This window comes from Pimephales promelas, chromosome 7 (genome assembly GCF_988280905.1).
Source record: "Pimephales promelas chromosome 7, fPimPro1.hap1.1, whole genome shotgun sequence".
Taxonomy (NCBI): Eukaryota; Metazoa; Chordata; class Actinopteri; order Cypriniformes; family Leuciscidae; genus Pimephales; species Pimephales promelas.
In genome coordinates, this window is record NC_142775.1 from 36317056 (window position 1) to 36461234 (window position 144179).

The 144179-nt window shown below is 38.6% G+C and overlaps 3 long non-coding RNA genes across 3 annotated transcripts; 2 read left to right on the top strand and 1 right to left on the bottom strand.

Annotated features, from left to right (window-relative positions):
* Positions 1-41571: 41571 nt before the first annotated feature.
* On the bottom strand, positions 41572-118048 carry LOC148978393 (uncharacterized). Its single transcript, XR_016169343.1, has 5 exons — positions 117752-118048; positions 113270-113397; positions 92026-92200; positions 41978-42145; positions 41572-41824 (listed from the first exon to the last, which is right to left on the bottom strand). It is a non-coding gene; the product is annotated as an uncharacterized LOC148978393 (long non-coding RNA).
* Positions 54332-65473, top strand: LOC148978394 (uncharacterized). The gene is made up of 3 exons (XR_016169345.1): positions 54332-54564; positions 57877-58718; positions 65445-65473. It is a non-coding gene; the product is annotated as an uncharacterized LOC148978394 (long non-coding RNA).
* Positions 65520-76966, top strand: LOC148978395 (uncharacterized). The gene is made up of 3 exons (XR_016169344.1): positions 65520-65816; positions 65935-66189; positions 76884-76966. It is a non-coding gene; the product is annotated as an uncharacterized LOC148978395 (long non-coding RNA).
* Positions 118049-144179: the final 26131 nt, after the last annotated feature.

A 144179-nucleotide genomic window follows, 5' to 3' on the forward strand; every position in this document is an offset into this window, starting at 1 on the left:
AGACCCTTCCAGAGCTGAGATATCGAAACTCAAAATTTCGACCCGAAAAAAAAACGACAGTGTTACCCCTTACGTTTTTTTCATTTTTGGGCAAAAAATTAATTTTCTCCAATCTTCTCAAAACTCTGGATTATGATAGAGGGCTGTGAGACTTTGACCTGAGTGTAAAAATGGAGGCTCTAGACCCTTCCAGAGCTGAGATATCGAAACTCAAAATTTCGACCTGAAAAAAAAACGACAGTGTTACCCCTTACGTTTTTTTCATTTTTGGGCGAAAAATTAAGTTTCTCCAATCTTCTCAAAACTCTGGATTATGATAGAGGGCTGTGAGACTTTGACCTGAGTGCAAAAATGGAGGCTCTAGACCCTTCCAGAGCTGAGATATCGAAACTCAAAATTTCGACCCGAAAAAAAAACGACAGTGTTACCCCTTACGTTTTTTTCATTTTTGGGCGAAAAATTAAGTTTCTCCAATCTTCTCAAAACTCTGGATTATGATAGAGGGCTGTGAGACTTTGACCTGAGTGCAAAAATGGAGGCTCTAGACCCTTCCAGAGCTGAGATATCGAAACTCAAAATTTTGACCCGAAAAAAAAAACGACAGTGTTACCCCTTACGTTTTTTTCATTTTTGGGCAAAAAATTAAGTTTCTCCAATCTTCTCAAAACTCTGGATTATGATAGAGGGCTGTGAAACTTTGACCTGAGTGCAAAAATGGAGGCTCTAGACCCTTCCAGAGCTGAGATATCGAAACTCAAAATTTCGACCCGAAAAAAAAACGACAGTGTTACCCCTTACGTTTTTTTCATTTTTGGGCAAAAAATTAAGTTTCTCCAATCTTCTCAAAACTCTGGATTATGATAGAGGGCTGTGAGACTTTGACCTGAGTGCAAAAATGGAGGCTCTAGACCCTTCCAGAGCTGAGATATCGAAACTCAAAATTTCGACCCCAAAAAAAAAAACGACAGTGTTACCCCTTACGTTTTTTTCATTTTTGGGCGAAAAATTAAGTTTCTCCAATCTTCTCAAAACTCTGGATTATGATAGAGGGCTGTGAGACTTTGACCTGAGTGCAAAAATGGAGGCTCTAGACCCTTCCAGAGCTGAGATATCGAAACTCAAAATTTCGACCCGAAAAAAAAAACGACAGTGTTACCCCTTACGTTTTTTTCATTTTTGGGCGAAAAATTAAGTTTCTCCAATCTTCTCAAAACTCTGGATTATGATAGAGGGCTGTGAAACTTTGACCTGAGTGCAAAAATGGAGGCTCTAGACCCTTCCAGAGCTGAGATATCGAAACTCAAAATTTCGACCTGAAAAAAAAACGACAGTGTTACCCCTTACGTTTTTTTCATTTTTGGGCGAAAAATTAAGTTTCTCCAATCTTCTCAAAACTCTGGATTATGATAGAGGGCTGTGAGACTTTGACCTGAGTGCAAAAATGGAGGCTCTAGACCCTTCCAGAGCTGAGATATCGAAACTCAAAATTTCGACCCGAAAAAAAAACGACAGTGTTACCCCTTACGTTTTTTTCATTTTTGGGCGAAAAATTAAGTTTCTCCAATCTTCTCAAAACTCTGGATTATGATAGAGGGCTGTGAAACTTTGACCTGAGTGCAAAAATGGAGGCTCTAGACCCTTCCAGAGCTGAGATATCGAAACTCAAAATTTTGACCCGAAAAAAAAACGACAGTGTTACCCCTTACGTTTTTTTTTTCATTTTTGGGCAAAAAATTAAGTTTCTCCAATCTTCTCAAAACTCTGGATTATGATAGAGGGCTGTGAAACTTTGACCTGAGTGCAAAAATGGAGGCTCTAGACCCTTCCAGAGCTGAGATATCGAAACTCAAAATTTTGACCCGAAAAAAAACGACAGTGTTACCCCTTACGTTTTTTTTTTCATTTTTGGGCGAAAAATTAAGTTTCTCCAATCTTCTCAAAACTCTGGATTCTGATAGAGGGCCATGAGACTTTGACCTGAGTGCAAAAATGGAGGCTCTAGACCCTTCCAGAGCTGAGATATCGAGACTCAAAGTTTCGACCCGAAAAAAAAACCACAGTGTTACCCCTTACGTTTTTTTCATTTTTGGGCGAAAAATTAAGTTTCTCCAATCTTCTCAAAACTCTGGATTATGATAGAGGGCTGTGAGACTTTGACCTGAGTGCAAAAATGGAGGCTCTAGACCCTTCCAGAGCTGAGATATCGAATTTTAAAATTTCGACCCGAAAAAAAAGACGACAGTGTTACCCCTTACGTTTTTTTCATTTTTGGGCCAAAAATTAAGTTTCTCCAATCTTCTCAAAACTCTGGATTATGATAGAGGGCTGTGAAACTTTGACCTGAGTGCAAAAATGGAGGCTCTAGACCCTTCCAGAGCTGAGATATCGAAACTCAAAATTTCGACCCGAAAAAAAAAAGACAGTGTTACCCCTTACGTTTTTTTCATTTTTGGGCGAAAAATTAAGTTTCTCCAATCTTCTCAAAACTCTGGATTATGATAGAGGGCTGTGAGACTTTGACCTGAGTGCAAAAATGGAGGCTCTAGACCCTTCCAGAGCTGAGATATCGAATTTTAAAATTTCGACCCGAAAAAAAACGACAGTGTTACCCCTTACGTTTTTTTCGTTTTCGGGCGAAAAATTAAGTTTCTCCAATCTTCTCAAAACTCTGGATTCTGATAGAGGGCCACGAGACTTTGACCTGAGTGCAAAAATGGAGGCTCTAGACCCTTCCAGAGCTGAGATATCGAAACTCAAAATTTTGACCCGAAAAAAAAACGGCAGTGTTACCCCTTACGTTTTTTTCATTTTTGGGCAAAAAATTAAGTTTCTCCAATCTTCTCAAAACTCTGGATTATGATAGAGGGCTGTGAAACTTTGACCTGAGTGCAAAAATGGAGGCTCTAGACCCTTCCAGAGCTGAGATATCGAAACTCAAAATTTTGACCCGAAAAAAAAACGACAGTGTTACCCCTTACGTTTTTTTTTTCATTTTTGGGCGAAAAATTAAGTTTCTCCAATCTTCTCAAAACTCTGGATTATGATAGAGGGCTGTGAGACTTTGACCTGAGTGCAAAAATGGAGGCTCTAGACCCTTCCAGAGCTGAGATATCGAATTTTAAAATTTCGACCCGAAAAAAAAACGACAGTGTTACCCCTTACGTTTTTTTCGTTTTCGGGCGAAAAAGTAAGTTTCTCCAATCTTCTCAAAACTCTGGATTCTGATAGAGGGCCACGAGACTTTGACCTGAGTGCAAAAATGGAGGCTCTAGACCCTTCCAGAGCTGAGATATCGAAACTCAAAATTTTGACCCGAAAAAAAAAACGACAGTGTTACCCCTTACGTTTTTTTCATTTTTGGGCCAAAAATTAAGTTTCTCCAATCTTCTCAAAACTCTGGATTATGATAGAGGGCTGTGAAACTTTGACCTGAGTGCAAAAATGGAGGCTCTAGACCCTTCCAGAGCTGAGATATCGAAACTCAAAATTTCGACCCCAAAAAAAAAACGACAGTGTTACCCCTTACGTTTTTTTCATTTTTGGGCGAAAAATTAAGTTTCTCCAATCTTCTCAAAACTCTGGATTATGATAGAGGGCTGTGAGACTTTGACCTGAGTGCAAAAATGGAGGCTCTAGACCCTTCCAGAGCTGAGATATCGAATTTTAAAATTTCGACCTGAAAAAAAAACGACAGTGTTACCCCTTACGTTTTTTTCATTTTTGGGCCAAAAATTAAGTTTCTCCAATCTTCTCAAAACTCTGGATTATGATAGAGGGCTGTGAAACTTTGACCTGAGTGCAAAAATGGAGGCTCTAGACCCTTCCAGAGCTGAGATATCGAAACTCAAAATTTCGACCCGAAAAAATAACGACAGTGTTACCCCTTACGTTTTTTTCATTTTTGGGCGAAAAATTAAGTTTCTCCAATCTTCTCAAAACTCTGGATTATGATAGAGGGCTGTGAGACTTTGACCTGAGTGCAAAAATGGAGGCTCTAGACCCTTCCAGAGCTGAGATATCGAAACTCAAAATTTCGACCCGAAAAAAAAACGACAGTGTTACCCCTTACGTTTTTTTCATTTTTGGGCAAAAAATTAAGTTTCTCCAATCTTCTCAAAACTCTGGATTATGATAGAGGGCTGTGAAACTTTGACCTGAGTGCAAAAATGGAGGCTCTAGACCCTTCCAGAGCTGAGATATCGAAACTCAAAATTTCGACCCGAAAAAAAAACGACAGTGTTACCCCTTACGTTTTTTTCATTTTTGGGCAAAAAATTAAGTTTCTCCAATCTTCTCAAAACTCTGGATTATGATAGAGGGCTGTGAGACTTTGACCTGAGTGCAAAAATGGAGGCTCTAGACCCTTCCAGAGCTGAGATATCGAAACTCAAAATTTCGACCCCAAAAAAAAAAACGACAGTGTTACCCCTTACGTTTTTTTCATTTTTGGGCGAAAAATTAAGTTTCTCCAATCTTCTCAAAACTCTGGATTATGATAGAGGGCTGTGAGACTTTGACCTGAGTGCAAAAATGGAGGCTCTAGACCCTTCCAGAGCTGAGATATCGAAACTCAAAATTTCGACCCGAAAAAAAAAACGACAGTGTTACCCCTTACGTTTTTTTCATTTTTGGGCGAAAAATTAAGTTTCTCCAATCTTCTCAAAACTCTGGATTATGATAGAGGGCTGTGAAACTTTGACCTGAGTGCAAAAATGGAGGCTCTAGACCCTTCCAGAGCTGAGATATCGAAACTCAAAATTTCGACCTGAAAAAAAAACGACAGTGTTACCCCTTACGTTTTTTTCATTTTTGGGCGAAAAATTAAGTTTCTCCAATCTTCTCAAAACTCTGGATTATGATAGAGGGCTGTGAGACTTTGACCTGAGTGCAAAAATGGAGGCTCTAGACCCTTCCAGAGCTGAGATATCGAAACTCAAAATTTCGACCCGAAAAAAAAACGACAGTGTTACCCCTTACGTTTTTTTCATTTTTGGGCGAAAAATTAAGTTTCTCCAATCTTCTCAAAACTCTGGATTATGATAGAGGGCTGTGAAACTTTGACCTGAGTGCAAAAATGGAGGCTCTAGACCCTTCCAGAGCTGAGATATCGAAACTCAAAAATTTTGACCCGAAAAAAAAACGACAGTGTTACCCCTTACGTTTTTTTTTTCATTTTTGGGCAAAAAATTAAGTTTCTCCAATCTTCTCAAAACTCTGGATTATGATAGAGGGCTGTGAAACTTTGACCTGAGTGCAAAAATGGAGGCTCTAGACCCTTCCAGAGCTGAGATATCGAAACTCAAAATTTTGACCCGAAAAAAAACGACAGTGTTACCCCTTACGTTTTTTTTTTCATTTTTGGGCGAAAAATTAAGTTTCTCCAATCTTCTCAAAACTCTGGATTCTGATAGAGGGCCATGAGACTTTGACCTGAGTGCAAAAATGGAGGCTCTAGACCCTTCCAGAGCTGAGATATCGAGACTCAAAGTTTCGACCCGAAAAAAAAACCACAGTGTTACCCCTTACGTTTTTTTCATTTTTGGGCGAAAAATTAAGTTTCTCCAATCTTCTCAAAACTCTGGATTATGATAGAGGGCTGTGAGACTTTGACCTGAGTGCAAAAATGGAGGCTCTAGACCCTTCCAGAGCTGAGATATCGAATTTTAAAATTTCGACCCGAAAAAAAAGACGACAGTGTTACCCCTTACGTTTTTTTCATTTTTGGGCCAAAAATTAAGTTTCTCCAATCTTCTCAAAACTCTGGATTATGATAGAGGGCTGTGAAACTTTGACCTGAGTGCAAAAATGGAGGCTCTAGACCCTTCCAGAGCTGAGATATCGAAACTCAAAATTTCGACCCGAAAAAAAAACGACAGTGTTACCCCTTACGTTTTTTTCATTTTTGGGCGAAAAATTAAGTTTCTCCAATCTTCTCAAAACTCTGGATTATGATAGAGGGCTGTGAGACTTTGACCTAAGTGCAAAAATGGAGGCTCTAGACCCTTCCAGAGCTGAGATATCGAATTTTAAAATTTCGACCCGAAAAAAAACGACAGTGTTACCCCTTACGTTTTTTTCGTTTTCGGGCGAAAAATTAAGTTTCTCCAATCTTCTCAAAACTCTGGATTCTGATAGAGGGCCACGAGACTTTGACCTGAGTGCAAAAATGGAGGCTCTAGACCCTTCCAGAGCTGAGATATCGAAACTCAAAATTTTGACCCGAAAAAAAAACGGCAGTGTTACCCCTTACGTTTTTTTCATTTTTGGGCAAAAAATTAAGTTTCTCCAATCTTCTCAAAACTCTGGATTATGATAGAGGGCTGTGAAACTTTGACCTGAGTGCAAAAATGGAGGCTCTAGACCCTTCCAGAGCTGAGATATCGAAACTCAAAATTTTGACCCGAAAAAAAAACGACAGTGTTACCCCTTACGTTTTTTTTTTCATTTTTGGGCGAAAAATTAAGTTTCTCCAATCTTCTCAAAACTCTGGATTATGATAGAGGGCTGTGAGACTTTGACCTGAGTGCAAAAATGGAGGCTCTAGACCCTTCCAGAGCTGAGATATCGAATTTTAAAATTTCGACCTGAAAAAAAAACGACGGTGTTACCCCTTACGTTTTTTTCGTTTTCGGGCGAAAAATTAAGTTTCTCCAATCTTCTCAAAACTCTGGATTCTGATAGAGGGCCACGAGACTTTGACCTGAGTGCAAAAATGGAGGCTCTAGACCCTTCCAGAGCTGAGATATCGAAACTCAAAATTTTGACCCGAAAAAAAAACGACAGTGTTACCCCTTACGTTTTTTTCATTTTTGGGCCAAAAATTAAGTTTCTCCAATCTTCTCAAAACTCTGGATTATGATAGAGGGCTGTGAAACTTTGACCTGAGTGCAAAAATGGAGGCTCTAGACCCTTCCAGAGCTGAGATATCGAAACTCAAAATTTCGACCCGAAAAAAAAAAACGACAGTGTTACCCCTTACGTTTTTTTCATTTTTGGGCGAAAAATTAAGTTTCTCCAATCTTCTCAAAACTCTGGATTATGATAGAGGGCTGTGAGACTTTGACCTGAGTGCAAAAATGGAGGCTCTAGACCCTTCCAGAGCTGAGATATCGAATTTTAAAATTTCGACCTGAAAAAAAAACGACAGTGTTACCCCTTACGTTTTTTTCATTTTTGGGCCAAAAATTAAGTTTCTCCAATCTTCTCAAAACTCTGGATTATGATAGAGGGCTGTGAAACTTTGACCTGAGTGCAAAAATGGAGGCTCTAGACCCTTCCAGAGCTGAGATATCGAAACTCAAAATTTCGACCCGAAAAAATAACGACAGTGTTACCCCTTACGTTTTTTTCATTTTTGGGCGAAAAATTAAGTTTCTCCAATCTTCTCAAAACTCTGGATTATGATAGAGGGCTGTGAGACTTTGACCTGAGTGCAAAAATGGAGGCTCTAGACCCTTCCAGAGCTGAGATATCGAAACTCAAAATTTCGACCCGAAAAAAAAACGACAGTGTTACCCCTTACGTTTTTTTCATTTTTGGGCAAAAAATTAAGTTTCTCCAATCTTCTCAAAACTCTGGATTATGATAGAGGGCTGTGAAACTTTGACCTGAGTGCAAAAATGGAGGCTCTAGACCCTTCCAGAGCTGAGATATCGAAACTCAAAATTTCGACCCGAAAAAAAAACGACAGTGTTACCCCTTACGTTTTTTTCATTTTTGGGCAAAAAATTAAGTTTCTCCAATCTTCTCAAAACTCTGGATTATGATAGAGGGCTGTGAGACTTTGACCTGAGTGCAAAAATGGAGGCTCTAGACCCTTCCAGACCTGAGATATCGAAACTCAAAATTTCGACCCGAAAAAAAAACGACAGTGTTACCCCTTACGTTTTTTTCATTTTTGGGCGAAAAATTAAGTTTCTCCAATCTTCTCAAAACTCTGGATTATGATAGAGGGCTGTGAGACTTTGACCTGAGTGCAAAAATGGAGGCTCTAGACCCTTCCAGAGCTGAGATATCGAAACTCAAAATTTCGACCCGAAAAAAAAACGACAGTGTTACCCCTTACGTTTTTTTCATTTTTGGGCAAAAAATTAATTTTCTCCAATCTTCTCAAAACTCTGGATTATGATAGAGGGCTGTGAGACTTTGACCTGAGTGTAAAAATGGAGGCTCTAGACCCTTCCAGAGCTGAGATATCGAAACTCAAAATTTCGACCTGAAAAAAAAACGACAGTGTTACCCCTTACGTTTTTTTCATTTTTGGGCGAAAAATTAAGTTTCTCCAATCTTCTCAAAACTCTGGATTATGATAGAGGGCTGTGAGACTTTGACCTGAGTGCAAAAATGGAGGCTCTAGACCCTTCCAGAGCTGAGATATCGAAACTCAAAATTTCGACCCGAAAAAAAAACGACAGTGTTACCCCTTACGTTTTTTTCATTTTTGGGCGAAAAATTAAGTTTCTCCAATCTTCTCAAAACTCTGGATTATGATAGAGGGCTGTGAGACTTTGACCTGAGTGCAAAAATGGAGGCTCTAGACCCTTCCAGAGCTGAGATATCGAAACTCAAAATTTTGACCCGAAAAAAAAAACGACAGTGTTACCCCTTACGTTTTTTTCATTTTTGGGCAAAAAATTAAGTTTCTCCAATCTTCTCAAAACTCTGGATTATGATAGAGGGCTGTGAAACTTTGACCTGAGTGCAAAAATGGAGGCTCTAGACCCTTCCAGAGCTGAGATATCGAAACTCAAAATTTCGACCCGAAAAAAAAACGACAGTGTTACCCCTTACGTTTTTTTCATTTTTGGGCAAAAAATTAAGTTTCTCCAATCTTCTCAAAACTCTGGATTATGATAGAGGGCTGTGAGACTTTGACCTGAGTGCAAAAATGGAGGCTCTAGACCCTTCCAGAGCTGAGATATCGAAACTCAAAATTTCGACCCCAAAAAAAAAAACGACAGTGTTACCCCTTACGTTTTTTTCATTTTTGGGCAAAAAATGAAGTTTCTCCAATCTTCTCAAAACTCTGGATTATGATAGAGGGCTGTGAAACTTTGACCTGAGTGCAAAAATGGAGGCTCTAGACCCTTCCAGAGCTGAGATATCGAAACTCAAAATTTCGACCCGAAAAAAAAACGACAGTGTTACCCCTTACGTTTTTTTCATTTTTGGGCAAAAAATTAAGTTTCTCCAATCTTCTCAAAACTCTGGATTATGATAGAGGGCTGTGAGACTTTGACCTGAGTGCAAAAATGGAGGCTCTAGACCCTTCCAGAGCTGAGATATCGAAACTCAAAATTTCGACCCCAAAAAAAAAACGACAGTGTTACCCCTTACGTTTTTTTCATTTTTGGGCGAAAAATTAAGTTTCTCCAATCTTCTCAAAACTCTGGATTATGATAGAGGGCTGTGAGACTTTGACCTGAGTGCAAAAATGGAGGCTCTAGACCCTTCCAGAGCTGAGATATCGAAACTCAAAATTTCGACCCGAAAAAAAAAACGACAGTGTTACCCCTTACGTTTTTTTCATTTTTGGGCGAAAAATTAAGTTTCTCCAATCTTCTCAAAACTCTGGATTATGATAGAGGGCTGTGAAACTTTGACCTGAGTGCAAAAATGGAGGCTCTAGACCCTTCCAGAGCTGAGATATCGAAACTCAAAATTTCGACCTGAAAAAAAAAAACGACAGTGTTACCCCTTACGTTTTTTTCATTTTTGGGCGAAAAATTTAGTTTCTCCAATCTTCTCAAAACTCTGGATTATGATAGAGGGCTGTGAGACTTTGACCTGAGTGCAAAAATGGAGGCTCTAGACCCTTCCAGAGCTGAGATATCGAAACTCAAAATTTCGACCCGAAAAAAAACCGACAGTGTTACCCCTTACGTTTTTTTCATTTTTGGGCGAAAAATTAAGTTTCTCCAATCTTCTCAAAACTCTGGATTATGATAGAGGGCTGTGAAACTTTGACCTGAGTGCAAAAATGGAGGCTCTAGACCCTTCCAGAGCTGAGATATCGAAACTCAAAATTTCGACCCGAAAAAAAAACGACAGTGTTACCCCTTACGTTTTTTTCATTTTTGGGCGAAAAATTAAGTTTCTCCAATCTTCTCAAAACTCTGGATTATGATAGAGGGCTGTGAGACTTTGACCTGAGTGCAAAAATGGAGGCTCTAGACCCTTCCAGAGCTGAGATATCGAAACTCAAAATTTCGACCCGAAAAAAAAACGACAGTGTTACCCCTTACGTTTTTTTCATTTTTGGGCGAAAAATTAAGTTTCTCCAATCTTCTCAAAACTCTGGATTATGATAGAGGGCTGTGAGACTTTGACCTGAGTGCAAAAATGGAGGCTCTAGACCCTTCCAGAGCTGAGATATCGAAACTCAAAATTTCGACCCGAAAAAAAAACGACAGTGTTACCCCTTACGTTTTTTTCATTTTTGGGCAAAAAATTAATTTTCTCCAATCTTCTCAAAACTCTGGATTATGATAGAGGGCTGTGAGACTTTGACCTGAGTGTAAAAATGGAGGCTCTAGACCCTTCCAGAGCTGAGATATCGAAACTCAAAATTTCGACCCGAAAAAAAAACGACAGTGTTACCCCTTACGTTTTTTTCATTTTTGGGCGAAAAATTAAGTTTCTCCAATCTTCTCAAAACTCTGGATTATGATAGAGGGCTGTGAGACTTTGACCTGAGTGCAAAAATGGAGGCTCTAGACCCTTCCAGAGCTGAGATATCGAAACTCAAAATTTTGACCCGAAAAAAAAACGACAGTGTTACCCCTTACGTTTTTTTCATTTTTGGGCAAAAAATTAAGTTTCTCCAATCTTCTCAAAACTCTGGATTATGATAGAGGGCTGTGAAACTTTGACCTGAGTGCAAAAATGGAGGCTCTAGACCCTTCCAGAGCTGAGATATCGAAACTCAAAATTTCGACCCGAAAAAAAAAACGACAGTGTTACCCCTTACGTTTTTTTCATTTTTGGGCAAAAAATTAAGTTTCTCCAATCTTCTCAAAACTCTGGATTATGATAGAGGGCTGTGAGACTTTGACCTGAGTGCAAAAATGGAGGCTCTAGACCCTTCCAGAGCTGAGATATCGAAACTCAAAATTTCGACCCCCCAAAAAAAACGACAGTGTTACCCCTTACGTTTTTTTCATTTTTGGGCGAAAAATTAAGTTTCTCCAATCTTCTCAAAACTCTGGATTATGATAGAGGGCTGTGAGACTTTGACCTGAGTGCAAAAATGGAGGCTCTAGACCCTTCCAGAGCTGAGATATCGAAACTCAAAATTTCGACCCGAAAAAAAAACGACAGTGTTACCCCTTACGTTTTTTTCATTTTTGGGCAAAAAATTAATTTTCTCCAATCTTCTCAAAACTCTGGATTATGATAGAGGGCTGTGAGACTTTGACCTGAGTGTAAAAATGGAGGCTCTAGACCCTTCCAGAGCTGAGATATCGAAACTCAAAATTTCGACCTAAAAAAAAAAACGACAGTGTTACCCCTTACGTTTTTTTCATTTTTGGGCGAAAAATTAAGTTTCTCCAATCTTCTCAAAACTCTGGATTATGATAGAGGGCTGTGAAACTTTGACCTGAGTGCAAAAATGGAGGCTCTAGACCCTTCCAGAGCTGAGATATCGAAACTCAAAATTTTGACCCGAAAAAAAAACGACAGTGTTACCCCTTACGTTTTTTTTTTCATTTTTGGGCGAAAAATTAAGTTTCTCCAATCTTCTCAAAACTCTGGATTCTGATAGAGGGCCATGAGACTTTGACCTGAGTGCAAAAATGGAGGCTCTAGACCCTTCCAGAGCTGAGATATCGAATTTTAAAATTTCGACCCGAAAAAAAAGACGACAGTGTTACCCCTTACGTTTTTTTCATTTTTGGGCCAAAAATTAAGTTTCTCCAATCTTCTCAAAACTCTGGATTATGATAGAGGGCTGTGAAACTTTGACCTGAGTGCAAAAATGGAGGCTCTAGACCCTTCCAGAGCTGAGATATCGAAACTCAAAATTTCGACCCGAAAAAAAAAGACAGTGTTACCCCTTACGTTTTTTTCATTTTTGGGCGAAAAATTAAGTTTCTCCAATCTTCTCAAAACTCTGGATTATGATAGAGGGCTGTGAAACTTTGACCTGAGTGCAAAAATGGAGGCTCTAGACCCTTCCAGAGCTGAGATATCGAAACTCAAAATTTCGACCCGAAAAAAAAACGACAGTGTTACCCCTTACGTTTTTTTCATTTTTGGGCGAAAAATTAAGTTTCTCCAATCTTCTCAAAACTCTGGATTATGATAGAGGGCTGTGAGACTTTGACCTGAGTGCAAAAATGGAGGCTCTAGACCCTTCCAGAGCTGAGATATCGAAACTCAAAATTTCGACCCGAAAAAAAAACGACAGTGTTACCCCTTACGTTTTTTTCATTTTTGGGCGAAAAATTAAGTTTCTCCAATCTTCTCAAAACTCTGGATTATGATAGAGGGCTGTGAGACTTTGACCTGAGTGCAAAAATGGAGGCTCTAGACCCTTCCAGAGCTGAGATATCGAAACTCAAAATTTCGACCCGAAAAAAAAACGACAGTGTTACCCCTTACGTTTTTTTCATTTTTGGGCAAAAAATTAAGTTTCTCCAATCTTCTCAAAACTCTGGATTATGATAGAGGGCTGTGAAACTTTGACCTGAGTGCAAAAATGGAGGCTCTAGACCCTTCCAGAGCTGAGATATCGAAACTCAAAATTTCGACCCGAAAAAAAAACGACAGTGTTACCCCTTACGTTTTTTTCATTTTTGGGCAAAAAATTAAGTTTCTCCAATCTTCTCAAAACTCTGGATTATGATAGAGGGCTGTGAGACTTTGACCTGAGTGCAAAAATGGAGGCTCTAGACCCTTCCAGACCTGAGATATCGAAACTCAAAATTTCGACCCGGAAAAAAAAAACGACAGTGTTACCCCTTACGTTTTTTTCATTTTTGGGCGAAAAATTAAGTTTCTCCAATCTTCTCAAAACTCTGGATTATGATAGAGGGCTGTGAGACTTTGACCTGAGTGCAAAAATGGAGGCTCTAGACCCTTCCAGAGCTGAGATATCGAAACTCAAAATTTCGACCCGAAAAAAAAACGACAGTGTTACCCCTTACGTTTTTTTCATTTTTGGGCAAAAAATTAATTTTCTCCAATCTTCTCAAAACTCTGGATTATGATAGAGGGCTGTGAGACTTTGACCTGAGTGTAAAAATGGAGGCTCTAGACCCTTCCAGAGCTGAGATATCGAAACTCAAAATTTCGACCCGAAAAAAAAACGACAGTGTTACCCCTTACGTTTTTTTCATTTTTGGGCGAAAAATTAAGTTTCTCCAATCTTCTCAAAACTCTGGATTATGATAGAGGGCTGTGAGACTTTGACCTGAGTGCAAAAATGGAGGCTCTAGACCCTTCCAGAGCTGAGATATCGAAACTCAAAATTTTGACCCGAAAAAAAAACGACAGTGTTACCCCTTACGTTTTTTTCATTTTTGGGCAAAAAATTAAGTTTCTCCAATCTTCTCAAAACTCTGGATTATGATAGAGGGCTGTGAAACTTTGACCTGAGTGCAAAAATGGAGGCTCTAGACCCTTCCAGAGCTGAGATATCGAAACTCAAAATTTCGACCCGAAAAAAAAAACGACAGTGTTACCCCTTACGTTTTTTTCATTTTTGGGCAAAAAATTAAGTTTCTCCAATCTTCTCAAAACTCTGGATTATGATAGAGGGCTGTGAGACTTTGACCTGAGTGCAAAAATGGAGGCTCTAGACCCTTCCAGAGCTGAGATATCGAAACTCAAAATTTCGACCCCCCAAAAAAAACGACAGTGTTACCCCTTACGTTTTTTTCATTTTTGGGCGAAAAATTAAGTTTCTCCAATCTTCTCAAAACTCTGGATTATGATAGAGGGCTGTGAGACTTTGACCTGAGTGCAAAAATGGAGGCTCTAGACCCTTCCAGAGCTGAGATATCGAAACTCAAAATTTCGACCCGAAAAAAAAACGACAGTGTTACCCCTTACGTTTTTTTCATTTTTGGGCAAAAAATTAATTTTCTCCAATCTTCTCAAAACTCTGGATTATGATAGAGGGCTGTGAGACTTTGACCTGAGTGTAAAAATGGAGGCTCTAGACCCTTCCAGAGCTGAGATATCGAAACTCAAAATTTCGACCTAAAAAAAAAAACGACAGTGTTACCCCTTACGTTTTTTTCATTTTTGGGCGAAAAATTAAGTTTCTCCAATCTTCTCAAAACTCTGGATTATGATAGAGGGCTGTGAAACTTTGACCTGAGTGCAAAAATGGAGGCTCTAGACCCTTCCAGAGCTGAGATATCGAAACTCAAAATTTTGACCCGAAAAAAAAACGACAGTGTTACCCCTTACGTTTTTTTTTTCATTTTTGGGCGAAAAATTAAGTTTCTCCAATCTTCTCAAAACTCTGGATTCTGATAGAGGGCCATGAGACTTTGACCTGAGTGCAAAAATGGAGGCTCTAGACCCTTCCAGAGCTGAGATATCGAATTTTAAAATTTCGACCCGAAAAAAAAGACGACAGTGTTACCCCTTACGTTTTTTTCATTTTTGGGCCAAAAATTAAGTTTCTCCAATCTTCTCAAAACTCTGGATTATGATAGAGGGCTGTGAAACTTTGACCTGAGTGCAAAAATGGAGGCTCTAGACCCTTCCAGAGCTGAGATATCGAAACTCAAAATTTCGACCCGAAAAAAAAAGACAGTGTTACCCCTTACGTTTTTTTCATTTTTGGGCGAAAAATTAAGTTTCTCCAATCTTCTCAAAACTCTGGATTATGATAGAGGGCTGTGAGACTTTGACCTGAGTGCAAAAATGGAGGCTCTAGACCCTTCCAGAGCTGAGATATCGAATTTTAAAATTTCGACCCGAAAAAAAACGACAGTGTTACCCCTTACGTTTTTTTCGTTTTCGGGCGAAAAATTAAGTTTCTCCAATCTTCTCAAAACTCTGGATTCTGATAGAGGGCCACGAGACTTTGACCTGAGTGCAAAAATGGAGGCTCTAGACCCTTCCAGAGCTGAGATATCGAAACTCAAAATTTTGACCCGAAAAAAAAACGACAGTGTTACCCCTTACGTTTTTTTCATTTTTGGGCAAAAAATTAAGTTTCTCCAATCTTCTCAAAACTCTGGATTATGATAGAGGGCTGTGAAACTTTGACCTGAGTGCAAAAATGGAGGCTCTAGACCCTTCCAGAGCTGAGATATCGAAACTCAAAATTTCGACCCGAAAAAAAAAACGACAGTGTTACCCCTTACGTTTTTTTCATTTTTGGGCGAAAAATTAAGTTTCTCCAATCTTCTCAAAACTCTGGATTATGATAGAGGGCTGTGAAACTTTGACCTGAGTGCAAAAATGGAGGCTCTAGACCCTTCCAGAGCTGAGATATCGAAACTCAAAATTTCGACCTGAAAAAAAAAAACGACAGTGTTACCCCTTACGTTTTTTTCATTTTTGGGCGAAAAATTTAGTTTCTCCAATCTTCTCAAAACTCTGGATTATGATAGAGGGCTGTGAGACTTTGACCTGAGTGCAAAAATGGAGGCTCTAGACCCTTCCAGAGCTGAGATATCGAAACTCAAAATTTCGACCCGAAAAAAAACCGACAGTGTTACCCCTTACGTTTTTTTCATTTTTGGGCGAAAAATTAAGTTTCTCCAATCTTCTCAAAACTCTGGATTATGATAGAGGGCTGTGAAACTTTGACCTGAGTGCAAAAATGGAGGCTCTAGACCCTTCCAGAGCTGAGATATCGAAACTCAAAATTTCGACCCGAAAAAAAAACGACAGTGTTACCCCTTACGTTTTTTTCATTTTTGGGCGAAAAATTAAGTTTCTCCAATCTTCTCAAAACTCTGGATTATGATAGAGGGCTGTGAGACTTTGACCTGAGTGCAAAAATGGAGGCTCTAGACCCTTCCAGAGCTGAGATATCGAAACTCAAAATTTCGACCCGAAAAAAAAACGACAGTGTTACCCCTTACGTTTTTTTCATTTTTGGGCGAAAAATTAAGTTTCTCCAATCTTCTCAAAACTCTGGATTATGATAGAGGGCTGTGAGACTTTGACCTGAGTGCAAAAATGGAGGCTCTAGACCCTTCCAGAGCTGAGATATCGAAACTCAAAATTTCGACCCGAAAAAAAAACGACAGTGTTACCCCTTACGTTTTTTTCATTTTTGGGCAAAAAATTAAGTTTCTCCAATCTTCTCAAAACTCTGGATTATGATAGAGGGCTGTGAAACTTTGACCTGAGTGCAAAAATGGAGGCTCTAGACCCTTCCAGAGCTGAGATATCGAAACTCAAAATTTCGACCCGAAAAAAAAACGACAGTGTTACCCCTTACGTTTTTTTCATTTTTGGGCAAAAAATTAAGTTTCTCCAATCTTCTCAAAACTCTGGATTATGATAGAGGGCTGTGAGACTTTGACCTGAGTGCAAAAATGGAGGCTCTAGACCCTTCCAGACCTGAGATATCGAAACTCAAAATTTCGACCCGAAAAAAAAAACGACAGTGTTACCCCTTACGTTTTTTTCATTTTTGGGCGAAAAATTAAGTTTCTCCAATCTTCTCAAAACTCTGGATTATGATAGAGGGCTGTGAGACTTTGACCTGAGTGCAAAAATGGAGGCTCTAGACCCTTCCAGAGCTGAGATATCGAAACTCAAAATTTCGACCCGAAAAAAAAACGACAGTGTTACCCCTTACGTTTTTTTCATTTTTGGGCAAAAAATTAATTTTCTCCAATCTTCTCAAAACTCTGGATTATGATAGAGGGCTGTGAGACTTTGACCTGAGTGTAAAAATGGAGGCTCTAGACCCTTCCAGAGCTGAGATATCGAAACTCAAAATTTCGACCCGAAAAAAAAACGACAGTGTTACCCCTTACGTTTTTTTCATTTTTGGGCGAAAAATTAAGTTTCTCCAATCTTCTCAAAACTCTGGATTATGATAGAGGGCTGTGAGACTTTGACCTGAGTGCAAAAATGGAGGCTCTAGACCCTTCCAGAGCTGAGATATCGAAACTCAAAATTTTGACCCGAAAAAAAAACGACAGTGTTACCCCTTACGTTTTTTTCATTTTTGGGCAAAAAATTAAGTTTCTCCAATCTTCTCAAAACTCTGGATTATGATAGAGGGCTGTGAAACTTTGACCTGAGTGCAAAAATGGAGGCTCTAGACCCTTCCAGAGCTGAGATATCGAAACTCAAAATTTCGACCCGAAAAAAAAAACGACAGTGTTACCCCTTACGTTTTTTTCATTTTTGGGCAAAAAATTAAGTTTCTCCAATCTTCTCAAAACTCTGGATTATGATAGAGGGCTGTGAGACTTTGACCTGAGTGCAAAAATGGAGGCTCTAGACCCTTCCAGAGCTGAGATATCGAAACTCAAAATTTCGACCCCCCAAAAAAAACGACAGTGTTACCCCTTACGTTTTTTTCATTTTTGGGCGAAAAATTAAGTTTCTCCAATCTTCTCAAAACTCTGGATTATGATAGAGGGCTGTGAGACTTTGACCTGAGTGCAAAAATGGAGGCTCTAGACCCTTCCAGAGCTGAGATATCGAAACTCAAAATTTCGACCCGAAAAAAAAACGACAGTGTTACCCCTTACGTTTTTTTCATTTTTGGGCAAAAAATTAATTTTCTCCAATCTTCTCAAAACTCTGGATTATGATAGAGGGCTGTGAGACTTTGACCTGAGTGTAAAAATGGAGGCTCTAGACCCTTCCAGAGCTGAGATATCGAAACTCAAAATTTCGACCTAAAAAAAAAAACGACAGTGTTACCCCTTACGTTTTTTTCATTTTTGGGCGAAAAATTAAGTTTCTCCAATCTTCTCAAAACTCTGGATTATGATAGAGGGCTGTGAAACTTTGACCTGAGTGCAAAAATGGAGGCTCTAGACCCTTCCAGAGCTGAGATATCGAAACTCAAAATTTTGACCCGAAAAAAAAACGACAGTGTTACCCCTTACGTTTTTTTTTTCATTTTTGGGCGAAAAATTAAGTTTCTCCAATCTTCTCAAAACTCTGGATTCTGATAGAGGGCCATGAGACTTTGACCTGAGTGCAAAAATGGAGGCTCTAGACCCTTCCAGAGCTGAGATATCGAATTTTAAAATTTCGACCCGAAAAAAAAGACGACAGTGTTACCCCTTACGTTTTTTTCATTTTTGGGCCAAAAATTAAGTTTCTCCAATCTTCTCAAAACTCTGGATTATGATAGAGGGCTGTGAAACTTTGACCTGAGTGCAAAAATGGAGGCTCTAGACCCTTCCAGAGCTGAGATATCGAAACTCAAAATTTCGACCCGAAAAAAAAAGACAGTGTTACCCCTTACGTTTTTTTCATTTTTGGGCGAAAAATTAAGTTTCTCCAATCTTCTCAAAACTCTGGATTATGATAGAGGGCTGTGAGACTTTGACCTGAGTGCAAAAATGGAGGCTCTAGACCCTTCCAGAGCTGAGATATCGAATTTTAAAATTTCGACCCGAAAAAAAACGACAGTGTTACCCCTTACGTTTTTTTCGTTTTCGGGCGAAAAATTAAGTTTCTCCAATCTTCTCAAAACTCTGGATTCTGATAGAGGGCCACGAGACTTTGACCTGAGTGCAAAAATGGAGGCTCTAGACCCTTCCAGAGCTGAGATATCGAAACTCAAAATTTTGACCCGAAAAAAAAACGACAGTGTTACCCCTTACGTTTTTTTCATTTTTGGGCAAAAAATTAAGTTTCTCCAATCTTCTCAAAACTCTGGATTATGATAGAGGGCTGTGAAACTTTGACCTGAGTGCAAAAATGGAGGCTCTAGACCCTTCCAGAGCTGAGATATCGAAACTCAAAATTTCGACCCGAAAAAAAAAAACGACAGTGTTACCCCTTACGTTTTTTTTCATTTTTGGGCGAAAAATTAAGTTTCTCCAATCTTCTCAAAACTCTGGATTATGATAGAGGGCTGTGAGACTTTGACCTGAGTGCAAAAATGGAGGCTCTAGACCCTTCCAGAGCTGAGATATCGAATTTTAAAATTTCGACCCGAAAAAAAAACGACAGTGTTACCCCTTACGTTTTTTTTTCATTTTTGGGCCAAAAATTAAGTTTCTCCAATCTTCTCAAAACTCTGGATTATGATAGAGGGCTGTGAAACTTTGACCTGAGTGCAAAAATGGAGGCTCTAGACCCTTCCAGAGCTGAGATATCGAAACTCAAAATTTCGACCCGAAAAAAAAACGACAGTGTTACCCCTTACGTTTTTTTCATTTTTGGGCGAAAAATTAAGTTTCTCCAATCTTCTCAAAACTCTGGATTATGATAGAGGGCTGTGAGACTTTGACCTGAGTGCAAAAATGGAGGCTCTAGACCCTTCCAGAGCTGAGATATCGAAACTCAAAATTTTGACCCGAAAAAAAAACGACAGTGTTACCCCTTACGTTTTTTTCATTTTTGGGCAAAAAATTAAGTTTCTCCAATCTTCTCAAAACTCTGGATTATGATAGAGGGCTGTGAAACTTTGACCTGAGTGCAAAAATGGAGGCTCTAGACCCTTCCAGAGCTGAGATATCGAAACTCAAAATTTCGACCCGAAAAAAAAAACGACAGTGTTACCCCTTACGTTTTTTTCATTTTTGGGCAAAAAATTAAGTTTCTCCAATCTTCTCAAAACTCTGGATTATGATAGAGGGCTGTGAGACTTTGACCTGAGTGCAAAAATGGAGGCTCTAGACCCTTCCAGAGCTGAGATATCGAAACTCAAAATTTCGACCCCCAAAAAAAAAACGACAGTGTTACCCCTTACGTTTTTTTCATTTTTGGGCGAAAAATTAAGTTTCTCCAATCTTCTCAAAACTCTGGATTATGATAGAGGGCTGTGAGACTTTGACCTGAGTGCAAAAATGGAGGCTCTAGACCCTTCCAGAGCTGAGATATCGAAACTCAAAATTTCGACCCGAAAAAAAAACGACAGTGTTACCCCTTACGTTTTTTTCATTTTTGGGCAAAAAATTAATTTTCTCCAATCTTCTCAAAACTCTGGATTATGATAGAGGGCTGTGAGACTTTGACCTGAGTGTAAAAATGGAGGCTCTAGACCCTTCCAGAGCTGAGATATCGAAACTCAAAATTTCGACCTGAAAAAAAAACGACAGTGTTACCCCTTACGTTTTTTTCATTTTTGGGCGAAAAATTAAGTTTCTCCAATCTTCTCAAAACTCTGGATTATGATAGAGGGCTGTGAGACTTTGACCTGAGTGCAAAAATGGAGGCTCTAGACCCTTCCAGAGCTGAGATATCGAAACTCAAAATTTCGACCCGAAAAAAAAACGACAGTGTTACCCCTTACGTTTTTTTCATTTTTGGGCGAAAAATTAAGTTTCTCCAATCTTCTCAAAACTCTGGATTATGATAGAGGGCTGTGAAACTTTGACCTGAGTGCAAAAATGGAGGCTCTAGACCCTTCCAGAGCTGAGATATCGAAACTCAAAATTTTGACCCGAAAAAAAAACGACAGTGTTACCCCTTACGTTTTTTTTTTTTCATTTTTGGGCAAAAAATTAAGTTTCTCCAATCTTCTCAAAACTCTGGATTATGATAGAGGGCTGTGAAACTTTGACCTGAGTGCAAAAATGGAGGCTCTAGACCCTTCCAGAGCTGAGATATCGAAACTCAAAATTTTGACCCGAAAAAAAAACGACAGTGTTACCCCTTACGTTTTTTTTTTCATTTTTGGGCGAAAAATTAAGTTTCTCCAATCTTCTCAGAACTCTGGATTCTGATAGAGGGCCATGAGACTTTGACCTGAGTGCAAAAATGGAGGCTCTAGACCCTTCCAGAGCTGAGATATCGAGACTCAAAGTTTCGACCCGAAAAAAAAACGACAGTGTTACCCCTTACGTTTTTTTCATTTTTGGGCGAAAAATTAAGTTTCTCCAATCTTCTCAAAACTCTGGATTATGATAGAGGGCTGTGAGACTTTGACCTGAGTGCAAAAATGGAGGCTCTAGACCCTTCCAGAGCTGAGATATCGAATTTTAAAATTTCGACCCGAAAAAAAAGACGACAGTGTTACCCCTTACGTTTTTTTCATTTTTGGGCCAAAAATTAAGTTTCTCCAATCTTCTCAAAACTCTGGATTATGATAGAGGGCTGTGAAACTTTGACCTGAGTGCAAAAATGGAGGCTCTAGACCCTTCCAGAGCTGAGATATCGAAACTCAAAATTTCGACCCGAAAAAAAAAGACAGTGTTACCCCTTACGTTTTTTTCATTTTTGGGCGAAAAATTAAGTTTCTCCAATCTTCTCAAAACTCTGGATTATGATAGAGGGCTGTGAGACTTTGACCTGAGTGCAAAAATGGAGGCTCTAGACCCTTCCAGAGCTGAGATATCGAATTTTAAAATTTCGACCCGAAAAAAAACGACAGTGTTACCCCTTACGTTTTTTTCGTTTTCGGGCGAAAAATTAAGTTTCTCCAATCTTCTCAAAACTCTGGATTCTGATAGAGGGCCACGAGACTTTGACCTGAGTGCAAAAATGGAGGCTCTAGACCCTTCCAGAGCTGAGATATCGAAACTCAAAATTTTGACCCGAAAAAAAAAACGACAGTGTTACCCCTTACGTTTTTTTCATTTTTGGGCAAAAAATTAAGTTTCTCCAATCTTCTCAAAACTCTGGATTATGATAGAGGGCTGTGAAACTTTGACCTGAGTGCAAAAATGGAGGCTCTAGACCCTTCCAGAGCTGAGATATCGAAACTCAAAATTTTGACCCGAAAAAAAAACGACAGTGTTACCCCTTACGTTTTTTTTTTCATTTTTGGGCGAAAAATTAAGTTTCTCCAATCTTCTCAAAACTCTGGATTATGATAGAGGGCTGTGAGACTTTGACCTGAGTGCAAAAATGGAGGCTCTAGACCCTTCCAGAGCTGAGATATCGAATTTTAAAATTTCGACCCGAAAAAAAAACGACAGTGTTACCCCTTACGTTTTTTTCGTTTTCGGGCAAAAATTAAGTTTCTCCAATCTTCTCAAAACTCTGGATTCTGATAGAGGGCCACGAGACTTTGACCTGAGTGCAAAAATGGAGGCTCTAGACCCTTCCAGAGCTGAGATATCGAAACTCAAAATTTTGACCCGAAAAAAAAACGACAGTGTTACCCCTTACGTTTTTTTCATTTTTGGGCCAAAAATTAAGTTTCTCCAATCTTCTCAAAACTCTGGATTATGAAAGAGGGCTGTGAAACTTTGACCTGAGTGCAAAAATGGAGGCTCTAGACCCTTCCAGAGCTGAGATATCGAAACTCAAAATTTCGACCCGAAAAAAAAAAACGACAGTGTTACCCCTTACGTTTTTTTCATTTTTGGGCGAAAAATTAAGTTTCTCCAATCTTCTCAAAACTCTGGATTATGATAGAGGGCTGTGAGACTTTGACCTGAGTGCAAAAATGGAGGCTCTAGACCCTTCCAGAGCTGAGATATCGAATTTTAAAATTTCGACCCGAAAAAAAAACGACAGTGTTACCCCTTACGTTTTTTTCATTTTTGGGCCAAAAATTAAGTTTCTCCAATCTTCTCAAAACTCTGGATTATGATAGAGGGCTGTGAAACTTTGACCTGAGTGCAAAAATGGAGGCTCTAGACCCTTCCAGAGCTGAGATATCGAAACTCAAAATTTCGACCCGAAAAAAAAACGACAGTGTTACCCCTTACGTTTTTTTCATTTTTGGGCGAAAAATTAAGTTTCTCCAATCTTCTCAAAACTCTGGATTATGATAGAGGGCTGTGAGACTTTGACCTGAGTGCAAAAATGGAGGCTCTAGACCCTTCCAGAGCTGAGATATCGAAACTCAAAATTTCGACCCGAAAAAAAAACGACAGTGTTACCCCTTACGTTTTTTTCATTTTTGGGCAAAAAATTAAGTTTCTCCAATCTTCTCAAAACTCTGGATTATGATAGAGGGCTGTGAAACTTTGACCTGAGTGCAAAAATGGAGGCTCTAGACCCTTCCAGAGCTGAGATATCGAAACTCAAAATTTCGACCCGAAAAAAAAACGACAGTGTTACCCCTTACGTTTTTTTCATTTTTGGGCAAAAAATTAAGTTTCTCCAATCTTCTCAAAACTCTGGATTATGATAGAGGGCTGTGAGACTTTGACCTGAGTGCAAAAATGGAGGCTCTAGACCCTTCCAGACCTGAGATATCGAAACTCAAAATTTCGACCCGAAAAAAAAACGACAGTGTTACCCCTTACGTTTTTTTCATTTTTGGGCGAAAAATTAAGTTTCTCCAATCTTCTCAAAACTCTGGATTATGATAGAGGGCTGTGAGACTTTGACCTGAGTGCAAAAATGGAGGCTCTAGACCCTTCCAGAGCTGAGATATCGAAACTCAAAATTTTGACCCGAAAAAAAAACGACAGTGTTACCCCTTACGTTTTTTTCATTTTTGGGCAAAAAATTAATTTTCTCCAATCTTCTCAAAACTCTGGATTATGATAGAGGGCTGTGAGACTTTGACCTGAGTGTAAAAATGGAGGCTCTAGACCCTTCCAGAGCTGAGATATCGAAACTCAAAATTTCGAACTGAAAAAAAAACGACAGTGTTACCCCTTACGTTTTTTTCATTTTTGGGCGAAAAATTAAGTTTCTCCAATCTTCTCAAAACTCTGGATTATGATAGAGGGCTGTGAGACTTTGACCTGAGTGCAAAAATGGAGGCTCTAGACCCTTCCAGAGCTGAGATATCGAAACTCAAAATTTCGACCCGAAAAAAAAACGACAGTGTTACCCCTTACGTTTTTTTCATTTTTGGGCAAAAAATTAAGTTTCTCCAATCTTCTCAAAACTCTGGATTATGATAGAGGGCTGTGAAACTTTGACCTGAGTGCAAAAATGGAGGCTCTAGACCCTTCCAGAGCTGAGATATCGAAACTCAAAATTTCGACCCGAAAAAAAAACGACAGTGTTACCCCTTACGTTTTTTTCATTTTTGGGCAAAAAATTAAGTTTCTCCAATCTTCTCAAAACTCTGGATTATGATAGAGGGCTGTGAGACTTTGACCTGAGTGCAAAAATGGAGGCTCTAGACCCTTCCAGAGCTGAGATATCGAAACTCAAAATTTCGACCCCAAAAAAAAAACGACAGTGTTACCCCTTACGTTTTTTTCATTTTTGGGCGAAAAATTAAGTTTCTCCAATCTTCTCAAAACTCTGGATTATGATAGAGGGCTGTGAGACTTTGACCTGAGTGCAAAAATGGAGGCTCTAGACCCTTCCAGAGCTGAGATATCGAAATTCAAAATTTCGACCCGAAAAAAAAACGACAGTGTTACCCCTTACGTTTTTTTCATTTTTGGGCAAAAAATTAATTTTCTCCAATCTTCTCAAAACTCTGGATTATGATAGAGGGCTGTGAGACTTTGACCTGAGTGTAAAAATGGAGGCTCTAGACCCTTCCAGAGCTGAGATATCGAAACTCAAAATTTCGACCTGAAAAAAAAACGACAGTGTTACCCCTTACGTTTTTTTCATTTTTGGGCGAAAAATTAAGTTTCTCCAATCTTCTCAAAACTCTGGATTATGATAGAGGGCTGTGAGACTTTGACCTGAGTGCAAAAATGGAGGCTCTAGACCCTTCCAGAGCTGAGATATCGAAACTCAAAATTTTGACCCGAAAAAAAAACGACAGTGTTACCCCTTACGTTTTTTTCATTTTTGGGCAAAAAATTAAGTTTCTCCAATCTTCTCAAAACTCTGGATTATGATAGAGGGCTGTGAAACTTTGACCTGAGTGCAAAAATGGAGGCTCTAGACCCTTCCAGAGCTGAGATATCGAAACTCAAAATTTCGACCCGAAAAAAAAAACGACAGTGTTACCCCTTACGTTTTTTTCATTTTTGGGCAAAAAATTAAGTTTCTCCAATCTTCTCAAAACTCTGGATTATGATAGAGGGCTGTGAGACTTTGACCTGAGTGCAAAAATGGAGGCTCTAGACCCTTCCAGAGCTGAGATATCGAAACTCAAAATTTCGACCCCAAAAAAAAAACGACAGTGTTACCCCTTACGTTTTTTTCATTTTTGGGCGAAAAATTAAGTTTCTCCAATCTTCTCAAAACTCTGGATTATGATAGAGGGCTGTGAGACTTTGACCTGAGTGCAAAAATGGAGGCTCTAGACCCTTCCAGAGCTGAGATATCGAAACTCAAAATTTCGACCCGAAAAAAAAAACGACAGTGTTACCCCTTACGTTTTTTTCATTTTTGGGCAAAAAATTAATTTTCTCCAATCTTCTCAAAACTCTGGATTATGATAGAGGGCTGTGAGACTTTGACCTGAGTGTAAAAATGGAGGCTCTAGACCCTTCCAGAGCTGAGATATCGAAACTCAAAATTTCGACCTGAAAAAAAAACGACAGTGTTACCCCTTACGTTTTTTTCATTTTTGGGCGAAAAATTAAGTTTCTCCAATCTTCTCAAAACTCTGGATTATGATAGAGGGCTGTGAGACTTTGACCTGAGTGCAAAAATGGAGGCTCTAGACCCTTCCAGAGCTGAGATATCGAAACTCAAAATTTCGACCCGAAAAAAAAACGACAGTGTTACCCCTTACGTTTTTTTCATTTTTGGGCGAAAAATTAAGTTTCTCCAATCTTCTCAAAACTCTGGATTATGATAGAGGGCTGTGAAACTTTGACCTGAGTGCAAAAATGGAGGCTCTAGACCCTTCCACAGCTGAGATATCGAAACTCAAAATTTTGACCCGAAAAAAAAACGACAGTGTTACCCCTTACGTTTTTTTTTTCATTTTTGGGCAAAAAATTAAGTTTCTCCAATCTTCTCAAAACTCTGGATTATGATAGAGGGCTGTGAAACTTTGACCTGAGTGCAAAAATGGAGGCTCTAGACCCTTCCAGAGCTGATATATCGAAACTCAAAATTTCGACCCGAAAAAAAAACGACAGTGTTACCCCTTACGTTTTTTTCATTTTTGGGCGAAAAATTAAGTTTCTCCAATCTTCTCAAAACTCTGGATTATGATAGAGGGCTGTGAGACTTTGACCTGAGTGCAAAAATTGAGGCTCTAGACCCTTCCAGAGCTGAGATATCGAATTTTAAAATTTCGACCCGAAAAAAAAGACGACAGTGTTACCCCTTACGTTTTTTTCATTTTTGGGCCAAAAATTAAGTTTCTCCAATCTTCTCAAAACTCTGGATTATGATAGAGGGCTGTGAAACTTTGACCTGAGTGCAAAAATGGAGGCTCTAGACCCTTCCAGAGCTGAGATATCGAAACTCAAAATTTCGACCCGAAAAAAAAAAGACAGTGTTACCCCTTACGTTTTTTTTCATTTTTGGGCGAAAAATTAAGTTTCTCCAATCTTCTCAAAACTCTGGATTATGATAGAGGGCTGTGAGACTTTGACCTGAGTGCAAAAATGGAGGCTCTAGACCCTTCCAGAGCTGAGATATCGAATTTTAAAATTTCGACCCGAAAAAAAAACGACAGTGTTACCCCTTACGTTTTTTTCGTTTTCGGGCGAAAAATTAAGTTTCTCCAATCTTCTCAAAACTCTGGATTCTGATAGAGGGCCACGAGACTTTGACCTGAGTGCAAAAATGGAGGCTCTAGACCCTTCCAGAGCTGAGATATCGAAACTCAAAATTTTGACCCGAAAAAAAAACGACAGTGTTACCCCTTACGTTTTTTTCATTTTTGGGCAAAAAATTAAGTTTCTCCAATCTTCTCAAAACTCTGGATTATGATAGAGGGCTGTGAAACTTTGACCTGAGTGCAAAAATGGAGGCTCTAGACCCTTCCAGAGCTGAGATATCGAAACTCAAAATTTTGACCCGAAAAAAAAACGACAGTGTTACCCTTTACGTTTTTTTTTTTTCATTTTTTGGGCGAAAAATTAAGTTTCTCCAATCTTCTCAAAACTCTGGATTATGATAGAGGGCTGTGAGACTTTGACCTGAGTGCAAAAATGGAGGCTCTAGACCCTTCCAGAGCTGAGATATCGAATTTTAAAATTTCGACCCGAAAAAAAAACGACAGTGTTACCCCTTACGTTTTTTTCGTTTTCGGGCGAAAAATTAAGTTTCTCCAATCTTCTCAAAACTCTGGATTCTGATAGAGGGCCACGAGACTTTGACCTGAGTGCAAAAATGGAGGCTCTAGACCCTTCCAGAGCTGAGATATCGAAACTCAAAATTTTGACCCGAAAAAAAAACGACAGTGTTACCCCTTACGTTTTTTTCATTTTTGGGCCAAAAATTAAGTTTCTCCAATCTTCTCAAAACTCTGGATTATGATAGAGGGCTGTGAAACTTTGACCTGAGTGCAAAAATGGAGGCTCTAGACCCTTCCAGAGCTGAGATATCTAAACTCAAAATTTCGACCCGAAAAAAAAAAATGACAGTGTTACCCCTTACGTTTTTTTCATTTTTGGGCCAAAAATTAAGTTTCTCCAATCTTCTCAAAACTCTGGATTATGATAGAGGGCTGTGAAACTTTGACCTGAGTGCAAAAATGGAGGCTCTAGACCCTTCCAGAGCTGAGATATTGAAACTCAAAATTTCGACCCGAAAAAAAAACGACAGTGTTACCCCTTACGTTTTTTTCATTTTTGGGCGAAAAATTAAGTTTCTCCAATCTTCTCAAAACTCTGGATTATGATAGAGGGCTGTGAGACTTTGACCTGAGTGCAAAAATGGAGGCTCTAGACCCTTCCAGAGCTGAGATATCGAAACTAAAAATTTTGACCCGAAAAAAAAACGACAGTGTTACCCCTTACGTTTTTTTCGTTTTCGGGCGAAAAATTAAGTTTCTCCAATCTTCTCAAAACTCTGGATTCTGATAGAGGGCCACGAGACTTTGACCTGAGTGCAAAAATGGAGGCTCTAGACCCTTCCAGAGCTGAGATATCGAAACTCAAAATTTTGACCCGAAAAAAAACGACAGTGTTACCCCTTACGTTTTTTTCATTTTGGGCAAAAAATTAAGTTTCTCCAATCTTCTCAAAACTCTGGATTATGATAGAGGGCTGTGAAACTTTGACCTGAGTGCAAAAATGGAGGCTCTAGACCCTTCCAGAGCTGAGATATCGAATTTTAAAATTTCGACCCGAAAAAAAAACGACAGTGTTACCCCTTACGTCTTTTTCATTTTTGGGCCAAAAATTAAGTTTCTCCAATCTTCTCAAAACTCTGGATTATGATAGAGGGCTGTGAGACTTTGACCTGAGTGCAAAAATGGAGGCTCTAGACCCTTCCAGAGCTGAGATATCGAAACTCAAAATTTTGACCCGAAAAAAAAACGACAGTGTTACCCCTTACGTTTTTTTCGTTTTCGGGCGAAAAATTAAGTTTCTCCAATCTTCTCAAAACTCTGGATTCTGATAGAGGGCCACGAGACTTTGACCTGAGTGCAAAAATGGAGGCTCTAGACCCTTCCAGAGCTGAGATATCGAAACTCAAAATTTTGACCCGAAAAAAAACGACAGTGTTACCCCTTACGTTTTTTTCGTTTTCGGGCGAAAAATTAAGTTTCTCCAATCTTCTCAAAACTCTGGATTCTGATAGAGGGCCACGAGACTTTGACCTGAGTGCAAAAATGGAGGCTCTAGACCCTTCCAGAGCTGAGATATCAAAACTCAAAATTTTGACCCGAAAAAAAACACGACAGTGTTACCCCTTACGTTTTTTTCATTTTTGGGCGAAAAATTAAGTTTCTCCAATCTTCTCAAAACTCTGGATTATGATAGAGGGCTGTGAGACTTTGACATGAGTGCAAAAATGGAGGCTCTAGACCCTTCCAGAGCTGAGATATCGAAACTCAAAATTTCGACCCGAAAAAAAAAACGACAGTGTTACCCCTTACGTTTTTTTCATTTTTGGGCGAAAAATTAAGTTTCTCCAATCTTCTCAAAACTCTGGATTATGATAGAGGGCTGTGAGACTTTGACATGAGTGCAAAAATGGAGACTCTAGACCCTTCCAGAGCTGAGATATCGAGACTCAAAATTTCGACCCGAAAAAAAAACGACAGTGTTACCCCTTACGTTTTTTTCATTTTTGGGCGAAAAATTAAGTTTCTCCAATCTTCTCAAAACTCTGGATTATGATAGAGGGCTGTGAGACTTTGACCTGAGTGCAAAAATTGAGGCTCTAGACCCTTCCAGAGCTGAGATATCGAGACTCAAAATTTCGACCCGAAAAAAAAACGACAGTGTTACCCCTTACGTTTTTTTCATTTTTGGGCGAAAAATTAAGTTTCTCCAATCTTCTCAAAACTCTGGATTATGATAGAGGGCTGTGAGACTTTGACCTGAGTGCAAAAATGGAGGCTCTAGACCCTTCCAGAGCTGAGATATCGAATTTTAAAATTTCGACCCGAAAAAAAAACGACAGTGTTACCCCTTACGTTTTTTTCATTTTTGGGCCAAAAATTAAGTTTCTCCAATCTTCTCAAAACTCTGGATTATGATAGAGGGCTGTGAAACTTTGACCTGAGTGCAAAAATGGAGGCTCTAGACCCTTCCAGAGCTGAGATATCGAAACTCAAAATTTCGACCCGAAAAAAAACGACAGTGTTACCCCTTACGTTTTTTTCATTTTTGGGCGAAAAATTAAGTTTCTCCAATCTTCTCAAAACTCTGGATTATGATAGAGGGCTGTGAGACTTTGACCTGAGTGCAAAAATGGAGGCTCTAGACCCTTCCACAACTGAGATATCGAGACTCAAAATTTCGACCCGAAAAAAAAACGACAGTGTTACCCCTTACGTTTTTTTCATTTTTGGGCGAAAAATTAAGTTTCTCCAATCTTCTCAAAACTCTGGATTATGATAGAGGGCTGTGAGACTTTGACCTGAGTGCAAAAATGGAGGCTCTAGACCCTTCCAGAGCTGAGATATCGAAACTCAAAATTTTGACCCGAAAAAAAAACGACAGTGTTACCCCTTACGTTTTTTTCGTTTTCGGGCGAAAAATTAAGTTTCTCCAATCTTCTCAAAACTCTGGATTCTGATAGAGGGCCACGAGACTTTGACCTGAGTGCAAAAATGGAGGCTCTAGACCCTTCCAGAGCTGAGATATCGAAACTCAAAATTTTGACCCGAAAAAAAACGACAGTGTTACTTACCCCTTACGTTTTTTTCATTTTGGGCAAAAAATTAAGTTTCTCCAATCTTCTCAAAACTCTGGATTATGATAGAGGGCTGTGAGACTTTGACCTGAGTGCAAAAATGGAGGCTCTAGACCCTTCCAGAGCTGAGATATTGAAACTCAAAATTTTGACCCGAAAAAAAAACGACAGTGTTACCCCTTACGTTTTTTTCATTTTTGGGCAAAAAATTAAGTTTCTCCAATCTTCTCAAAACTCTGGATTATTATAGAGGGCTGTGAGACTTTGACCTGAGTGCAAAAATGGAGGCTCTAGACCCTTCCAGAGCTGAGATATCGAAACTCAAAATTTCGACCCGAAAAAAAAAACGACAGTGTTACCCCTTACGTTTTTTTTCATTTTTGGGCAAAAAAATTAAGTTTCTCCAATCTTCTCAAAACTCTGGATTCTGATAGAGGGCCACGAGACTTTGACCTGAGTGCAAAAATGGAGGCTCTAGACCCTTCCAGAGCTGAGATATCGAATTTTAAAATTTTGACCCGAAAAAAAAAACGACAGTGTTACCCCTTACGTTTTTTTCATTTTTGGGCAAAAAATTAAGTTTCTCCAATCTTCTCAAAACTCTGGATTCTGATAGAGGGCCACGAGACTTTGACCTGAGTGCAAAAATGGAGGCTCTAGACCCTTCCAGAGCTGAGATATCGAAACTCAAAATTTTGACCCGAAAAAAAAAACGACAGTGTTACCCCTTACGTTTTTTTTTTTCATTTTTGGGCGAAAAATTAAGTTTCTCCAATCTTCTCAAAACTCTGGATTATGATAGAGGGCTGTGAGACTTTGACCTGAGTGCAAAAATTGAGGCTCTAGACCCTTCCAGAGCTGAGATATCGAAACTCAAAATTTCGACCCGAAAAAAAACGACAGTGTTACCCCTTACGTTTTTTTCATTTTTGGGCGAAAAATTAAGTTTCTCCAATCTTCTCAAAACTCTGGATTATGATAGAGGGCTGTGAGACTTTGACCTGAGTGCAAAAATTGAGGCTCTAGACCCTTCCAGAGCTGAGATATCGAGACTCAAAATTTCGACCCGAAAAAAAAACGACAGTGTTACCCCTTACGTTTTTTTCATTTTTGGGCGAAAAATTAAGTTTCTCCAATCTTCTCAAAACTCTGGATTATGATAGAGGGCTGTGAGACTTTGACCTGAGTGCAAAAATGGAGGCTCTAGACCCTTCCAGAGCTGAGATATCGAATTTTAAAATTTCGACCCGAAAAAAAAACGACAGTGTTACCCCTTACGTTTTTTTCATTTTTGGGCCAAAAATTAAGTTTCTCCAATCTTCTCAAAACTCTGGATTATTATAAAGGGCTGTGAAACTTTGACCTGAGTGCAAAAATGGAGGCTCTAGACCCTTCCAGAGCTGAGATATCGAAACTCAAAATTTCGACCCGAAAAAAAAACGACAGTGTTACCCCTTACGTTTTTTTCATTTTTGGGCGAAAAATTAAGTTTCTCCAATCTTCTCAAAACTCTGGATTATGATAGAGGGCTGTGAGACTTTGACCTGAGTGCAAAAATGGAGACTCTAGACCCTTCCAGAGCTGAGATATCGAGACTCAAAATTTCGACCCGAAAAAAAACGACAGTGTTACTTACCCCTTACGTTTTTTTCATTTTTGGGCAAAAAATTAAGTTTCTCCAATCTTCTCAAAACTCTGGATTATTATAGAGGGCTGTGAGACTTTGACCTGAGTGCAAAAATGGAGGCTCTAGACCCTTCCAGAGCTGAGATATCGAAACTCAAAATTTCGACCCGAAAAAAAAACGACAGTGTTACCCCTTACGTTTTTTTCATTTTTGGGCGAAAAATTAAGTTTCTCCAATCTTCTCAAAACTCTGGATTATGATAGAGGGCCACGAGACTTTGACCTGAGTGCAAAAATGGAGGCTCTAGACCCTTCCAGAGCTGAGATATCGAATTTTAAAATTTTGACCCGAAAAAAAAACGACAGTGTTACCCCTTACGTTTTTTTCGTTTTCGGGCGAAAAATTAAGTTTCTCCAATCTTCTCAAAACTCTGGATTCTGATAGAGGGCCACGAGACTTTGACCTGAGTGCAAAAATGGAGGCTCTAGACCCTTCCAGAGCTGAGATATCGAAACTCAAAATTTCGACCTGAAAAAAAAACGACAGTGTTACCCCTTACGTTTTTTTCATTTTTGGGCCAAAAATTAAGTTTCTCCAATCTTCTCAAAACTCTGGATTATGATAGAGGGCTGTGAGACTTTGACCTGAGTGCAAAAATGGAGGCTCTAGACCCTTCCAGAACTGAGATATCGAGACTCAAAATTTCGACCCGAAAAAAAAACGACAGTGTTACCCCTTACGTTTTTTTCATTTTTGGGCGAAAAATTAAGTTTCTCCAATCTTCTCAAAACTCTGGATTATGATAGAGGGCTGTGAGACTTTGACCTGAGTGCAAAAATGGAGGCTCTAGACCCTTCCAGAGCTGAGATATCGAACCTCAAAATTTCGACCCGAAAAAAAAACGACAGTGTTACCCCTTACGTTTTTTTCATTTTTGGGCGAAAAATTAAGTTTCTCCAATCTTCTCAAAACTCTGGATTATGATAGAGGGCTGTGAGACTTTGACCTGAGTGCAAAAATGGAGGCTCTAGACCCTTCCAGAGCTGAGATATCGAAACTAAAAATTTTGACCCGAAAAAAAAACGACAGTGTTACCCCTTACGTTTTTTTCGTTTTCGGGCGAAAAATTAAGTTTCTCCAATCTTCTCAAAACTCTGGATTCTGATAGAGGGCCACGAGACTTTGACCTGAGTGCAAAAATGGAGGCTCTAGACCCTTCCAGAGCTGAGATATCGAAACTCAAAATTTTGACCCGAAAAAAAACGACAGTGTTACCCCTTACGTTTTTTTCATTTTGGGCAAAAAATTAAGTTTCTCCAATCTTCTCAAAACTCTGGATTATGATAGAGGGCTGTGAAACTTTGACCTGAGTGCAAAAATGGAGGCTCTAGACCCTTCCAGAGCTGAGATATCGAATTTTAAAATTTCGACCCGAAAAAAAAACGACAGTGTTACCCCTTACGTCTTTTTCATTTTTGGGCCAAAAATTAAGTTTCTCCAATCTTCTCAAAACTCTGGATTATGATAGAGGGCTGTGAGACTTTGACCTGAGTGCAAAAATGGAGGCTCTAGACCCTTCCAGAGCTGAGATATCGAAACTCAAAATTTTGACCCGAAAAAAAAACGACAGTGTTACCCCTTACGTTTTTTTCGTTTTCGGGCGAAAAATTAAGTTTCTCCAATCTTCTCAAAACTCTGGATTCTGATAGAGGGCCACGAGACTTTGACCTGAGTGCAAAAATGGAGGCTCTAGACCCTTCCAGAGCTGAGATATCGAAACTCAAAATTTTGACCCGAAAAAAAACGACAGTGTTACCCCTTACGTTTTTTTCGTTTTCGGGCGAAAAATTAAGTTTCTCCAATCTTCTCAAAACTCTGGATTCTGATAGAGGGCCACGAGACTTTGACCTGAGTGCAAAAATGGAGGCTCTAGACCCTTCCAGAGCTGAGATATCAAAACTCAAAATTTTGACCCGAAAAAAAAACACGACAGTGTTACCCCTTACGTTTTTTTCATTTTTGGGCGAAAAATTAAGTTTCTCCAATCTTCTCAAAACTCTGGATTATGATAGAGGGCTGTGAGACTTTGACATGAGTGCAAAAATGGAGGCTCTAGACCCTTCCAGAGCTGAGATATCGAAACTCAAAATTTCGACCCGAAAAAAAAAACGACAGTGTTACCCCTTACGTTTTTTTCATTTTTGGGCGAAAAATTAAGTTTCTCCAATCTTCTCAAAACTCTGGATTATGATAGAGGGCTGTGAGACTTTGACATGAGTGCAAAAATGGAGACTCTAGACCCTTCCAGAGCTGAGATATCGAGACTCAAAATTTCGACCCGAAAAAAAAACGACAGTGTTACCCCTTACGTTTTTTTCATTTTTGGGCGAAAAATTAAGTTTCTCCAATCTTCTCAAAACTCTGGATTATGATAGAGGGCTGTGAGACTTTGACCTGAGTGCAAAAATTGAGGCTCTAGACCCTTCCAGAGCTGAGATATCGAGACTCAAAATTTCGACCCGAAAAAAAAACGACAGTGTTACCCCTTACGTTTTTTTCATTTTTGGGCGAAAAATTAAGTTTCTCCAATCTTCTCAAAACTCTGGATTATGATAGAGGGCTGTGAGACTTTGACCTGAGTGCAAAAATGGAGGCTCTAGACCCTTCCAGAGCTGAGATATCGAATTTTAAAATTTCGACCCGAAAAAAAAACGACAGTGTTACCCCTTACGTTTTTTTCATTTTTGGGCCAAAAATTAAGTTTCTCCAATCTTCTCAAAACTCTGGATTATGATAGAGGGCTGTGAAACTTTGACCTGAGTGCAAAAATGGAGGCTCTAGACCCTTCCAGAGCTGAGATATCGAAACTCAAAATTTCGACCCGAAAAAAAACGACAGTGTTACCCCTTACGTTTTTTTCATTTTTGGGCGAAAAATTAAGTTTCTCCAATCTTCTCAAAACTCTGGATTATGATAGAGGGCTGTGAGACTTTGACCTGAGTGCAAAAATGGAGGCTCTAGACCCTTCCACAACTGAGATATCGAGACTCAAAATTTCGACCCGAAAAAAAAACGACAGTGTTACCCCTTACGTTTTTTTCATTTTTGGGCGAAAAATTAAGTTTCTCCAATCTTCTCAAAACTCTGGATTATGATAGAGGGCTGTGAGACTTTGACCTGAGTGCAAAAATGGAGGCTCTAGACCCTTCCAGAGCTGAGATATCGAAACTCAAAATTTTGACCCGAAAAAAAAACGACAGTGTTACCCCTTACGTTTTTTTCGTTTTCGGGCGAAAAATTAAGTTTCTCCAATCTTCTCAAAACTCTGGATTCTGATAGAGGGCCACGAGACTTTGACCTGAGTGCAAAAATGGAGGCTCTAGACCCTTCCAGAGCTGAGATATCGAAACTCAAAATTTTGACCCGAAAAAAAACGACAGTGTTACTTACCCCTTACGTTTTTTTCATTTTGGGCAAAAAATTAAGTTTCTCCAATCTTCTCAAAACTCTGGATTATGATAGAGGGCTGTGAGACTTTGACCTGAGTGCAAAAATGGAGGCTCTAGACCCTTCCAGAGCTGAGATATTGAAACTCAAAATTTTGACCCGAAAAAAAAACGACAGTGTTACCCCTTACGTTTTTTTCATTTTTGGGCAAAAAATTAAGTTTCTCCAATCTTCTCAAAACTCTGGATTATTATAGAGGGCTGTGAGACTTTGACCTGAGTGCAAAAATGGAGGCTCTAGACCCTTCCAGAGCTGAGATATCGAAACTCAAAATTTCGACCCGAAAAAAAAAACGACAGTGTTACCCCTTACGTTTTTTTTCATTTTTGGGCAAAAAAATTAAGTTTCTCCAATCTTCTCAAAACTCTGGATTCTGATAGAGGGCCACGAGACTTTGACCTGAGTGCAAAAATGGAGGCTCTAGACCCTTCCAGAGCTGAGATATCGAATTTTAAAATTTTGACCCGAAAAAAAAAACGACAGTGTTACCCCTTACGTTTTTTTCATTTTTGGGCAAAAAATTAAGTTTCTCCAATCTTCTCAAAACTCTGGATTCTGATAGAGGGCCACGAGACTTTGACCTGAGTGCAAAAATGGAGGCTCTAGACCCTTCCAGAGCTGAGATATCGAAACTCAAAATTTTGACCCGAAAAAAAAAACGACAGTGTTACCCCTTACGTTTTTTTTTTTCATTTTTGGGCGAAAAATTAAGTTTCTCCAATCTTCTCAAAACTCTGGATTATGATAGAGGGCTGTGAGACTTTGACCTGAGTGCAAAAATTGAGGCTCTAGACCCTTCCAGAGCTGAGATATCGAAACTCAAAATTTCGACCCGAAAAAAAACGACAGTGTTACCCCTTACGTTTTTTTCATTTTTGGGCGAAAAATTAAGTTTCTCCAATCTTCTCAAAACTCTGGATTATGATAGAGGGCTGTGAGACTTTGACCTGAGTGCAAAAATTGAGGCTCTAGACCCTTCCAGAGCTGAGATATCGAGACTCAAAATTTCGACCCGAAAAAAAAACGACAGTGTTACCCCTTACGTTTTTTTCATTTTTGGGCGAAAAATTAAGTTTCTCCAATCTTCTCAAAACTCTGGATTATGATAGAGGGCTGTGAGACTTTGACCTGAGTGCAAAAATGGAGGCTCTAGACCCTTCCAGAGCTGAGATATCGAATTTTAAAATTTCGACCCGAAAAAAAAACGACAGTGTTACCCCTTACGTTTTTTTCATTTTTGGGCCAAAAATTAAGTTTCTCCAATCTTCTCAAAACTCTGGATTATTATAAAGGGCTGTGAAACTTTGACCTGAGTGCAAAAATGGAGGCTCTAGACCCTTCCAGAGCTGAGATATCGAAACTCAAAATTTCGACCCGAAAAAAAAACGACAGTGTTACCCCTTACGTTTTTTTCATTTTTGGGCGAAAAATTAAGTTTCTCCAATCTTCTCAAAACTCTGGATTATGATAGAGGGCTGTGAGACTTTGACCTGAGTGCAAAAATGGAGACTCTAGACCCTTCCAGAGCTGAGATATCGAGACTCAAAATTTCGACCCGAAAAAAAACGACAGTGTTACTTACCCCTTACGTTTTTTTCATTTTTGGGCAAAAAATTAAGTTTCTCCAATCTTCTCAAAACTCTGGATTATTATAGAGGGCTGTGAGACTTTGACCTGAGTGCAAAAATGGAGGCTCTAGACCCTTCCAGAGCTGAGATATCGAAACTCAAAATTTCGACCCGAAAAAAAAACGACAGTGTTACCCCTTACGTTTTTTTCATTTTTGGGCGAAAAATTAAGTTTCTCCAATCTTCTCAAAACTCTGGATTATGATAGAGGGCCACGAGACTTTGACCTGAGTGCAAAAATGGAGGCTCTAGACCCTTCCAGAGCTGAGATATCGAATTTTAAAATTTTGACCCGAAAAAAAAACGACAGTGTTACCCCTTACGTTTTTTTCATTTTTGGGCAAAAAATTAAGTTTCTCCAATCTTCTCAAAACTCTGGATTCTGATAGAGGGCCACGAGACTTTGACCTGAGTGCAAAAATGGAGGCTCTAGACCCTTCCAGAGCTGAGATATCGAAACTCAAAATTTTGACCCGAAAAAAAAACGACAGTGTTACCCCTTACGTTTTTTTCATTTTTGGGCAAAAAATTAAGTTTCTCCAATCTTCTCAAAACTCTGGATTCTGATAGAGGGCCACGAGACTTTGACCTGAGTGCAAAAATGGAGGCTCTAGACCCTTCCAGAGCTGAGATATCGAGACTCAAAATCTCGACCCGAAAAAAAAACGACAGTGTTGCCCCTTACGTTTTTTCATTTTTGGGCGAAAAATTAAGTTTCTCCAATCTTCTCAAAACTCTGGATTATGATAGAGGGCCGTGAGACTTTGACCTGAGTGCAAAAATGGAGGCTCTAGACCCTTCCAGAGCTGAGATATCGAGACTCAAAATTTCGACCCGAAAAAAAAACGACAGTGTTACCCCTTACGTTTTTTTCATTTTTGGGCGAAAAATTAAGTTTCTCCAATCTTCTCAAAACTCTGGATTATGATAGAGGGCTGTGAAACTTTGACCTGAGTGCAAAAATGGAGGCTCTAGACCCTTCCAGAGCTGAGATATCGAATTTTAAAATTTCGACCCGAAAAAAAAAACGACAGTGTTACCCCTTACGTTTTTTTCGTTTTCGGGCGAAAAATTAAGTTTCTCCAATCTTCTCAAAACTCTGGATTCTGATAGAGGGCCACGAGACTTTGACCTGAGTGCAAAAATGGAGGCTCTAGACCCTTCCAGAGCTGAGATATCGAAACTCAAAATTTCGACCTGAAAAAAAAACGACAGTGTTACCCCTTACGTTTTTTTCATTTTTGGGCCAAAAATTAAGTTTCTCCAATCTTCTCAAAACTCTGGATTATGATAGAGGGCTGTGAGACTTTGACCTGAGTGCAAAAATGGAGGCTCTAGACCCTTCCAGAACTGAGATATCGAGACTCAAAATTTCGACCCGAAAAAAAAACGACAGTGTTACCCCTTACGTTTTTTTCATTTTTGGGCGAAAAATTAAGTTTCTCCAATCTTCTCAAAACTCTGGATTATGATAGAGGGCTGTGAGACTTTGACCTGAGTGCAAAAATGGAGGCTCTAGACCCTTCCAGAGCTGAGATATCGAACCTCAAAATTTCGACCCGAAAAAAAAACGACAGTGTTACCCCTTACGTTTTTTTCATTTTTGGGCGAAAAATTAAGTTTCTCCAATCTTCTCAAAACTCTGGATTATGATAGAGGGCTGTGAGACTTTGACCTGAGTGCAAAAATGGAGGCTCTAGACCCTTCCAGAGCTGTGATATCGAAACTCAAAATTTTGACCCGAAAAAAAAACGACAGTGTTACCCCTTACGTTTTTTTCGTTTTCGGGCGAAAAATTAAGTTTCTCCAATCTTCTCAAAACTCTGGATTCTGATAGAGGGCCACGAGACTTTGACCTGAGTGCAAAAATGGAGGCTCTAGACCCTTCCAGAGCTGAGATATCGAAACTCAAAATTTTGACCCGAAAAAAAACGACAGTGTTACCCCTTACGTTTTTTTCATTTTGGGCAAAAAATTAAGTTTCTCCAATCTTCTCAAAACTCTGGATTATGATAGAGGGCTGTGAGACTTTGACCTGAGTGCAAAAATGGAGGCTCTAGACCCTTCCAGAGCTGAGATATCGAAACTCAAAATTTTGACCCGAAAAAAAACGACAGTGTTACCCCTTACGTTTTTTTCATTTTTGGGCGAAAAATTAAGTTTCTCCAATCTTCTCAAAACTCTGGATTCTGATAGAGGGCCATGAGACTTTCACCTGAGTGCAAAAATGGAGGCTCTAGACTCTTCCAGAGCTGAGATATCAAAATTCAAAATTTCGACCCGAAAAAAAAAATGACAGTGTTACCCCTTTCATTTTTTTTCGTTTTCGGGCTAAAATTTAAGTTTCTCCAATCTTCTCAAAACTCTGGATTATGATAGAGGGTTGTGAGACTTTGACTTGAGTGCAAAAATGGAGGCTCTAGACCCTTCCAGAGTTGAGATATCGAACCTCAAAATTTCGACCCGAAAAAAAAAACGACAGTGTTACCCCTTTCGTTTTTTTTCGTTTTCAGCCGAAAAATTAAGTTTCTCCAATCTTCTCAAAACTCTGGATTATGATAGAGGGCCACGAGACTTTGACCTGAGTGCAAAAATGGAGGCTCTAGACCCTTCCACAGCTGAGATATTGAAATTCAAAATTTCGCCCCGAAAAAAAAACGACAGTGTTACCCCTTTCGTTTTTTTTCGTTTTCAGCCGAAAAATTCAGTTTCTCCAATCTTCTCAAAACTCTGGATTATGTTAGAGGGCTGTGAGACTTTGACTTGAGTGCAAAAATGGAGGCTCTAGACCCTTCCAGAGCTGAGATATCGAACCTCAAAATTTCGACCCGAAAAAAAAAACGACAGTGTTACCCCTTTCGTTTTTTTTCGTTTTCGGCCGAAAAATTAAGTTTCTCCAATCTTCTCAAAACTCTGGATTCTGATAGAGGGCCATGAGACTTTCACCTGAGTGCAAAAATGGAGGCTCTAGACCCTTCCAGAGCTGAGATATTGAACCTCAAATTTCGACTCGAAAAAAAAACGACAGTGTTACCCCTTTCGTTTTTTTTCGTTTTCAGCCGAAAAATTAAGTTTCTCCAATCTTCTCAAAACTCTGGATTATGGTAGAGGGCCACGAGACTTTGACCTGAGTGCAAAAATGGAGGCTCTAGACCCTTCCAGAGCTGAGATATTGAAATTAAAAATTTCGACCTGAAAAAAAAAAACGACAGTGTTACCCCTTTCGTTATTTTTCGTTTTCGGCCGAAAAATTAAGTTTCTCCAATCTTCTCAAAACTCTGGATTATGATAGAGGGCTGTGAGACTTTGACCTGAGTGCAAAAATGGAGGCTCTAGACCCTTTCAGAGCTGAGATATTGAAATTCAAAATTTCGACCCGAAAAAAAAACGACAGTGTTACCCCTTTCATTTTTTTTCGTTTTCAGACGAAAAATTAAGTTTCTCCAATCTTCTCAAAACTCTGAATTCTGATAGAGGGCCACGAGACTTTGACCTGAGTGCAAAAATGGAGGCTCTAGACCCTTCTAGAGCTGAGATATCGAAATTCAAAATTTCGACCCGAAAAAAAAACGACAGTGTTACCCCTTTCGTTTTTTTTCGTTTTCGGCCGAAAATTAAGTTTCTCCAATCTTCTCAAAACTCTGGATTATGATAGAGGGCCACGAGACTTTGACCTGAGTGCAAAAATGGAGGCTCTAGACCATGTGCATTCTTACACAATGCATTCATGTGCATTCTTACACAATGTGTGTTTGGTCAATGGCGACACACTGGATCCTGACGAGGATATTGCCACGGACGATCTTGACCCCCATCCTCCCCATGAACCAATGGCATTCAACGAAGCCTCAGGGAATGCTGCACGAGACACACTGGCTTCCCAAGTTTCCGGGGATGTGCAGGCCACATGAAAATACATGTTGCACTGTTGATTTTCATGATAATTGTGTAATATATTTAAGAATTTCATAGTATTTTAATATTGTTCTTCTATTGTTCTTCTACTGTCTTGCCCCAATTTATAAACCATTGGCATTCATGTGTTTGTATTTTTGTATAAATCTTATTGTTACATTTTTTATTTCACTTTTTTTTAACAACAATAGCCTGAGAACTAAGAAAGGAAGTTTTTAGGCATGTTCTTACCTTGGTAAAAAAATTAGTTCCAGGAGTGGAGTGGGGTGTAGTGGGATTTCTACAATTGTTTGCAATATATCTTTTAAAACACACTACATATGGTGACTATGCTTCGTATTACTGTAAAATAAATACACATCTAGAAAAGCATTTTAATAAGAACCACATTTGTTGCTCAACAGCAATAAATATTACAACATGTAAATATAGCAATAATACATATTCAAATATTAATTATATAAACTCTTAAAACAATATATGAAATTAATCGGGCCTATGTAAACAGTTGTGCAATTGAACAGGTCATTTTTAGAACAATAATACATATTAAATATATTTGTTTTTAGAGTTTACATTTGAGTATGTATTATTGTTCTAAAAATGACCTGTTCAATTGCACAACTGTTTACATATTAAATATATTTGTTTTTAGAGTTTACATTTGAGTATGTAAACAGTTGTGCAATTTAACAGGTAATTATTTTCACATCTTATTAATCATTCTTTCAAAGAGGTCTAAAAACCACTGTCTTCGCCTCACTCTCTTCATGGCGCCTTTGCTCCTGAAGGGCCTCCTCAATCAGGAACTCCATAATAGGATTGGAGCTCCTCCTAGATGTGATGGCACTCGCTGCTGCTGGGGTACTGGTTAGTATTCTACTGGTTCCTGTGTCAGGTGACCAGGATGCCTCTGAGGTGGGGGCTCCACAATATCCTAAAAAAAAACAAAAAAAAAAAAAACAAGGCAAATGTTACTTTTTAGAAACTTTCAACAAATATCTCCTCAAGAAATTTAAAAAGAATGTTTACGAATCTGATGTTAGTGGGATTCATGAAAGTGCTGAAATATGTAAATGATTAGCCTCACCATGAGGATTGTCATGGGATCCTCTGCTTCTGGTTGGAATGATGCCAACACCAAAGGGGGGTCCATCGCAGGCCGGGCACCCAAAACCTTCTGCATGTCTCTATAGTACTGCCAGTGTTGCTGACCTCACCCTGGTCTGTGTGTGTCAGGAATTGAGGACTCCAAAAACTGGCTCAGGGACAAACACACAGAAAAACAACCGGCTAGTTGATACATTCATTAAGCAATTGGAAATTAGTTTAAAATTAACATCATATACCTTGTATTTTTGTTTTAAATTCTCACATTTTTTGGAAGCTTGCTGTCCTGTCACTTTTTCCTCTAAGCCAATCTCTTTCACAAATGTCCTGCATCACAATCGACAGCTACAACATTCTTCATGCATTCTGATAGTGGGCCATGAGACTTAGACCTGAGTGCAAAAACGGAGGCTCTAGACCCTTCCAGAGCTGAGATATTGAGATATTTGTAATGGCATAAATGCTATGTGGGATCTCAATATCTCAGCTCTGGAAGGGTCTAGAGCCTCCATTTTTGCACTCAAGTCAAAGTCTCATGGCCCTCTATCAGAATCCAGAGTTTCAAGAAGATCAGAGCAACTCAAAATTTCGACCCGAAAAAAAAAAAAAAAAAAACGACAGTGTTACCCCTTTCGTTTTTTTGTGCGCGAGAAAATAAGTTTCTCCAATCTTCTTGAAACTCTGGATTCTGATAGAGGGCCATGGGACTTAGACCTGAGTGCAAAAATGGAGGCTCTAGACCCTTCCAGAGCTGATATATTGAGATATTTGTAGTGGCATCTAGACCCTTCCAGAGCTGAGATATTGAGATATTTATAGTGGCATAAATTCTGCGTGAGGTCTCAATATCTCAGCTCTGGAAGTGTCTAGAGCCTCCATTTTTTGCACTCAGGTCAAAGTCCCATGGCCCTCTATCAGAATCCAGAGTTTCAAGAAGATCAGAGCAACTCAAAATTTCGACCCGAAAAAAAAGCGACAGTGTTACCCCTTTTGTTTTTTTGTTTTTTGTACGCGAAAAAATAAGTTTCTCCAATCTTCTTGAAACTCTGGATTCTGATAGAGGGCCATGTGACTTAGACCTGAGTACAAAAATTGAGGCTCTAGACCCTTCCAAAGCTGAGATATTGAGATATTTATAATGGCATAAATGCTACGTGGGATCTCAATATCTCAGCTCTGGAAGGGTCTAGAGCCTCCATTTTTGCACTCAGGTCAAAGTCTCATGGCCCTCTATCAGAATCCGGAGTTTCAAGAATATCAGAGCAACTCAAAATTTCGACCCGAAAAAAAAAAAACGACAGTGTTACCCCTTTCGGTTTTTTTTGTGCGCGAGAAAATAAGTTTCTCCAATCTTCTTGAAACTCTGGATTCTGATAGAGGGCCATGGGACTTAGACCTGAGTACAAAAATGGAGGCTCTAGACCCTTCCAGAGCTGATATATTGAGATATTTATAGTGGCATCTAGACCCTTCCAGTGCTGAGATATTGAGATATTTAAAGTGACATAAATGCTACGTGAGGTCTCAATATCTCAGCTCTGGAAGGGTCTAGAGCCTCCATTTTCGCACTCAGGTCTAAGTCCCATGGCCCTCTATCAGAATCCAGAGTTTCAAGAAGATCAGAGAAACTCAAAATTTCGACCCGAAAAAAAAAACGACAGTGTTACTACCCCTTTCGTTTTTTTTTGTGCGCGACAAAATAAGTTTCTCCAATCTTCTTGAAACTCTGGATTCTGATAGAGGGCCATGGGACTTAGACCTGAGTACAAAAATGGAGGCTCTAGACCCTTCCAGAGCTGATATATTGAGATATTTATAGTGGCATCTAGACCCTTCCATTGCTGAGATATTGAGATATTTATAGTGGCATCTAGACCCTTCCAGAGCTGAGATATTGAGATATTTATAGTGGCATAAATGCTACGTGAGGTCTCAATATCTCAGCTCTGGAAGGGTCTAGAGCCTCCATTTTTTGCACTCAGGTCAAAGTCCCATGGCCCTCTATCAGAATCCAGAGTTTCAAGAAGATCAGAGCAACTCAAAATTTCGCGAAAAAATAAGTTTCTCCAATCTTCTTGAAACTCTGGATTCTGATAGAGGGCCATGGGACTTAGACCTGAGTGCAAAAATGGAGGCTCTAGACCCTTCCAGAGCTGATATATTGAGATATTTGTACTGGCATCTAGACCCTTCCAGTGCTGAGATATTGAGATATTTATAGTGGCATCTAGACCCTTCCAGAGCTGAGATATTGAGATATTTATAGTGGCATAAATGCTACGTGAGGTCTCAATATCTCAGCTCTGGAAGGGTCTAGAGCCTCCATTTTTTGCACTCAGGTCAAAGTCCCATGGCCCTCTATCAGAATCCAGAGTTTCAGGAAGATCAGAGCAACTCAAAATTTCGACCCGAAAAAAAAAGCGACAGTGTTACCCCTTTTGTTTGTTTTTTTTTTTTGTGCGCGAAAAAATAAGTTTCTCCAATCTTCTTGAAACTCTGGATTCTGATAGAGGGCCATGGGACTTAGACCTGAGTACAAAAATGGAGGCTCTAGACCCTTCCAGAGCTGATATATTGAGATATTTATAATGGCATAAATGCTACGTGGGATCTCAATGTCTCAGCTCTGGAAGGGTCTAGAGCCTCCATTTTTGCACTCAGGTCAAAGTCTCATGGCCCTCTATCAGAATCCGGAGTTTCAAGAAGATCAGAGCAACTCAAAATTTCGACCCCCAAAAAAAAAAAAATGACAGTGTTACCCCTTTCGGGTTTTTTTTGTGCGCGAGAAAATAAGTTTCTCCAATCTTCTTGAAACTCTGGATTCTGATAGAGGGCCATGGGACTTAGACCTGAGTACAAAAATGGAGGCTCTAGACCCTTCCAGAGCTGATATATTGAGATATTTATAGTGGCATCTAGACCCTTCCAGAGCTGAGATATTGAGATATTTATAGTGGCATAAATGCTACGTGAGGTCTCAATATCTCAGCTCTGGAAGGGTCTAGAGCCTCCATTTTCACACTCAGGTCTAAGTCCCATGGCCCTCTATCAGAATCCAGAGTTTCAAGAAGATCAGAGAAACTCAAAATTTCGACCCCCAAAAAAAAAAAAAACGACAGTGTTACCCCTTCCGTTTTTTTTTTTTTTGTGCGCGAAAAAAAAAAAGTTTCTCCAATCTTCTTGAAACTCTGGATTCTGATAGAGGGCCATGAGACTTTGACCTGAGTACAAAAATGGAGGCTCTAGACCCTTCCAGAGCTGATATATTGAGATATTTATAGTGGCATCTAGACCCTTCCAGTGCTGAGATATTGAGATATTTATAGTGGCATCTAGACCCTTCCAGAGCTGAGATATTGAGATATTTATAGTGGCATAAATGCTACTTGAGGTCTCAATATCTCAGCTCTGGAAAGGTCTAGAGCCTCCATTTTTGCTCTCAGGTCAAAGTCCCATGGCCCTCTATCAGAATCCAGAGTTTCAAGAAGATCAGAGAAACTCAAAATTTCGACCCGAAAAAAAAAAAAAAAAAAAAAAAACGACAGTGTTACCCCTTTCGTATTTTTTTTGTGCGTGAAAAAATAAGTTTCTCCAATCTTCTTGAAACTCTGGATTCTGATAGAGGGCCATGGGACTTAGACCTGAGTGCAAAAATGGAGGCTCTAGACCCTTCCAGAGCTGATCTATTGAGATATTTATAGTGGCATCTAGACCCTTCCAGTGCTGAGATATTGAGATATTTATAGTGACATAAATGCTACGTGAGGTCTCAATATCTCAGCTCTGGAAGGGTCTAGAGCCTCCACTTTTGCACTCAGGTCAAAGTCCCATGGCCCTCTATCAGAATCCACAGTTTCAAGAAGATCAGAGCAAGTCAAAATTTCAACCCGAAAAAAAAAAAAAAAAAAAAAACGACAGTGTTACTACCCCTTTCGTTTTTTTTTTGTTTTTTTTGTGCGCGAAAAAATAAGTTTCTCCAATCTTCTTGAAACTCTGGATTCTGATAGAGGGCCATGGGACTTAGACCTGAGTGCAAAAATGGAGGCTCTAGACCCTTCCAGAGCTGAGATATTGAGATATTTCAGGCATGTGATTGGCTAAGGACAAAAAAGCAGGAAAATATACGGAGCCCGACCACCCCCACCCGATCGATATCCCAATATCTTTTCCGCAAAGCGAGAGTAAATGTTCAATCAAAGTCAAATATAGTCTTCACTATATAAATTATACATTGATTATTATTAAAGCTACTATTAAAGTTCTCAGTCAAGAGCAGTGAGTGATTTCCTTTGTGTTTTGTTGTTTAATTAACATTAAATAGATAGTTCTCCCAAAAATTGTAATTGTCATCATTCAAGTTGTTTTAAACCTGAATAAGTTTCTTTCTTCTGTTTAAGTTATTTGGAAGAATGTGGGTAACCAAACAGTTGATGTATACCCCAGTGATTTCTATAGTAAATTTTTCCCTATGGAAGTCAATGGGGACCAGCAACTGTCTGGTCACCCACATTCTTCAAAATATCTTCTTTTTTGTTCAGCACAAGAAATAAATTAATACAGGTTTGGAACAACATTACAGTGAATAAATAATGACAGAATTTTTATTTTGGGGTCAACTATCCATTTAAGAACAAGCGGCTGCATTTTTATTATTAGGACTACTGTCACTTTAAGACCAGTACGCGACACGTCTAATATACACGGAGCATTTGACAAGCAGATTTCTCTCAATTTTCTCGGTTTGCTTTTAGTTTAGACAGGGGCGCAACTACCCAGTTTCAGAGGGGTATGCAGCAACAATTTTAGCGCCCCCCCCCCCCCCCCAAAAAAAAAAGGAAAAATAAATGTAATGTAAGTGTGTGTAATAAGTGAGTAGTAAGAAAAAAAGAGCTAACAGAAAAAAATAAGTGCAAAATTGTCGTTTATTAACACAATTAAACTATACCTACTCCACCTTGATGAACCCCCCTAAGAAAACTATAAGTTCCATTGGAACAGCAATACCAGTGTTTCTCACAGGATTTTTGGTAAAACTGTGGTAGATGGACCTCTGTTTCTCTAGGGGGGTTCGGGGGCATGCTCCCCCGTAAGAAAATTTTGTGTTCTGTAATGTTAAATTCAGCAGTCTGGTGCACTTTGAGAGTTCAAAATTAAAAGCTCCAACCCATATTCAGGGTGCAATTTAAACAAAGAAAAATTTGAACCTCTTTTACTGAGTGTCTGTCTACATTACACTACCACATAATAATAGTTATAATATTAATCCCATGATAGTAATAGCCATAAAGGCTATTGTAAAACAAATACACAGAAAAATAAAGGAAACTTTCATAATTAGTTTTGCACTCATTTCTATACTTGAAAGATATAAGCGCATAATGACATGTTTCATGGGCCAGTGTGTCAGAAAAAAAAAAACTAAAGCTGACTTTTTTTGACCAATGCATTACACCAGCACAGCGCCGCCAATTAAGCAAAAAACAAACAAATGGGCCGCCGATGTATGAGTTTTGTGGGCCGTTAAGACAAATAAATTAAAAAAGGATGAAATTGGCTGAAAAGCACGTCGGCCCAGCGGGAATCTCCCGGTAGTCCCGATGGCCACAGAGATATAGATAGCCTACATGCCTGGATGTCACATTTTAAATCCTACCTGTTGGCTTTCAGCAATGCATGCAGTTATTTAGCTGCTGTCGCATCAATTGACATGCCATCTCCTTTTCTCTCTTTCTTTTTCTATTTTTAGCCCCACAGCATTTTGTTTTATCCATCTTTTTCGACGACAACTCACTACTTGTACCTGCTCGCTCAGCGCTCACGGCGCCCCCGCCCGCTCGCGATATTACCCGCCCCCCTTCTCCATGAGGGCGCCTACTCTAGCCTAGCTGTTAGTCCTCTAAAATTTTATATAACATTGAAGGAATGCAGAAATGATTTAGAAACGCACAACGGCAGCTACATATAGAAATACAATATAGCCAATATATATAATTTTTTTTTTTTTACCATCGCTTTCGCACCCCCGTTGTGCTGCGCCCCTATAGCGCATACCCACTTTTTGCGCCACTGAGTTTAGACATAACCAAATGTTCTTATGTGAGCCTTGTGTGTATTTGAGAGTATTAGCTAAATAATACACGAAAGATAACTTAGTCCAGCAACCAGGCGCTGTTAGACAAGCTTTTAGTGCATGTGCACGTCGGGTGTTCGTGCTCAGAACAGCGCATCAGCAGTGAATGACATGTTTAACCGGCAAGGCTTTAAAGCACATGCAAATTAACTTTTGTGAACTCGCTGAACTGATGTAGCAGTTCCTCTCCGTTAATATTGCGAGTATTTGTCGCGTTGTACACTAATGCTGTTGAGGTGTCAGGACTGCAACTGACTGAATGCACAATATAGCTGCTACATATTTCTACAAAAGCAGGCAGCAGCTTGCTTGGAGCAAGGATCATAGCGCAAATTTGAAATATATCGATATATCGCCCAGCCCTGGTGACCTAACTGTGATGTTGTCAACTGACAACGATACCAGCGCGAGAGCGACTGAGATACGAAATTGAGCAGGTGAACAAGCTGAACCAATTAGACATTCTCTGGCTGAACGCAAATACGTCCTTGTTGATACTTTGAAAGGAACTTTCTGTACACACGTCAGCCAGTTATGGGTTATGTCCTCATATTCTCTCCTTTTCACTCCGGCTGCCGACACCCGTCCCCCTCTTTTTTTTTTCTTTTTTTTTTTTTTTTACAGATCTGCATGATTCACGTAGGTCACATTTTCAGGTCGGGATTAATCCGGAAAAAACACATCCCTGGATATTTATAGTGGCATAAATGCTGCACAAAAAAAAAAAAAAAAACGAAAGGGGTAACACTGTCGTTTTTTGTTTTTTTTCGGGTTGAATTTTTGAGTTGCTCTGATCTTCTTGAAACTCTGACTTCTGATAGAGGGCAATTGGACTTTGACCTGAGTGCAAAATGGAGGCTCTAGACCCTTCCAGAGCTGATATATTGAGATCCCACGTAGCATTTATGCCATTATAAATATCTCAATATCTCAGCTCTGGAAGGGTCTAGAGCAGGGGTTCTCAAACATTTTGGAGTCAGGGACCCCTTTCAGGAGAAAAAAATTTCCAAGGACCCCCCTCATATTTATAACCGTTATTGAGCACAAAGTTAATGTGTGAGCGGCTAATGAAATATTTTTGCCCAAAATGAATGGTCTCCACCCAGGGCAGGAATTTCTAAATAGCCTACTGAGGTCCCAAAAGTGATCTTGCTAGGAATCATTTAGGATCCCTCAGCTAGGAATTTTTGATGTTCTTGATCTACACATGTGCATTTTAAGGTGTTTTAAGGCCCCACAACTGGATAACTATAGATTTAGAAGCATGTCAGTGGGCAGTGGCATATTTTTTTTTTTTGTCAAGATGTCACGAAACACTATCACATATTCCAAACAGGAATGGCCTTAAAGAGAAATGTTTCAATGATTAGGCCTATTCTTCACACAAATAAAGCCCATAAGCCTATAAATACAATGATAATGGCATTATGTTTAATAGGTGTGTGCATTGTTAATTTGAGCTACTGTAATTAGCTAAAAAAAATAAAAATAAAAAAAAAAAAACATACAGTATATGTTAAATATATGAATCCATAATGTTAATCTCATGGGCACAGTATGTTTCTCTTGACCTGCTTTTTCCTTTGTTAAAGTTGAGCTCGGTTAATATTTTGCAAACTGACTGTTTCAGTCGTTTTTTAAAACTTTTACCTAAAACAGCTGTTTAATGTTAATTTAGACCTACATCTTATCTCGCACTTTATGACCGTTGACAGAAACGTCGTGCGGGGATTCGAGTCGTGCAGAGAACTTTGAGTTCACTCCGACTCAAACATTTTGACATTGAGCTGTCGTTGTTAGTCTGCTGAAGCAGCTCAGACGAGAAGGTCAGTATCATCGCGATGTGCATCCTTGCAACCTCAATGGGTACGGCCCTGTCCCTATGCACTTTTATTTTGATAATGATCAGACTTCTAATGTCAAATCTTGCAGTGCTAGAACCAACTATTGTGCGCGCACGCGAGACGCCGGCGCGCAATTACGTGGGAATTTTTCCTCAGCAGTGGAAACAGGAATACTCTTATTTATGGTCATAGATAAGACAAGAGTGCATCATCCGAAACGGTAAAGTGTCCATTTTTTAATTGTGTATAGGCTACATTATAAATGACTACAAAATGTCATGCCTTTTAAAAATACAGAAAACAACCGGATGCGGATTCATGCCGTCGATCTGTCTCCTTTCTGGCGCACGTCCTGCAAAATCAACAGCAGCGAATAGTCTACATGACGCACAGACATAGATTATCTATCTATAGAAAACTTTAAGTGTCTACTTTGATGTTAAATGCATTATATAAGTTACTTAGGAATAAATAGCATGTTTTCAGATGATAAATAAAACATGACTTATAGCATGGGAAAAACGTTAGGTTGTTATAAATTATTTCGCGGACCCCCTGGCTTTAGCTCACGGACCACCAGGGGTCCGCGGACCCCAATTTGAGAACCACTGGTCTAGAGCCTCCATTTTGCACTCAGGTCTAAGTCCCATGGCCCTCTATCAGAATACAGAGTTTCAAGAACATGGGAGAAACTTTTTTTTTTTCGCACAAAAAAAAAAAAAAAAACGAAAGGGGTAACACTGTCATTTTTTTTTTCGGGTCGAAATTTTGAGTTGCTCTGATCTTCTTGAAACTCTGGATTTTGATAGAGGGCCATGAGACTTTGACCTGAGTCCAAAAATGGAGGCTCTAGACCCTTCCAGAGCTGAGATATTGAGACCTCACGTAGCATTTATGCCACTATAAATATCTCAGCTCTGGAAGGGTCTAGAGCCTCCATTTTGGCACTCAGGTCTAAGTCCCATGGCCCTCTATCAGAATACAGAGTTTCAAGAAGATTGGAGAAACTTATTTTTTCACGCACAAAAAAAACAAAACGAAAGGGGTAACACTGTCGTTTTTTTTTTTCGGGTCGAAATTTTGAGTTGCTCTGATCTTCTTGAAACTCTGTATTCTGATAGAGGGCCATGATACTTTGACCTAAGTGCAAAAATGGAGGCTCTAGACCCTTCCAGAGCTGAGATATTGAGACCTCAAGTAACATTTATGTCACTATAAATATCTCAGCTCTGGAAGGGTCAAGAGCCTCCATTTTTGCACTCAGGTCTAAGTCCCATGGCCCTCTATCAGAATCCAGAGTTTCAAGAAGATTGGAGAAACTTATTTTTTCGCGCACAAAAAAAAAAAAAAAAAAAAAAAACGAAAGGGGTAACACTGTCGTTTTTTTTTTCTGGTCGAAATTTTGAGTTGCTCTGATCTTCTTGAAACTCTGTATTCTGATAGAGGGCCATGGGACTTTGACCTAAATGTGCAAAAATGGAGGCTCTAGACCCTTCCAGAGCTGAGATATTGAGACCTCAAGTAGCATTTATGCCACTATAAATATCTCAATATCTCAGCTCTGGAAGGGTCTAGATGCCACTATAAATATCTCAATATATCAGCTCTAGAAGGGTCTAGAGCCTCCATTTTTGCACACAGGTCTAAGTCCCATGGCCCTCTATCAGAATCCAGAGTTTCAAGAAGATTGGAGAAACTTATTTTTTCGCGCACAAAAAAAACAACGAAAGGGGTAACACTGTCGTTTTTTTTTTCGGGTCGAAATTTTGAGTTGCTCTGATCTTCTTGAAACTCTGACTTCTGATAGAGGGCCATGGGACTTTGACCTGAGTGCAAAAATGGAGGCTCTAGACCCTTCCAGAGCTGAGATATTGAGATCCCACGTAGCATTTTTGCCATTATAAATATCTCAATACATCAGCTCTGGAAGGGTCTAGAGCCTCCATTTTTGCACTCAGGTCAAAGTCCCATGGCCCTTTATTAGAATACAGAGCTTCAAGAAGATTGGAGAAACTTATTTTTTTGCGCACAAAAAAAAAAACGAAAGGGGTAACACTGTCGTTTTTTTTTTTTTGGGTGGAAATTTTGAGTTGCTCTGATCTTCTTGAATCTCTGGATTCTGATAGAGGGCCATGGGACTTTGACCTGAGTGCAAAAATGGAGGCTCTAGACCCTTCCAGAGCTGAGATATTGAGATCCCACGTAGCAATTATGCCATTATAAATATCTCAATATCTCAGCTCTGGAAGGGTCTAGAGCCTCCATTTTTGCACTCAGGTCTAAGTCCCATGGCCCTCTATCAGAATCCAGAGTTTCAAGAAGATTGGAGAAACTTATTTTTTTGCGCACAAAAAAAAAAAACGAAAGGGGTAACACTGTCGTTTTTTTTTTTTTCAGGTCGAAATTTTGAGTTGCTCTGATCTTCTTGAAACTCTGGATTCTGATAGAGGGCCATGAGCCTTTGACCTGAGTGCAAAAACGGAGGCTCTAGACCCTTCCAGAGCTGAGATATTGAGACCTCAAGTAGCATTTATGCCACTATAAATATCTCAATATCTCAGCACTGGAAGGGTCTAGATGCCACTATAAATATGTCAATATATCAGCTCTGGGAGGGTCTAGAGCCTCCATTTTTGCACTCAGGTCTAAGTCCCATGGCCCTCTATCAGAATCCAGAGTTTCAAGAAGATTGGATAAACTTATTTTTTCGCGCACAAAAAAAACAAAAAAACAACGAAAGGGGTAACACTGTCGTTTTTTTTTTTCGGGTCGAAATTTTGAGTTGCTCTGATCTTCTTGAAACTCTGACTTCTGATAGAGGGCCATGGGACTTTGACCTGAGTGCAAAAATGGAGGCTCTAGACCCTTCCAGAGCTGAGATATTGAGATCCCACGTAGCAATTATGCCATTATAAATATCTCAATATCTCAGCTCTGGAAGGGTCTACTCTAGAGCCTCCATTTTTGCACTCAGGTCTAAGTCCCATGGCCCTCTATCAGAATCCAGAGTTTCAAGAAGATTGGAGAAACTTATTTTTTTGCGCACAAAAAAAAAACGAAAGGGGTAACACTGTAGTTTTTTTTTTTTTTTTTTCGGGTCGAAATTTTGAGTTGCTCTGATCTTCTTGAAACTCTGGATTCTGATAGAGGGCCATGAGCCTTTGACCTGAGTGCAAAAATGGAGGCTCTAGACCCTTCCAGAGCTGAGATATTGAGACCTCAAGTAGCATTTATGCCACTATAAATATCTCATTATCTCAGCTCTGGAAGGGTCTAGAGCCTCCATTTTTGCACTCAGGTCTAAGTCCCATGGCCCTCTATCAGAATCCAGAGTTTCAAGAAGATTGGAGAAACGAATTTTTTCGCACACAAAAAAAAAACACGAAAGGGGTAAAACACTGTCGGGTTTTTTTTTTCGGGTCGAAATTTTGAGTTGCTCTGATCTTCTTGAAACTCTGAATTCTAATAGAGGGCCATGGGACTTTGACCTGAGTGCAAAAATGGAGGCTCTAGACCCTTCCAGAGCTGAGATATTGAGACCTCAAGTAGCATTTATGCCACTATAAATATCTCATTATCTCAGCTCTGGAAGGGTCTAGAGCCTCCATTTTTGCACTCAGGTCTAAGTCCCATGGCCCTCTATCAGAATACAGAGCTTCAAGAAGATTGGAGAAACTTATTTTTTCGCGCACAAAAAAACAAAAAACGAAAGGGGTAACACTGTCGTTTTTTTTTTTCGGGTCGAAATTTTGAGTTGCTCTGATCTTCTTGAAACTCTGGATTCTGATAGAGGGCCATGAGACTTTGACCTGAGTGCAAAAATGGAGGCGCTAGACCCTTCCAGAGCTGAGATATTCAGATCCCACATAACAATTATGCCATTATAAATATCTCAATATCTCAGCTCTGGAAGGGTCTAGAGCCTCCATTTTTGCACTCAGGTCTAAGTCCCATGGCCCTCTATCAGAATCCAGAGTTTCAAGAAGATTGGAGAAACGTATTTTTTCGCACAAAAAAAAAAAACGACGGGTAACACTGTCGTTTTTTTTTTTTTTTTTTTTTTGGGGGGGGGGGGGGGGGGTCGAAATTTTGAGTTTCTCTGATCTTCTTGAAATTCTGAATTCTGATAGAGGGCCATGGGACTTAGACCTGAGTGCAAAAATGGAAGCTCTAGACCCTTCCAGAGCAAAATTTCGACACGAAAAAACCGACGGGTACCTCTGTCGACTTTTTCGGTGCAAAAAAAAAAGTTTCTCTGATCTTCTTGAAACTCTGGATTCTGATAGAGGGCCATGAGACTTAGACCCGAGTGCAAAAATGGAGGCTCTAGACCCTTCCAGAGCTGAGCTATTGAGATCCCACGGACCCACTATTTTTATAATGGCATAATGAATAAAAAATCTGACAAAATCTGACATTGTTTTATGTCTTGTTATTTATTTATTGCCTTGAAGGGTGTATCATCCATTCTTTTGTATAATTTCAGTGAATCGGTTGAATCATCCACGAACCAAACGAACGAATTGACTCGGAAAAAAGTTTGTTCACACTGACCGAAGAAAGAATGACATGGACATCTTGGATGACATGGGGGTGAGTAAATTATCAGCAAAACCTAAAACCAACTAGTGTATTCAATTGTATCTGTGTTGTAGAGGAGAAAGTCTTATAAGTTGGGAACAACATAAATATGAGAAAATAATGACAGTTTTCATTTTTGAGTGAACATTTCTTTTCACAAAGTCGCTGGGGAAAAACAAATTGCAATACTGGCTCACACCTCCAAGCATGCAGAAAGCAAGACTTGACTCTTCCTTTCAGATAATGACAATTGAGATGTTCTAATTTTAGAGTTTTAAGTGTTTTAGGCCTCTTCAATGTCTGTATAGTGTGGGGACAGGAGTAAGAAAAAGTCATGGAGACATTCCCACTGATGTCAAATGGATTTCGCCAGGGTCACAGACAGGATCCGTCTAATATGAAGACAGGGAGCTGAACTCAGTGTCACAGGGGTGTGTGTTTGGATTATGCATTCCAGCAGCACAATGGTTATCCTTCGAGGACATTTGGAGCACACACATTCTGTTGTTCGCCTGACACATACGATTTGGCCTGAAACACTGAATGGACATCTGGTTAGGAAGCCACTTAACTGAACAGAGAAATGGAGAAAGCTGAGAAAGTCAAGGGGGAAAAAAAGAGAAGAAATAAAGGAACCATGTGTTCTGGCTTTAAACTATTGAGGTTGTATTTGTGTAGTTAACACCCATTTTCAGACAGTGTTTCAGAATGCACTGAATCCCCAAAACTTAATCCATGTAAGTCAAGAGTCAGTCTTGATTACTATGATGCATTGTGAAAGCAAAGTGAAGCCAAGAATTTGTTCCAATTTTGATTTTTAATCCTTCCTTCCATTATGTTCAAATCAGTCAGATGGTGAGCTTAGAATTTTTTGGAACAAACAACTAAACCTACTGAAATTGGTCTAGCAACATAAATCAAAGGTAATCTCTTGGTATATAATTTTGTTGAAAACGTGTTTTAAACAAAAGAAGACCTGTTCCTACTGAAAAGGGCCAGCATAGATCATCTTGAATCTGCATGCTAGCCCAGACTAGTTTGGGCTGACTAGTGCTGGTGCAAAATTAATTTTTAAAAATGAAAGGAAGTACTTGATTGAGTAGTATAACTCATTTCACTGCGGCTCTCAAATCAAATATGTCCACCAGTGGACAAATCATGTTGCTGTCGAACCTGATGCGACACGTCTAATTTGAAAGCTACCAAGGATATCAATATTTGTGTCTGTTCTTCACATTCACTGTTTCAGAAGAACAGCGAACAATCAAATGGACCACTTTTATGGTGCTTTTTTGTCGATTTTGAGTTTAACAGCACTGTTCCTCTTGAAACTCCATTAGCATTAACACAGAAAGAAAGAAGGAAGATTGGGAATGACATGAAGGTGAGTAAATGATGACCAAATTTTGACTTTAGAGGAGCTATCCATTTAAGAAATCTGATGGAAACATCAGCATTTTGGTCTTTTTACCAGGGTCATATAAGATAAATGTGAAGTCTAATGCTGTACATTTTGACCCTGTTGGTGTGAAAAGAGAAGTCTTTTGAACTGAAACTCAATTGGTTCAGTGTGTGTGTGTGTATTTTCAGTTAGCTCATGCTTTAAATTCAATGGCCTATGGTAAAGTTCAGTAGGTGTTAGATGGTCCTTTTTTCTCTTAATTAGATTCAACTAATCCAATCAATCGGGATTTAAAGCATGGAAATGATTATTTAAATGCATTCATTGGAATCATGGAATCATTGGATCATTGGAATATAAGTTTTTTTCTATCCATTTATCCAAGTAATATTACGAAGAGAAATGGATGGAAACACTCATTTTTAACACTAATAATGATAACTATATTAGCGTCTGAACCAACATATTATAATGTTCTGTTTATTATAAGTGTGTGCTACAGTTTTGTCGTATGCCGCTTTAAATGCTTTAAAGTCATGTGGATTCTAACAGGCAGTCAATGTTTAATCATTTATCAGCTGGAAAATCATTTGATCAAAAATCATTCTGAAAGTGATTCCAATGATTCTATGTCATTATCGTTATTGCTTGGTGTGGACCTCCATATTCTTTTAACTGAATTTGAATGATTAAATTATTCAAACTTGATAATCATTAGTTATTTTTTTTGGTGAGAACGGGCCTTAAATCACTATCCACTTTTGTCAGAGCAGCTTGATTCTGTTGAACATGTCTTGTAAGGATTAACAAAAAAATGGTGAGTAAATGATGACAATTTGTTTGGGTAAAATATTCCTTAATACAAAATTTAGACTGTGAAATTGTCTTTTATAGATATGTTAAACCATGTATAATTTTCTATATATTTCAGGGCTGAACCATCCCAGACCTTTTCGACAAGGCCTTTTAAAAACTGAAACTATGATATGGCATTGGTGAGCTACCCACTGGTTTGATAGGACTGAGCGTTGAGTAACTGGAATTGAGTTCAGGAGAAGGTTAACAAAGCAAGCCCTACCCACACCTCTGTTCTTTTCCCAAAGACAAGTCAGTGCTTTGAAATGCTCCGATATGTCAGAGGCTGACATCACGTGCTGGCCCGACTGTGGCCTGGAAGCTTGGGAGTGACTTCCTATTGCATGCAGCGCGTTCTCTTCACACAGTGACGTCACCACGGTGTATCCCAGTGGGAGCCCACTAGTGAGGGTCAAACCGATGAGAGTGAGTGAACGAGAGAATAAGATGCAACAGAGCCAATAATGTTTGGCAGAACAAAAGGGGGATACGAAAAGGTTACTTCCCCAAACGTTTATTTTAAGAGGACATATTACTCCTTTAGATCACTTTGGGAATGGTGTTTTCTTTCAAGTTTGGTTTGGATGGCTTTCCACCGTGTCTTACAGCAGTCAGTGCTATCGACCATGAAATTATACCACTATGTGGTTGTGGGACGATGACCTGAAAATGAAAACAGGGGCCTTTATTACATTCTGGATGTGCTGCGTCCTGATCACTGTAGGTTACGGGCTTGTATCAGCTCCAGCCGAAGTTTTGGCATGTCCAAGTTTTACTAATGAAAATGCATGATTGTACATTTCTTGGCCATCCTCTCCAAATGTACATTAATCTTTCTCTTGTCAAAGTGTAGCATGTGATAAAAACATGGCTTGTTGCCATTTCCTAAACATTTCAGGATGCTGTAAATAAAAAAGCATTTAACATGAATTTCCGTTACTCCCATGTGTGAGAGAAAATGCACCTGCTTAGCTGAATTCCCTCAAGAAAAATTAGTTTTGATATTATATTCATGAAATGATTTGTTGCCTGTGATCTTTAAATTGTTTGGCCATTTCTACCTACAGACCTGTGACCCCAGCCAAAGGATCCCATCTGGGAAGGTTTGGCCCATTGAAAAGAAGTGTCCGATTCAGTTCTTGGGCCTTCAACGATGAGTCAGAGTCATGGCATCAGAAATTAGATTAGTCAGAGCCATGGAGAGTCCAGCGACTCTAAGAAGAAACCGAAGTATTCTAGGGATCAGACGGCCTGGATACACCCAAGAGAAGAACAAGCATAAATCAAGAGAGCGTTCATCCCAAACAATACCGCCTGCTCAGAGTCCTAAACCTCCAACAGATGCACTGGTTTTCTTGCCCTTCCTCCATATAGCTGGCGAGGCCCCCATAGCAAAAGAATGGGCCTCAGTAGAGCATTAAAAGGAGACTGGTGAATGATGGGCGCAGAAATAATGGAGCAATCCTATCTAGCCCTGCCATGCATATATATATCGTCCAGACGTGTGGGACGGCCAGAAGGAAGCTGCTTGTTTTTTGCTATATAGATGTCAGCTGTGAGCAGCAAACCTACTTCCCCGGAACAGGCCCAAAATGAAAGACCCCTTAAACCGGCGGAGCTTATCAAGATTTGAGCAGAAGCACAACTGGACATGAATTAGTTTTTTTCCCCCATTCCCCTCCATCTGTACCACTCTGATTTACACAACGTTTTATAATAAGCAGGGCCTTGAGACAAGCAACATTTGGACAGCAATGACAGCACATCTGGCAGGAGGAGAGAAAATAGAGAGTCTTCCTTTTCCAAATGCTAAACTTGCCTGGAATGGAAAGGCATGGTCAGGGTGGAATCCCAGGCCGGGGGCTGACATTTGGATGGCTTCTTGCACAGCCTCGGAGCAGAATGCTGGGTAAGGATGATGTGCATGTTCTTAAAGAGTCTTAGTGGTTCTTAGACTGACATGACTCTAGAAAATTCACATTTTATTTCAATTAGTGTTGCCTCTTTGGGTGCCATTTTGATTTTCAAATTTTCAATATGTGTAGTTAACAAATTTATATTTGACTGCAAATTTTGTTTCTAGCAACGCCAGGGTCAAAGTTTTGATTCCCAAGGAATCCTAGGGAATTCTAAAACCATAAACCAGGATTGTGTGGAAATCAGAATCAAATTGAAAGCTTTTTAAGAATGTAGAATTAGATTGTAAGGGTGGATAATTAAAATAAACTAGAGACACAGAGTTTGTCATACATCTTGAATGTAGGTTTGCTTTGAGGTCGGACTGATCTCGTGAAATGGTGTATGTATAACACACCAATTCGTATTTCCATTTTTGGCGTGCTATCAACATGCATAATCACTTTCCATCGTGTTTATGAACGCCGTTGACTTAACGTTACATTAATGTATAAATACATGACCTACCCCAACCCCGTCCCTAAACCTACCCTTCAATGGGGTTAATACCATTTATGAGTCTTCCCCTACCATCCTAGGAAAAAAATATCACTCCCCAGATGTAGATCTACATTTTGCTTCGTTTCGCTCAGACATTTAACGGCGTGCACATACATGCGGAATCACTCGGACATTTAACGGCATAGACATACACACATACACACGGATAGCTCAAAATGCGTATACTGTAGATAACACGCCACTTGACTTGAAAGTGGCGTGTATGTTTACGCAAAAGTCATGATGTCATGTTGTTTAAGTTGCTAGAAGGTTTCAAGGGTGTCGCTATGTTTTTATTAAGGTGTTCTGTGTAGTTGCTAGGGCGTTGATAAGCAGTTTATGGGAAGTTGTGGTGATTGATATGGTGTACTGAGATATTTGACTGTCTTTAGCCTGTTTTTTGTTTGTTTGTTTTTTACATGAAAATGCAGGAAGGCATAACAGAACAGACAAAATAACACACAGAATTGGCATTCCATCTTAAAAAGCCCTCAAATCTCCCATTGAAGAACCCCAGTTTATTTTCCATGTTGTCAGAGTGATTATGGAACTTATTCTTTGTTATATTTACTCATGAGATGGTGATAGTTTTTTGGATGGAACGGAGGGGGGATTTTAACAGCTCCATTTACCGACTGAAAGTATAGACTTCCTGTCAGATCAAGATGGTTTCATCCAAAGCCATCATAACAAATGTGAGATTACAAGAGGTTCGACATCATGTCACTTCATCCCCTTTCCAGGAAATGTTGGCTGTTCTCAGCTGTTACACAGCCACAGCCAAGCTCTTGGGTTAACAAACACCGTGAAGCGGCATACAAAAGACTCTAGTGCAAATGTTAAATAAACAGTATGCGTTTCAAGTGCTGAACGTGACATTCAGCGCCTGCCTCATCTCGCTCTCTTTGTGTACAATTTGTCCGGGCTGGATAGTTGAGACGGGGTTTGTTTTGGTGTTTGGCTTTCTTTAACTATGCAAACTCTCGTCTCCACAGCTTCAAAAGACTGATAGTCCTAAAGAAAATACCTTGCCCTCCTCCAAGATACGAGTCTGGAAATTATGGCAAACCACTGTGACTTTCAAATGAACTGGGCCTCATATCATACGGTAATTGAAGCAACAAGTCAATTTGCTAAATTCGCCAAAGGGTTTGTCTATAAACATGGCATCTTTCATGATTTGCCAATGTTTGACAACATTTAAATCTGTCTTTAAGTTGATTAAATGATGCCACTTCCATAATCTGACATATGTTCGAGTATGAAACTGGATTTTAATGTGAAAAGAATGTAGGCTGGACTTTCAGTTATCCATCAGGAATTGATTAGATGAAAAGATGTATTAGAATGGAGTCAAGTGGTTGGAAGTGAGCTGAATAAGTAAGAGAGTGCAAGTGATAACTTGCATTAACTACACTCCTTACCCGTTGGGGCGAACGCTGGCGCAATTTCCCTGGTGACTATTGTTTTATTTTTTTTTTTAAACTTATATGATTACATTTACATTAATCATTTAGCAGACGCTTTTATCCAAAGTGACTTACAATTGAAAACAATAGAAGCAGTTAAACTAACAATAGGACAACAATATGCAAGTGCTATGACCCTAATAGAAAGTCATTTAATAGCAGACACTTGTAACTAGTTTGATACATATTTTGAACACACTGGCTTAAATGTATTCCAAGATATAGATAGAAATGTCAAAAATGTTACAACCATCCCTGGTCTCCCTACTATGTTAGATTAAACTGGGAAGGGTCATAGCTCGTCAATGTCAGAATATTTAAAAATTACCAATCAAATCAAAGTAGGCAGACTTTATGTTCACAGAATTGACCCTTCGCTAAGCCCCGCCCTCCCTAGTTACTGTTGCTACGCCTGTCAAGCTTTCGCGGCTGGCCCATCTATTATAGTGTGGATGCACCCGGTATCAGACATTTCAATGAGATAATTAGTAATTTTCGGCGAACAAGTGAAATATCTGAGAGAGCAAGACAAAAGGGACTACAGTATGCATTCGAGGGATATATTCACGACATTATATGCAACCGATTAGAGAATAATTTCTTAAAAATTGAAGTTAAAGCCTAACGTTATAGTCCCAGCGCAAGCAGCAGTGCCTCATACGCTGACCGTTCAAATGGGGAAACACAAATTGAGTAACAGCTATGTTCATACACAGCAGGGTATGTGAAAATAATCGTAATAATTATAAATCAAACAGCTTATCAATAAATCTTGTGGAATAACACTAATACCAGGAGAGCCGCGGTCGGATTGGGTTAAGTTAAGGGGTAACGTTAGTAGGACGTCGATTAACAAAATGCTGAAATATATTTTAAAGTGTCAGTGAGCCTTTGTCTCGTCTCTTTAATCGTCTTATTTTACGTTATCATTATGACCAAAGAACTGTCAATATTTCCAAGCAATAATGCTAGGTGTTTTTGTTAAGCATGTCGACATTTACCAGTAGTTAGTTGTGAATGGGTCTCGCACATAGATGCTAGATCACGCCAATCATTTTTCCCCTTGGCTTTTAGATTTTCTGGAAGGAAAACAATTCCTCTCCCCCGTCCAAACTTTTATTATACCGGTATCAGATTTGCACAATCCATACGCACAATGCCTCAGCATGTTTCCCTCGTTCGAAAGCTTGACAGACCTCCCGCGCATAGTTACGGTTGCTAAGACATGATTGGCCAGTGGCGGTTTTCAGGCGTGGCTTAGCGAAGGGTCAATTGTATCAGCGTGACTCGACGCTTCAGTTTACGGTCAAGTACGAGATAAGATGTAAGTAGCTAACAGCGCATAAGAAAAAAAAAGCCCAAATGTGTCATGATTCTGCCATCATGTCATTGCTTTTTCTAGTTTTGTGGCAGGATCATGGCAGAACCATGTTTCGTGTACAAGCGCATGGCCTGTTGTTTGGGCCATGTGCTTGTGTTGTCTCGTTTAATACCCCGCCCCCTTGTTATCCTCATCATGTCATTATTACCTAGTATGTGTCCCCTGTTCTCCTCGTTAGTTTCCCCTTGTGTTTGCTGTCTTTGAGACATGAGGTAGTTTAACACTGTCTATCGTTCATGTGTTTTGTAGGAGGCGTGGCTTTGGAGATGTTCTGCAGGGGGAGGGTTGGATCGTATGCTTTCAAAGCTAACTTGCTATTGCTAGCTCTCTGAAAATTGCCTATTTATTCAGTGCTGCCTCTGTCTGCTAGCAATGTCTGAAATCTGAGAACCAGCAACGATAATCCATTTACCCCACACCGTGTGCTTCTTACAGGGTGGGCCCATGCTTGTCATACATCAGCTCTCAAGTTTTGTGTCACCCAAATACCTTGACAACAGCTGTGTATATGTAAAGATTAAATCAATACAATAAGGGAAAAAGATGCGCTGTTTGCTAATGACACCATGTCTTCACCTCGTTCTTTCATCCTACCCGTATACTGGCTTATCAGCCTTAAGCTGGCTTTCTAAAAAAAGACGCTGGCGTTCCATTAACCTTCTCGCTTTTACATTCCTGTTAAGGTCGTTTGATAACTCTTCAGATATTATATTGTAACAGCGTTGGCAGAGTTTTTCGAACTTCTTTTTGAAAGCGTGTGCCCTTGACAGACATTTTCACTTACGTTTCATTGTTTTACATTTCATTTCCGAAGCAAAAAAGAATGGCTACACTATAAAAAAATATTTTCATGATTTGTTGGCATTTTTTTCATTTGGCAAATCAACTTTCAGATAACATAATAGTTAGAGTGTATGTTGATTAAACCAATCTCCATCATTGTATTATGAACTTAAAATTGCAATCAGGTTACTTTTTTTAAGTTAAACCAACAATAGGTTTTCACAGTGTACTGTATGAGGGTGAAGGATGAATCTCATGGAAACATTACTAGGTCATCTTTCACCTCAAATCACCTCTTTAAATAATTATAATTACGATATATAAAAATATATAGTATATGGAATTTAAATAAACATGCAAGTCGTGGGGAAAGCATATGGATAATGTTGTTTAAACTCAAAAATAGCTTGACTTTCATATATATTTCAGGCATATTTAGGTCTGCTGTTTGAGGTGTACAAAGTGCTCCAAAGTGAAAAAAAAAAAAAAAAACTTCCAAAAAAAGTACCAGTGCTATTTTATTAGAAGGGCGTCAGACTGACATGCCCTCCTACTGAACATAAGGTGGTCTCAGTGACATCCAGAACTCTCAACGGGATATCCTACTCCCGACCAGTCCCAAGTGGTGAGAACGCTATGGTTTCATGGTTACGGTGCTCTTCACTCTTTTGTCCGACAGCTGCCCACATCCTGCCCCAGCATCGTGCTGATCTTCTCAGGGTGCCGTCACTCCCAGTCCATTAGGAAGGGAGTTGCTCGTCCGGACTGAAGTCAAGCAGTGTGAAAATACTTCTCTGGGTGGTGTTGTATTATCAGAACGAGAGGTGGGGACACTTTTGGGGCCAGCCAAGAGTTAAAGTGCTTCAGTTTATGTCATTTTTAACGTTTAATGTGATGCCATTCAAAGGAAACAGATGAAACGCTTTTCTCTTGAATGAGGGCCATCTGAGAGTCAGAATCGGCTTATCCTGTTGGGGAATGTTTTTGTTTCCATAATGTAAGCTGTGCACAGACGCAGATAAGAGTTATTGGACCCCTCAGCAAAGTTTGATCTGATATTTGACACACTGTACTGCAAACACAAACAATGAGGCGTACTGCCAATGTATAATCAATGCAATGGTTGAAATGCAATCTGAAACTGACTGTAGGTCATTTTGCTCCTCGCAGAATAAATGCATAAATGTGTTTGGCTTCCATATTCTGCCTCTGACTTTATACATCAAAACCCTTTGTGGTTTTGTAAATTATCGATCGATCGATCGATCTATCTATCTATCTATCTATCTATCTATCTATCTATCTATCTATCTATCTATCTATCTATCTATCTATCTATCTATCTATCTATCTATCTATCTATCTATCTATCTATCTATCTATCTATCTATCTATCTATCTATCTATCTATCTATCTGTCTATCTATCTGTCTATCTGTCTGTCTGTCGAGCATTCATTCCACTGTGTCTATGTCTATCCACAAGGCCTATAAACCTTAAAATGTAAAGACTTTCTTTTTCTTCAAAAACTTTCAAACAAGGCTTTGCCGGACCAACATATAGTATAGTTAAAATTTCAGTTATATGAATATCATTTAATTTTAATTGATGTCAATTTTCTTAAAATTCAAATTCAAATTGCAATTCTCAATCATGTCTGCTTCATCAGTTAAAATTCAGGAATTCAATTTTAGATTAAATGGCTAGTTCACCCAAATATTAAAATTAAGTCATTAATTACTCCCCCCCCCCCCCCCCCCCCCCTATTTTGAGCCTTGTTAGTGGTAATAACAAGCGATTTTCATTTGTCATTACTCTATGCCCTATATACTAGCATTATATTAGCATTATAGGCTAAACTGTTTTTAGAGATAACACTATTTACATTCGGCAATCATGAAAACAAATCTCAGATAACGGTTGACTAAGTAGCAATGTATAATTAGACCAAAGGTTCATTTTGCGCTGGAGTTGTCCTTTAAATTTGAGAGGTGGATCACTGCTACATAGGCTGCCTAAGGGATTGAAACTTTACGGCCCAGAAAATCAATGAAGAAAATGTTTAAATATTCCATGTGACTACAGTGGCTCAAGTTAAGTTTATCAAGTGACGAGAATACTTTTTGTGTGAAAAAACAAACAAAAATAACAACTTTATTGGACTATTCCTTTTCTTCCTTGTAGGCCTGAGACGAGAGTTCAAGAGATTTCCACGACGCATGCGCGAGAACTGAATTTAAGTAGTTGAAGGAGATCACAATTCTCGCACATGCGTCGTGGAAATCTCTTGAACTCTTGTCTCAGGCCTACATGGAAGAAAAGGAATAGTTTCGATCCCTTAGGCAGTCTATGTAGCAGTGATCCACCGCTCAAATTTAATAAAAAAACATCTTCATTTTTGTTTCGAAGACGAACGAAGGTCTTACGGGGTTGGTACAGCATGTGTGTGATTAATTAATGACTTAATTTTCATTTTTGGGTGAACTTACCCTTTAAAATACATTTTAGTTAAATTCTAAATGGTACATAAACTGTTGTTTTATAGGTAAAGAACAGCATATGAGTTCGCAACAGCATGAGGGTGAGTAAATTGTCCGAATTCAGGGCAAAGTATTCCTTTAACTAAATCACTGTTGGTTTTGATGAGTACGATTGAAAGCATGCATCTGTGGTTTACCAGCGAGGGAGCATTGGGAGCACAGAAGCGCTCTCTTGAGCACTTGATGTTGATTCTGATCTTTCATTTGCTCAATTTATCACTCTGGTCACATTAGTCATATCGCTCCTTTTTGGCTATGTGGCTGTGATAAATTGCATTCGTCAGAAGTAAACAAGGCTAGGATGGGGTTGAGGCCGGTTCCATCTTACTCTTACATTTCCAGATCTTTCTGCTGCCTTAATCAGAGATTTAAAACAGGTGTCATTTCCCGTTAAAACTGTTTTCCTTCTCTTTTTTTTTATGAAACATGCTTGTTGCATAATGAGAAGCACATTTACCACATTACTGATTTGTTCTTCTTTTTATTGTATGTTAGAGTTCCCCCCCTCCACACTTTTCCTGGCAGGTTGTGAAGCTGGACTGCTCTTATCAAGCTAAATAACACCTGGAGGGAAACTTTTAACACACTTCACTTTGCTCGATCCTCATCAAATCTAAACGTGTCTGGCACAAAGAGTCTGTCTTCTGGATCCTTCGTTGCCAAGCCATGAGTCTATTAATGGCACTCCAAGGAAAACAGGTTTGGAGACCAAACAGGAAAGCGCTGGATGTGTACCAGTTTCTATGGCAGGTGAGTCAGTGATTTAGCATTCGCTTTATGAGTTGTGGCATGGGCTCTGGAGCCTCAATTGCACATGGGTAAAAGACCAGGACCACAAAGCTGCGTTATTTTATACTTGTACATTATATAGGTATACTTGTATATCAGGGGTGTAAGACCCTCATGTCAAGATTCGATACACATTACGATACTGAACTCACAATGATATTATTGTGATACTCCAAGACATTTGGTAAAAGGTTAACAAAAAATAAACTGCTGATTAAAATGCTACATTTGGCGTTACATTGTGGGTGTAAATGAATAGGGTTGGACTTGGTGTTGGTAACTCAATGCACAGGACAATGGTGACACCAGAATAAAAATATGCATGATTCTAAAGCTGAAAGTACAGAATTATTTTAGACGAATTTGCTTGCACTCCAACATGACATCATGACTTTTGCGTAAACATACACGCCACTTTCAAGTCAAGTGGCGTGTTATCTATATGCATTTTGAGCTATCCGCATGTATGTCTACGCCATTAACGTCCGAGTGATTCCGCGTGTATATACACGCCTTTAAATGTCCGAGCGAAACGAAGCAAAATGTACATCTACATCTGGGGAGCGATCTTTTTTTTTTCCTAGGATGGTAAGGGAACAGTCATAAATGCCATTAACCCCAGTGACGGGTAGGTTTAGGGACGAGGGTTGAGGTAAGTCATATATTTATATATACAGTAATAACGTTAAGTCGACGGCGTTCATAAACACGCTGAAAAGCGATTGGAAATGGAAATACGAATTGGCGTGTCATTCAAACGCAATTTCATGAGATCAGTCTGCACTCTGTCACTGACTAGATATATTATGTAGGACACTTTTTACTGGTAACAACATAAGATATTTGGCATTATCAGGACCCACAAATATTCCCCCATTGCATACACATTATATATAGTAGTTTATTATAATAATATAATATAGTAACTCTGAAAACTCACACTGCAGTTACTTTTATTGTAACTATCCATGATACATATTGTTGCATTTTTGTATTGAGATATATTGTGACACGATATTTTGTTACACCCCTATTTTATATTATTTTTTTATTGAAAATTCTTGTTTTTATCATATTGCAGTTGCTATCATTTTTCTAAAAACAATAAGCCATTATTGCTCTATTGGGTTGAGATCTGGTGACTGTGGGGGCCATTTTAGTTCAGTGAACTCATTGTCAAATGATTCGAGCTTTGTGACATGATGCATTATCCTAGCCATCAGAGGATGGGTACATGATGGCCATAAAGGGATGGACATGGTCAGAAACAATGCTCAGGTAGGCTGTGGCATTTAAACGATGCCCAATTGGCACTAAGGGGCCTAAAGTGTGCCAAGAAAACATCCCCCACACCATTACACCACCACCACCAGCCTGCACAGTGGCATGATGTATCCAAGGCATGTAACAAGGCATGATGGATCCAAGTTCCCAGTCTGTTTACGCCAAATTCTGACTCCACCATCTGAATGTCTCAACAGAAATCGAGACATCAGACCAGGCAACATTTTTCCAGTCTTCAACTGTCCAATATTGGTGAGCTCTTGCAAATTGTAGCCTCTTTTTCCTATTTGTAGTGGAGATGAGTGGTACCCGGTGGGGTCTTCTGCTGTTGTAGCCCATCTGCCTCAAGGTTGTTGTGGCTTCACAAATGCTTTGCTGCATACCTCGGTTGTAACGAGTGGTTATTTCAGTCAAAGTTGCTCTTCTATCAGCTTGAATCATTTGGCCTATTCTCCTCTGACCTCTAGCATCAACAAGGCATTATATCAAGAAAATACTGATAACACGAAAATATCAGTGCTTGCACTGGATTAAAAGAACAGAGTTGATATTAAAATGTAAAATAAAATGTTCCATAACCCCCTATAGGTGTAATTTGACAATTCAGGGTGCATTTTAAAAAATTCTTCTTCGACATCATCTTTGCAAAGTAAACCTGGTTCTGGTTAAATGGATGCATGTAAGAAAAGTTTCTAAATCATGTTACTTGCATATTGAGGCAAATATCTCTACAATTGTTCATGCTTAGGCTTACGTTTTTAAGCATCTAACCCAAAGTACTAAACTTTGACTAATGTGAGTATTAAACTTTGACATTACGTATCCTGAATCATGGTTATGGTAGTTAATAGTTAATTTTCAAACGTTAATCTTATTTTTAAATAAGTAAAAAGCCAAAAACAAGTAGCTCACAACAAAGATGATTTGATTTTAGTCTGTACATCGAGTGCTTCAGGCAACAGTTTAAAACTTAAGTGACCTAAAAACCCTGACCTAATGTCTGAGGAATATCAATAAAGCGCTGCCTTACGAGCACTGTAATAACTTTTGAATCAAATGCAATGCAGACGGAGCGAGTTGTGTGGTATCATGCGGATCCAGTGCAAGGGATCCCTCCATCAACACGTGAAGGAGAACAGAACAGGTTGCTTTCAGCCAGAGGGGATTTGGAAGCACTCACTGAAACACCCCTCTCATTCATCTTACTGCACATACTGTTCTGGGTTTAGATTTTCATCTCAGACTGCACATGTTCCCGTTTTCACTTCAAAAGAATAAATACTTAAAACTTAAACCCGAGAAAGTAGTTGATAAAGTATATTTACTACTGTTTTAATGACTTGACAGACATGATTTAACGTACACATTATCATTATTTGTGTTCATATATAAAGAATCACTCCTACAACATGTTGTTAGCAACATGCTCCACCAGCGATGGGAACCAAAGTCTAACAGATTAAAAATAATAATAATATAAATAAATGCACTCTTTAAATCATACTTCAGCATGTTAAATGGGTGGATGGATCACATTATCAGTTGTTTTGCCAAGGGTAGTAAATCAGTATCATACAACTGATAGATATAACTTTAAATTCTGATGTTATGAGCTATGTTTGTTTTGTTTATATGTGAAATATTTTATAAAAATAGTGTTGCTCCTGTGAACAGTTTATTTGGACGAACTATTTATACATGATTATTCAATTACCATTTAATAAGGAATTTTTACTAATTTAATTTATGATAATAATTATTATTTTTATTATTTATGCCTTATCAAATTTCCACTTCATACCATGCTTAACTTAAAATGCACAACCTCATGTGTATACATGTATGTATTTAATTTGTAATTATTCATTTATTTTAAACTTTCATGCCTTAGGTCACCATAAAACACACAAAATTAATGACGTGGAATAGTTGGTCTTAAAGTATTATGTCCTTTACATTCAAGCACAGCACTATTTCAAAATAAAGAAGTAATGACTTCTGTAAATCGTTTGTATACCCTCTCCCCTAATGTGCCTCTTCAGCATTTAACATTTAGAAAGAGCAGTTTTGTCTTGCATGATTTGCTTCTGATATTTCCAGCAGTCAAGCTCTGGATAAAACTATGACAAAGCTTATAAGCAAATGTTCCTGGCTGGTTATTATGGCTATACCTCTTTCTGTTTATGCTCTGCTTACATCAACAATTACAGCATATTTGTTCAAAATCCATACAGAATGGCAAACATGCTAGCTCATATTTTCCCCTCCTCTAAGAATCGCTGCCAGACCTCACACTTTGTAACTCACTGTTGACTCGGCCAGCTCCGATCACTCACCTCATCAAAGTATAACTTAACAGTATGTTTTGAGTTATTACTACTGTGCTGAATTAATTGTAACCCCCCAGCTCTTTTAATAGCACTGAGATTCATAATTGTTCGGTGTAATATGCTCAGAGCCTGAAAGATGCACTTTCCTTTACGAGAAGATTCAGATTTATAGTGATTGTCAAAAAAGAAAAGGAAGAAAGCAAAAACCTGGCGTCTGTACTGTTTGGGAGTGGTGTTGTAGACTTTCCCTAATTCATCATGGCCCTTTCATGTATTACATACTAAGTTCATAGAAAAATAAAAAAAAGACAGCTACACCTTCAACAAGGAAAAATTCCTTCGCCAGAGCAAATTTTGGACAGCCCTTCTTTTCACGGTCCGCCGTGCCAGATTCACAGAGCTCTCATGCAAAAAGTGCTGGCTTGGACAGACTCTAGGCCCTTTCATCTCAACCCTGCAATATATTTAATTACTTACCTAAATATACATATGAAAGAGGGGCGTGACATGCCCAGAGAGAGACGTGGGCTGAGAATTTGACTGAGGTCCAGATATTAAATGGATCAATAAGAGTCTCTGTCAGTAAATGGAACTGAATAGCGGTGCGCTGTCAGATGAACCCAGAGGTTTATGACTGACTGCTCATAATCCTAAACGCGGCTCAAGCCAGGAAGGACGTGAGTGTACCGTCATGAACAGGGGAAGAACAAGACAGATTTAACTGGTGAGGCAAACTATATGGATGGGAAAGGGAAAATAATGGAGTATAATTATAATGGAGAACTACCAGTATAATTCTGGGAAGGCAAGTTTTCCTTTGGACAGAGAAAAAAAGAAAATAAAAATTATACTTTATATTGCACAAGACAGAACAGATTTGGCCTGATAAGATACAATATTTAAAAAACGAACTGAGTTGTGAAATACTGTCACAACTGTAAGTAATGATTTTTTTTTTTTGTTGTTGTATTTTTTGTATATTTCACAATCCTCAAAGCAGATCTACAGAAAATAGTGGCTTTTATGCCGGGTTCACTTAAGACTATACAATATTTTTGTCTGTTATTATAGTCACTGTGTCTGATTATACAATTTTGATTCCTAAATTCTTATCCACAAGTTTCCTACGCCCCATGAGGCCTTGCGTCAAAAGTGGGCGCGACTTCCGGTTGGAAGTAAACAAAGCGCGATTTGACATGCTTGACACTCGTTCATTCAACAGTTGACAGTCATTCAAGTTATAGCGATCCAAACTAGCTAACGATGTGGGAACTCAACCTCAACGAAATTCAAAAGGGTGAAATAACAGTACCTTTACCCTCCGCAGTAGTTGATTGGGAGTATTATAATAACATTATTAATAATCAATACTCATCAAGGCATGGTGACAGACAGTTGTGTGAGCTGACAAACAATTAAAATAAAAAATACACACTTAGTCATTGTGCTTTGGAGTTTATTCAAAATTATAAATGAATGTGCTACTTGAATACATTAACTGGCACATTTGGTATTCTGTCAACACAGGCTTTGATCCTGAGTTTAGGTGTAACATCAGTAGAAAACAGCCAAACACATGCTGATAGAGTTTATAGAACATTAAGAATTTAAACAAATGTACACAGGAAGATTCGTCGTCTTTTGGGAGGTGATGGAAACTATCGTTGGCAGGATCAGAGACGGGCTCTGGCAGAATCACTCTGATTTCGTTTTTAGCTTATGTTCAAAACAATCCCGTTTAAGCCACTAAATTAGTTTAGTCCGGTTATACATACAACCGCGAGCAGCACATGTTGTCCCTGAGCTCCGTAACGACATCTCTCATAAAGATTTGCGTCTTTAAATAGTAAAATAATTCTCCGAAAAACAGCTAGCCTCTTCGCTAACTAACACACAAAATACCATTGAAATGCTACTTCCGCCGCCTCACCGGAAGTTTCACCCACTTTATTTTTTACAGGAGCGCCCCTCGGAAACTTGTGGATAGTGTTGTGTACAAGAAACATGTCGGACTACACCAACCCATGCATATCTTATGCAAGTAAAAACTTACTTTAGCGTATAAATTGCACGATAAACACACTAAAGACACATTTAGTGTGATCGGGTTGACGGCATATATGTATTAAGCTAATATCTACAAACAAAACAATATTTATTGACGTGATATAATAGGTTATTTTTAAAAAAAAGTATACAGGCCAGCCTAAAATAGCAATATTGACTAAACCAATGGTGTGGTGTACTTTAGCTTTAATATTACATGATTTCATACACCATAATTTTCACTTGTAGCTGTAAATACTTAGGGATTATTAGATATCCAATGATAAAATTCTGGGCCAGGTTGCAACAAAGAGTTTTCTTAATTTAAGGGGTTTGTTGAAACCGACTGACCCCTATCTTAACCTTGCTTGGTACTAATAATTTATCTTAACTGCATGCATGTGTGAAAAAAAAAATACTGCTTTAAAAATAATTCTGCATCTAACTTTTAATATAAGAAAATGAGCTTGCTTTGGTGTTATCTCGAGGTCCATAGGGCTGCATGCAATTACTTTAATAACTTACATTCTTGGTTGGCATTGACAGCAGCTCTGAGTCTCGTAATCATACGGTGTTATTAGAGTTTGTATTTTTGTAACTTTGATTGAATGTCTGTTGATCACTATCATTGTAAGTACACTCTCTCACCATTGTGTAAACATTTCTATATATAATTTCCTGCTATCAGACTCTTTTTTTTTTACCTACAAGCTTTGCATCCCTAAAGATTACAGCATTTTGTTTTGAATAGCATGTTTCTAAGCGACATACACAAACCTCTAACCAAGGACAAAGTCACTTGTTTACTTAGAAAATGGAAAAAAAGCTCAAATGCTGTGCTCTAATGGGATTCCAACATCCTTGTGCAGTTTCCCTGCAGTCACCTGGGAACACGAGCCTGTACACACGGAGATGATCTGCTGTGGTTCACACTCCCACACGTTGGCTACGTTCAAACACAGTCGTGTTTGGGACTGACGAACGTATTTAATAACAGGTGTGACTTTCAAACTGTTCTGTTGGATGGAATAATGTCTGTATGGACAGGTAAAAGTCAGTCTTATTCTAACTCACTTATTCTTTCTTTAGCAAATATAGAAATGTATGTTGGAATTTTAAGGACTTGAAGAAATAGTTAGGTTGTTTGAATCCTGTATGAATTTCACAATAGCAAAAGATGAATTTTTAGGTGAATATTTATGAAAATGAGGACTGGGTGCAAAGCATCACACAAGTGGTTCTTGACTTTTGCCTTATAATATTTAAAACCATCTGAAATTTAAGTTTAAGAATTGTAAAAAGTCTCAAACAGCCCATTCTCATCCCAAGGCGTCATTTTGACCATGCTTCAATATCTGACACTTTAGGCACCCTTTAGCGTCAGTTAGATGACGCCCTTGGATCGCATCTAACCCTACCCCAGACCTAAACCTACCCGCGTCATCTAACTGACGCTAAAGGTAAAGCGTCAGTTAGCTAGATGACGCCCTAGGATTGAGTCACGTAACTGACGCTAAAGGGTGCCTAAAGCGTTGGATGTTGAAGCATGGTCAAAATTGTAAGTTAGATGACGCCTTGGGATGAGAATGCGATGATTTATCAGAAAAACACTATTGTGAATACAAAAATGTATTGTATTACTTACGCTAATCGTTTTAGCTAGTTTAGAAAAGCGGTATGAAATATCTGTTTGTGAATCTAAAGCCCTGTTTACACCTGGTATTAAAACGAGTTTTGCTTGATTGGATCACAAGTGGACGATATCACAAGATCTTTTTTGAAGCTTGAAAGCTCCAGTCCACATTTATTGCAATTGCATAGAAAAGATTTACTAAATCCTTTTGTGTTCTGGAGAAGAAAATAAGTCATATTTGCAATTGCAAAGACGAGGGTGAGTAAATGATGGTTTCGAACTATCCCTTTAAGTTTAAATTCAGCACCAATCCAAATAAAGACTACAAATATAACTCCATAAATACAGTATGGCAGACATGGATGTTATGCAATATTGTGACAAGATTCAGCAAGTTAAGCGAGGAAGTTTTTAATAAGGGGGAAAAGAAATCTTTTGACCGTAGGCCTATCCAAAGCCTGTGATCTACAGTAATTCATTTCATGGTGGAGAATGTTCTGAACTCCCTACAGTTGTTCAACGACACCTCTTTTCCAACACAAACCAGCCGTCTCCAAAAAACACTTCACTAGGGACCGTGTTCCCCACAGTGAGGTCAGCTGTACTTGATTTCGACCAGCTATTATGTTTGGTTGTGAGGCGAGGATCGTTTCTCCAATAAAATTTGATGATAATTTAGTCCATCTCCTTTGACAAAGGGGACAGCAAAGCAAATTATGGCCCCACCCTGTAAGACACCCTGACTAGGGCCAAAAACTCAGCATAGAGCAGATTGAACTTGGCCTGTGGACCCTCCAGATGTGTCATATAGAGAACATTTGGTCTTTTTACAATCTCAGTGCTTTTCCCTCCATTTCTCACTTGATATCCTCTGTATCCCGTGAAGAACTTGAAACAGCATGCTCTTTTTTTCCATAGTGGCTTGCCAGATTTTATTTCTCTGATCTTAGCATCTCTCTTAGTCGTGTCGTTTCAAGAATCACTTGATGTGGGAAAATTCGGAGCAAATCCTTAGCCCTGTTTGATATGTATTAAACAGTATCAGGTAACTCGTTTGAGCTTGAACATATCTCAGAACACTTTGTTTTTGTTAGGTAATGTCTGTTAAATATTCTGTTCTTATTTCTGTTGGACGGACATAACTTCTGATCACAGAATCTGTACAGTTTTTGATTTCGCTGGTGTTTTCTTTAAAACTGTTTGTTGAGAATTATTCCCCTTTAACTCTTTCCCCGCCATTGACTGAAGTTGCCATCATTTATGAGACAACGTTTCCGCCCTTTGAACAGAATTTTCCAGCTTTCCACTGTTATATGGTAGGGGGCGCTATTTCTGCAACTTCTAAAAAGGGCACTGAATCTCTGGATCAAAACACAGGCAAAAAGGAGCAGAAACAAGCAATAAAAGCATTGCTTCTGCACGTTGTAGACTTGATTTTCTCAGATTTTTGTTCAAAATGTTTGTTTTTTTTGTCCCGAAACAATTTTTTTTTTTTTTTTTTTGGGGACAGGAATGTTGTATCAGGTTCAACTAAAGATGTTGATCCAGGAACATGTCAAAATCACACTGACCCAAAATCTAAATTCAAAATAGCTTACTACCATCCTGTTCTTAGTATTTCAGCATTATTATTAGGCTACATGACCCAAATAGTAAGATGATTCAAGCCTTACATCCTCCTCTTACTTATAGCCCTCCTAAGAACTTGTATTAATGATGCTATAAAAATGATAGATCCTAGCTTTATAACAGCGTTGTTCCCACGCAGCCTCAGCCCTGTCCAGTTATGACTGGAATGCTAGTTTTACCATGTTTACTGAAGATCCCAAAGAGACAGTTTTTTTTACAGAAAACACCTAGTATCTTTTTTTTTTTTTTTTTTTTTATACAAAAACTTTGTCATTGCACAAACTGTGCTCCCACTGTGCATGGTCATAAAGTTTGTAAGAACAAGAAGCAACACATGCACTGCAGGTTTTGTTTATTACGAAGCAAAATATTTTATAGTTATCCAATCTCACCAGTGAATACATTGGCCATGTACACACTGCAGATAATACAATTGTCACTTGGCAAATGGATTACAAATGGCAAATTAAACATTCCCTTTAAAAACTGTTTGCCAGTTTAGCATTTACTATTAACAATATAATAACACTAATTATCATCATTTAATAAAAATGAAATAATAATGTTTATTTATTTATTTATTTTTACTTCCACTCTTAGTCCTACATAATAATATGTCTCCAATCGCAAATGTTTCTCTGGTCTGGTAAAAAAAAAAAATATATATATATATATATATATATACACACACACACACACACACACACACTTTTTACTAAAAGAAAATTGTTTACTGCCACTCCCACAGCGTAGCTATGGTTATCACTTTATCAACCAATACGATTTGGGGAGTGACTCCTGTATTCTGAACATACCAAATGATAATTTAGAGGATTCACACCCTTATTTATGGTCGCTCTTAAAACTTTTCAACGTGTACGTGACCAGAGAATGTTCCATCCAGTTGCTTTTGCCTTGAAGCAGTAAAAAAGAAAAACATTCATCATTCATCTGTCATTATTTTTCCCCAGCGCAAGTCATTTGAAATGTTTGTGAAGTGCCTTTCTTCACATCTTGTAAAGGCCTGGGATGCAAACCCCACAATGTTTTTTTTTTTTTTTTTTTCCCTCCTCCAAGAGAGCAACAATTGCTCTCTTGCTCAAGGCTGAATTCCAGCAGAGGAGAGGTTCTTATTTTGCCTTTTTCCAAGCACCTGTTACCCTGGAGACTGGGTAACCAGGGAAACACTAGCACTAGGAGGCAATATCCTCAGAAATGTATGAGACACACCCTTGGAGATGAAATAGCCAGGAATCAATCATCCTGAATGTGCAATGGAGCTCTTTGTTAAAGCATTGCATTCAGCTTATATTAATTATTTGATAGAGTTGTGAAATCGTTTATTTTGAACATGCTGAAATTCAGGGCTATTTGACAAAGAGAAATCCTTGAGAAAACTCGAAATGTCATGGCAATAATATAAAGTTAATAGAAATAGTATATTAGCCTATAGATTAGTTTACTCATGTAACATAACAGAATTTGTGAGATAAAAAGTCGAAATTATCTTTTAAATTTTTTTTATTAAATGGCAGAAACAAGCTTCCATAAGATCCGCTCTGAGCATGCAAACGGTAGGCTACTGCTAGAATATGTAAAACTCTTTGTTCCATGGACATCGTAACGTTTGTCAGTTTAAACAATTGTGTAAATTTGAATTTGGCTAAAGTCAGTGGGACTAATTGCACAATGTCCATAAGAACAACAAATATTTGTTCTTTTTTTTTCCCCAGTGCAGAAATAGACACATTGAGATGGTGCTGACCTGGTGTTCGAGTGACGGACACGCTTAACAGTTCAACAGTGAACTTTCAAGGTGATGTATTGGGTTCTAATACCCCTTCATTTGTCACTCGGAAACAGTTTGCTCGAGCGAGCGCTACATTTTTGGAAGTGCAGGTTGCATGTCAAACTTCAGCGAGTGTTTAGAAAAGTCAACACAATTAACCACAAGAGATTAATCTGTCTCCACCCTCACTTCACTTAACATTCCTTCCTCTCGTTACTGTGATTAATAATTCCCACAAATACCAGGCTAAAACCCAGTCATTAAACACAGACAGTCGTGCCTCGGACTTCTCAGCCCTGCATTTCTGCAGCTTGCGATTAATTCCTAAAATACTTTCCTGGCTCATATATTTATAAGGACTCTGACAGCCCATTATCAGGGTGGCAACTCTAAATAAACAGCGCGAAGGAGTCGTTTTGTTGATCCTGTCTTGAGGACTGATTCTTTTTTGTGTGTGTTTGGATCAGCATTAGGTCATTTTCTGTCATTTTAAGAGGTGCATTGCTGATTAACTTCAATGCCATGGAGGTTATCTGTTTTGACTAGTTTGATAACATGTGACCAAAGCTACTGTTCTCTTGTCTCACTGATGAGATGAACTGGAGTGAAGGAGTGGTGTGGTTTTAACATTCCCATCATGCAGAGAGTGGACATCTGCCATCCGCTTATCCGCATGCAGTCTTTTAAAACAAGTCAGAGAAGAGAAATGTTCAGACTGCGTGGGAGATTCACAGTGATTCCTCCCTGCTGAGCTGCATATCGTTTTGAGGCGCTTTCTCGTGGTCTATGGGAGCTAGAGCTGTGTGATGTGCCTTAAAAAAAAAAAAAACATCACAGACACACACCCAATTAATGCTTTTTACAAAATTGATTTATCCAAGTTAACGCTAATTTATAATTTAATAAATTAATTTGGTAACACTTTACATGAAGGGGTGTGCATAAGCATAAGACTGACATGACACTTTCATAATCATGATGACATATGAAGGAAGTTTTATGCATGTTTGTGACAACTGTCATTAAGTGTCATGACATTTTTAATGCAAATATGACATTGTTTGAGATGTCTTTGTTATGACACCTTGACATACACCAATACATCATAACCTGTCAGTGTCTTTGTCATGACAACTTGATATTACTAAGACAACACAACCTGTCATAAACATGACATAGCAGATTAATGATCAAACTTTAGAAACCACCTAGCTTTATAACATTACATTAAACTGTCAGGTGGTTGGTTTTGACATTGGCTGTCATGAAGCCATTATAACTTTTTAATGACAAATTCAATTAGTATCACTGTAGTTGAGGTCACGAAAAATATTCATGACAGTTATAATGGCCTCATGACAGTTAATCACAAAGCCAACCACATGATAGTTTAACTTACTTTATGTCAAGTTGTCATGACAAAGACACTGACAGGTTATGATGTTATGGTTTGTCAAGATGACATAAAAAGACATCTTAAACAATGTCATATTTGCATTCAAAATGTCATTATTGAGCGAAAGACACTTAATGACAGTTGTCATAAACATGCATTAACCCTATTTCATATTCAAGACATATGTCATGTCATGGTTATGAAGAAGATATCATGTCAGTCTTATGCACACCCCTTCAAGTAAAGTGTTACCATTAATTTGATAAATTAATTTTAAAAAATCATATTAATTTTGTGTTGCTGTGTTAAAGGGACCATCAAAATAAAGTGAACCCATACTTGTATTCAGTAATGATGCATTAAATTGATCAAAAGCGTCAGTAAAGACTTGAAACTGTTGCAAAACAAATATTTCTGTTCCAAATATACTGTACATGTTGTTCTTTCGGTGACACTTTTATTTAAGGTGACGTAGTTACACATTACTACATTTACTTACTAAAGTAATAACAGTAAATTATGCATAATTACATGCAACCAACCCTAAACCAAACTCTAATCGTAACTCTGTTGTTAGTACATTGTTAATTGATATTACTCGGTACTTATCTGAGTAAGCACAATGTAACTACGTCACCTTAAATTAATGTGTTTATATATCAAAGTGTCCTGAAAAAGAGGGGAAAAAAAACTGGATAATGGTTTCCATAAGGATATTAAGCAGCACAACTGTTTTTGACATTGATGATAATAAGAAATGTTTCTTGAGTGCCAAATCAGTGATTACCTAAGAATCATTTGACACTGAAAATTCAGTTTTGATATCACAGAAATAATTTACATTTTAAAATGTACTCAAATATAGTACCGATATTTTAAATTGTAATAATATTTCACTATATTACCATTTTTACCCTATTTTTAATTTAATAAAAGCACTCTTGGTGAGCATAAGATACTTCTTTCAAACACAATATAAAATCTTACAGACTCTTTTTAACGGTAGTGTATTGAAAATTAACATTAAACAAGACTAATAAAATCTGTAAAAATGAGGTTAGCTATTTCATGTTTTCTAGCATAAGATCATTTTACCTTATTGAAAAGTGCTACCAAAATTGGACAATCAATAATGGACTGAATTGATAAACATTTATTATATATGTCATCAGTGGGAACCCCAGGGTTGTGTGGACAGAGTTGGACCTCATGTCACAGCCCACTGCCCTCTCATGGTTTTAATACATCCAGGCCCTGCTGGGTCACAGCTCAAAGACTAAACACAAGACATTCACATATGTGTGTGTGGTACGTAGACTGAGTTTCCTGCTAGTTCTCCCCAAATAGCACAGACCACATCAAATGCAAGAAAGGGGACTTGACTTTGAGGACCTCTGAATACGCTGACTGAGAGAGACAAATGCTCCGAGAATGTGCCTGAGGTGAATCACAGTAATAGTTAAATGTACATTGTCATCTTTAACTCACCCCCATGATGTTACACATCTTATTATTTTCTTAAACAAAAGCAGACATAATCATGAAATGTGTCTTTGGCTGTTTTTCTAATTGTTGTCTAATTTTTGATAAGATAAATGTGCTTGAGAAACAACAATACATAAGATAAAGTCTTTTTAGTGGATGTTTTTTTAGAGAATTCATACTTTTTAAAGTATAAATAAGTTAAACACAAGTGAAAAAAATATGTTGGTGCAGTTAGACAAAGCACATTTATTCAGAATAAAATCTAAGTAAGCTTGTCTTAGTATTTCAATGATGCGTTGCTTCAAGTAAAATATTTGATATTTCTTTTTCTCGAAACTAAAAACTAATTAAAGGATTAGTTCACTTTTGAAAAAACTTTTGCTGATAATTTACTCACCCCCATGTCATCCAAGATGTCCATGTCTTTCTTTCCTCAGTCGAAAAGAAATTAAGGTTTTTGATGAAAACATTCCAGGATTTTTCTCCTTATAATGGACTTCCATGGGAACCAGGTCCAACCGAGGTCCAAACGACAGTTATAACAGTTAGAGATGCTTCAAATGTCTTTAAACGACACCAGACGATGAATAAGGGTCTTATCATGCGAAACGATCGGTTATTTCAAAGCTTATTCCAAAAATGTAACTTTTCTAAGGACAAATGCTAGCCTTGCTCTATTCTGTGAGGCGCGTTTGTAACGTCACATAATACATAATTACGTTCAAAAGGTCACGGGCGACATAGCCAGAACAGAAGTACAGAGTCAGAGAACAACCGAGGTATGTACAAGTTGAACGCATAGGTTGAACGTGAAAACTAACTCAAACGCCGTTTACAAAAAAGGAATTAAAAGGTAAAACAACGATGTCGGACGATTTTGATTCTGTACTTCCGGCTACGTCGCCCGTGACCTTTTGAACGTAATTACGTATTATGTGACGTTGCAAACGTGCCTCACAGTATATTACAAGGCTAGCATTTGTCCTTAGAAAAGTTACATTTTTGGAATAAGCTTTGAAATAACCGATCGTTTCGCATGATAAGACCCTTATTCATCGTCTGGTGTCGTTTAAAAACATTTGAAGCTGCATCTGAAACTTATTAACTGTCGTTTGGACCTCGGTTGGACCTGGTTCCCATGGAAGTCCATTATAAGGAGAAAAATCCTGGAATGTTTTCATCAAAAACCTTAATTTCTTTTCGACTGAGGAAAGAAAGACATGGACATCTTGGATGACATGGGGGTGAATTATCAGCAAAAGTTTTTTCAAAAGTGAACTACTCCTTTAAGGAGTCATCTTTTTTGCAGTGTACCATAATTATCTCAATAAGCTCACCAATATTTTTTAAACAGAGTTGACAGCCTCCACATCACGTTTTTTTTTTTTTATTAAAAAAAAGAATTAAAAAAAAAAACATACCTTTTACACAAACGTTTAAAAATCGGCACAATTTCTCTGTATTCTAATGCTGTGGCTAAAGCCTGTACAATATTTGGCCCCAGTGTTTGTCTCAAACTCTGCCTTTTTCAATGTACATTGCATGGGAAAACGAAAAGAATAGAGGCCTGGAATGACATGAGGGTGAATAAATGATGAAAGAATTTTCATTTGTGGGTGAACAGCTCCTTGAAACAGAGATGGAGTGTGAGTGTAAAGGCCATTGCACACCGAGCACGAAATATTCGTATGCGTATTTTCGTGTTCGTCAGCTTAAAAATTCGTCACGCATAGAAACCTTGCACACCGAGTCCGTTGCGTATTTCTTAAACCTTTGCGGGAAAAAACGCAAAAATACCAAATGGATTCGTCAAGCAGTGAGGATGATTTTTGCCCTCTCTCTTATTGAAAAGGGAAGAAAGAGAAAATATTGCGTCCATCCAATCCTGAAATTGCGCCGAGAGGAAGGAGAGTTCCTTATCAAGGAGTTGCGAATTTATCCTGAGCGATTCAAAATTATTACCTCAGAATGTCAGTGGGACAGGTCGATGCTTTGCTAGCGATTCTGGAGCCACATATTAAAAACAAGACCACCAATTTCCGTGAACCAATCGATTCTGAACGGAGACTGGCAGTGTGTCTGAAATGGACCAGGTATGGACACACACACGGACAAACACACACCCGCGCGCGGCCCGGTGGAAGCGCTGGGCAGACAGAACAGCTAGGCTGTTATTGTGTATATTGTGCCCAAATAATACATTAGTTATCGAATAGGCTGCTCAATCACACCTTATTCGATCCTAAATTTCAATCTGATTGAAAGGGGAGGTTTATTAATTTCATAATCCAATATAGAGAAGAGAACATAAACACTTGATCGAATTGAAAACCGAAACTGAAAGCACGGCGCATATGTGCAATGATTTGAGGACGAGCTCCCCCTGGCCCTGAATTGTCAAAAGACCTCTCAAAATGCTGGCTCTGGATGCGAAAAACGCAGAAAATCGAACCCGATCCGATTAATTTTATGACGGACGAAAGTTTCGGAGGCGGTGTGCAAGCGTGACTGACATAACGTGAGGTCGAATTTTTTTTTTAACGTGCGAAAATTTCGGATGCGAATTTCGGACTCGGTGTGCAATGGCCTTAAGTCGGGTGTGGTGATAGAGAAATGCTCTGCAGAGTTCAGGGAGCAAAAGAGCCAAACTTTTTTTCCGAATCGGCACGCATATACGCAGGGAAAGGCCTCGCCGTGTCTGTCCCTTCCCTAATTAGACCCTTCTGACATTTGTTATCTTAAAGAAAACAGCAGTTGCCTAGACGTTCTGTCAAGCGCACTTGAAACGCAGAGGGAAAATTGAGAAGGCTCCATTTGAAACATCACCGCGTCGCTACCGCTTCTGCCCATGCTGCGCGCAGAAGAGTGACTTAGCAGTGACTCAGATTCATCCCTGCCAAGACAAAGCCACCCCGGCACAGTGATCAGCATCTCTGGTTTAATGAGCACTGCCAGTGGGGCGTCCTACAGTTTACGTCTGAAGTCTCTGCCTCTTCATTAGGCTGCGATTAATCATGTTGCCTCGCGATGAGGCATCGCTTCTGGGAGCTCCAGCAACACTAGCGGAGTTACTGGAAGCAGAGCAGCTCAGCAAACAGACCTTTAGGAGGATCTGAACACGCGGCATGAGAAATGGAGGTGGCCTCAAACTCGTTTCCCTCCAGTCACGTGGCTAGACGCTCAATGATCCGGGCATGGTCGATTTCACAGCGGGAACTGGACCAAGCTGACTGCGTCACGGCCACGCAATCGATCTCATTTATTATGCAAATGTTTCCTGCCTGCTCATTTAAAATATATGTCTGGTAAACTAATTGCAACACCTAAGATGATCATTTGTTAGAGCATCAATTGCGGCTGAACGTGAGACCCTGAAAAACCTCTCAGTCTCACTCAGTCAGCAAGTTTGTAGTGCAACAGAACTCTGTCCTAAAGACGTGCAACAAGCATCTAGTCACCATGTGCCTCTGCATGACGCTACATGTTCCTATATCTCACTCTCTCTCTGTGTGTTGGCCTGTATGACACTTGTTAAATATAGAGTATTGCAGCCCGGGGCAGTTAGCGAATGACGTCGGCAGTTAAAGCCCAGAAAGTCAGCAGAAAAAGGCTCCAGTAATTAAACCGAAAGGTTAAATACTTGATGGAGTGTTTTGTGCAGATCAGAATGAGATAGAAAGAAGAAAGTAATGTATCTCTCTACTTGTGTGGCATTGCATTGTCTAATTGTGGTGCCGTGGTGCGTATCAGACAAGCAAAAGAAAGAATTGAAAGTTAAAAGGACTATGAAAAGTCCAGAAGGATTTGTTAGAGTTGGCTCAAGAAGACTTTGGCTTGTTTTACAGCGACAGCAGTGTCTTCAACTGGTGGCCCGCTTTTCTCTTTAAGGGTGCCTACTGCCTACGCACTTTATGTGGGAATGAGTTGACTCAAGGACCTAGATGAAAGCTGGTGAACTCAGACCTGCACATTCATACAGCAAAAAAAAAAAGAAAAAGAAAACAAATCTAAAAATGATGACCTTATTGAAATGATCAAGAATATTCACAGTGAGGAATTGTCAGGAACGTAGAAGGAGAGAGTGGAAATGGACCAGCACACGCAATATTCAATTTCACTGCATTAGAGGTTAAAAACTATTTTTAATAAATTGGTCTTGAGATTATTTTTCATGGACGCATGAAGTCGTGCAGTTCCCATCAAGTTCATACAGGTGTCCAGAGGAATAAACACTGGTGTAGTTCATCATATGAACAACATTTTCCACAAAGTTTGACAACTAGAATGTGTCCAAGACATATCTGCAGTATTGCTTCATATTTTAAAACCTAACAAACTTAATTTAAAAAGGGTTTGATTGAAGAAAACAAATGCAATTGTTTGGATATATAATGTAATGGTACTATGGGGTTTGGGGTGGGAATGTTTCTTTTTGTATACAATATTATATAATAATTAATATAATAATATAATATATATATATATATATATATATATATATATGAAGAGTTCAGATGCAAAAGCCTCTAAATGCCATTTGAAATTTTCTTCTAAAATGACCATTTTTATCAAGCTTGTATATTTAAGTTCAGTAATTTCACTTAAATGACAATTATTAGGTAATCTTCATTGCCATTTAAGTGAAATTACTGAACTTAAATATACAAGCTTGATAAAAATGATCATTCTAGAAGAAAATTTCAAATGGCACTTAGAGGCTTTTGCATCTGAACTCTTCATATATATATATATATATATATATATATATATATATATATATATATTTATATTTATATATAGATATATTTATATAAATATAAAGTACCTTTCTTAAATTTAAATTCACCTAAGGTGACGGTAAAGGTATTTATAATGTTACAGAAAGTTTCTATTTCAAATAAATCCTTTTCTGCTTTTTATTCAATAATCAAAAAATCTTGGAAAAATGTATCCAAGTTTTCAACATTACAATAAGATAACAATAAGACATTTTTTACTACCAAATTAGCATATTATAATTATTTCTAAAGGATCATGTAACACTGAAGACATATAAAAAAAAATTGTTGGTTTAACTTAAAAAAAATTAAGTAACCTGGTTGCCGTAAAAATTTTAACTTTATTGAAATGGAAAAATTGAGTTAATATAATGAAGGAAATTAATTTAATCACCAGAAACTCAAAATATTATGTTATCGGAACTACATAAATTAAGTTGATTTGACAAAAGAATAAATGTTGTGATTACAAATTTTACAGTGTGGAGTTGCTATCAAAGGGTAAATTACATTTTAAAATATTTACATTTTATTTTTTTATCATCACAAGAGACTTTCATAAACATAAAAAATAAAAATAAATCATACCAACCCTAACCTTTTGAACAGTAGCGTATATTCTACTTGGCTGTGATTGTGTTGTATCACTTCTCATTTTTGCTTTTGGTGTGGGCAGGCGAATGCCTTTTCGCTGTAAAGTTGTCGGTTAGGACTCTGTGTAAAGCTTCACCTGCATGAAGTGAGAGCCGATAATGAGCTGTAGGATTCGTCCCAAGTACAGACAGCCCATCCACCGCAGAGTGTAGGCAACGGCCACAGTCAGAGAGCACGGCTGGGCCAGGACACACTGAGTGAGACCTGTTAGAGCCTTATTAAAGGTTGGCGACCGGGGCTGGGTATTTTCAGACTGACGCGTTAATTTCCAGCAGGACTGTGGCTCATTGTGGAGTGGTGGGCTCAAAGCTTCGCAAAGGCCACACATGCTGTGCAGTGAAATGGATGTAAACACAGTAGAGGGTTTTGGACTACTTGCAAGGTGATCAGCCAAACCACTCTAAGGGCTGGCTCTTGTTGGTGCCATGCCACCAGGCACTGACAGTGTCAACATCATTACTGTCAGATGCAATAAATGCCTGGGGTTCTGAATATGAACCGTTCGGCAGATTTGCCCTTTTCTCTGTCTGGATCACTGCAGTAGACCTTCACCTTTTCTTAAGCTGGCTGTCATGGAGTCTGTTGTGTCTGAGCACAAGAGGTCACAGACTGTTCGTTCTTTAGACTAACTCAAAAGTAATTTTGAAAAAGTAAAACACTATATATATATATAGACCATTTTGCAAGATGCAAACATCACTGGTCCAGAAGCACTTCCTGTTTACACATATATGGACAAACCCAACCGTTGGGTTAAAAATGTAATGCTGTGTTCGTCCATATTTTACCCAAATTGGATATAATATTATTATTATATAGAAAAGTTACTGTAGAATCAATTCATCAATATGTAGACCATTCTTGGGACTCTAAATATGTTTGGTTCATTTTCTCTGAAGAGAAAGTGTAAATTTCTTATTTTGTCAATGTTTCCAAGTGCACTATCATTCATAAGTGAACAAAAAAAAAAAAGATTGAGTCAGATAATTTAACTACATTTTGATTTCATTTAATGTCATTAAAATAGATTCATATTTGTTTTTACCTTCTGCCTTTCACATCACAGCTCAGTATAATTTGAAAGTTTTGGGTCAGTATTGTCATGACATCCTGTGGCTCTGATGATTGGCTCAGAAAGCCTGAGCACAGATGCCAACTGCTATTGTGATGAATGGGAATGGAATAGACCTCTTTAGCTTATCTCCCTCTGTCCTGCTTGCAAATTAACTGTGAGAACAGATGTCCAGTAAACAAGACAAACAAAAGGGTCATGTTCCTATACTATGACATCCTCGATTTGTTACCATATCCCAGAGACAAACAGCATGTGGCAATCATGCGTACTGCATAGTACCCCTTGCTTATTTAAGATTATATAAGTAGCATAACACTACATAATGTACAGAAAACTTTTTTTTTTCATGAATATATAAAAAAAAAAAAAAAAAAATACTGATTATTGCTTAGGGACCAAGCATTTAAACTCACTTAAATGGAGTCATGTGGAAATGTATTTTTATAATACCTAATGATTTACATTTATTTAATAACTGGTTTGGCCTCTGACATCATTTAGTGCGGCATATGATGACATGCATCTTGATATCGATATTTATCTTCCAAACAAAGCTATCTGTTTGATGCAAAAAAAATAAAATAATAATTATTATTTATTTTTAAATAATTATTTAAAATAATTATATAAAATAAATAAAAAAAAATGTTGGTATTTTTAATATGTTATAATATGTTGTGAGTGTGAGACATAAGCCACATTTCCATTTCAGATTTGCGCAAAACGTTTGTGATATTTTCTAAATGTCGATAAAAAACTATTGCGAAATGACGCCGTTTCCATTAACCGATGTTATGCGACTAAATGTATTTTTTTCCTCTTGCGATAACTCATTCCACGGATCTTGGGATGTTTACATATTTATATATCCCAGTCACCGCACTAGCCATTTTTTTAATCGAAGGAGACATAGGCTTGTTATCCAAGTATTAATGGCAAGGAAAGCCCCTTGTACTTGGGAGAAGCACAAATTGAGATGTTTCTGGGATTTTCTCTTTTACTGCATCTGTCCAAACATACCACGTCATCTTTAAAGAATGATTGACTTATGTACGCAAAGTGACCTATATAAATGCAAAATGTTCATTTTTTTGAATTGCCTGAAAACCACCTCAAGTGAGCGCGATATATAAGAGTTTTTGTGAAATTGACGTTTTTCCGTTGGACCAATTTCAATTCGCAATTTAATTTGCGCAATTTGAAGGGTAATGGAAACGTGTGTGGCTATAGTCAGTTTTATGTCGATAAAAAACACAGGCCGATATTGATGTTTGCAGATCCTCTGGCCAAGCATTGACTGAAATGAGAAGCTTCATCTCAATTGTCATCCTTGTCTTTACAAGAATCATCTCACAGGAGATAAATTGAGCTGTCAGTTAATGACCGACTGAGTCGAAGCTGAAAACCACTGAAGACAGGAAACATTTGACAACAGACCTACCCTGAAATTAAAACAAAAACTTACCTTACTCAATTGTCAGATCCAAGTGGTTTCTTTTTAATCATTAACCGCAAAAAGTGCTGTGATTTCTACAAGATCGGACAACATTTCCCTACCCTTTGCTTCGGTTTTCCAGAAATCTAGGTCATGTACAACTTTGAGAATGGAAAGACGCATCACAGGAGTATCTAACTGACAGATTTTTTTATAATAATGTCTTTTTGTGCCTTTGTCGGATTGAAATTCATGAGATTCATCCTGCAAAGCATCAGACTCAGAAATTTAGACAGCTCCTTTGTTCCAAAGTTCTCAACTGCGGACAATGTATTCCAATTAAAGCTTTTGGCATTGTTCATGAATACTTGAATTATTTGTTTCCAGTAAAGATGTGAGTGAACACCCTGTTATTTTAATCTGTGGGGCAAATCACAAAGGAGTCTGGCTGCTCTGGCTGTCTGGATATTCGCTGTCTCTGAAAAGAAGGTGACAGACACTTTAGTGTACTTTAATTGTGGCAAATTAGTGAGAAGCCTTTAAAAAAAAATGCACCAGTCCACATACCCATCTATTTAAGGGCTCTTTGTCTGCCTAAACCACAAACAGGAATGAGAATCTATGATGCCTTCAAAATGCACACCTTGTTTTAGAAGAGGATCATAGAAGTTGACAGACAGCTGAAAAGCTATTCAGTGATTGAATGCGCACAGCTTTGATAGATCCACATTGTTCATCACCTAACCAGTAGGACTTTCGTTTTAGATGTAATATGACTCAAAAGAAGTGCTTAACAGGCTCGCTGTGCATGACTAACAGAGCTTAAGGTGTCCACCTGTATTTCAATCGCTACTTTTCATCCCAACCAGGCCTAGCTTAGCCTTCCGAGTCCCGACCCTGAACATCTGGCACCTGCAGAACAGAGAGAAGACTATATATATACTGTATATATATACACACACACAGGTATATTTAGAGGGTATGCATTGACGTCACTTAAACCCCAGAACACTCCCCCCCTGCCGGACTGAGTGGCAAAAGAGACTGATGACTGCTCATGACTGCATTTAATATAACCATTATTATTTCACACTAAAGGTTTGACTCGATACAGTGTTCCTTACAACTTAGCAAAGATCCAGTGATCCATGGATATTGGCATGCAGCCAGGAATCGAGTTTCCTGACATTTATATGTGCCTGATTTCAAGGCTGGGGAAATACATAAAGCTAACTTGCCTGTGAACGCTTTCTATAAATACAATATAGGTTTGTCTAAATCTGGGTGATCAATACACTCACCTAAATTATTATTAGCAACACCTGTTCAATTTCTCATTAATGCAATTATCTAATCAACCAATCACATGGCAGTTGCTTAAATGCATTTAGAGGTGTGGTCCTGGTCAAGAAAATCAATTGAACTCCAAACTGAATGTCAGAATGGGAAAGAAAGGTGATTTAAGCAATTTTGAGCGTGGCATGGTTGTTGGTGTCCGAGTATTTCACAATCTGCTCAGTTACTGGGATTTTCACGCACAACCATTTCTAGGGTTTACAAAGAATGGCGTTAAAAGGGAAAAATATCCAGTATGCGGCAGTTCTGTGGGCGAAAATGCCTTGTTGATGCGAGAGCTCAGAGGAGAATGGGCCGACTGATTCAAGCTAGATAGAAGAGCAACTTTGACTGAAATAACCACTCGTTACAACCAAGGCATGCAGCAAAGCATTTGTGAAGCCACAACACACACAACCTTGAGGCGGATGGGCTACAACAGCAGAAGATCCCACCGGGTACCACTCATCTCCACTACAAATAGGAAAAAGAGGCTACAATTTGCAAGAGCTCACCAAAATTGGACAGTCGAAGACTGAAAAAAATGTCACCTGATTCGTTTCGTTTTCTGTTGAGACATTCAGATGGTAGAGTCAGAATTTGGCATAAACAGAAAGAGAACATGGATCCATCATGCCTTGTTACCACTGTGCAGGCTGGTGGTGGTGGTGTAATGGTGTGGGAATGTTTTTAGGAGGTACTGTTACATTAAATTACATTTACTTTAATAGGTAAGAAAATACCAAAGTATATTTACCTAGGCCTGAAATGGCAAGATGTTTCAAAAACACTCTCCCTGTATTTAATTTTTCAGACAAACAGTGTTACTGCTTCTGTCTCACACCACTGACAGAAAACTGCCTTTACCTGGTTAATTTGCATGGACTGTGATCATCAGGATGTGTTCTTGGCACATTTTAGGCCCCTTAGTGCCAATTGGGCATCATTTAAGAGCCACGGCAATTTGTTGTACCCTTCTCAATTACGTTTTAATTATTACAGGCCGTTTTCTAGTTGCCTTTCAGAAGGCTTGGAATGTAGCGCACACAAGTCTAGACCAATTTTTTTGGTGTGCGTGTGTTTTGTCCATGTGAAGATTATTAAAATATTCTACATTGTTATCTACAGAGAGAGATAACAGCATACAGATTCATAACAACATGAGGGTGAGTGAATCATGACAGAATTTTCATTTTGGGTGAACGATTCCTTTAATATCGGAGACTTCAGCACACCTGAATGATATTAGCAGGTTAAAAAAAAGGGTGGAAAGGTACACAGTAAGAGGAAGGCAATCATTTAGCGAAACTGCAATTCGATCAGAATCTATCTGTCTTTCGTGGACAGTGCTTGGGGAAAATAACAGTGCCTTAAATGTGAGATGTATTTTCAGCCGTCTGGATGTGGATCCAACATGTGGTTGACATGAAATCCAGACGGCAACACGGAGAAGGCTGCACCCTGCAATAAAATGAAATCCTGACATAGATTCTTCTAGAAAAAAAAAAAGAAGGAGATTCCTAAAAAGTTCCTTTGTACCTTTTAGAAACCCCTGTGTCTGTTAGACTAGCCCAGCCTAGAAATGTGGGGGAAGAATCGCTGCAGACTGTGATGGAGAAAGATCCGCCTGCAGGATTAGTTTTAAGAACGAGGTGGAGGGTGGAAGTGGGCAGAGTGGCCTGGCACAAAGACTCTTCCTTCGCGAGCAGCCAACAGAACGGCCTCTGTGGCCACTGTGGCATTGCCGAAATGTCTCCTCAGACCAAAGGCAGGAGACGGCTAAATTATCCAAAACATGTTTCACTGGGAGCGTTTGTCTCGTGCTGCAGTTCCCAGGAATAACAGAACTATTCAAATATTTGAGGGATGTTGATGCTGTAAAGATATGCATGTCCCAATAACATTTGAAGGCACCTGACTCGTAAATCTAGAAAAATGAATGCTTTCCTGGGCTTGTTTTGTGAGCTTGTCATAAAAGAGCCATGTTTTAATAATTCACATTGTAATTCAATATGAGACACATTTCAGCCAAAAAAAAAGCATCAGAATTTCAGCAGTTAAGAATGTTGCTCAAAAAAGATGATACTTTTGGTAGTGTGGTGTTTTATTGATTCTTTTGATATGGAATGCAATATGAGAATATTTCGAATTAACATTTCTCTTGTTGGCCACGCTTTTGAAATGTATTTAAGTATTTTTATGTAACCCCATCCACCAACCATTTACACTAGGTCAGAGTCTTTGATAGGGACCCGAGTTCTTTTATTATTTTCTATGATTATTTATTATTTATTATTTCGAGTTCTTTTATAATGATATTTTAACCCTGTCTTCTAATAGGTTAACTTCCAATGGATCACTTTATACAAGCAGTCAGTTTACTTATAGTGCATGAGTTGTTTACATATTACATTTTAAACTGCAAAAATACACACACACACACACACACACACACACACAAATAAAGCAAATAAAACTTGTATTAAATGTCAATGGGATTGAGACTTTGTATTTAAATGAAATTAAATAAAATTGGAATTTGACAAATGTAAATAAACTGAAACAAATAAAATATGTCAAAAACAACCCTCTGTGATTGTCTTACTTTTAACAGCAACTAAACACTTTTGTACAGTATCACGCCCGGATATTCAATTTTAAGTCACTTTATGAATTGATTTAACTCACTAAAGTTAACCATATGAGCATGAATCTTAACTTATAACTCTGTATAACTTTTGCAAGCTTTATTAACCCTTTTAAGCTTTCCAAATACTCAAAAAAAACAATCAAAATAAAAGGGAAAAAAACACTGTTATGATATCGTTAGTGCACTTGAATGTTTACACAGGCCTGATTCGGAGTAAACGAAACTGGCCCCTTCGCTCCAGAGATTAAACAAAAAGATCGTTTGAGTTAACTGGTTACCTCAATCTGGTTGCTAGTTTGCGTTGAAACACATTCGCATTCATCACACTGAAATGGTCCTGAGTCCCACGTGATGCGATGTCTCCGTGGACAACAGGCCTGCCCGTCACTGGACGACGCTCACCGGACGCTCACTGGATCTCCAACCCGGGAAACGAAAGTCTGCGTTTTTATCCTGAAGCACTCGGATTAAGCAGATGACAACAACAGTTTCAGTCTAGAAAGTATGCTAACATGCACAGCGTTAAACTCTGGCCGAGCCAAACATGCAACGACAGCAAACTTACATGAAACAGTCCAAAGTTATAACAAGTCACTTCCTTAACGAAGAAATATGAGCATTACTTCTGATTACAAGACAGCTTCTTGTTTTAAACACTCAAAGACATCGCTGAAACTGCGTTTTTTTTTTCTCTCATCTCTCCCTCTCGAACTCTTTCTCGAACTTTCTCACTTCTCTCACGAACTTTTTCTGTTTCCCTCCCCTCCGCAAATCTGATTGGATCACAAACTTGTCAGTCTCTTAATTGACCAATGCACATCAACTCACAACTGAAAATGAGGTGTATGCATGAAAAAAAAATACATATTCACCAAACTTATTTCAAATTACAATGAAATAAAATAAACATTTTATCATAATTTCACCCTCAGTAAATATAAAATAACAAATATATAAATCAGGTTTACATAATACTTAGCAATTGTAGCATTGCATCTATTGTAGATATACATTGTAGCAATAGATATTGGATTTTACACAAAGGATAAATGCAATGTTATGATTTCTTAGAAGATACGTTTTTTTAGGGCTGTCAAACGATTAATCGCGGTTCTTTTGAGAGCCTCATTATTTTTGTGCTAGATAAATGCTGCTTTTACTGCAAAATAAATTGTCATCGAATAGTTGTTGGTTTTTTTTTTTTTTTTTTTTAAAGACATGTTCTCATTAAATAGCTTCATTGTAGCTGCTGTTTTAAAAGGGCAACATGGATGTTAAGCATGATAGTTTAACTAGTTTAAATTATGAGTGGTTTCTAGCTTGGGAAGGTATGGTTTCAAAATAGCTTCCTCAACACTGAAACCAAAAGCCTTGATTGGTGTCATTTACTGCCCTCTGTGCTTCTGACCAATAGACTTGAATTATCAGCGGTCTGTGCCCAGCTGGCAGCTCTGTATCTTTCCTCTATACTCCAGAGATCCTGTTCATTAAACAAACCCTGGGAGGGGGCAGCCGCATGGCTCTGCATTAGCAGCTTTGTTCACTGGAAAAACCACCTGGATTGTGTTTTCGCATGCTATATTTAGCCTCACCTCTAAATGTGAACCACCTGTGCTGGACTAAGACAAAATTTCCCAAAGCTGGCTGAGAGATGTGGCGGCAGAGCTGGCAACACGTGCACCAAAACCAACAAATGCCAACTTTAAATTAAATTCCAGTTCCTTGAGCAGCAATGGGAAAGCATTACAGGTCAACTAATTTAGGAATGACAAGACAAATAAAACCACCTCGATGTTTACTGCTAAAATTTGATTTGAAACTGTGTATTGTTATCAACAAAACCTGCGTGCAAATATACATTTGATGCATTTTAAAGAAATCTCTTATGCTCACCAATGCTGCATTCATTTGATCAAAATACAGTAAAACATTGTGAAATATTATTACAATTTAAAATAACTGTTTTCTATCCGAATATGTTTTACAGTGTCTTAGGTAAGGGCTGTTTTTCACCTAATTTATTGTCCATCAGATGAAAATCATAAGTCTGATCTCTTAGAAAAATAACAGCACACCTCTCCTCAGCAAGCCGCTTGGTTTGAGGAATCATTCACGTCTGTAACACAAACAGTGCAAGACAAATTGCACACGGAGCTTTTTTTTTAAGATCTTGAGCAATATTAATAGTGATGTTTGCCATAGAGAAAAACTTTGCTGTTTTTGCGTGAAATCGGCCTCAACTGTAAAACTGCTTCAGCATCATCCATCACTGCCTGCCTTCTTCCTCTGCAGCTGTACTCTGAGATTTATATCATTATTTTAGAAAAAGCATGGCCAAAAGTGGAATGTTGCTTTCCTTTGTGGCATTAAATACACACATGGGTAATATCACTTGTTGCTCCTTTTTTTTTTTTTAGATTTGTGTTTTATAATAGCTTTAATGAGAAATTATGCATATATATTTTTCCAAGTACAGTTTTTTAACTAAAGTCATTTTGTAACTGTGTCAAAGGAGAGGGCAAAACCAAGAAAAAAAAAACAACAACTTTTTTTTACTAAAAAGAACTGGAAGAAGAAAACCCCAAATGCATGTTGTAGCTCTCAGAAGCCATTAGGACGATGTAAAAATGGATCCTTTGAACAAGTAAACGAGTGTTGAAATGGCATCCCAGAAACGGAGACCCCACACGCAGCTGGGTGAGTCATATTTGCTCGGCAGTTTAGTGACCTTATTGCACGTCTAACAGGTCATTTATTTTTTATTTCAGTAATTACTATCCAATGACATTATTAATGTTGGAAGGACATAAAACTTTATTTATAGCCCTTCACATTCCAATCTCTATTCACCTTCGTTTAAACGGAATTTGATTATACATTGCACGCCGGCCACGTTTTTGCATCTACCATGAAGCGTCTGTTTGACTTCAGCCCAGAAGTTGTTGTGACTTGATGTCAGGTGTCCACTACGGGAACTTTGTTAAATGTTTGGCGCAAAGTTTGGAAGTGTACCTGGAATAATTTGTTCTTAAAATAGAACGAGGCGTTACCCTCTTTCCTGCCGGTCTGTTTGATGCTGACACAACCTGATGAATTACAACTTCACTGGAAATTATGAAGATGGAGAGAAAATAGAGTCATTTTGTGTAATTGTGGTAAAACTATGAGCAGGCCGGTCGTGTTGGGAACTTAAGTGTTTTGGGGTGTGATTATTTTTAGAAAGTAACTTTTTTGTTCCATTAACACATGCTTGTTGTTCTTCTTCTTCTGCTTTTGAGTCTATGGCAGCCCATAGAATCGCTTCCAGGAAAGTTATGAAATTTGCCACACAGATAGAGGACAGTCTGAACTGTCATCATAGCGAATTTGTACAATCCCTCTAGTACCACCAACTGTCCAAATTATTTTATAATTATTATTATACTAATAACATTTGAACAATAAGGGACAGAAATCAAATATTTGTTCCTCTCATTCCTTGACGATTCGATTGCACCCTATTATGTCATGAAAATGTTTCTGCCATTTTTAATTTTCTGAAAAACCTACTTTTTTAAACTACTCCAAGGTCTTTGATAGGATTTTTCAACACTATCTCACGACCAATTCGTACGAATTCGACGCATGATTAAAAAGTGGCTAATTCGTACTAATTCGTACGACCTCACTCGTACTAATTCGTACGATTTGCCTAAACCCATGTGATGGTTAGGTTTAGGGGCAGGGGTAGGTCATTCGTACGAATTCATACGAATTGGCCAATTCGTAAAATATGTACGATTTAGAAAAATCGTATTAATTCGTACGAGTGAGGTCGTATGAATTGTTACGAATTAGCCACTTTTTAATCATTCGTCGAATTTGTACGACTTGGTCGTGAGATCGGGTTGGATTTTTACGAAAATTTAAACCAAAACGTTAAGGAATTCAAGTTGATTGAACAAACTGTTCTCAAAGCTATAGATGAGGCTATATAATGCTTTAGCGTTTGGTGACTAAACTTGGTGTGTGTTATGACAAGCATGACCTGACGCTATACCTGCACAGTTTTGGCGCAGAACCACCTAGTTGTCAGGAGATATGAAACTTTTTTTGGCCAAAATATTAACAAAACTGGTCTCTTTAGATTTGGTGCAGCATGCTGAGACGAACGACACCCAATTTTCCCATATCGGCCATTTTGGGCATCGGCCATTATGAATTTTGTCGTTAAATGCTATATTTTACGAATGCATTGGCACATAGATACCAATGAACATAGATACCAATAGATAGAACATAGATACCAATTTTGCCCTAGTCAGACAAACTTCCTGTCCGACATTTTGATTTTATTTTAAAAATCAAACCAACGTTGTCAAGTTGTCATGACAAAGACACATGACAGGTTATGATGTTTTGGTTTATGTCAAGATGTGACACTTAATGACAGTTGTCACAAACATGCAACATGTGTCATGTCGTGATTAAAGGTGTCATGTTAGTCTTATGCACACCCCTTCAAGTAAAGTGTTACCAAATTGCTGCGGGGCTCCATACAAATGTTTAGCCAGTGGCTTTTGCTTGCTTGCTTTATTTATTCTTTTTGACACCTCGTAAAAGCATTAAAATGGACCAACAAATTCTCAAAATACAGCTCGGAATTGTCATTAATGAAGTTTTTGTGCATTCTTATGATGTCCCACCAGTCAGCATCAATACAGTATGCACAATTCTTCTTTAATATACCAGAATTGTAGGCATGGAGAAAGATGCTTTTTTTTTGTACTGCATAATTGTGTATCTACTAGCAGAAACGGTCATGGCAATTGCATACATACGTGCAAATATTACATGCACAAAGTGTCCAATGGGATTTATAACACATTCCTTCCTTTCACTTTTCAGAAAGTTCCAGATTAAAGCTTTCCTGTGGTTGGAAGAAAGAAAAAAAGAAAATCTGGCTCCCACACCCATCCATCCACCCAGACAGTACCATCCGCACACTGAGTCTGGTAAAGGTCAGCATGTTATGAATATTGTAAACATAAACTCCTTTCGCTCAGCTGCATGACTTTGCATGCATCTGATGAATGATGTTCCATTCATTTAGGTGTGATGTTCCACAGTCCAGATCTGCTATGCAATTAAACCGCTACTGTGATTCAACAGAAACCACTCGCAATTGCACCGAGCCAGCTTTTAAAATGAGGTGCTTGTATGATGTGTTCTTCCTACTGTAGGAATCCAGCACTGCTGTTCAGTGGAAAGAGAACACCAATCCGCAAATGCATTAACAGGACATTGTCGCTCCGGGACTGGGATCTGACAACTTGTTGCAGGCCGTGAGATGAAGTGTTGGGATTTGCCCAGTCACCATTCAGTGCTTCAGAGGAGGGCCAAAGACTGGCACTTTGGTGCTCCACCTTTGTCAGGATACTCAGCCAAAATGAGTTATTGTCCTGGAAGATGGGGACGATTTTACCATCTGTCAGGCAAATCCGCCTGGACAGGCTGGGCCGGGGCTTTGCTGGCAGGCAGATGAGAGGCTGCTACCACTGAAGACTAATTAGCACAAATAAGCACCTCCTGAGCTCCTCAATCCTATGACAACTCAAGCGAAAAATTCAGAAGACAAGGTTGGCAACGTACAGTTAAAGCACAATCTGAATCAGTCAAAGACCCCTACAGAGTTTTCCTCCTTTCCTTTTCTCTGTTTAGCCACATACGATTTACCATACCCTTTGCCCTCCTTTCATATTCCATGTTGGCCACAGGGGACTTTGAATTCTTTCCTTAAAAAATGTGCATAAATGAGACACTTATTGAATATAGACATACACATAATGTGGATAGCATCAGATCATTTGGGTTTAAAAACATTTTATGGTAAGTATACTGAGTTTATATTGAGAACCTACTCTGACTTTTGATTGCAGATATAACGGAGGCCAGCTAGTAAGAGCTGAGCGGGTAAATCTCACTTCACTGGCCTCCAGAGGCATATTAGCAACTGATGCTAGACGCCGCGGCCTTGTTATTGCTCCCAACTTCCATGCTGGAAACACCGGTTCGAATCCCACTTGGAGAATTGGTGCCTTGACCCGGACGAGAGTAACGGTTAGGGGGTAAGAGCTGTTTGAGTAAACCACACTCTCCTAGACTCTAGAGGCTGCAGTCTTTAGCATCCTTATTAGGGCTCCCGCCTCCAAAGGTGGAAACGCTGATTCGAATCCTGCTAGGAGCGGTGCAAATAGAACTCAAGGGGCTACAGTGGTGCCGTGACCCAGGTGGGAGTGAGGTTTAGGAGGGTGAGTGTAAAGGAGGCCAGCTAGTAATAGCTGCAAGTAAACCTCACTCTTCTAGTCTCAAGAGATTCATTGATACTAGAGGCTAGTCTTTAGCGCCCTCCTACCTCATAGTGCTCAGCGTTCCCAGTTTGAATCCTGCTTGGAGGAGTGCGAATAAAAAAAAAAAAAATCAAGATCTTCTCTATAACTCTAGAGATTACTCCATTTAATCTCATTGCCATCTAGGAGAAAGTCATATCTGGTATATGCCACTCTGCTGTCCAAGACACAAGACACTGGCTTAAATAGTCAAAAAAAAAAAAAAAAAAAAAGGTAGAATGATTGCTAATGGCTAATGTCGCGGAGCCACTGCTTTTTCTTTTCTAATCCTCACCACAATAAGCATTTTCATTTTGTTTCATCATTGAATTTCACACATAGCACATGACATGGCCACGGAGAATGGAAGTAACACTCAAAAATAATAATTAACACTCATTTAGCAGATTTGGACTGATGATCTTAAGGTCAGCAATACATGAAAACCGATGCTATACAGTATGTACTTTCTTAATACACATTTTTCGGCATATTGGATTTTTGCATTTTACCGCCTCATGTAACATCCTGTTTCACTCTGAAATAAGTTGGATTTCCAAAATTAAAAGGGTTGCAAACAGCATGTTTATAAAAAAAATAATAATAATTGTATTATGATAACACTTTTCAAAATGAGCATATACTTAACATTAGTTAATACAATAGCTAACGTGAAATAACAATAGACTTTTAGTTAATTTGTTTTTTTTAGAACTTTATTTTAGTTTTTTTAGTTTTAGTTATTACTAAACTTCGAGTTTAAACAAAGATGAGATATTTTGCTTTGTCAACTAGCTATTTTAACTAGCTATTTCTATTAAATGAATTATTCATTAATTTTTTTGGTTAATGATAATAGCCCTGCCTAGATTAGTAAAGTAAGTTAGAAATTGCTGTTCATTGTTCCATGAGACTTAATTAATTGACTAATGTTAATGAATTGAGTTGTAATGTAAAATGTTACCTGTGTTCTTTGCGTCATGCAGTGTACATTCCACGATGTTGAAGGTCTAAATAGCAACATATTAGAGTTTTAAATACAGGGGAAACACACATCTCCTGCCTAATTACCAATGCCTGAGGAAAGCCAGAGACATGAAGGCTTTCCAAAAATACAGATAGCTTCTTCTTTGTCTGATTAATTCTTCACATGCATCCAGCCCCAGGTAAGACATAATAGGGCCTGTCACAGCTCCAGCTGGATAATTGTGGGTTTGAGGGTGTTCTTCCCTAAACAGATAGTGACTGGTGATCTCTACCACATGTTTCATCCTAATCAGTGTCTCCATATAGTCCCTTGTCCCACTTACTGTCATTGGACATGGTGGAAATAAATGGAGACAGTGAAAGAACAAAGCAGCTTTAGCTTTGATCCTGGAGGCTTTGTTTGACAGCAACACAACAGCTCTTATCTGAAAATTAAAAGAGGGAGACATACAGTACGTCAAACTATTTACGTAACTAACCATATAATTGAGAGGAAAATAAATTATAAGATTCTACTCTTTTAAAAAAAAATTCTTCCCATATCTTTTGTTGTTGACGTTAAAGGCTGCTCATCCCATTTGGACAGGTTGTGGGACATGCTCTCATCCTTTAAATCTAAGAACAAAACTACGTAAAAGAAATCCGAACTATGTTGGTTTGTAAAATTAATTGTGATGAATACATAGCATTTTAAATGGTAAATGATTGACTGCTGCAAGCTTAAATATCAATATCAGAATACAAATTCAGAATAAATAAATTATTTTGTATATTGTTTTAATGTTCAAGTGAAAAGTAATTTTTTTCTTGAGAAAATCCTGTACCCTTTTGTCAAAAAAAACATAATAAATTGATATATATATATTGTAAAAAGTGAAACTTAAGGAAAGGTTTTTTTTTTTTTTTTTTTTTGAAATATTGAATATTATATTGTGAAATACATCCAAAATATATTGCAAAATATATGGGGCAAGAAAATACATTGCAGTCTTGAAATGCATGGTATGCAGCATGGTAAATGCAAATGCATTATATATATATATATATATATATATATATATACATATATATATATATATATATACAGTATATTTATACAATTACACCCTTCACCTTTAAAGTTTGATAACTTTTGTATATGCTGTTTATTATATATTACTGTTCGTTATTTTGTATATACTTGTATATTTTGTTCATGTTTGATAACTTTTGTATATACTGTATTGTATTGTATACTGGTTTCCATTTGTGTCCAATGTGAAATCTCAGCACTGAAAACATCACTGTAGTTCATCCACTGAGCTCAGAGTCCAGGGTTGGGATAACCTCATCTCTGGGCAAAAGTCAAGTATGTAAAAATGAACATTTCACTCAATGGCATGCATGGAAAAAGCAAGAAAAGGATGAGGAGCAGTAATGAAATAAAATATCAGGGCCAAAAGCGAGAGGAGAAAACTCTAGGGTTCTTGACCATTCAGCCACACTGCGCTCATTGACTCAAACATGAAGTAGGTGTGGCACAGTGGCAGAGAGCGGAAACCAAAACCAAATGGTAAGTTCAGATGGAGCGAGGCCTCCGTTGAGCCACCTGAACAAGGGCTGTAAATCTTGCGACTGGGCGTTCCGAGCGACTACCGGTGCACTCGTGTACCGCAGACAGAGAGCCAGACACAGGAAGGAGGACTCTGGGCAGTGCCATGACTGGGGCTCCTATGACAATCGGAAATGGTTCAACTGCCGCGGTGGTACCCCGGCCAGGCCGACAGAATCATAGGAACTTAGGAACATAGCCAGGCCAACAGAAATATAGGAACTGGTAGGTTGATCCAGGCAAAAGGGCTGTCACTGCTATGGGAGAGGGATAATAGTGCAGCAGTGCCAGTGTGACTTTTCATTTTCATTTAAGAGCAGAGAAATGAAACCATAAGACATATAGTACAAGGGTTCTTACACAGCTCAGTATATGCATAATATATGCACACTGTAAAAAATACTGTTGGTTTAACTTTAAAAAATAAGTAACCTGGTTGCCTTAAAATTTTAAGTTCATTGAACTGGAAAAAGTGAGTTAATACAATGAAGGAGAATGATTTAATCATCAGAAACTCAAAATTATATGTTATCCGAACTAAATAAATTATTTAAGTTGATTTGACAAAATAAAAAAATGTTGTGATTACTACACTGTAAAAAAATATTGTTGGTTTAACTTAAAAAAAGTAAGTAACCTGGGTTGCCTTAAAAAAAAGTTGATTGAACTGGAAAAAAGTGTGTTAATACAATGAAGGAGATTAATTTAATCATCAGAAACTCAAAATAATAAGCTATCTCAACTAAATGAATTATTATAAAGTTGATTTGACAAAACAAAATATGTTGTGATTTTTTACAGTGGGGGGTTTTCAATCCAGACAATCTGGTTTTGTGTTGCAGCTAATCAAGAGGCTCATTCCAAAGAAATGTGTGTTCCTCAAATCTGTTTAGGAAAGGGTAAAAATATGGACTCTTTTTTGTTTTGTTTGTGATCATGTAATCTTGAGTGGTGAATAAATGAATCATTGCGATTCATTTATTTAAGCACCAGTGATTTTAAAATGCATAAATGTTCTCATACACCAAAGAGCCAGGTTATTATCTCTAACAGCAACATCTCTAATTTTCGCTTAATTACCAATGATCATGCGCGCAAACTCGACAATCGACTACTGTGGACTTCAGACGAAAACAGGTTGTAAATACATTGTATTTTGTACAGGTGTACATTGTACAGGTTGTATGTGAGCTGGCTGAATTAACATCATTTTTATTAATATCTTTCACATCTGCTGCAGTCAGATTGACCGTGGTCTCGTAATGAGAAATCAAGGATGTTAAGAGGTTAAAAGCAGGTTTAGAACTTGCCCCAATTAAGTCAACAGGATGCGAATTTTAAAAAGAGGATAACACGGTGTATAGGCAGCACCGATTTTTGTTGTTTTTGTACTGACAGCACTCCAAATGTACAAAAAAATTTGGCCGGAGTTCTCCTCTTTGATTCTCAAAAATTGTCAAAAATTGTCCGGAGATTATTTAGGCAAACAAACTCGTGAAACCTGTATTTAGAGAGTGTTCATTTTTCACCCTTAACATACCTATCTTGTCAAACACCACTTTTTGCCAAGGCCATTTTTTTGTCCCCGGACTTCATATTTCTTTGTCATAATAAAGTTTTCATTCTCGTAGTAGGTGTTACAATCTGGCTAATGTTTTAGTTTATTAGTATGATGATATCAAATGAAATGCCATTTGTTCAAATCAAGTTCCATTGAGCACCTCAGTTAGCCAACAAGAGTGATTGCTGCCTTAAATCAAAGTGTAATGAGAATTTAAATGTCGAAATATGGTCACTCAATATGCTTTTGAAATTTGCTTAAATGATTTTATACAGTTTATTTGTAATCATAATGTTTTTAATAAATTGTGAGCAGGCTGGATTTCTGGATCAGTACGTCATTTAATCGAGTGTTTCCCAACCCTGTTCCTGGAGGCCCCCCAACACTACACATTTTGGATGTCTCTCTTATCAGAAACACCCTTTTCAGATCTTGGTGTACTTTACTAGCAGTCTAATGAGTTGAATCAGGTGTGTTTGATTATAAAGATATCCACAATATGTGCTATTGGGGAGCATTCAGGTACACGACTGCACAAGAGTGCTTTTACACGCATGATCCTATGCTGAATATGCCAAATAACCCAACATCATTGAAGGTCACTTAAATGCCTTAAACAGTGTTCTTTTATTGGGTAAAGGTCACAAACCGTTTATGTAAAATCTAGTCTTTTGAAAGTCTTTTAAAAAATCTCTCGAGTCAAATTCAGGTGTGTCTATGCGACAACAACGCATTAATACTCTATTTGAGCCTATCAATCACTAGCAGTTTAAACCAGGGTTTCAAGGTTCACGGTGTTTCCCTACACCAAACGTTATTAGCAGTTTTCTTCGCATCCAATTATCGCAAAAAGCTTTGTTACTTCTGATAAGAAAGTCTCAGCTTTCAAATTTCATCCATATTATTAGAAAAAAATTCAAACATAAATGGTGTTATAAACACTCTTAAATGTGACCTGACAGATCGGTCACATCTGTAGCGCCTAAATTCAAGCGTCAGCGTGGAGCACAAGTCATCTCTTTGTCTTTAATACCAGTTATAGCATGAGAAAAAACATGCATGAATATCAACCGGGACAGTCATGTGATTGATTTATATGGTTTTAAGTACCAGGACACAATAAAACATAATCTAATTTTTGGCAGGTCTTAAAAATTGTGTAAATACAACCTCAGATGAACAACACGTGATATATTACATCACGTAATGGTTTATTTAACAAAAACTGACAGAAATGCTGTGACGGGACCTAAGAGAGCTGTGCATAAACAGATGGCCACACACCTCAATGAACTAAAGCAAGTTAAGAAGAGTGGGCCAAAATTCCTCCACAACAATGTAAGAGACTGATAAAGTCATACAGAAAATGATTACTTCAAGTTATTGCTGCTAAAGGTGGTTCAACAAGCAATTAAATCATTGGGTTTGTTTCACATGGCTTCCCCATTTTGGCTTAATTTTTGTTCAATAATGACACGGTGTAAAATGTAATGTTTTGTTGTTCATTTGAGGTTGTATTTACATAAGTTTAAGACTTGCTAAAGATCAGATAATTTTGTATTATGTCATTCAAAAAAACATAGAATTCAAAAGGGTGTACTCTCTATTATTGCCCCATGTTTACTGTAGTAATAAATACAAATAAAGATGTCACGGCATCTGTTTCATATTTCAAAATCAGTTTCAGAGCAAAGATCTTCCTCCACTTGAAAGTTACAGGCAGGAGTGTTAATATAGCGATCAGTAGCCAGAGTTCAGACAGCTTAAGTTTTGTCATGCTGATCTTTAACCAGGAGAACTAGGGAGTTATGAAATACATTATCCAGGGAGAACATTTTTTTGAGAACGCACCGGGCAAAGATCTCAGCGCATTTTCTCGAACGACTCACAAGCTGACCATAAGGCGCTTAAATTTACGACCCTTGTCTAACATTAATTTATCACACAAGACAAGAGCCATACATAAACCCACATGATTTTAAAATAAAACCTATCATTTAAAGTGCCTTGGATATATCAAACAAACAAGCGGCCTAGAAAATTAGGCAAACCCATGTTACATCAGAATTTAAAATATTTCTAGAGGGAATGGGAAAGTTAACATTGAGAACCAAGTTTAAGCAACTCTGGAGCGGGTGATTGATAAATTAGATGGTGCGGTGCCGGACTGGGGTCATGTATGTGCCAAGTAAACACAGTCTGAACCCCTGTGGCCTCTCCTGATGGAGGAAAACGTCATTTCTGTTACAGACACAATAATCGTGATGCGTGCAAGAATTATTGGCCGCTAGCGTATGAATCAAATTCTTGCTTCGACAGTAAGCAGATGTTGTGGATAACTCTGTTTTATAGATAAAGTGGGTGTTTCAGACAAGTGTCTGCTCTGTAGTAAACTCTCAATGAGAATATATTGACAAAGGTCAGCAGCAGTGAGGGTGTGAGAAATGCCCCAGTGTTTGAAAAGGCCTTCAGGGGCTCTTAAATGTGAGGCAAGTTCTGCATGTAATCCTTGGAACACAAAAGCTCTAGTTTTTCATTTAAAGGTGCATTGCGCAAATCTTTTGTTACAGTCATAATGTCTTCAGAGGTGATGAAGTTAAAAATCTGCAAGTCATTTTAAATATATGAAAGGAAAGGAATTTGATTAAATTACATCTAACTGGCATTAAAGGCTACCCTAAAACTTGGGATAGGAACAGGCTGAAATTTTATGTCAAAATGCACAGACACAATGCACAAATCTAACATAAAATATTGAATTTATTTTGTAATGTTCTTTTTTTTTAATATAATATCCAATAGAGACATTGGGCCCTATTTTAACGATCTGAAACGCAACTGTCAAAGCCAATAAGAGTGTCATATCACATTCCCTCTAAGAGCGTGAAGAACGAGGTGCGCTTGTTCCACGGCGCAATTCTATTTTAACGGCACATTTACCAGACGCACTTCACAGCCGAGGAGATCGATGTTCTCGTCAGGGCCTTAAAAGAAAGAGAAGGGACATTGGGGATGGGACAAACCCACCCAAATTAGCTTCGGTTAAACATGCATATAATAACTTGTGTAAATGTGTAATTTTTATGCCTATTTTTCCCATCATCATGGACACAACAATGATTTCCCTCATGTTTTTATATATTTTTTCTTATAATAATCTATCATTTGCAAAAAGTAAAATGCATCTGTGTAGCTGAGAGAATGATCTACAGTGTATGCGCGTTGTTCACTCTTATTATGGCCAAGCAGGCGCGCTTAAAATAGCATCTGAATGTACGCACAACGCGCCACTGACTTTAGACCAGGTTTTTTCTGGTCATTGACGCAATTGTTTTCTGGAACTGCAAAATAGCACTAGGGATTGTTAGCGCCGACACACGCCTCCTCTTTGCGCCAACCCGCCAGGGAGCGCAAGTTAATTTCCTAGTTTACCGACGTGCGTCTGTGGAGGACAAAAACCCACTTTGCGCACGTGCAAAATAGGAATGATAAATGTGTCAGTGTATAAAGTCATTTGCGCCGGGTGCAAGATAGAGCCCATTATATGTGAGGTATTCGAAAAACAATTGCTTATATTACCTGTACTGAATTGTCACATTGTACTCAAAATGTTATGAAGAAATTCAGTCTTTGTCTTTATATAATGCCATGCTAACCTGGTGGTTTCCGTTGAAATTTTTCCGATAGGGAATTGCCCGGCCAGCACGGACACCTCCAAAGTGGAGGCGGCACTGTGATGTATCAAAACAAGCAGAGGCTTTATTGCCATGTAAGGTACCAGATATCATTCCAGCCAGGTAGTTTCTGTAACCTAAGAACCCGTGAGTTTGACTTTTGACTGTATTATGTTCTGCGATGCTCAAAGAGCGTCACCCCTTCCCACAGCGTGTCTGCTCCCTATCAGACACAAACATACCCTTCACTGGCTGTAATGTCACGGCTCATAACGGCCGGCTGTCGTCACACATGCCGTGTTTTTTTCAGCGCCGGTGCTTTGAAAAGGTGCTCTCCGGTTGGCACGCCACACAATGGCTTTGCTGTTCGGTGAGTGGCACGAGCCTATCTCTTACAGCACAGGGCGGGCTCTCATATGTCTTGTAGGTAGCAAGAGTCCAGTGAGAAGTTCAAGGAGAGAAAATTAACTGAAGGTCTTGTTCCCTGAATGAAGTCACAAAACAAACGGATGACAATTAAACCAAACAGTTTAATATTTGCTCACTGAGACCAATTATTATATGAATTATAGACCATTTCAAAAGATGTAAACAACACTGGTCCAGAAGCACTTCCTGTTTCAGTTTTTTAACACTACATAAAAGCTGGGATAAAATACAACCAACAGAACATTTAAAACTGAATCAAAAAGTTAAACAAACATCTTCAAGATTTTTTATTTACATGTGAAATAAAGAAAACAGTTACAAACTGAAACAGGAAGTGCTTCTGGACCAGTGTTGTTTACATCTTGTGAAATGGTCTATAGTATGCATTTTATTGTTATGTTTATATATTAGCAAAAGTTTTCAATTTTAGAAAAAAAAAACATTTTATTGAAAGGATTAGTTCACCCAAAAATGAAAATTAAGTCATTAGGTATGATCCACCTCTCAAAATTAATCAAAAATATCTTCATTTGTGTTCTGAAGATAAACGAAGGTCTTACGGGGTTGGTACAACATAGGTGTGAGTAATTATTGACTTCATTTTCATTTTTGGGTGAACTAACCCAAAAAGTATTTCTCATACCTAATAGTATTTATATTTTTTTCTATTTCAGCTTTATTTTAATGCACAAAAACAGACTTGTTTTAATAGTTTTAGTAAACAATAACAACAGTGACTGAGACATATACCTACAGTATATGTATCATTTTAATTTTTTTTTTTTTTAAATGACTATTTATATCTTTTGAGTAAATGAAAATGAATCTCATCCTATTGCTTTATTATAAACAAAGATTTTTTGGTAACACTTTACAATAAGGTTCATTAGTTAACATTAGTAAATGCATTAACTAACATGAACTAACGATGAGCAATGCATAGTTACAGTGTTTATTAATCTTTGTTAATGTTAGTTAATATAAATACAGCTGTTCATTGTGCATTCATGTTAGTTCACAGTCCATTAACTAATACAACCTTTGATTTTAATAACGTATTAGTAAATGTTGGAATTAATAACTAAGATTAATAAATGCTGAAGTAGTATTGTTCACATATTGTACATGTTAACTAATGTTGTTAACCAATGTTAACTAATGAACCTTATTGTAGACTGTTACCGATTTTTTAAATAAATATTTGTATACTATTTATAAAAAAAAATTTGAAACAAAAATTGTGCCCTATTCACCCCTGAGATTCACTCCTCTTTTATAAGGCCATTTTGAGTGAATGGAATATATAAATGTTTACCTCCCCTTATTTGCAACTTAACTGTTGGTGAGTTGTATAATATCTAAATTAAACCCATGTATTACACACATTAACTTCTGTAACAGTTAATATGTCTTACAGTGTGGTATAATTCACTGTGTTCAGTAGGGTTCAGAGGGAAATTAATGAATATCCTGAATGTCACAGTTAGGTTAGACTTTGCTTGTCTTGAGCTTACTTACGCCCATTGACCTCAGCAGGGCCGTTGAGTAAAAGGATGCAGGACACATGCGGCGGTAATAAGTATCACATTAAATTACCTCTTTTCCCCGAGATCCATTATGTGTCTTTTGACATCACTGCATGGCTTGATAAGTCTCTGAATTACGGCCACCCGAAATTGGAGAAAGGTCATGAGATCAGATTCGGTTGAAATGAAAGCAACTGTAATTATGTTTTTACTCGCGGTGGTTCTGGTTGGATGGTGTTCAATTGCGCTGTGGTCAGATTGCTCTAGCAAACATGGCGACCAGGCCAAAGTAAACAAACATGCTGCCCTAACATCTAATCCAGCAAATCACTTGATAAATGCTATGGAGGCTGGGATTTATGCTCTCACTTCTTGTCTTAGACACTCCTTCCTTTTACTGACCTACTGAGAGGTAAATGAACAAACCAGATGAGTGAACGTTAGTCTTTAGTAAAGTCTTACTTATGCTAACATGATTATCTGTCAATGAGCACTTTCCCTTGACTCACTGCATTGTTTTATGAAATATATAAGAAAATATATAAATACTGCAGACTAATTGTAACCTTCTCAAGTCCAAACACGCACGAAGGGCTTGACTAACCACAACACACTGGTCCAGCTTATTGCATTTTTTTTTTTTTTTTTTTGGAGTAATGGGGTTTCATAGAGACCAGAACTAGATATGGGAAACACAAGGTTTTTTTTTTTTTTTAAACATTAAGCATAACAAAAACTATTCTAGTAGAACCCAAAAATAAAATAAAAAATAAAATATTAAAAATAATTAAAAATAATAATTATTTTTAATAATATTAAAAATAATATTAAAAAAAAATATATATATATATATATATATATATATATATATATATTTCTCCTTTTTCTTTTTCCTTTTTCTAATTGAAGACTTCCCCAGATGTTCCTAAAGGCAGCTGTTTTCAGACTTAGCTAATACAGGGGACAATTTAGCTAAGTAATCCCACACTGCCAATATACGTTATACATAATTCCAGTTGATATAACGGACATTTGAAGAAGTATTTTTTTTAAAGGATTTGGCCAAACTTTAAAGTGGACATATTATGCGTTTTTTAAAGTCTTGATTTTGTTTTTGGGTTGTACTAGAATACTTTTTTTATGCTTGAATGTTTAAAAAAACCAACAAACAAACAAACAAAAAAAAAAAACCTTGTGTTTCCCATATCTAGTTCCGGTCTCTATGAAACCCCCCACTCCAAAAAAATGCAATAAGCTGGACCAGCTTGTGGTTAGTCAAGCCCTTCGCGCGTGTTTGGGAAATGTTGAGAAGTTGTAAGTGCCTAATTGAGGTTGTACTGCAAATATGAATAAGTGCAAATATATATTTCAAGTTTGTGTCTGTAATTGTATTTTTGTGAATTGCATTGGACTACTTCTCTGCATATTCAAATTCAGAATTGTGACTATTGTCTGCGAGTGCAAATTTCAACTTCAGACTTTTATTTTACAGGTTTTTATATCGGAGCTGTGAGAGTTTATTTTACAAGTTCACATCTACGTTTTCTTTAGAGTTTTGCTACTCTTTTGCCTTCATAATATTGTGACATATGTGTTCCAGGAAGAAAACATCTCAAGTTGTGCTGCATCATGGTGTTTATGCTATGGGAACGCTCCTGTGTGAGGCAATGTCTGAAGCATGTGTCTAAACACGGCAATCTAACAATCTAACGTAGTGTGTCACCAAGATGCCTAAAATGCACATAATCAGATTCTAAGGCTTCATTTACACTGCAGGTCTTGATGCCCAATTCTGATTTGTTGCCTATATCCATTTCTTTTTACGGTTCATTTACACGTTCTGAATTGTGACCCATGGAAAGTATGTAGGACCGTGGAAGCATTTTGTGGTGGGCTTTAACTAGGAGCAGAGGGTCCGAAATTTTAGGACGAGCAATTCAACCTTTGATATATTGCGTCAATGTTTGTCCACATTCCTCTCCTATCATGACACAACAGTTTGTCGGGCCATCCGTGACTTTCCAGATGCGCGTTGAGTTTGCTCTCGTCATTAAACCACAGAGATGTTGCCTAATGCCTCAGAAAATCGTTTGTTTACATGACATGTCGCATTGGCACATATCTGATTTATTTCCACATATGAACGAGGCCTGAAATCGATCTCAGAATATTCGACTGTATGCGTTTTTTTTTTCTTCGTTTTTTTCTGTTTACGGTCATAGAACACGTTCGATCTGAGTCACATATGAGCAAAAAATTGAAATTGGGTCGAATTTCACTTACTAATGTTGGCCAGAACAGAGTCATACCTAATATTAGGTCTGGATGACAAGCTATACTACGTCACCACGTCCATATGTTCAGCCAATCAGACAGGCAGACACTGGCTTAAACGGGAGCGTTCCCGTTGTGCTAACGGCATGACACAGCGTCAAAGTTCCACTTCGAAGGAAAACTCAATATTACATTCGAAGCATTTCAATGATATAAATAACCTCCTTTGGAGTGACTTTGTGCCTTGTAACTTTTTGTCTCTGACCTTTTTCATGCTCAAAAAGCAACATTACACACTAAAGAAAGTTAAAAATACATAATAGGACCTCTTTAAAAAAAATGCATTGCATATTTAGGTTGATCTCATTTGTATTCATGCATAAAGTGTGTGCATACTTTGTATTTTTGAATCCCCACAGCATTTAAAATACAAACCCTTTTAAGCGTCACAGGTGCAAGTTCAATAATCATACAATCCCATAGCGAGACTGATTAATGAGTATATTATGCCGAAACTTGTCTGAGAACTCTTTTAATGACACATTTATTGATGAATGAACTCCAGATGGAGCTAATAGAAGTCATTAGCACTCTTTGAATGGCTGATTTTAATTATCAAAGCTAAACAAGTATGAAATATAAGCGAAACATTATCAATGTTATGGTATATCATTACTTTAAATCACTTACTGATTTGTTGATGCAATAGTTACTGATCTGTCTTTATAATTGTTTCATTCTGTCCTGTTGTGATTTGTAATGTCAAATTAAGAAAATTTGTTAACTTCATTAAACAAATGTGATGGTGTTAAACATTTGATTAGTCTCGTTCATTATAAATAAAACCTCATAGCATTCATAAACATTTGTACATATTTTGTACATTTATGTTGTCTTGGGAAAAGAAAATTGCACGTGAATGCATTAAGTTTATCCTAACAACATTTAGTGAGGTTTTATACAAGAAAAGAACAATTTGCCAATTTTCTAAAATGTCATACAACCTTGCTTCAAAAATATGTATGTTCCTGGAAAACCAGTCTAAAAAAGAATACCCACGGCTAACTTCCCACAGTCAATGCTGGCGCCTTCAATCTGTGGTTGCCTTGATGTTCAAATTAATCCAATTACAGATTTAAAAGCAACTGAAAGACTACACAGTCTACACTTCATATATCCGAGCGATTGCGTACGACCAGCAGCTGCCAGCTTTGATGACGATGTTTTCCATTCCAAGCCAAACAATGGACAGTGACCACAGAGACACCAGTTTACTTGGAAGGAAATTTGATCACACTGTAGATTGTGGACCTCCATGTTGAAATAAACCCAGGCATTGTGATTGCGAGATAGAAACACATTTCCCGCACTAGATAACTATGTTACATCAGGTCCCACTGTGAGCCCTCAGATACCACGCATAAAAGAGCCCAATGGAATTTCCATAATGGCTGTGCGCTTTATGATCACAGGAAGCCAGTGGTCTAACAACCCACAATCAGCATAGTGATGGAGAAAAAGCCCATGTACAGTAAACTGCCTGCGAATGACACTTCACCAAAACATTTCAGCTTGGTAGTCATGTGCTTGACTTGCGCAGAATAATCTGTCCAAAATGGCATTCATATATTTTATTTAAATCTATATTTATTTAGAGATTTTTTTTTTTTTTTGCTGAGTATGTTTTTTTCTTGTTTTACTGAAACAAGTATGTGTATGTTGTTTCTTTTCTAAAAACACACTTTCCAATGAGGCATTAGAACATTTAGGCTATGTTTACATGGAAACGATTCTGGAGAGAAAACACAAAAGTGGCGTTGCGTTATCACTTTTTATTCTGCGTTTAGACGAGCGTTTTGGGTGGGAAATCCATGTGCATTTGTGAAATTCAATGTAGTATGCACTCCAGGCAGCTAGGTGGCAATATGGAGCACTGACACACAACAACACCTGCGTACAACCTTCACTTTCAAGTAGACGTTTGCATTTTTACCATTTACACGGCAAGATGACGGTGGAGCGTTTTTAAGATTTCCACTCTGGAGTGTGGTTTCACTTTTTTCGCCGTGTAAACGAAAGGCACATCCAATAAAATATTTTTACATTTTCACCCGCGAACGTTCTCATGTAAACAGGGCCTTAAAATATATTATCTGAAAACAAGTCATATTATCATATATTTTGGCTTTTAGTTAAATATATATTTGCCATCTTTCCACATTTGAACGGCAATACTTTACAATGTTTCATTTGTTGACATTAGTTAACTTGAACAGTATTTATTCATCTTACACCGTGTCCTAACTACACGCGACGCGACGCAGCGACACGCGATATCTTTTCCATGTTAATCTGAGGTTTTTTCCTAACCAGACGCGACACGCGAAGTTTCTAATTTAGAAACGGTTCCTATTTCTGCGACATCGCGGCAGACAGAATGAAGATATTACACTGCTTATGAGTACACATTATTTATTTTTAGTTAAAAATAGGTCACTGTGCACCAAGCGATAACGGATAATTTACCTCAGATTTTGAAAGCATTTAATATGCCTAGTTAGGACACGGTGTTAACCTCAACAATTACTAATACATTTTTAAGATCAAAAGTTGTCTGATAATATTACTGTTAACTATAGCATGAACATGTTTAACTAACATTAGCAAAGCTTAATAAATATTGTAAAAATATGTTCTTCATTATAGTTCATGTTAGTTAATGCATTTATCATTGTTAAGGTCCCCCTGTAGTCGATAACTGTATCCCTTAAAACTAATCTTTGGTCACCTAAATTACATATTTAATTGTATTTCTCATTGGAAAAAAAAAAAAAAAAAGCTTCATGCCTTAAAAAATCTATTAAATGTAATTCTACACCCTTGCCTCGTTAAGTATACAAAGTTCTATGAATATGCAAATTACCCCCGCCTCCACTCAGTCACACCAGCTCAGAAATTCACTCATTGATGATCACACGTTGATGCGTTAAAAAAACGTTGATGTTTAAAATATTAAAAACACCACATAGACATAAACAACATTGAAGGTTTGATTTCCACCTTTAAAGGGTTAGTTTATCCAAAACTGAAAATTAAGTTATTAATTACTCACCCCCATGCTGTACCAACCCCGTAAGACCTTCGTTTGTCTTCGGCGCAAAAACTGTACAAGAAGGAGTAGAAAAAGATCGCAGTTCTCGTTCATGCCTCGTGGAAATCTCTTGAACTCTTGTCTCAGGCCTACAAGGAAGAAAAGGAATAGTCCAATAAAGTCATTATTTTTGTTTGTTTTTTTCGCACAAAAAGTATTCTCGTCGCTTGATAAACTTATAGTTGAGCCACTGTAGTCACATTTTCTTCAATGACTTTCTGGGCCGTCAAGTTTCAATTTGTTAAAAACGCATCAGACAGCGAGTTGAATGGAAGGTCATTTGGTCATCACCTCAAACACGCAGATTCAAACATGTGCTCAGTCCAGAAGAGTTGCAGGAAGGGGGAAAAACTAAGGATTTCTGGGAACAGATATCATATAAGATCAGCTGTGCATCACCAAAAGCCCTTTCTAAACACAGACATCCCGGATCAGTCTCTCTATGGGGCGGTGTTGAGGTCATGTTGTGAGATGGACGGAGCAGACCCGGGGTCAGTCTCCCTTTTCTCTACTGCCTGAGAAGCCGGATGAAAATTGGCAGCGTTTCTCTGCTGCTGGATCCAAATGTGACAGGTTTGAGTGTCCAGGGTCCTGAGCTCTTGTTAACAGTCTGAGGCCCACACCTATGCTGTGGGAAGCGTTATCTGTCAAAGCTCAAATCCATCCTGTTCCGGGTCTCTGAGGTAATACGACCTTTACCCGTCCAAACTTCATCGACTGCTCCTACTAGAAAACGGAGATTTGGTCACTGATGAATTCCTAAGGACCTTAACAAGACCTCTGTTTTGAGAATCCAGAATGGTGAGTCATGCATAAACTTGATCAGCATAGACATATTTATGATTATGCAACTTCAATGGCATGCTTAAGTCACAAGTAATGTGTTTTATTGATACAATAGGGGATGAGAGTCCCAATTCATACGTACTTGATCAACAGGACGCTTTCCAGCATGCTATTAAATTACACTTTATTTTCTAACTAAGTGACGGAAACTTAAAGGGTTAGTTCACCCAAAAATGAAAATTAAGTCATTAATTACTCACCCCCATGCTGTACCAACCCCGTAAGACCTTCGTTCATCTTAAGAACACAAATAAAGATATTTTTGATTGAATCTGAGAGCTGGATCAGTCCTACATAGACTGCCTAAGGGACTGGCTCTTGACGGCCCATAAAGTCATTAAAGAAAAGGTGTAAATATTCCATGTGCCTACAGCGGCACAATTATAAGTTTATCAAGCGACGAGACTACTTTTTGTGCGAAAAAAACATAAATAACGACTTCATTCCACTATTCCATTACTTCCTTATGGGCGCATGCGCGAGAACTGAGACGAGGACGTTCTCATTCGTCTACTTCTTGTTACCGGCTGCTCCGCTTAGGAGTTTTACCGCCCCCTACCGTATAAGATGATGTACTGATATAGCTGGAAGTGCAAAACTTTCTGTTTACAAGCAGAGGAAGATGCACGCTGTACATACGCTTTTCAATTTGCGTATTTTTCGCACTATAAGGTACACTTAAAAGCCTTTAATCTTCTCAAAAAACGACAGTGTTCCTTATAATCCGGAGCGCCTTATATATGGATCATCATTTTATACGGTAGGTGGCGGTAAAACTCCTAAACGGAACAGCCGGTAACAAGAAGTAGACGAATGAGAACGTCCTCTTCTCAGTTCTCGCGCATGCGCCCATAAGGAAGTAATGGAATAGTGGAATAAAGTCGTTATTTATGTTTTTTTCGCACAAAAAGTAGTCTCGTCGCTTGATAAACTTATAATTGAGCCGCTGTAGGCACATGGAATATTTAAACCTTTTCTTTAATGACTTCATGGGCCGTCAAGAGCCAGTCCCTTAGGCAGTCTATATAGGACTGATCCAGCTCTCAGATTCAATCAAAAATATCTTTATTTGAAGAGTTCAGATGCAAAAGCCTCTAAATGCCATTTGAAATTTTCTTCTTTAATGATGATTTTTATCAAACTTGTATATTTAAGTTCAGTAATTTCACTTAAATAACAATTAATAGGTAATCCTCATTGCCATTTAAGTGAAATTACTGAACTTAAATATACAAGCTTGATAAAAATGATCATTCTAGAAGAAAATTTCAAATGGCACAAAAGGCACTCTTCATTTGTGTTCCGAAGATGAACGAAGGTCTTATGGGGTTGGAACAGCATGGGGGTGAGTAATTAATGACTTAATTTTCATTTTTGGGTAAACTAACCCTTTAATATTTCCCCATAAGGTTTTTTGGATGGTGTTCCAACTTAGACCCCTTTGGTTAAGACTATTAATTCTATAAGGACTGAACTTTGACTGATAACTCATCCCACACTGCTTGTGCTACGGACATGAATGAAACCTCAAACCACGGGGTCTGTTGTGGAGCTCCATGCTGTTTCTTGTCTAAGCAATTGGATTTTTGCGGATGATAAATAGACTTGGACTGAATGTCCAAATGCCAGAATACCCAACGCCCAAAATACTCAGAACTCTGGGACACTCAGATCACAAGAACCAGACCTCAGCACAGACCCTATGGCCAGCTTTGGCTTTGTACATGCGTGATGAATCCGATCTTCAAGGAAAAGGGAATATTTGAATGCTACCGATCCAAATCTCGATTCTGATTTGTGATGCAGCATGAATCATAATCACACCATGTTCGTTCGTTGGCCAGAGGAGAAGTGGCCCCACTACTGAGCCTGGTTTCTCTCAAGGTTTCACCTGATTGAGTTTGGGTTTCTTGCCACTGTCGCATCTGGCTTGCTTAGTTGGGGACACTTGATATGCAAACAATATTATTGATCTGACTTAAATAAGTTGGACGATGATGTCCTTTTTTGCAGGAACTGCTTTATAGATGAAATTAACTCATTTAATGATCAATGACCTGAATTGAACATATATAAATAGGTGACTTGACTTGACCCAAACACTTAAATGGGCTGTATGTTACTTTTTCACTCTACTAAAGCATAAAAATACCATAATATGTTTGCATATATTGAGGAAACATGCTAAGTTCACATACTCGTTTCTTTGAAAAACACTTCTACAACCAGATACTTTACTTTGAAAGGTGCATTTCCTGGCTGGAATTTTTGTTATTGTTTTGGCCTGTGATACTGTACGTTGCCAATTTGCCAATTTTAATTGTCCATTGCATCCGTTTCTGTTGGGTGTTCTCAAACTGGCAACCCGTGTGAGCGACCTCCATTTTCAGGAGAAACGGCAATCTCCGATATTTTGAATTCGACTGTAGTATCTTTTTTAACCACTAGTTGTCATTCTTACACACTGCACCTTTAAGCAACAGAATATTAAAACCGTGGCTAACACAACCATTCAAAGTTTGGGGTCATTAAGTTTATAAATATAGAATGAATGAAATTTATATCAAAAGTGACAGTAAAGACATTAATAATGTTACAAGAGATTTAAATTTCAACTTTCTACACCATAGAATCTTGAAAACTAAATTGTATCACAAATTCCACAAAAAAAATTAAGCAGCACAACTGTTTTCAACTTTGATAATAATAAAAAATGATAATAATAATACAATTTCTTGAGCAGCAAATCGGCATGATTTCTGAAGGATCATGTGACTGAAGACTGGAGTAATGACACTGAAGTCAGCATTTAAAAAAAAGATTTAAATAAAAAACAGTTATTTTAACTTGCAGTACTATTCCAAAATATTACAGTTTTTTAATGTCCTTTTAATCAAATAAATGCAACCTTGGTGAACATGAGACTTCTTTAGAAAATGAATATCAACATTTGCATGTCTTTTTTTTTTTTAGAACTGCTAAATGTAGTAAAGATGGTCAACCAGCAGTAATTATACACTTAGCACTTTACAGCAACCACCATGCTGCAGCTTTAATTTGGGGATTTTCCTATCAATAGTCCTTCAGTGGTGCGGTTCACATGAATAACTCTCGAGGCCTGACCAGGCTGGATTAACAACACATGCCCAGGGTAGACATTTTCCTTTATTCTCTCAACAACAAAGTCATTTCCTCTTGACTTCTCTTTTGAAAATACTCTCTGGTCTTGAACGGAATCCAAGTGTTGAGGACCCCGGGTTCTGTTCTGTTTTCATGTGACTCCCGGCAGTTCATAACACAAATGAATCAAGGAGGAAAACAGCAGATGCACCACTAAAGGCCCGATCGGGCTACTGAACGGCAAGCAAGCCAGACATTTAAAGATCAGTCACGGTAATGAATCAAGCAATGGTGGTTATGAAGATAACCTGAAATCTGCTGTCCTGTGGTATGCCACTGATTTCATAACTCTATTAATCTATCAAGGTTGGCGTATCTGATGCAAATGAAAAAAAAAAGGAAAAAATCAGAGGCCATGTTTCTCAAAAAAAGGACAATTATAAAAACTCCATAGATGTATTGTTCCCTTTCACTAACCTTATTATTCTGACGCTGCTTTGATGACAAGTCCAGATGTGGCTTAATAAACACTCGGAGGTCCTTTAAATGAACCCTGCATGCTATTTCATGCAGTCCACTCGTGAATACATCTTCAAGGCATCAAAACAAGCCATTCTTAAAACCGAAGACCAGAAATACAGCACATGGGCTGCTAATTGCATGTTTTTCATTAGAGATACTTCATATTTCATGTCTCTTTATCTGGATGATGGCTAGGCCCGTCTTGCTCCACCAACCACACAAAGTCGAGCTAAAAATACATCAGTGTGCAACAGCCAGACCACAATACGCCCATTGCATGTGCTGAAATGATTTAGCATGCATTGACATTGCCTACAAATTGCATTTCTGAAGCGTAAGTAATGCAAGTTTTTGAAGAAACCCATTCTGGGATGTGAACTGGAAGTATGACAGTAACTATGACACAGAGATGTTTTATGTCTATGAAATGATGTGGCTGCATTGACCTCAAATAGGCTTGATTCTGGTAGATGAGTTTTTATGTTGTCCAATCTGAACTGTGGGACAATAAAAGATATGTTTAGTAAACTGTGCTAGAAAATAATTTAAGCATATGAAGAGTTCAGTTGACACGTATTTAGTTAGAGCATCAGAAGTAGACCATCAAAATGAAGTGCAACCCTAATTTGTTTTCATCCGATATATAAAATATGAATAGATCAGATGCAAAAGCCTCTAAATGCCATTTGAAATTTTCTTCTTTAATGATGATTTTTATCAAACTTGTATATTTAAGTTCAGTAATTTAACTTAAATGGCAATGATAATTACCTATTAATTGTTATTTAAGTGAAATTACTGAACTTAAATATCCAAGTTTGATAAAAATCATCATTAAAGAAGAAAATTTCAAATGGCATTTAGAGGCTTTTGCATCTGATCTATTCATATTTTATATATCGGATGAAAACAAATTAGGGTTGCGCTTCATTTTGATGGTCTACTTCTGATGCTCTAACTAAATACGTGTCAACTGACTCTCAAAGTATTAGTAGACTGTTAGGGTTAGGTGTTAGGGCTCGCAAAGTTACCTATAATGTCTGTTCGGGGACCATCAAAATAATGTGTTTGCAGATAATAAGGAGACAGTCACTAAAACTCAAATGGCATTGTTGACATGTATCTGAAATGTTACTTGGAGTTAGTAGAATTTCTAACGTAGACAATCAAAACAAATGGCACCCAAATTATTAATAGAAAATATTAATTATTCTATTTTTAGCTGCATCAGAACAGAAAAGTGTATTTTTTGTGTGGCGCTCCTTGAAGTGGTAAAATGTTCTTTTAACATTTAACGTACAAATTTACACTTTCAGCAGAAACTGGATTTTTTGGTGAGGCTGTTCCAGGGTAACCCAGTCCATTTTCTCAACAAGTGTGTGTGATGAAGCAGATTGAATAATTACAACTTGAATTGGCACAAGGGAAAATATTGAGGGTAAAAAAATACATAAAAATAAAACATGTTTCCACGTCTCCACTTAAAGATTAGAAATGACGCATGAATATAAGTTTTAAGTTTGACTTAATGTTTAATTCCCTAATTACTAATTTAATTTGTATCCATAATCTAAAGACCTCAGGTGAATGTGTGTGTATATATATATATATATATATATATATATATATATACACAGTATATATATATATACACACAGTATATATATATATATATATATATATATAAATGATGACATTTTGTCCACTTACTGCCCAAAAATTAAGCTAACAACAGTTGCGGTTCGCAAGTATGCAATCAATCTTTTATCAGTTTAGACCAAACATATAACTTTTCCAGCCAAACCCATGTCCTATATGGACATGATTCTCCAAAACATTCATCTTTCTGTTCTCTTTCGCTATTTAGCACCTCTTTAACACTATTTCTGCCCCATTTCAGACTGGTCTACAAACACACATGAGAAAACCTCACCAGCCCTGCCATGAAACACACACGGCGGTCAGACGGGGAATAAGAAAAGAACATCTGCTTGACAGTGGGCTGGTGGGCTTCTCTGCAGTGACCACTGGAGAATGGAATGCCATTGAGTATTAACTGATTACAGCCAAACGGCCCGGTGTCATAAGCCACATCACGTCACCCAACACTTAACGGGGTAGGATTCTCATGTGCAGCTACCATAAGCTATCGAGTGTCCATGGAAGATTTTATTTTTTTCCCCTTCCTGCAGAAAGCAGGCTGTTTTGCTACATGGGTTCATGTGCAAATGGGGGATCTAGTACATACAGACTGTCAAATCGATATGGAAAATGATTAATAATTTCCACAGCCTGCTCAAATGTGTTTGGTGTACTGGATGATAAGAAAAAAAATATTAACTCTCCTGCAAATGAGAAATTATGTATTCTGGAAGAAATAACGAGGCCAGTCTTTCTCATCATAATTGCAAGCAAATGTCTACAGATTGGAAAGCCGTGGAAACTTTGCTCTTCTATAAATATAGTTCCTAATTACTGTTAATACACACCTGATGGGGAAAAATTGGGGAGAACTAAGCCTTTGGAACATAATCAGTAATATATCACTTCAAATTGTGGTTTGGTTATGTTTTTTTTAATCTCTCAAGCTCACTGAGGCTGCATTTATTTGATTCAAATTACAGTAAAAACAGTCATATTGTGAAATATGATTACAATGTAAAATAATTGCATTTTTATTTGAATACGGTATATTTTAAAATATAATTGATTCCTGTGATGCAAAGCTGAATTTTCAGCATCTTCACTCCAGTTTCCAGTGTCACATGATCCTTCAGAAATCATTCTAGAAACATTTCTTATTGTTATCACTGTTGAAAACAGTCGTGCTGCTTAATATTTGTGTGGAAACCATGACACTGTACAATTTGTTCAGGATTCTTTGATGAATAGAATGTTTAAAATAACAGCAATAGAAATGTAAAAGTATTCTCACTTTTGATCAATTTAATGCATCCTTGCTGAATAGAGATATTAATTTAATATACACAAACCTTTGATTGGAAGTGTATGAAGAGTTCAGATGCAAAAGCCTCTAAATGCCATTTGAAATTTTCTTCTAAAATGACCATTTTTATCAAGCTTGTATATTTAAGTTCAGTGATTTTACTGAACTTAAATATACAAGCTTGATAAAAATGATCATTTTAGAAGAAAATTTCAAATGGCACTTAGAGGCTTTTGCATCTGAACTCTTCGTATGTAAAGTAAGCGTAATTGGATGAAGCCACTCCTTACATATGACAATAATTACATAACAACTTAGAAATGCCCTATATATTTCACATCATCATTTGTTAGTTTGCCAGACAACCTATGATGACTGAACATTTTGCTATTAGTTCAATATGGAAGTGTCGAAAAAACAAATGATAGACAGAGACACATTGGAGTTCATTCAAAAAGGCCTCTAGGCCATACAAAATATGCAAATGGAAAGGAAGCTTGTGTTTTTTTGGCACAGTACATGACAAGATTTGAGGTCACCCCTCTCCAGGAAAGCAAGACTGGACATGTTTATGAGAAGGGCAGAAGTGTTACCTCACAGAACCTTTTGCATGCTCACGTCACGTTCCTGCACCCTGCGTTTGAATGGCTGCTCATGTCAGATTCATAAAAGTGAGCCCCAGTTGTCTGGGGTCAGCCAAGAATCAAGTCGGGGTTGGTGGAACACAGCAAAGCCGTTGGCATTCGCAGATGGTACAACCCCGAGGCCAGCTGAAACAAATGCCTGCCTGAAAACACACATATACACAGTCTTAGACTCTCCAGCATTGATAATCAAACCCACAAATCCACAAACACAAAAGAAATGGATTCACGCTCATCTGTGGGAACACACAAACACACACACGAACAAGACCCCTGGAAGACTTCCGACTTGGCCTGCACAGCAGCCAGTATGGTTTGCTGTAGAGAACTGGTGTGTTGATACTTCATTGCATGCTTCAACGTGAGTAATACTTTTAATTATGGGTGTTCTGATTGTATGTAGTTTATTTCCTGGAGCTGATTCCAGATATTGGGTCATTCTCGCTGCGCGAAAGGCAGAATCTGTTCACAATTTAAATTCCTGGAGGAAGAAAATCAATAACGATTTTCCCCCCTGAAGGCATTAAATGTATGTGACATATTTAAAAGCAAATGAACCTTGTCTAGCACTTGAAATGTCTGCTTTGAAAGTTTCTTACAACACATGGTTTCTGTGTCATTTAACTGCAGTTCAAACTGGTGTTTTTACATTTCTGGTGGATCGGATGGAACAATGGATCGACGGTTGGATGGATTGGATGAATGGATAGATCGATGATTGGATGGATGGATGGATGGATGGATGGATGGATGGATTGGAACGATGGATTGGAACGATAGTTAGATGGATGGATGGATGGATGGATGGATGGATGGATGGATGGATGGATGGATGGATGGATGGATGGATGGATGGATGGATGGATGGATGGATGGATGGATGGATGGATGGATGGACGGATGGATGGATTGGAATGATGAATTGGAATGATGAATTGGAACGATGGATGGATGGATGGATAGATGCATGGATGGATGGATGGATGCATGGATGGATGGATGGATGGATGGATGGATGGATTGGACCGATGTATTGGAACGATAGTTAGATGGATGGATGGATGGATGGATGGATGGTTGGATGGATGGATGGATGGATGGATGAATGGATGCATGGATGGATGGATGCATGGATGGATGGATGGATGGATGGATGGATGGATGGATGGATGCATGGATGGATGGATGGATGGATGGATGCATGGATGGATGGATGGATGGATGCATGGATGGATGGATGGATGGTTGGATGGATGGATTGGACCGATGGATTGGAACGATAGTTAGATGGATGGATGGATGGATGGATGGATGAATGGATGGATGGATGGACGGATGGATGGATTGGAATGATGAATTGGAACGATCAACGGATGGATGGATGGATGGATGGATGGATGGATTGGATGGATGGATGGATTAGATGGATGGATGGATGGATGAATTGAATGGATGGATTGGATGTATGGATTGGAACGATGGATGGAATGATGGATTGATGGATGGATGGATTGTATGGATGGATTAATAAATAAAAAATATTATCAAATAATGTAACAAAATATAACAAATTAGTAATGTTTTTAAAAATATAAATTAACAAATGTAAAATTAAGTATACTATACCTTAAAGTAAATTAATATAATGTAAAGAAAATCTGTTCAATTTTATTTAATAGATAAAAAATAATACGATATAATATCATCAATATATTAATAATCCATCAATAATATCAATATTATATTAATATGATATAATTTAATAAATGGGTGTCATATCAGAGTGTTGAAGGTCTCAGTTGATCTTCCCAGTGGTCCAGAGCTGTGAGTGGCAGCACTCTGTGAGTCAGCGTCACGTTCCTTTGCTCAGCCAGCTGGGGGCTAAGGTCAAGGTCAAGGGGCAGGTGAGCTTAAGCAGAGGACAACAGAACACAGTTCTACCACTAATCACACCTCGCTGACCCCAAACCCCCACCTCTCTAAACCACTACGTGACTCTCTCTCTCTGTCTCTCTGGGCTGCTGAGTTCCCCTGTCCTTGACCGCTCTCTTACTCAGCCCACAGTAACCTGCCGCCCAGCCAGAGGAAACACAGTCCTGCATTGACATCCAGCATCTAGACCGCTGCCTATACCACAGTCATCCACTTCCACCCCAGCAGTCCACATGCTGGCTCACTGCATCAATAGGTCAGCGGAGACTTATTGACAAGCCCTTGGCACCAGCAGGCCTGTCCATGCCAGAGTTTGGATTTGTAGTGTCAGTATTAACTCTTTCCCCGCCATTGATTTTCCATCATTTGTGACACAATGCTTCCCCGTAATTGACACGTTTTTTCCGCCTTTCCGTGTTTCCACTGTTATATGGAAGGGGGCGCTATTATGCATCTTCTGAAAGAGTATAGCTCTGAATCCAAAAACAAATAAAGAAAAAGATCTACGTTTACCAGAAAGAGCTGATAGAAGATTCCTCACGTGATCATCAAACATTCAACAGAATTTAAAGTGCCCCATTCTGGTTTTCTGAATATTACCTTTCATGCAGTGTGTAGCTAATACTACACACTGCATTCCAGTTCTACTTCAGCAAGTAAGACATTTGCATAATGCCGGCCTATTTTGTATGTTTTCAAGTTGTCAACAACTTGACCCTCTCTCAAACACATAGTTTTACTGCAAGACTGCTTCTTAATCTCAGAGTTCAACACGGGATTCACAAAACGTTTATTTGGATGAGCTTGCTCCTCAGAATCACAACCTGTAAGTATGAATAATTATTGATGTATACATTTTCTACCGGGTTGTTTAAAATATGTAGTTTTGTCTTTTTCGTTTGTACGTTTCCGGCAAACCGACTAACTCATGTTATTACCGTCTTACTAAAATAGTTTTGCAAATTAGCTGTGGGCCACTATTACCTAAAACTGTGTAAATAATGCAGATTGTCTGTTTACTTTGAGTAAAGATAAAGGATGGAGCAAGATTTTTTTTGCAAATTTAAATGTTACATCAGTCATTCACGCTAGTGCTCGGCTAACGTATGCATCGTTATTGATACAGTTCCCGCATGTGCAACGCAATCGATTTGCGGTAAAATCGAAAGTCAATCAAAGTTATTTTTTTAGCTGTTTTTGATTAAAAAAGGGCAATTGAAGCTAGAATATATGGTAACACTTTGCAATAAGGTATTAACTAACATGGCCTAACCATGAGCAATACATTTATTACTGTATTTGTTAATCTTCGTGGATGTTAGTTTAAAATCTGTTAATTGTTTGTTCATGTTATAGTTCACAGCGCATTAACTTATGTTAACAAGATTTTAATAAAGTGTTAGTACATATTTAAATTAACATTAACACAGATTAATAAATGCTGTATAAGAGCTGTTTATTGTACTGTAAGTTCATGCTAACTAATGCAGTAAACTAATGTTAAAGAAGTAGTTCACTTTAAAAGCAATTTTGCTGATAATTTACTCACCAAGTTATCCGTGTCATTCTTTCTTCAGTCGAAAAGAAATTAAGGTTTTTGATGAAAACATTCCAGGATTTTTCTCCATATAATGGACTTCAGTGGTAACCAAACGGTTCAAGGTCCAAAAGACAGTTTCAGTGCAAACTGCAAACTATTCAAAAGGCTTTAAACGATTCAAGACGATGAATAAGGGTCTTATCAAGCGAAAAGAACGCTCATTTAAAAAAAAAAGTTTAAATTCTATAAGCTCAAATGGTCGCCTTGCTCTGTCTCTATTTCAGTGCCTTTGTAAGGGAACACAAAGTTTAGGTGGAATGCAATAGTTTTGTGAGAGAACAAATGTTTTGTGAGCAAAAGCATACAAATATATATATTTTTTCACCCATTTTTTTCGACCATATCCCATCAGGGACTCCATGGTTCGTGACTGGGCAGCCGAGAGTCAATTCTGACCTGCTGCATAGGTTAATATGCACAACCATCAGGGCTGCATCTGCGGACCGGGAAGAAGCGATTTCAGGGGATTCCGGGAAGGGGGACTAACATTAGTTTGTGTTGATGAGGCAAGAGGGCAGGTGTTGCCCGTTCTATTGCTCCACCTGCCACTGCCCGTCAGCCCTGGAAGCGCATGCTGCTCATTCTAATGCTGTCACCCAAGACAGAGTTTCCTCACTTTGCTATCTCAAATATTATATACTTGCTTCCTATACGGAAAAACGATCCCCCCTGACCCACTGTCCTCTGAGCCAGTATCAATCCCGCTAGGTTTATCTCTAGGCTGGACTGTTTGTTTTGGTAAAGCCGCTGCATTCACGTGGCACTGCATGAGAAAGCGTTTTCCCACGAAACCAACCATGACAGCTCATGGCTGCCTTAGATAGGCGTCCCAGAGCCGGTTTCTGTCATGCGATACTCCATGCAGGAGAGCTGGGGTTTTGGAAGCGCTCCCTCAGTGTAGCAAGAGGGCTCGTTAAATTAATGAAACACTCTATGATCAGCACATTTTTTTTACAGCGCTGCATGCCAGCGCAGCCAGTCAGGCCCAGTTCATGCAGAGCCATGTTTCATCATCACACTTTTATGAAAATTAATAAGAAGTTTGACAGAAGCATCTAAAGCTTCATTTTTAAACTAAAGCTTTCAGTCAACATAAAATACAGCAGATTGATCATCAACCATAAAAATGTGCTGAAAACAAGTGTTTTGTATCAGAATGGTGCCAAATTTGGAGGGGAGGGGTTGAAAAAGTCATCAAGTTATTTCACACGTGGAACATTTTATTAGGTTTTGATAAAAGATTATGAAGATCCAACAATTTTTCTTTGGAAAGACATGCAATGATAAATGATGTGGTGTAAGACCAGGAATATGCACCACATCCATCCATCTATTCATCATCCACAAACCATAAAGGGATACTCGACTTTTTTTTGGAAATAGGCTCATTTTACAACTCCCCCAGAGATAAATAGTTGAGTTTTACCATTTTCAAATCCATTCAGACGATTTTCTGATATTTAGAAGAAATTCAGTAACCAGACGGTTTCTGGTCCCAATATGGAAGTCAATGCATGGGACCAGAAACTGTCTGGTTACTGATATTCTTCTAAATATCAGAAAATCGGCTGAATGGATTCGAAAACGGTAAAACCCAACTGTTTAACTCTTGTAACATGAGCCTATTTCCAAAAAAAGTCGAGTATCCCTTTAAATTCATGAATTAAATTGCAATATAATAGTCACTCCCAATTCAGTTCCGCATCTTAGAGCAATGCATTATACACAAACTAGATAAAGCAGTTCCAACTGTGGATAAATTGTGACATAATAACCTGTTGTTACGCCACTTCTGTTATTTATTTTGAACTAAAAAAATGACGGCACAGTCCCTGATCAAACAGTCTAGTCCTTGGTCAGACTGCAGAAAGATATCAAACAGTGGCGCCATGTCTACAGTGGGAAAAGTCTGAAGAAAGTAAACCAGACAGGCGACTGTGACTCTGTCGTGCAAAGGGCCCTGGCAGGGAAGGAAGTCAACTGTAGGAGAGGAAGAACTCTATACCCGTATGCCTGTTTACAAGAATCACCACAAAGCCCCTCCATCCCAGAGTCCTGCGAGGCAGCCGCATCTGTGAGGAGAGATCCGGCCAGGGCAAGAGCGTTTTCCCAGAGATATCAATAAACACACACACTCTTTCACAAAAGGTAAAATACACAGATGCAGACCAGGCCAGAGACAATGCTTATGTGCCATACTGTATGTAACCTCCTCCATCATTTTGAGTTTTTCTCCTAGATGCCGAAGTTCAGTATTACACTTTTTGAGAAATCAGAGAAAGATGACCGAGAAGGAGAAAAAGTCATGAGTTCCATGAGTGAAGCGGCACATTTCATCAGTGGGTTGAAGTAGTGAGATTTCCACGAGTCACAACAAATCGGCACAATGGCTAATTATTAAGTCTCATTAGAACAGCATATTCTATAGGCTTCTCCCATAGACAGTAAAAGGCTTCTCCCTCGACTTTATGCCTCTATGTCCCCCTGATTGCCTCATAGACAGTAAAAGATTGCCTGCGAGCTTCTCCTCCTGTCTATACGATAATGTCTCTATTGTACGACAGAAAGTCGTTTTTGTCTCTATTTTCACACAGGGCCATTTTTTATACATTGTCATGTTTCTTTAGAAATAAATAATAGACAAATGAAGTCTTTAGACGCCTCAGATGTAAAGTTATTCGCTGTCAAAGTGACGCCAAAATGAATGGGAGTCAATGGGATGCAAGTTCTGCTACAATGGCGGCTCCCGCGAGGCTTCAACTTCCGGCTGATGGATTACCCCCTTGGTGCATACACCGTCTCTTCTTCTTCTGATCCATTTGCTGTAGTGGCGGTTAGCAAAGAGTTTTGCATTACCACTCACGCCCCCTTCTGGATTGGAGTGTGGATCGCCTGTGACTGACTATATCTGTCGCCGGACCGTATCTGATGTCCGTACTGTGATTGTTTGAGGCAAATACATCACAGTACCATTACATCCCTAATATATATTATACTATATATGCTATATATATATATATATATATACAGTATAGTATAATATAGGATATATGAAACTCATTCTTGTATTCCCGTTTACTGTAAAGACCAGACTAGTCTTTCATTTATTTGTCAGATTTTTCGTTATATTTGGCCCAATAGCCAATATGTGTCGGGTCAGTCAGGTTGTAGTCTGGGAGAGAACTACTCTACCTCCACATTCACTCTCAGGAGGCCCAGGCTGGTTCTGGTGTCAGGGAGTTCCCTGCCGAGAGCCTGCGCCCATGTAAAAGAATCACTGGCCCGTCCCATTCCAGGCATTGCAGACGCTGGAAAGAATGCCGTGATGAAAGTTGTGATAGGTTCAGGCAGGATGAATGGTATTCTCAGGGACTGGGGTGGAGATTCTGGGACAAGCTGGAGAAGTCTGCAATGGGGCAATGAGGGTCAGAGAGGGTTCAAATATAAGGGTTCTCCAGACATTGGATGTACCCTGGCTGTACTGTCCTGTCCTCTTCAGTGAGCATTAGGAATGATTCCCCAGGAGTCACTGCAATCTAGGAATGGGCATTAACACCTGGGCATGGAAAGAATTGCTGAAGGCACTTAGTTCTGATATTAGCCACCTATGAAACTTTAGAGCAATGCATACATCAACAGCAGACATGCTGTATAACACAACAGTCCTATATGTGAACTATGTACATTTGAGCCATGATATACAACTGACAAGATTCGTTTGAAATGGAATGTTGTTGATAGGACATTAAGATTTGATATGCCCAGGTCAGAGTATGTGCACCATTCAGAACGGAATTGAATTAAATTTCTGAATTCAAATTGAGGTAACAAACAAGATGCAGAATTGCAATTCCAGTCGATTAAAAATGCACCGAAATTCCAAGCTTATACCCTGTGACTATTTTTAAGCAAGCCATGAAGTTCAGCCTTGATGAGTTTTGAGGGTTTATGGATGGATGGATGGATGGATGGATGAAAAATTTTTGATATTCCTTAAAATAATCTAAATCTAAAATAATAATAAATATGATGTTTAACCAATCAAATGGTTTGAATTTGAATAATTCTACAGCCCTACTTTGATTTATGAGAGATTCACATCCACATTTTCTACATTGTGGAAATCATAGGTCTCTATAAATGGCTAAATAACTTCCGAGCAAATCATAAATCCGACACAGCACGCCGAGACAGACAATACAACTGTCCTAAACATGCACCACGTGCATTTGAGCCAAAACATACTGACACACTGCCTTTGAAATGGAATGCATGCAAAGACAGCCTACTCAGTCTTAGCTGTCTCTACTGGTCAGCTAAACATATATCTCTGAGATGGACACCTGACCCATCCAGCCGTCATAAAATGATTAATGACGAGGGGCCCTGCCCACCCTCCCCCTTCTGCCAATGGACACCCAACACCTGCGGATCGGCCCGGGGCAGTGACTGACACGAGACTCATGCTGTTTCATAAGCACATGGGTCTGTTTACTGTACTTGTCCTGGATGTTTAATGTGTTGCTCCAGAGTGTGGAGAATACAAAGTCAAGCCCACATGCAAAATTAAAAAGTGGCCAAGATTCTTATGACAGTTTTGCCATTTGTCAAAATGTTGTCTCTGGGAGAGAATATACCAAAAAAAAAAAAATATATATATATATATATATATATATATATATATATATATATATATATATATATAATCACCTAAAAAAAATAATAATCTATTGAGTGTGATTGAGTGATTTTCAACACAGGCACATGTTTAGGGAACGTGTTCTCTTCCTAAACCTATGAGCTGCCTTACTGTCTACATAGACAACTGCCTTTAACTGAGATGAAACCTCAGTGACAGATTTAAAACACTTTACATAGCAGCAAATCCACAAACCACAATTACAGCTGTAATCAAAATTATTCAACCACCATTGCAAATTAGGTTTATTCGCAACATTTACAGACTTTCAGCTGTTTGCAACGAACAAATCAAAAAAAGTCATTGAAATAGCTCGACACAACAAATGTTTCAAGTGGTTTCCCTAAATACAACTGAAAATGCAACTTTGAATGACTTCTGAAGTCTCAAAATTATTCAACCCCCTGAATAGGATCCCTCACAACAGCACAAATCTGCAAAACAGATGTTGTCTCAAGCATACCTGATGCAACTAATCAAGGGCTTCATTAGTTGAACCAGGTGTGCTTGAACACATGAAATATCTGAACTGGCTTGGTTTCCAATCAATATAAATATTTTTAACGTTAAAAATGTCTTTACTGTCACTTTTGATGTAATGCATCCTTGCTGAATAAATGTATTCATTTATTTTTTTTAAAGTACCGACCCCTAACTTCTGAACCTTTTTAAATTAATTGAACTGTTTTATTAAAACGTTTTGATAATTATATAGAGATTAGATCAATTAAAATACATTTTAGAAATAATAAAATCTAAGATGGACAAGGCGAGAAAATGTAAATTATATGTATGTTATAAATGAAGAGTTCAGATGCAAAAGCCTCTAAGTGCCATTTGAAATTTTCTTCTAGAATGATCATTTTTATCAAGCTTGTATATTTAAGTTCAGTGATTTCACTTAAATGGCAATTACCTATTAATTGTTATTTAAGTGAAATTACTGAACTTAAATATACAAGTTTGATAAAAATCATCATTAAAGAAGAAAATTTCAAATGGCATTTAGAGGCTTTTGCATCTGAACTCTTCAAATATATTTTTGTTAGTAGACAATAACGAAAGCGAATGACACCGAACGCCAGACTCATTCAATTTACAACTGGCCGTGCTTGTGAATATCCTTAGATGTGCATATTCAATCAGTGCAGTGGATTCTTGGATTGCCTTCACAGCAAAACTGACATGTGGCCTCAGTATTTTAGAAAAATGACCTACCTTCACGTACAGGAAGGACACCTATGATGCCTTAAAACACTATCTAGGTAGGAAGCTCACTAGGTTTCGAATACAGTATGTGAGTGACAGCTGAAGTACCTGTGGAAAAGGAGGCATGATTTATGAGACTGACCAGCGGTCCACCTCCAGTCCTCCACCTGCACGTAACAAAGCACCAGCCCTGTCACAACAACCACAAACAGCCGTGACCCGCACTGACCCGTGACGACCCCAGTGCCATCTGTTGCTGATGAGCAAGGGACCATTAGCGCAGAAGGGCCCCCTGTGGTAAGACAAAGCACGGGAGCCTCGCACCCACACAATACAGATGCCGAGAGAGCGATGCCACCTGAAAGATTAGTCTAAGTGCTCGGCGTGTGAATGAGCGGAGGCTATCGGGGGCTGACTGCAATCTCCACTAAGAGCCCCAGCTGAGCAGCCTGTAAAACGAAACGGAATAAGCACCTGACCTGTTTGGGTAAACGGAGCCGGATGGTGGCCCGTCTTAGTGAATTCTCCAAGGAGGGGTCGAGGGAGACGGGTGTGTTTTCTCCATCTTAATGGTTCCCACCCGCCTTCCCAATCTTTCAGGTGATATCCCACCCCCCCTCGCCCATAAAGAGGAGACACCTGATCCCTCTTGGGGTTCCACATTCAGTCCCCCTCCCCTCTGGGCATGGCTCAGCCCTGACCTCTGACCCCAACTTTGGAGGCTATTTATAAGGGCGCGTACTTGACCTGACAGCTAAAGAAAAGGAAGGCGGGGGAGGTTAAGCTCTATCCAGATGAGAGGTCTGAAGAGAACTCTGTGTACAAACTTAATAAGGGCACCAGGGATAGTTACAGGGCACAACTACATGCTGATATGCAGGTAAAGTTGGGGATGAACATCTGAAGTGCAGAGTTGGGGAGCAAGTATCTAAAAGTAGTGATGTTACTAACTTTGATTGGGACACTTGTTTTTTCTATTAACTTGAAAGTTAATTTTAAAGGTTTAATGTTTAATTTAAATATACATAGCGTCTATTCTAATTGCATAAGTTGTATTAAGCTTAAATAAAAATAATTATGTTGTCACCTTAATTGACCCATCGCAGGGAGTTGCAACATGACATCATGACTTTTGCGTAAACATACATGCCACTTTCGAGTCAAGTGGCGTGCTATCTCTACGCATTTTGAGCTATCCGCGTGTATCCGCGTGTATGTCTACGCCATTAACGTCCGAGTGATTCCGCGTGTATATACACGGCGTCAAATGTCAGCGCGAAACGAAGCAAAATGTAGATCTACATCTGGGGAGCGATCTTTTTTTTTTCCTAGGATGGTAAGGGAACAGTCATAAATGCCATTAACCCCAGTGACGGGTAGGTTTAGGGACGGGGTTGAGGTAAGTCATATATTTATATATACAGTAATAACGTTAAGTCAACGGCGTTCATAAACACGCTGAAAAGCGATTATGCGTCTTGATAGCACGCCAAAAATGGAAATACGAATTGGCGTGTCATACACTCATGAGATCAGTCTGGATTGACAGGCGATCTGACCAAGAATAATCCGCCATCCGCGGAATCCACCATTTTTGTCCGACCAAGCAATCAGGAGAGTTAAAGCAAAAATCGTTTCAGTCGTGGCATGGTGAAAGGCACTTCTGGATTCCTATATCTGCTATAACCACACTATGCAAGTTTGCCAGATCGGGTCGTGTTTCTGAAGTTCGAATGAGACATGAGAACAAACTACAAATTTGACTTGCTTTACGTCAAGCATACAGTAGTCGTTATTTAGTTTTACTGCGTTTCTGATGCAATACATCATACTTTCATAAAATCATGCGTCATAATCTATCTTGTCTGTGGACATCGTTCATTCCAAAGCTGGTGCTGATAAACAGCGAGCATGCGTGCAACAGTAGGATGGGGTATAGTCTAAATTATTTACGACAGCGGTAATGGACAATTCTGCTTCCAACCTGTAGGGCGACCGCAGAGGAGGTAGAGTATTGTTTTATGGTAGGCTATGAGAGATCGACAAAACGAGTGTAGGCTATTACCTGCATCTGATATGGCATTCATTCTTCAATATGATGTCCATAATATTATATCCATTATAAAAATCCATCGTCCATCGTCTATATCCATCGTCTTTGTTCTTCCCATGACAGCGCTCAAACAACTTGTTTTGGCTCGCTCATAAAGACAGTAGTCATTGCCGCCATCTAATTTCAATGTCTAAACAAATTGTCAAATATGTGCTATGTATATAAGCCACATATTTGAGGTCTAAATAATTACGTTCTGGCCTTAAAAACTACATTTCTTGACAACAACAGTAGTATTTATTTTTATTTATTTTTTAAATGGGGGATTTGCTCAACCGCCATGACTCTCGCCATAAGCAGTGATACACACTGTGAAAATGTTCCAGTGTGGATCGCATGGCTGGAAAAGGCTCTCAGCCAATCAGATTCGAGAACTGTTGTGTGTCTTGTACTCCAGTAACTATTTTAAATGACCTTGTAGCTTTTAGCAGTTTCAAAGTAGCTTTCCCAACACTGGTACTTGTCTAGAATAAATCCCACTGGGGATCTGAAAGGTGTGGCGTGTGTTCTCCAAGGCAGGCACTCTTTGATAATACTTTATGAGCCAATAGAATGTCCCAAGACTCCTTTAACACACACACTGTAATAAACACATTCTGTACAGTGTCTTACTAGGAAACACACATCATGCTGGACATTCTGTCAGAGGCAAAACATTATTACGATGTGTTACTGAGGAATTTTACCTCTTTAATTTATGGAGGGAAAAGAGAGAGAGGAAACATCCCGAAGGCAGAAAAATGCTGGCCAGACACGCATGTGCAGCTTAGCAATAACATCCTGGATCGCGTATTTTTAGTAGGTAAGCTCTGGCCCTTGCTGCCTCGATGGGGTGCTGGCAGGTCCAGATCATGATCCTACGAGCTCTATGGGCACAAGTCATTCAAGGCCATGGCCCCACAGCACCCCCAGTGGCAGACAATATTCCTTCTAAATCTGAAATGCATTTTTATTATGTGCAGAAATATACACAATTTTTATTTTTAATAATAATAATTTGTTAAATTTATAAAGCACTTTTTCAGGGGACCTCAAAGCGCTTCACATATGGAAGGGGGAATTTCCTCAATCACCACCAATGTCCACCTGGATGATGCGGCAGCCATATTGCGCCAGAACGCCCAACAAACCAGCTTACTGGTGGAGGGGAGACAGTGATGAAGCCAATCAGTATATGGGGATGATTAGGAGGCCATGATGGACAGAAGCCAAGGGGTAAATTTGGCAAGGATGCCGGGGTTACACCCCTACTCTCTTTCAAAGGACATTCTGGGATTTTTAATGACCACGGAGAGTCAGGTCCTCGGTTTAACGTCTCGTCCGAAGGACGATACTCTTTGACAGTATAGTCTACCCGTCACTACACTGGGGCGTTAGGACCACAGGTTAAGCAGCTACCAAGTTTTCTCCGGAGGTCTCCCATCCAGGTACTGACCAGGCTCAACTCTGCTTACCTTCAGTGGGCAACCAGTCTTGTGCTACAGGGTGATATGGGTGCTGGCTTTAGGGATGCAGCAGCTTGTTACTGGGGCATCTTTGTACTTTATCGACCACTAAAAGATTTATAGAATACCTTAAGGGTACAATCTACACTCACCGGCCACTTTATTAGGTACACCTGTCCAACTGCTCGTTAACACTTAATTTCTAAGCAGCCAATCACATGGCGGCAACTCAGTGCATTTAGGCATGTAGACATGGTCAAGACAATCTCCTGCAGTTCAAACCGAGCATCAGTATGGGGAAGAAAGGTGATTTGAGTGACTTTGAACGTGGCATGATTGTTGGTGCCAGAAGGGCTGGTCTGAGTATTTCAGAAACTGCTAATCTACTGGGATTTTCACGCACAACCATCTCTAGGGTTTACAGAGAATGGTCCGAAAAAGAAAAAACATCCAGTGAGCGGCAGTTCTGTGGGCGGAAATGCCTTGTTGATGCCAGAGGTCAGAGGAGAATGGCCAGACTGGTTCGAGCTGATAGAAGGGCAACAGTGACTCAAATAACCACCCGTTACAACCAAGGTGGGCAGAAGAGCATCTCTGAACGCACAGTACGTCGAACTTTGAGGCAGATGGGCTACAGCAGCAGAAGACCACACCGGGTGCCACTCCTTTCAGCTAAGAACAGGAAACTGAGGCTACAATTTGCACAAGCTCATCGAAATTGGACAATAGAAGATTGGAAAAACGTTGCCTGGTCTGATGAGTCTCGATTTCTGCTGCGACATTCGGATGGTAGGGTCAGAATTTGGCGTCTACAACATGAAAGCATGGATCCATCCTGCCTTGTATCAACGGTTCAGGCTGGTGGTGGTGGTGTCATGGTGTGGGGAATATTTTCTTGGCACTCTTTGGGCCCCTTGGTACCAATTGAGCATCGTTGCAACGCCACAGCCTACCTGAGTATTGTTGCTGACCATGTCCATCCCTTTATGACCACAATGTACCCAACTTCTGATGGCTACTTTCAGCAGGATAATGCGCCATGTCATAAAGCTGGAATCATCTCAGACTGGTTTCTTGAACATGACAATGAGTTCGCTGTACTCAAATGGCCTCCACAGTCACCAGATCTCAATCCAATAGAGCATCTTTGGGATGTGGTGGAACGGGAGATTCGCATCATGGATGTGCAGCCGACAAATCTGCGGCAACTGTGTGATGCCATCATGTCAATATGGACCAAACTCCCTGAGGAATGCTTCCAGCACCTTGTTGAATCAATGCCACGAAGAATTGAGGCAGTTCTGAAGGCAAAAGGGGGTCCAACCCGTTACTAGCATGGGGTACCTAATAAAGTGGCCGGTGAGTGTATACTCTAACCTACTAAAATCCATTTTTCAGACCAATCCACCAATTTTAACAGTACTGCCCCAGTGACAAGCTGTTTTACCCCTTTTTTTTTTTACAAACAAAATTTTCTGATAGTGTAAGCAAACATCCAGCACAGTAAAAATGCCTTCTTTCCCAGTCAAAATACCTAAAAATCCTTAAAACACACAAAAATGTGGTGTAGAACTTCATAAAATCTAGAATGATCATGAAATGTACTATGAAACTCTGAGAAATGGCAAATAACACATTGAATTAATTGTGAAATTTTTAAGTTGAAAAACCGGAACAGTATTTTCTTGAAAAACATATTCCAATAATTTTCGTTTTATTTACAACTTTGAAAAAAAAAAAAGTTTCAATGTACATTAGGGGCTGTTTACACCTGGCCACTTCCGATCGTGAAAAGACCACGTGTGAATGCCCTCCGAAACGCATCCGAGGCGGATATGAATCTGATCGCTCAAACCACTTCAGGAAGGTGGTCTGGGCCGCATTCCAGACGAAACTGGACAAGTGTAAATGCATCTGGTTGGTGAAACCACATATGTACATTTTATTCCTCGCAAAAATCCTAAAAAATAAACATGAGAGTGTGTTATATTAGGCTATATGTCATGTCATAGTCAGATATGACGACGCTACCGCAACACGCATTACCGCAGGTCCGCAGCTGAGCCCCTATTCATCAAGCCAACGTGCAAACTATCGCAAATCAAAGTGAAAGGACAACACACCCTTAACACACAATCATCTTCATTAAAAGTAAAGAAACGAAATGATCTCACCAAGGCTGTTGGCGCTCTCTCTTATAGGTGGTTTGCAGTCACGTGATTGTGTTGACGTGCGGAATGCAGATGGAGGGCAAGGAGTGAAGAGCGCAATGGACGAGATAGAGGAAAATCCGTACTCTACTACTTTAGACGCTATTACAAGAGACATATATAAACAGAAAATCGAAACATGTTGGACGTGATCCTTAGGTTATGAAGAGGACTGATTTTCAACTGAATTGAGAGATTTGCCTGCCATCGAGGCTGTATATATCAGCAACTAACTCGTCTAACAGACATAACACTTTTGTGCGCAAAAAAACAACAAAAATAAAGACTTTATTTCAACTATTCGTTTATTTCTCCCTCTGCGCGAGTCAGGTTACTAGTTTAATAGCGTAAGCTTCTGTTATTGTACGTCACACGCATCACACACACATGACCAGCGTCGGCCAATAGTGAGCCTACGTGTGACGTAGCTTTACGCAATCAGACTACGTTAACTGACTTACAGGCTCATGGAGAAGGAAGTGAATAGTTGAAATAAAGTCGTTATTAGGGCCCAAGCCCTGAAAGGGCGAAGGCCCTATTGTTTTCCTTAGGATTATTATTATTAGGGCCCAAGCCCTGAAAGGGCGAAGGCCCTATTGTTTTCCTTAGGATTATTAGGGCCCAAGCCCTGAAAGGGCGAAGGCCCTATTGTTTTCCTAAGGATTATTTATTATTAGGGCCCAAGCCCTGAAAGGGCGAAGGCCCTATTGTTTTCCTAACGATTATTATTATTAGGGCCCAAGCCCTGAAAGGGCGAAGGCCCTATTGTTTTCCTTAGGATTATTCTTTTCTATTATTATTATTATTATTATTTTTCTTACGACTATTCGGGCACTTTTGGGGCCCTTATCATGCTCGAAAACTCTTGAAACTTTGCACACGGGTCAGAACCCGCGGCCATCAGAGCCGGGCTGAAGATGGTACCCGGGCGTGGCAGGGGGGCTCGTCAGCGCCCCCTGGAATGGGGTCCGAACACTTGGTCCATAACTCAAACACGCTTGCATGTAATAATATGAAACTCGGTACGCATGTTGATCTCATCGTTTCATCTATACCTCGCGCTTTTACTTTTTACCCCAGCCCAACAGGAAGTCGGCTATTGAGGTTTGTTTGTAAAACGCTCGCAATGTTATTTGAAATACTCCTCCTAGAGCTTTGATCCAAATTCGACGATACTCGGTCAGCGTGAAGTCAAGACATTGAGGATGAAAGCTTGTGTGGGGATTTTTGATATCTCGAACGGTTTGGCCGTGGCGAGGAAACGAAATCATGGCGAGAAACGTGAAACAGGAAGTTTGTTATAACTTCAGCATACATTAACTGATCTTGATGAAACTTCAGCAGTGTGTTCGCTGTAAGAGGACGATCACATGGATGTGACTATTGTGAGTCAAAGTTATAGCGCCACCAACTGGCAGCAGGAAGTGTGTCACTTTCAAAATGCTTTGATATCACCCTTTTATTTTTACCCGATTTGCTTCAAACTTCATATGTATAATGTAAACATACGGCAGATGTAGACCTGTGAATGGATTCTTGATATCTTTGAAACTGTTGCCGTGGCGACGCATCAAACTTTACCCTTCTTTTAGGATGCTTTTAGGATGCTTTTGAGACCCTTAGCATGCTTCAAAATGCATGAAACTCGACAGACACATCACATTTATTAGCCAGTAGACATGTGCAAAGTTTCAGAAACGGGCGTGGTGAGGGCTCAGTAGCGCCACCTTTTGACAAAAGTGGGGTTGTTAGTTTTAACTAGAGTTACAAAAATTGGTATGTATATTGTACTCCTCGAGCCGGACAACTTTCTAATTTACACTTATTAGCTAGGACCCACAGAAAGTCAGATATGTTTGTTTGAATGTGGTCTTGCTCAATCTGAGCCTACATCTCTGTCTTTGCCTGTCTGTGAGTGTGCAGGGGGAGGGGGCTTAACCATTTCACTGCTGTGTGTATGGCCTGCATAAAGAAAATACATTTCTCAAGCCTGGTATTTTTTAAATAAGTTTTTATTTTTATTTTTTATAAGTAAAGACATATAACTAGTTTAATTGTAGTGCATTGACAATAGTTTTATATAATTAGTTTATTAATCAGATTAACTTGGTCAATAAACTTGGTCTGAAAATTTGGTCCATAAATCAAACACACTTGCATGTAATAATATGAAACTTGGTACACATATAAATCTCATCGTTTCATATATAGCCTACTTCACACTCTTACTTTTTACCCCAGCCCAACAGGAAGTCGGCTATTTAGGGTTGTGTTTAAAACACATGCAATGGAATTTAAAGTAATGCTCCTAGAGCACTGAACCAAATTCGACAAAACTCGATCAGCGTGAAGTCAAGACATTAAGGATGAAAAGGTGACAAGGGATTTTTTATATCTCGAACGGTTTGGCCGTGGCGAGGAAACGAAATTATGGCGAGAAACATGAAACAGGATGTGTGTTATAACTTCAGCATACATTAACTGATCTTGATGAAACTTCAGCAGTGTTTTCGCTGTAAGAGACCGATCACATGGATGTGACTATTGTGAGTCAAAATTATAGCGCCACCAACTGGCAGCAGGAAGTGTGTCACTTTCAAAATGCTTTGAAACCACTCTCTTATTTTTAACCGATTTGCTTCAAACTTCATCTGTATAATGTAAATACACGGCAGATGTAGACCTGTGAATGAATTTTTGATATCTTTGATACTGTTGCCGTGGCAACGAATCAAACTTTAACATTCTTTTTTGATGCTTTTGGGACTCTTAGCATGCTTGAAATTGCTTGAAACTCAACAGATACATCACATTTATTAGCCAGTAGACATGTGCAACTATGGCAAAAGATTAAAGTAATGTCTAAAAAGTAAACACTAAAAGCCTCATATCTTCTAAAAATTTAATTATACATCATTTGTTTCTAAATTAAATTATACAAATATTATAACTTCCCCAATTTTTCCTTTTTTTCATTTAAGAATTATGTTTACGTTCAAAAACAGCCAGAATTGTTGTAAAATTCATAAAAAAATAATAATCTGAGTCATACGTAGTGCTATACTGCCCTCTTGTGTTCAATATCAGGTAGGCCTATTGTGTATATTCCCACCGGTTAATCAACGTGTGACTCCGCTGGGACTTGGGAGCTTTTAAATCGCTTACTTAAAACCGAAAGTCGAAATACGGATGTCCGCACAAGACATTAATGGTGTGGAGTAGAGCGAGCATTTTAAATAAATTCCTATTAAGTAGGATTGAACTAAACAGAAAGAATGTTCACTCTGTTCTGCTGGTTCCTCGCTGGTGGATCATATGATTACTTTGTCATAATCTATGACAAAAATGCTATTATAAACCATATTAATAATAGATAATACACATTGCTCTTATTTTTGAAAAATACATTCATGAAAAACAAGATAACAAAAATCATACAAAAATATAGCCATGGCTGCTATAAATGTTTGAAATGCATAGGACAGATGTTTAATGACGCAGCAACATATAATTGAAAGGCAATTAATAATCGGTCATTACGTCACTGCATTATGATATTACGGCTCCAATACGGTGCAGCACAAAGCACTTATGTGCATCCCGAGCGGAGAATGATGTGCTTGAAGCCACATGAAGTTACAGCGCAGTGAGTCCGTATTGAAAAGTTCAAAGCACAAAGGAAATACATATTTATGAACAGTGTATTATACATTATCTATCTATGCAATAGTTTATTGAGCCTTTTCTTTTAAAGGTTTTAAATTTCAGTTACTGTGTGCGTGAAGAACAATTATAGTGCTCTGACTCTAGTGTTGTGATCTAACCGACAGCGTCCGACACCCGGTAGAAAGTAACACGGTTAAGTTACAGCAATAAAGTCCAGCAAGAAAAAGTTTCTTCATTCGAAAATATAGACCTTTAGACCTTTATCTTAAAGATCCAGTATAATAGGATTAACATTCAATCATCTTGAAGATCGTTTCATCATTGACTGTAACCGAATGTGACGTGCTGTTTGAATGCTGAATGGAGAATGACTGACAGGCGCAGAGAGGGAAAAGTTTGTGTTCTTGAATTTAATGACTTAAATATTAATTTCTATATCACATAATAGCTTCAGAACACTAATAATACAGTACACAAAAACTTTATGGTACTTTAGAAAGTTTTTGTGCCTTTGTGCCTAACATAGAATAGTATATATGCACAATATAGAATTTGAATCAGCCTCGTCAAAGATGGCAGTGTCAGAGCCGATACCGATCCTGAGTATCTAATCGGCGCACTTCTTTTCAACAGTCAAATTGAAATTGAAATTGAAATTGCTTGAAACTCAACAGATACATCACATTTATTAGCCAGTAGACATGTGCAAAGTTTCAGAAACGGGCATAGTGCAAGGACTAAATAGCGCCACCTTTTGACAGAAGTGGGGTTGTTAGTTTTATCTACAGTTACAAAAATCGCTATATACATTGTACTCCTCAAGCCGGACAACTTTCTAATACATAGTCATTAGCTCGGACCAAGAGGAAGTCAAATATTTTGGTTTGAATATGGTGAGTCTCTCTCTGAGCCTACGTCCCTGTATGGCAAGCCCTTTTAACATTTAAAAGCTAAGTTTGCCTGTCCGGAATTAACATTGTAGATATCAACAACGTCTTTCTGTCTATTCGTAATTACATTTTGGATAGTTTGTATTATCATTTAAGATATCTGTATAACATAATTGTGACTAGTCGAAATGACAGAGTATGGCAAGCCGTTTTAACATTTAATCATAAAAGGGCCAAAGCCTTCGGCACCGCCACCCGGGTGCATTTAGGTAACTAAAGGAACCGGGGTTGCGGTGCCACCGGCTTGGGCCCGCCATCGCTGCTCGCAGCTATATTTATTATTATTATTTATACGACTATTTGGGCACTTTTGGGGCCCTTAACATGCTCAAAAACTCTTGAAACTTTGCACACGGGTCAGAATCCGCGGCCATCAGGGCCGGGCTGAAGATGGTACCCGGGCGTGGCAGGGGGGCTAGACAGCGCCCCCTGGAACGGGGTCCGAAAACTTGGTCCATAACTCAAACACGCTTGCATGTAATAATATGAAACTCGGTACACATGTTGATCTCATCGTTCATATATACCTCAAACTATTACTTTTTACCCCAGCCCAACAGGAAGTCGGTTATTTAGGGTTGTTCATAAAACACTCGCAATGGAATTTGAAGTACTCCTCCTAGAGAATTCAAACACACGGCACGAAACTCGGTCAGCATGAAGTCAAGGCATTGAGGATGAAAGTTTGCGAGGGGATTTTTGATATCTCGAACGGTTTGGCCGTGGCGAGGAAACGAACTTATGGCGATAATCGTGAAACAGGAAGTGTGTCAGAACTTCAGCATACATTAACTGATCTTGATGAAACTTCAGCAGTTTGTTTGCTGTAAGAGGACGATCACATGGATGTGAATATTGTGAGTCAAAGTTATAGCGCCACCAACTGGCAGCAGGAAGTGTGTCACTTTCAAAATGCTTTGAAATCACCCTCTTATTTTTACCCGATTTGCTTCAAACTTAATCTGTATAATGTAAATACATAGCAGATGAAGACCTGTGAATGGATTCTTGATATCTTTGATACTGTTGCCGTGGCAACGCATCAAACTTTAAAATTCTTTTTTTTTGATGATTTTGAGACTCTTAGCGGCTTTTGGGGCCCTTAACGGGTTTGAAAACTCTTGAAACTTTGCACACAGGTCAGATCCCACAGCCATCAGAGCCGGGCTGAAGATGGTACCTGGGTGTGGCAGGGGGGCTAGACAGCGCCCCCTGGAACGGGGTCCGAACACTTGGTCCATAACTCAAACACGCTTGCATGTAATAATATGAAACTCGGTACACATGTTGATCTCATCGTTCATATATACCTCAAACTATTACTTTTTACCCCAGCCCAACAGGAAGTCTGCTATTGAGGTTTGTTTGTAAAACGCTCGCAATGGAATGTGCAATACTCCTCCTAGAGAATTCAAACACACGGCACGAAACTCGGTCAGCATGAAGTCAAGGCATTGAGGATGAAAGTTTGCGAGGGGATTTTTGATATCTCGAACGGTTTGGCCGTGGCGAGGAAACGAAATTATGGCGAGAAACGTGAAACAGGAAGTGTGTTATAACTTCAGCATACATTAACTGATCTTGATGAAACTTCAGCAGTGTGTTCGCTGTAAGAGGACGATCACATGGATGTGACTATTGTGAGTCAAAGTTATAGCGCCACCAACTGGCAGCAGGAAGTGTGTCACTTTCAAAATGCTTTGAAATCACCCTTTTATTTTTACCCGATTTGCTTCAAACTTCATCTGTATAATGTAAATATAAGGCAGATGTAGAACTGTGAATGGATTCTTGATATCTTTTAAACTGTTGCCGTGGCAACGCATCAAACTTTACCATTCTTTTAGGATGCTTTTGAGACCCTTAGCATGCTTCAAATCGCATGAAACTCGACAGACACATCACATTTATTAGCCAGTAGACATGTGCAAAGTTTCAGAAACGGGCGTGGTGAGGGCTCAGTAGCACCACCTTTTGACAAAAGTGGGGTTGTTAGTTTTAACTAGAGTTACAAAAATCGGTATGTATATTGTACTCCTCGAGCCGGACAACTTTCTAATTGACACTCATTAGCTAGGACCCACAGAAAGTCAGATATCTTTGTTTGAATGTAGAGAAAATCTTAGAATTTTGCCAGTCTCTCAGTGTCTCTCTGTGTGAGTGAGAGGAGGGGCGCCTGTCAGGTTAATTTTAACCCTTTATTTGCTGTGTGCGACTTCTCTGGCATTTTCGGGGGCCTTAACATCCTCTAAAACTCTTGAAACTTTGCACACGGGTCAGAACCCATGGCCATCAGGGCCGGGCTGAAGCTGGTCATCGGGCGTGGCAGGGCGGCTCGACAGCGCCCCCTGGACTGGGATTCGAACATTTGTCCATAAATCAAACACACTTGCGTGAATTAATATGAAACTCGGTACAATTATAGATCACATCAGGCCAAACAACTTTCGTGCTCTAAGTTTTACGACAATTAAAATGGAAGTTGAGAATTATGGGTTGTTTGAATAGTTGTCCTAAGAGAAATACATCAAATTACAACGCATGTGTTTACCAATCACAACCAAACTCGGTGTGCAAGAAGTCAAGACATTGAGGATGAAAGTTTGTGAGGGGATTTTTGATATCTCAAACGGTTTGGCCTTGGCGAGGAAACGAAATTATGGCGAGAAACGTGAAACAGGAAGTGTGTTATAACTTCAGCATACATTAACATATCTTGATGAAACTTCATCAGTGTGTTCGCTGTAAGAGGACGATCACATGGATGTGACTATTTCGAGTCAAAGTTATAGCGCCACCAACTGGCAGCAGGAAGTGTGTCACTTTCAAAATGCTTTGAAATCAACCTCTTATTTTTACCCAATTTGCTTCAAACTTCATCTGTATAATGTAAATACATGGCAGATGAAGACCTGTGAATGGATTCTTGATATCTTTGATACTGTTGCCGTGGCAACGCATCAAACTT